This window comes from Musca domestica, unplaced genomic scaffold, assembly GCF_030504385.1.
Source record: "Musca domestica strain aabys unplaced genomic scaffold, Musca_domestica.polishedcontigs.V.1.1 21, whole genome shotgun sequence".
Classification (NCBI taxonomy): Eukaryota; Metazoa; Arthropoda; class Insecta; order Diptera; family Muscidae; genus Musca; species Musca domestica.
This window is the reverse complement of record NW_026712258.1, coordinates 9,250,928-9,395,106: the sequence shown is the minus strand read 5'-3', so window position 1 is coordinate 9,395,106 and position 144,179 is coordinate 9,250,928. Positions and strand designations below refer to the sequence as shown.

At 35.0% G+C, this 144,179-nt stretch overlaps 14 protein-coding genes and 2 long non-coding RNA genes across 19 annotated transcripts; 9 read left to right on the top strand and 7 right to left on the bottom strand.

The window, feature by feature from the left end:
• The first annotated feature begins 13,380 nt into the window (after positions 1-13,380).
• Positions 13,381-23,808, top strand: LOC101894008 (uncharacterized). The gene is made up of 4 exons (XM_011297602.3): positions 13,381-14,470; positions 18,076-19,302; positions 22,360-22,495; positions 23,439-23,808. The coding sequence occupies exons 1-4, from the start codon at positions 13,970-13,972 to the stop codon at positions 23,573-23,575; spliced, it is 2,001 nt and encodes a 666-aa protein (XP_011295904.1). The 5' UTR covers positions 13,381-13,969; the 3' UTR covers positions 23,576-23,808.
• Positions 23,809-29,741: 5,933 nt separating this feature from the next.
• Positions 29,742-32,118, bottom strand: LOC105262469 (uncharacterized). The gene has a single exon (XM_011297603.3). It carries the CDS (start codon positions 31,894-31,896, stop codon positions 30,904-30,906), a length of 993 nt encoding a protein of 330 aa, XP_011295905.1. The 5' UTR covers positions 31,897-32,118; the 3' UTR covers positions 29,742-30,903.
• Positions 32,119-33,270: 1,152 nt separating this feature from the next.
• On the bottom strand, positions 33,271-34,104 carry LOC131802451 (uncharacterized). Its single transcript, XR_009342196.1, has 2 exons — positions 33,779-34,104; positions 33,271-33,650 (listed from the first exon to the last, which is right to left on the bottom strand). It is a non-coding gene; the product is annotated as an uncharacterized LOC131802451 (long non-coding RNA).
• Positions 34,105-35,323: 1,219 nt separating this feature from the next.
• Positions 35,324-45,129, top strand: LOC101894184 (uncharacterized). The gene is made up of 4 exons (XM_059122666.1): positions 35,324-36,542; positions 37,908-42,103; positions 44,566-44,727; positions 44,781-45,129. Exons 1-4 carry the CDS (start codon positions 35,481-35,483, stop codon positions 44,992-44,994), a joined length of 5,634 nt encoding a protein of 1,877 aa, XP_058978649.1. The 5' UTR covers positions 35,324-35,480; the 3' UTR covers positions 44,995-45,129.
• A 4,083-nt stretch (positions 45,130-49,212) lies between these two features.
• Positions 49,213-55,266, bottom strand: LOC101898035 (uncharacterized). The gene is made up of 3 exons (XM_011296193.3): positions 55,047-55,266; positions 54,627-54,947; positions 49,213-51,429 (listed from the first exon to the last, which is right to left on the bottom strand). The coding sequence occupies exons 2-3, from the start codon at positions 54,940-54,942 to the stop codon at positions 49,358-49,360; spliced, it is 2,388 nt and encodes a 795-aa protein (XP_011294495.2). The 5' UTR covers positions 54,943-54,947; positions 55,047-55,266; the 3' UTR covers positions 49,213-49,357.
• On the top strand, positions 54,885-72,550 carry LOC101899077 (sialic acid synthase). 4 transcript variants are annotated; one of them, XM_020038485.2, is made up of 3 exons: positions 54,885-54,982; positions 71,356-71,571; positions 71,636-72,550. In XM_020038485.2, the coding sequence occupies exons 1-3, from the start codon at positions 54,908-54,910 to the stop codon at positions 72,434-72,436; spliced, it is 1,092 nt and encodes a 363-aa protein (XP_019894044.2). In that variant the 5' UTR covers positions 54,885-54,907; the 3' UTR covers positions 72,437-72,550. The 4 variants fall into 4 exon arrangements, with proteins under 4 accessions (XP_019894044.2, XP_005188374.3, XP_058978648.1 ...); XM_005188317.4 differs by lacking the exon at positions 54,885-54,982 and adding an exon at positions 68,582-68,829; XM_059122665.1 differs by lacking the exon at positions 54,885-54,982 and adding an exon at positions 70,716-70,742.
• LOC101897870 (interleukin enhancer-binding factor 2 homolog) lies at positions 61,277-64,203 on the bottom strand. The gene is made up of 3 exons (XM_005188310.4): positions 63,937-64,203; positions 63,748-63,876; positions 61,277-62,246 (listed from the first exon to the last, which is right to left on the bottom strand). The coding sequence occupies exons 1-3, from the start codon at positions 64,093-64,095 to the stop codon at positions 61,353-61,355; spliced, it is 1,182 nt and encodes a 393-aa protein (XP_005188367.1). The 5' UTR covers positions 64,096-64,203; the 3' UTR covers positions 61,277-61,352.
• A 6,697-nt stretch (positions 72,551-79,247) lies between the features above and the next one.
• LOC131802468 (uncharacterized) lies at positions 79,248-80,811 on the top strand. The gene has a single exon (XM_059122815.1). The coding sequence runs from the start codon at positions 79,414-79,416 to the stop codon at positions 80,446-80,448; it is 1,035 nt and encodes a 344-aa protein (XP_058978798.1). The 5' UTR covers positions 79,248-79,413; the 3' UTR covers positions 80,449-80,811.
• Positions 80,812-82,900: 2,089 nt separating this feature from the next.
• LOC101897701 (uncharacterized) lies at positions 82,901-84,465 on the top strand. Its single transcript, XM_005188309.4, has one exon. The coding sequence runs from the start codon at positions 83,067-83,069 to the stop codon at positions 84,099-84,101; it is 1,035 nt and encodes a 344-aa protein (XP_005188366.2). The 5' UTR covers positions 82,901-83,066; the 3' UTR covers positions 84,102-84,465.
• An 18,381-nt stretch (positions 84,466-102,846) lies between these two features.
• LOC101897527 (serine/threonine-protein phosphatase alpha-1 isoform) lies at positions 102,847-104,722 on the bottom strand. The gene has a single exon (XM_005188308.4). It carries the CDS (start codon positions 104,444-104,446, stop codon positions 103,538-103,540), a length of 909 nt encoding a protein of 302 aa, XP_005188365.1. The 5' UTR covers positions 104,447-104,722; the 3' UTR covers positions 102,847-103,537.
• A 14,116-nt stretch (positions 104,723-118,838) lies between these two features.
• On the top strand, positions 118,839-123,844 carry LOC101897007 (acid phosphatase type 7). The gene is made up of 5 exons (XM_005188305.4): positions 118,839-119,065; positions 121,460-121,620; positions 122,167-122,510; positions 122,575-123,133; positions 123,195-123,844. Exons 1-5 carry the CDS (start codon positions 118,939-118,941, stop codon positions 123,330-123,332), a joined length of 1,329 nt encoding a protein of 442 aa, XP_005188362.1. The 5' UTR covers positions 118,839-118,938; the 3' UTR covers positions 123,333-123,844.
• Positions 123,845-128,356: 4,512 nt separating this feature from the next.
• Positions 128,357-129,162, top strand: LOC101896836 (c-Myc-binding protein homolog). The gene is made up of 2 exons (XM_005188304.4): positions 128,357-128,516; positions 128,573-129,162. The coding sequence occupies exons 1-2, from the start codon at positions 128,505-128,507 to the stop codon at positions 129,005-129,007; spliced, it is 447 nt and encodes a 148-aa protein (XP_005188361.1). The 5' UTR covers positions 128,357-128,504; the 3' UTR covers positions 129,008-129,162.
• On the bottom strand, positions 128,940-130,356 carry LOC131802463 (uncharacterized). The gene is made up of 2 exons (XR_009342211.1): positions 129,934-130,356; positions 128,940-129,877 (listed from the first exon to the last, which is right to left on the bottom strand). It is a non-coding gene; the product is annotated as an uncharacterized LOC131802463 (long non-coding RNA).
• A 4,735-nt stretch (positions 130,357-135,091) lies between these two features.
• Positions 135,092-136,448, top strand: LOC101896475 (proteasome subunit alpha type-2). The gene is made up of 5 exons (XM_005188302.4): positions 135,092-135,252; positions 135,356-135,432; positions 135,495-135,750; positions 135,961-136,116; positions 136,175-136,448. The coding sequence occupies exons 1-5, from the start codon at positions 135,212-135,214 to the stop codon at positions 136,347-136,349; spliced, it is 705 nt and encodes a 234-aa protein (XP_005188359.1). The 5' UTR covers positions 135,092-135,211; the 3' UTR covers positions 136,350-136,448.
• On the bottom strand, positions 136,434-137,682 carry LOC101896656 (SUMO-activating enzyme subunit 1). The gene is made up of 2 exons (XM_011296192.3): positions 137,020-137,682; positions 136,434-136,963 (listed from the first exon to the last, which is right to left on the bottom strand). Exons 1-2 carry the CDS (start codon positions 137,571-137,573, stop codon positions 136,486-136,488), a joined length of 1,032 nt encoding a protein of 343 aa, XP_011294494.1. The 5' UTR covers positions 137,574-137,682; the 3' UTR covers positions 136,434-136,485.
• Positions 137,683-140,134: 2,452 nt separating this feature from the next.
• Positions 140,135-140,751, top strand: LOC105262126 (dynein light chain Tctex-type protein 2B). The gene is made up of 2 exons (XM_011296191.3): positions 140,135-140,387; positions 140,446-140,751. The coding sequence occupies exons 1-2, from the start codon at positions 140,243-140,245 to the stop codon at positions 140,703-140,705; spliced, it is 405 nt and encodes a 134-aa protein (XP_011294493.2). The 5' UTR covers positions 140,135-140,242; the 3' UTR covers positions 140,706-140,751.
• Positions 140,752-144,179: the final 3,428 nt, after the last annotated feature.

Genomic DNA, 144,179 nt, shown 5'->3' with positions numbered 1-144,179 from the left:
TTTATAAAAATAAAAAAACAAAAATGGTATTGTACCGAAATCAATAGAAGCAAAATGTCCCTATGAAAGAAAGCTGAGATACATTCATAACTAAAGTCTACTGTAAATTCCTAAACAAAATGAGAAAAAAAAAGAGCAGAACGGAACAGAAAATGATTTATTTTTAACAATAATGAAAATGAAAAGAAATATTTTTCTAAAATGGCTTATACATTAAATAAAATTATTAACTCACAGTACATGCATACGTACACAAACAAAAAAAATATATAAATGGAACTTGTTTTCAAACCAATAGTAAATGGAGGAAAATAGTTACCGAAAATCTGTATATAAATACATACAAACATTTATATACAACTTATCTACATTTTAGGTGTGATAATCTGGACAAACTGACGGAGCCATTCACATACATAAATTGGAAGTTGAAATTAAAGCACAAATTGTACAAATCAATCATAGGATAACTCAATAATGATGATAATGTTACGAAATTGAAAAAGAATATTAAAACATATGTACGTACGTCGTATTACATATTGAAATACAAAAATAAAATACAAAATAAAGAAAAAATTAATTATAGGTTCTAATTTAAAGCTGAGTTTCTCTCGCACGTGAAAACGTGACGAAATAACTCAATTTCATAAAAGCGCGGTACATTAACTACACTAACAAAAATATACACTGAGAAAAAAAAAACAAGCAAACATGCAATATACATATATTTTAGGAACGATCAATATTATATGATGTCTATTCTCTCTGTCTTTCTACAAAGCCCCTTCCTCCCCTTCCCATAGCTGTAACTAACTAACTCACTACCTATCTCCTTTGAATCGAAGCCAATTGCAAGTGTACTTTAATGGTAAGAAATTATTTTTAGATGGTGTAGTAATGGTACTCTAATAAATGTTATTGATTCATGCAAGTGTTTGCCATTTAAATTGACAAAATAATAAAAATATATATTTAAGAAACTAAGTACATATACCGTGTATATAAGGAAATTGCATACCATTTAAAATTGGCTTGTTCTTCTCACCCAAAAAAAAAATCCAAAAATTAAACACGAAATATTGTAACGAAATAACAACATTACTTTCAGATCAAATTGAAATTACCAAAAAATAAAAAAATGAGAAGAAAACGAAAACATTCCCACAAAATAAGGCTGATTTAGTTCATTGTTTACTAAATTCCAAATTTATTTTCTAAGTATAAATATGTATTATTATCAAATAAATTCGTATTATTCATTTATCATATCAAAATAAGATTATGACAAAATCTAATATTAAATCTTATAATTATTATTACAATATTTACAAAAACTGATGCAACAACAATTAGGTTTGTAAGATTGAAATTAAACATACATACAACATATGATTGATTATAAAAAACAACTCATTTACCAACGATTTGTAATGGATAGTTCTGACATTGTTTGATGTGTCTTGATTTTAATGTCGTGCAATTTTTTGGAGGGAATCACCTGAAAACGTCCGTCGCAATTTATTGAAAAACATATATGTTTTTTAAATATTCTTTATTTACTTCGCTTTATTTGATATTCAGTGGAAATTAGACCTGAAATGGCACGTTTAGACAAGACTTTTTTAAGCGTTTTTACAAACGTTTGCGATAGTAATGCGCATAAATTGCGCAATTTTAATAAATTTCTTCTCAGCAAGTAGGGCTAACCCATTAGGTCCATTAAACCTTATGGGTTAATCTTTAATAAGGTAAACACGTTGATATCTTACGTCTTAAGGACAATGCTAAAAGGAGAGATACACGATATTTTATGATCAGAGGCACCGCTCGTCTGATTGTTTCGAACCAAAGGCACATTTTTCATGTTTGGAATATATCTCCAAAGTTTTCAATTCGTTATGGAATATCTGAATGGTTTTGAATAGAATTATAATGCAATGCACTTCTTATGTGAATCAAACTTACATAGAGTTGATGCTGTGGTACCTTTTCCGAATGGCGTGAGTATGGTCATCTCAAGTTGTTTTTCAAAGTCTAAAATGTTTCCCAGTCAACATTCAAATAAAAATATCAATTAAGTTATGTATTCAAAATACATATATATCCACCTGGAATTTTTAACTTGTCATAAAAATATTCCTTAAAGGCTGATGAAAAGATATTATGTATTCTGGACATAGCTCCACTGTCCACTTTCTTTTCAATTATTTTAACAATTTTCGCTTTGTCTGAATCCTAAAATGAAATCATTCCCAACATTTTGTTAGAAACCGCCGTTTGCAAACTAGGTTCAAAATGCAGTACTGGCTATACTAATATGTCGCGAAAAATCCGATCGGAGAAGCACCTCTGTCGGAATCTGTAAAGAAATATTTACATGGTAGAAGTATGCAGGTAGACGAATCGGCGCTTGGGAACATAGATATGTCAAAAATTTCAAATGTCTTTTTAAATATAAGTAGACTTTTATATGTTTTCTTATACGACGTCACTTGGAGATTACTATAATACCCGTTTTTCAACAATTTTTACAAATTTAAATAATTTTTCATTCAACATTTTCAATTCCAAAATTGGTTTGACAGTTCATTGTCTCAGCAGCTGTGTCGATGCGTCTACCTATATTCTTCTACTATGAATATTTACATACATTATGCTAAGTTCACATGGCACTTCAAATCACTCTCAGAACTACGATGAAATGAGTACCATCCCTAATAAATGAGAGCATTTGTCGAAAAAATAAATTATGACATTTCAAATGACATGACATTTCATTATGAATGAAATATATGATGTTTAATGGCGTATGTGCATTCAAAGGAAAGTAAATTTTGTTTTATCTCTTCTCCGAGGTACGCTTTTTGTTCGCGAGTTAGAATTTCAACAGAAAACTGGAAACAAAACGTTGCTGTGAAAAAGATCTGCCAATAGAACTTGAGTCGAACCTGGAGAGTTTCTAGTGTATAATTCGCATATGCTAATTTGCAATAAGTTCGAAATATATACTACTTTCCAGAGAACGGCCCTTGTAAGCCATCATCCACATCAAATATGCCTGATGAGCCGCTTAACCAACGGCGAAACGCGTCGCATAGTGGTGAGTGTGTGATAGTGTCTATCTGGCTTTCCTTTTCACTGCAAATTTCAGATCATTAAGCTCGTCTCGAAAGAGAAAACAAACACTTAAATCATAAAAACATATGATCTTCGCCTTAATAAGGCAAAACTCAAAAGAGACAATATTTTCAAAATTTTTCCATCGACGAAAAATGTTTTGACTAGTGATTCTAATCGAATTTAAAAATATATGTAAAATGTCAACTTTTATATAAAAAGTGGATTTTGATATGTTTTCTTATACGACGTAAATCGAAGGTTTTTACGATATGCATTTTTCAACAATTGTTACAAATTTCAATAATTTTTCACTCAACATTTTCAATTCCAAAATCGGTTTGACAGTTCATTGTTCCAGCAACTGTATTATTCTACCAGGCTTGTTACTGGAAAAGATTATCGGTACATCTATTCAGATAAAACACGTCATTTAGACTGTCAGTTTCTTTAATCATATGTTCAACAATCCGAGAGAGCTATATTTTACTCTTGGTACGATTAGGAAGGCAAAGTCATGCAAAAATATGCAAAGACCTAAAATGGTAAAGACTAGACAAAATGCATTTTGAGCAAATGGCTTGTGTCTACAATACAAAGAGTAACAGCTCATGGCAGAGACATGTTAATATAAAAACCACAATTACAGAAAGGAATAACAAATAAAAATTTGAAAAATCCAAAATTTTGGTTTCAAAATTGTATTCCATAAACTTTTCCAGTTAATTGCATATTGCCTTAGCGGTTTAAATCACTTAACATTGGTAACTATGTTGTTACGATATCATGACAACAGAGTTATTTTCAAAGGGTTGCCATATTTTACTCTGTCTTGTCCTATCTTTATACTTCTATGTCTTTGAAATATGTTTACAATTTTTTTTCAGCTCAGCTGATGTTCGTTCATATATGAAGAGCGGTGTCTCTCTTATTTCAAATAAGCATCTCTGAATTTTCTTTGTCAAATGTTACTGCACAGAAAACAGGTTCTTATACCTGATTTGTGTAAATACAATGGATTTATAAATATAAATGATGACAATGAGATGTTGTTAAATTAAAAAAAAAATGAAAACATATGATTGAATGAGCGTCAAACCAATTTTGAAAATTTTTTGAAATTTGTAAAGATTGTTGAAAAATGCATATCTTAACATCCCCCGATTTCTGCTGTATAAGATAACATATAAAAATCTCCTTATTTTTGTCAAAACATTTTTGACATATCAATGTTCTCAAGCGTTAATGCACCTACCCTTATTCTTTTACCATGGGTATTTTTAAAATGTAATCAGTTCAGGAGAACCTATTCATTAATGGTAAATCATGGGCTCGATTTCCGTTCTATGAAAAATGAAAACTTTGATAAATTCTGTATTTTTTATTTCAAATATTCAAAGAACAAGCATATAAATCCGGATAAAAGACCTAATCTATGTCTTATTTGGCCTATGGTATAAAAGCTGATTTTACAACATTTTAAGGGTTCTCTCTAGCGAGTTTAAGTGATCTCAATGAACTGTCCAAGTTCGAATTATTTAAATAATATCGCAAATATAAATAATTTTTTAAGTTGCATATTCCTATAAGCGAAACTTTGACACCGCACGTTGAATGGAGAAAGGAACAAACAAAAATTAGTTCTTTTTCACGAATTGTTTTCAAAGCAATAACTTCAACATTTACAATCAATTCATTAGATATGTATGTATTTATAACAATATTATGAAATATTATTTATTTTTAAATATGGAATTTCATAAAATAGGAATACACTATAATATGAAAACATGATTTTTGTTTTCATACGAATGAAAAAAAGATTCAAAATTAAAACGACTGACTTTTTAAACATTTTGCGTAAATATAAGATCCTAAATTTAAGTTTTGTCTAAACTTAGTAAAAAAAAGTTTTATTTAAGACTTTAATATTAATAATTATAATAGTTATTAAAATCAAAAACAAAAAATGTTTATATCTAAGCCATTTAAATACACTTGTATAAAAACTACATATTTAAAAGCTTGGAGGACACGTACTTAATCCATACATATGCATTCAAACGATATTGTTAATTAGAAATCTTCCTTGCCATTTTTATAATTGTTACTGGATTTATGCATTAGAAAGCCACAATATGTCTTCAATCCAATGTTATATTTTGTTGATTAAAAAAGAAAAGAACATTGTTAATTGTTTTTATGGTTAATGGTATGCAAAACAAACCCAGTTGTTTACTCATGATAATTATTGCCATGACTGTCAAAAAATCAACTTTAAAATACCAACAGATAGAATTCAATTCTTTAAATGCTTGATTTTCTAAAAGTACGTTTATATATAAGAAAAATTCTGTCCGGATTATCGCTTAAAAGTTACCAATCACAATACATTTATTGTGATTAGTCAATCACCGGAGCAGACTTTGTGTGTAAACGTACTTTATATTTACTCAAATTTTCCAATTATTTTGGCATCAAAAGAGCATCAAAAGAGCACCAAAAGAGCTCTATTTTGTGTAAACACAGGGTTAGTATGTGGTGGCAACATTTACGACACTTATGTTTACATTGTCGTTATTGAGACATTTAATAACGATTATAAAACTCATGGCGACATGGTACTTCAAATGTTTGCCCACACATAAACATACCACATAAAAACAAATTTTTATTTTTGTTTTATGCTAAATATATTTTTTCCCCTAACCTTAAGCGTAATATCTGAGCCATCCGAAATTTAAAATGTAATTAATTAAAAGTGTCTTCTAACTTAACATACAACTAACTAATCCCAAAATATTTTACAAATTCGGTTACATTATGTTCTCATTGTTATGTTTTAAAAAATGAAAATTTGTTACTTGGTTTGTTTTCCACTGATTTTATCCGTTTTAACTAGTAAAACTGGTTGTAATTGACTTTTTATTATACAAATATAAGTGTGTGTCTATATTATATTAATAACTTATATTAAGAACAATAATACGAATAATAATCTTTTTTCAATAGAATAGGAACAAAAAGATCATATTTTCAATTAACAATAAGTTGGTGTTTTATTAATAACAAAACAAAAATTCATTATTAAAACATTGCCAAGAAAAAGGCAAAATGTCCATCTGGGTAATGGACAACATAGTAACATATTCAATTCTCCAATGCTAAGAAAACAAAAATAAATTAAAAAAGAATAAAAATTAAAATCCTGCTTAATAATGACAAAGAATATGTTTACAGACATCACAAAAAATATAAAAGATGTGTTTGGAAAATGTTTGATTTACTAGCAATTTAAAGTCATTGCATTTGCCGGTGAGGTCTTTTTTATATTTGCGCACTTGATTGATGTAAGCTTCTTAGGCATGACTATTTTGAAGATAAATGTTCGGATACTCCAATGTGTAATCATAGCCTTATAAACACGAATATGTCAACTTTTCAGATACGGGTGATATAGACCGGTTATTACATCTTTCCGATAGATGAAAAAATTATGTTGTCGGACACATAAATCGTTTTTCATTATTAAAAAAAAAAAAGACTGGCTTAAGTCATCGGCTGGTTTCGTCGAAAAAGAACAAAGGAGCGAAAGGCCAAAAACGAACTAGGTCAACCTTAAACTCCTTTGTTCCTCTACGAAGAAGCCAGCCGATGACTTAAGCCAGCCAGAAAAGCTGTTTATGTACTCTTACCATGAGGGAAGAACGGGCAATAGATAGATACATACGAAGGTCTACATTTGCAATTAGCAATTTTTTCGATAAGTTATCGACGAAAATTTAACGTTTACACACAAAATCTCTATCCGGATTAACACTGATGACCTATCAATCACAATCATATATAAAAAAACATACATTACATTTATTGTGATTGGCCAATTATCAAGATTAATACAAATTGAAATTTTTTATGTAAACCTGCTTTAAGATCTTCCTGTGGTTAGCATACAAAATTTTTGCCTGGTTTTATCCTAATCATGCGGTATAACCGATGACAAGATAAAAAGGTGCATTCTGCTTTTTACTTTAGCCTATATTATATACCTATTTTTTTTACTTTTGTGGAAACATGTGGAAAAGAACTGATTTGCTTTTGAGTGAATAAAAGAATTATCCCCATGGTATAATTATTACAGGTAGCAGTAAACCCCAGCTTTTTTGACTCTATATTAATACTCGATATGACGTTTTGTGATTTAATTCGATTTCTTGATATACAAAATGTATACACCTTTTTTTTGAACATATTTTTGCCTAATAATAGAAAGATTCTCCGTTATACTTAACAAAAACGCCAACGGCGATTGTGCGGATATTTGGGCATATAATACAATTTATAATAATAATATAATTTGTATGCGGTTGATGTTACGTTTGCTGTACCTGTATTATTCTACCATGAATAATCCCATTTTGTCTCATCCACTACTTTAAAACACTACTTTTTTGTCGAGAAATCATGATGGAAGAAATAATCTGATGTCTGCTAAAATATCGTATTGTATATGTATGATATATGGTTATGTTATTGCCTGATACGATTTTAAAATATCATTATACAAAACACTCATCTAATCCGTTTTTCTATTATCATCAACAAGCGTGACTTATTTTTGTGACGTTCCAACAGCATTTTAACTTAAATGTATTTTACACCAATTTTTTGCTTTCAGCAGTCGCTTTTTTCACTATATGACGGTTACATGTTTTCCCATGAAAAATACTCATGTCACAAGCATAAAGGTCTCTCCCAATTACATTTATTTCTAATTATATGTAATAAAAAATAGTATAAACTTTTCAAATCCATTCAAAATAAACATTCTAACCTACAAAGAATGTGGGGGATGATTAGAGATTTTTTAGAGAAAAAAAAAAGCGTGTGTATTTTTAATATTAACTTTTTTCAAAAAATAGGGAGATTAAAAACGTCAGTCCTCTCGTGTTTGTTTACGAAAATATACCTTTTAAATCGACATTAATATAAGCCATGTTTACATTAGCGTTTCTTATTACGATAAAAAGTGAGTTATTTTATAATTCATTTTATAGGTGGAGGTTAATTTAACATTTGATTACGATTTATGTTAAATCGTTGTTTTTTTAAAGTTAGTTTTTATAAACTGAGTTTTTTTTTTATGATCCTAAATATACATATTATGACTTACAAAATTTGAAGTATTGAATACATTTTCCAAACAAAAACGACAACTCAAAACCAACAACTGTAAATCGTATGAAAAACCCCAACAATTTTGAAAAAATAAATAAAAAATACAAACACATGCGTTTGTATGTACATCAAACGTTTATACAACAACAAAATAAGTATATAACAAAAATATCCAAATACCGTTTTTTAATCATAAAATATGAACATAGAAACAAATAATATATACATAATAATATATCTACTGTACATGCAAGCCTACCCTACAAAAAAAAATATGAACATACATACATAACAAACTACAATACATAATACAAAAAAAAAATATATATATATGAAAAAAAATAAAACAAAATACAAATCCCCATATACATACATACGAACATAGTACCACTTTAAGCTACCAGACAAAATTTTAATATAGATGTTAAATTCAAAGATATGGAACAAAGTTGAAAATATTTAAAAGAAAAGAGAAAAGCAAATCTATCTACATAATCTACAGAACAGATGTGTAAATGAAGTATATGTATTCATTGAAATGACGAGAAAAAAGTATATATTACAGTATCTACACACATACATAAATAAAAAGAATTGCAGATTGAAGCAACAAATTAAAAAGAAATATACATTTAATTTTATTTTATATGAGAATCAAATAAGAAAGTAAGTATACATATCAGAGAAATCAGAGAAATAAAATCTTTGATTTTTGAACCAATTATTGAAAACAACTCTGTGTGGCCTATAACTGGATTATAAATAAATACAACAAACAATTACCCCTTCCAAGCCAGCGGAATATCTAATTTTATGTCAAAATACATTATTGTGATTGAAATCATAGTGAAAGCACAACGAAAAACTACCATCGTGATTAAATAACCGTCATGCTGTCAAATTTTTTTGCATGTATGTTCACATAGTAGAACTACGAAGGTAAAGTCATGCAATCATATGTTTACATTTTTTTAATTATATCTTTGACAACATCTCCTTGTCCAAATGTTTATTCATAAATCTCTTGTATATACACAAATCAGAGATGGGAGCCTGTTTTCTATGCAGTTAAAATTGACAAAGCAAATTATAGATAGTGCAGAGCTGAGAATACTTATCTTAAATTAATTTACCTTCTTGATTCTATTATGGATTTTGACAATACGGTGTAAATCAGCTGATTTTATCTGGCTGATCTTGCTAGTTCGGTTCGAAAGTCGGCAAAAGAAACACATCAACTAGTCCATATAACATTCGGTCAGAGGTTGGACCGAACACGCATCCGAAATCGGAAATTTCATTCGCCTTTAGACCGAATTCAGACAATTTTTTTCGCTGGGCAATAGCAGAATATAATAAAACTAACTTTAGTTGATACCTATCATGGTAGAAGAATATAGGTAGACGCATCGACGCAGCTGCTGGGACAATGAACTGTCAAACCAATTTTGGAATTGAAAATGTTGAATGAAAAGTTATTTAGATTTGTAAAAATCGTTGAAAAACACGCATTATAATAACCTCCAAACGACGTTGTATTAGAAAACATATAAAAATCTACTTACATTTGAAAAGAAAGTAAAATAATTTTGACATATCAATGCTCCCAAGCGTTGATGCATCTACCTGTATTTTTCTACCATGATACCTATGTAATTGTCAAATAGTTATTTCTTGTATAATGTATTTCTTGAAATAAACAAAATATCGCATCGAAGTCGTAAAATCCAAAATGCATTACCAACGACTTAGTATATTTAAAAATTTTAAAAGTTATTTATTTGAAAAAATTTCAAAACGTATATTTATAAATTAGTTCTATATAGTGAAACTTGATGAGGTAAACTACAAAAAGTGAAAATTTTAAATGACTTTACCTTCTTAATTGTACCATGGCCTTAGTTAAGAACATGGTAGAGGAATGACGGTAGATGCATCAACGCTTGGGAACATTTTTTTAATGTTTCTTCAAAACAAATTTTACTAATTTCAATATTTTTTCATTAAAAAATTTCAATTTCAAAATTGTTTCATTGTCCCAGCGGCTCTCTCAATTCGACTACCTGTATTCTTCTAACATGATTAAGAAGCTATGTCAAAGGGCGGCTGTAAATGCGAATTACACCATTCTATGGAAGGTATACAAGCTTTGTCATTCCATTTGTAACTCCTCGAAATATTCATAATAGACCCCACAAACTATATATATTCTGGATCAGCGTAGAAATCTAAGAAGATCTAAAGATGTCCGTCTGTCTGTCTGTCCGTCTCTCTGTTGTAATAACTTTATCTTTCGAACGATTTGAAGGTTAAAAATTTGCATACATGCATAGTTTACCAATAGGCAGGTTAAGTTCGTAAATGGGCCATGGGCCAACGTTTTCGTATAGCCCCCATATAACGGTACCTACCGATATTCAATATTTTCATGACTTTAGCGACATTATTTACCAGAATTATTTTCAAATTTAAAGTTTATAATGGGTACTACAACCTATGACAAACATTTTTGTATAGCCCCCATATAACGGTACCTCCCGATATTCGGTATTTTGATGATTTCAGCAACATTATTCACCGGAATCGTTTCAAATTTCGTATTGGAAGATCTTAATGGGTACTACAACCTATGGCAAAGAATTTGTAAGCAGGCCCTCGTCTTCGTATAGCCCCCATATAACGATACTTCCTGATATTCGGTATTTTCATGATTTTAACGACATTGTTTACCGGAATCATTTAAAATTTCGTTTCATTTTAAATTTCGTATCTTGTGCTTCGTGCCCAGTCTGTGGGAAGAAGTGACGGTGGCCTATATTCCAAATGCCCGAAAACAAAGACACACATTACACAAAGACAACAGACCGATTAGCTCTTCCTTTGTAATGAAAATTTCAGAAAGGTTACTGGTCCTGGAAATTCGCTCAAATTTAATGGGGATAAAACCTGCAATTTTTTCTTCTCCTTTTCGCTTCTACAGGTGGTGCAAAAGAAATCCTCCTATCAAAAAATGCAATACATTTTATTGTTGGCCCCTAATGTCTTAATTACAGCCAAAAGAACATCAGAAGTTTACTTTTGCGCAACCTTTTACATGCATATGTACTTGACAGACATTCCAATGTTTTTGGCTGTAACCCAGACATTAGGGGGCCAATCGTTAAATTTATAGCATTTCCTGATAGGAGGTGGTGCTTCTGCGCCACCTTTCCATTTTAAAATATTCCTCTCACAATGACAAATATGTTGTAATGTCTATATTTATACCCTCCACCATGAGATGGAGGACATTTTATCTTTGTAATTCCATTTGAAACACATCAATATATACGTCGGACAAATTATTCATTGCAACTCCTCGAAATAAGCACAGATTACGATTCGATTTAGCACTGTCCGTCTGCAAAATCAGAGTAGAATTTTCCAGGTTTTAGAATGGAGCACAATTTTACCTACTTTTTTCTTATTCCATGAAACTCTTTTAATATTGTTTTTTATTGTAAATCTTGGCAAAGCCCAACGACTTCATTTCGCTAACATTTTAAAAGCAAACGAATAAAAACATATTTTCCACAGACCTATGGCACATTTTTTGAAGTAAAAACTGATCTTACTTACTCAATAGTTAACCTAGCCATCTGCATGTACTTTTTTTTTGGTTTGATTGAAGCGAGTAATTGCCTTTGAAGCGAGTAATAGATCCCAACGATTGTAGACAAAAACGTTAGTGTATTAGGGTGTACGGTATGTGAAAGTTTTTTTTTATTAAAGATTATCAATAAAATTGTTAAGAAAAAACAGAGAATGATTTGATACAAATTTTATTCTGAAATAAAAAAATATATATGTGCAAAATACCTTTATTAACGTTTTTTATGTTCTTTACCAGATTTGTTACGTTTACTTTCACCAATATTTAATTTATTGTTCCCTTTCGAACTTGCCTCTTGCATTTGTAAAAGGCAATATGTTTTCAGGAATTTTCATTTTTATACCCTCCACCATAATATATACCCTCTATATTAGCTTTGCCTTTCCGTTTGGAACTCCTTGAAATACTCATGTTACACTCAACAAAGTATACATATTCTTGATCGGCGTAAAGTTCTAAGTAGATTTAGCGATGTTCGCCTGTCTGTCTATTTTTCGAAAGAATTGAAATAGAAGATTAAAATTTTGCACACGTGTGTATCTTGTTAGTAGGTAGGTTAAGTTCGTAAATAGACTATGTCTTTCCACGATTTCGCATAGTCCCATACAACAGTACCTTCCAATATTCAGTATTTTGATGATTTAAATCAAATTTTCTGACAGAATTTTTTAAAATTCTACACTTAAAGTTTATAACGGATTCTAGTGGATTCAGAAATGTGTATATATAGGTCCACGTTTTATTATAGACCCCCATAATGGAATGGTTATGTCTAAGAAGAAATCACTCATAATCCCCAGAAATTTGTGGAAAAATCGTAATAATAATGGGTATGTCCAAAACGATTGCGGATATAAACAGGTGTGCGAAATAATTGATATTTTCTCCTCTGGGTATGTCCGACACCGGCTAACACAAGCCAAAGTTCTCTAAATTTTAAACTTTCTGTATGTAACCGACCTTCGGCCGGGTCTTGAGATTTTCTCCTCTTGGTGTGCCCCGTACCGGATAATGCAAACCAATGTTTTTTTTTTTTTTTAATTTGATACATTTTATAAGAAGACGACCTTCGGCCGGGGCTTGAAATTTTCTCCTCTGGTTATGTCCCGCACCGGCTTACGCGAACCCAAATTTACTACATTTAATAATCCGTTGTGGAAGCGGACATAATCCTCACTTTATTATGGAAGTTATGACCGAAAAAAAAACCGGTCATAATCCCTATAATTGCAATGGGCATTACGTCCGGCCGCCGTATAAAGCAACTAAGCATTTTATAGATGATGAAGGTAAACCCTAATGTATGGACTCTATGTTAAGTTGCAAAAACGCTTTTCTATGTATCTATGTATGTATGCGGATGAGTGTTAGGCCCTTGCCACATTCCATTGACCAATTTCATACAAGTACTCCCGACACAGCATTCAATGTTTCAGTCCACATGAAACAATCACTGACAACGGTTCTCGGCTAACTTATTAGCGCCAATTTAGCCAACACCAATTGGCAAAAAGCTCAGCCCTAAATTGAGCGGAAACAGAAAATTCAAATTTTGTTCGTGATCGATTATAAAAATTATTAAAAAAAATTGAGCCTTGGTTGGAGTGTAAACTGAATGTTATGAAGTAATCATCACAACTTAATTAATAGAACATTTGTTGTTATATAATTTTTTTTTGTCAACAAAAATGCAGTTTCATTTTTAAATGTTAATTAATTATGCGATCGTCATTGAAAACGGTTCTATTAATAGAAAACACTGCGACTCGAGGTCATAAAAAAGAAATTTCAATAATTGCGGTCTAATTAAAAGTTGGTGCCAGGCAAACGGCTGAAAACATGGAATGACATTTTATTTGGGGCAACAAATATTGTTGGCTTTTTTAATAAAACAAAAATCAAAACAAAAAAATCATCTCTCTTTTACCTGTGTGCGTGTGTCGGTTTGTGGTTATTTTATGTTTCAGCTATTAACGGAAGCGCACAGGTAAAATAATTGTTAAACAATTACAATCCATTATGGCCAATCATCAGCAGCGACAAAGCGACAACAACAAAGGCAATTGCGTGCGTTTAATACTCTACTTGGTGGCATTTCTACTATTTCCATTGCCAATGAATTTTCCGATTCCGTGCAGGGCACATCTGATACATATTGACGGCAATGGTCATCATGAGTTCCATTCAAGTGGACTGCCAAGAACTCATTTGCCGCCACCATTGCCACTGCCGCCGCAACCACCACCTCCGCCTCCGGTCCATGTGCCGGCTAGAGAATTAACACCAGCCGAGTGTATGGTGGACCTGACAAACGATTTGGCCTATCGAATCCTGCACTACCATTCAATTTTGAATCGAAATAATTTTGCATTTTCACCGACTGCGCTGATGAGTGTCCTGGTGGCGCTGTACGAAGGTTCAGCGGGAAAAAGTTCCACTGAACTGAAAAATGTGTTGCAGCTTCCCAGTAACCGCGATATTATCCGTGTAGGCTATCGGGATATACATCGTAGATTGAGGGTGAGTGTTAAAAATTAATTAAATACCCTAAAATGTATAATAGTCGAATTTTAGGTATTTTATGGTGTAAATAACAAACGATCTCATTGGTTTATAGATTTCACAATTAGTTCTCTTGATCGAATATTTTTAAAGATCATTACAACAAACTCATGAAAATGATTAGATATTCAGATATTTGTTTTTGTAAAAATAAAGTAACATTCACGTGAATCTCAAAAGCTTTGATAGGCCAGTGTTTCCATAATTAATAATTTAATACTTTTTATACCCTCCACCATAGTATGGAGGGTATATGAGGTTTGTCATTCCGTTTGTAACACCTCGAAATATACATTTTAGACCAAAGTATATATTTCTTGATCAGCATAAAATTCTATGTCGATTCAGCTATGTCCGAACGAAATGAAGTAGATTGATAAAATTTTACTCTAAAGTATATTATGTCTGTAAGACTTTTGGTATTGAAAATGGCCTATGTAGGTCCACGTTTTGGTATAGCCCACATATAACGGTACCTCCCGATATTCCGTATTTTTATGATTTTAGCGACATTATTTACCGGAACTTTTTAAATTCGGCATTTGAAGTTCGAAAAGGGTACTACAGCCTAAGACAGAAAATTGTCTGTGCAGGCCCACGTCTTCGTATAGCCTCCATACAACCGTACCTCCCGATATTCGTACTTTGTTGATTTTAGCGACATTATTCATCGGAATTGTTTCAAATTTGGTATTTGAAGTTCCTAAGGGATACTACAGCATATGGCAGGAGATTGTCTGTGCAGGTCTTCGTATAGCCCCCCAGCACGGTACCTCCCTATATTCGGTATTTTGATAATTTTAGCGACACCTTCACCGGAATTGTTTCAAATATGGTATTTAAAGATCGTAATGGATACTACAGCCAATGACAGAAAAGTGTCTGTACAGGTACACATTTTGGTATAGCACCCATATAATAGTACCTCCCTATTTTAATGATTTCCGCTACATTATTCACAGACTGTTTTTCAAGTTTCGCAGGTCCATGTCATCGTTTAGACCCTAATATAAGTTCAAAGATCGGCCCGGCTGAACTTACAGCTTTTTTACTTGTTTTTATTTAATTACATCATCGGTTTTAAAAATAGTGGTATAAAACATGGTTCTCACGCAACACATTGGCCAGTAATGTCATAAAGTGTCTGAAAAGTTGTATGGTATTCGTTGCATAATCGTAATTCTGGGGGAATAAATATATAGGAGAGAAATGAACGGAGTGTGCGGATAGTCTTTCTCCGTGTGACACAGTGGTATAAAATCTTCACCCACTCGCTATTGTAAAAAATTTACACGTTTTGGGCAGGGAGCAGATCACAGTTTGGCAAACACTAGTTGTAATAAACCCAAGATTACCAGTAAGAAGAAGGGAGACGACAATATCCATCTACGAACAAAATTAAAATAAGTTTAATATAAATATTACAATGTAATAGATTTGCACATTATCGTCTACTTCCTGCACTTCCTGCACTTTATGTGAGAAATGTGATAATTTTTTAAAAATGTTGAAATGTGCGTAAGTTATCAAATATATGGGACCGAATTATTTCATTTCCAAACTTTATCTAATATTGATAAAAAAATATTGGGATAAGAAAATGAGAATTGATTCCTCAATTTCTCTGAGAACATATTTGTTGAAAGGACCAACACCTGTTTTTGCATTTTTATACCCTCCATCTTGGCAAAGAGGGTATATTAACTTTGTCATTCCGTTTGCAACATTGAAAGCACGATACAGCCCACATTATTTGGCGTAGACCGAAATTTGGCAAAACAATTTGTATTGTGTTTAAAAAATGAGATACGTCGGTCCACGTTTTGGTATAGCCCCCTGATTTTCGGCATTTTGATGATTTTTGACACATTTTGTCGCGGATTTGCCTAAAAATTGGTCTTTGTTGGTCATGGTGGGTTCTTGCTCCGGTGGCGAAACATTGTATGTATATGTCCACGTTTTGGTATAGATCCCATATAACGGTACCTCCCGATATTCGGTATTTTAATGATTTTTTCCATATTTTTTCGCGGATTTGTCAAAAAATTGGTATTTGTGAGTCATAATGGGTTGTAGCTCCGGTAGCGAAACATTGTATGTATCAGCGTTGTTGTATAGCACCATATAACGGTACCTCACGATATTTTTGCCACATTTTCAAACGAATTTGTCTAAAACTTGGTATTTGTTGGTCAAAATGGGTTCTAGGCGAAACATTGTATGTCCACGTTTTGGTATAGCCCCCATATAACGGTACCTCCCGATATTCAATATTTTGATAAAAATTGGTATTTGCAGTTCATAATGGGTTCTAGCCCGGTGGCAAAACATTGAATATTTAGTTCCACGTTTTCTAAAGCTCACATATAACTATACCCACCGATATTCGGTGTTTTGAAAATCCTAGTCACATTTACCTACATACATAATTGTTTAAAATTTGGTATTTTAGAAGATTTGATATATGACAATCCTTGTAGTATAAAATTGCCTATAGAGGTTCCCGTTTTGGTATGGCCCCAATAACGGCCTCACTTTATGTATTTTTTTTTTTTTTTTTTTTTTTTTTTTGACAAATTTAACTTTTTTTAACTGCATTATGTAAACGGTCTTATTGGTATATGAAGTTTAAAGTGAAACACGCTTGAATTCTGATACTTTTATATAAAAATGTTTCCATTTCCCTAAGGTGGAGGGTATTGAAAGTTCGGCCCGGCCGAACTTAATGTTTTTGACTTGTTTCTTATTGTTCCGATGCAAAATATAAAGAACACCTTTGCAGAAGCATTTTCGAATTTGGAATGTACCGCAATATTAATGCTGTGTAAGTGCCGTACCCAGTCATGGTAGAAGAATACAGGTAGATGCATCAATGCTTGGGGACAATGTTAGACAAAAATTTGTAAATGTTTCTTCAAAAAAAAAGCAGATTTGTATATGCTTTCCTATACGACATCAATCGGAGGTTGTTATGATATGCATTTTTAAGGAGGTTTACAAATTTGATAGTTTTTCATTCAAAAATGTTAATTCCAAAAATGGTTTGACAGTTCATTGTCCCAGCAGCTGTGTCGATGCAACTACCTGTATTATTCTACCATGTATCCAGTAATGTTTTATTATATAGATTTTGAAACGGATTTATAATAAATCCGGTCGTGAGAAACCCTATTTTTGTATGGTAGATCTGGTTGAGTCAATCGGGATTAAGCAACAAATCCTAAAAAAATATGTTTTATCATATGGACCAGGGGTTTTCGGTTGTCGTTTGAATCGCATTATTTAACATTGGTGTAAAAAAATCGATTCATTTGAATCGAATTTCAACCTATTTCGGTTCTATTATAAATATAGCAGATCGCCACTATACTTAAAACCAAGATATTGGTTAATATACAGGCTGGAAAACTACTTTATATTCGATGCAATCCATTAATTAATTTCACAACTTAATTTGAGCCACTCTTTAGTTCTTGTCCTTGAAATTATTATAAATTTTTTCCATTTTGTAATTATAAGTTTTATCAATGACATTGTTTCTTTTCCTCTTTCCCATCGAACAGACATATTTCTTCGGGTCGGATAATCCATTGAAAGGACTAAGCCTAAATAAGGAGAATGTCACCATTACCAGAGATTTCGAAGCGATTCTGACATTTTATGGCTACGATTTGGGAATGGACATGGTGTCATCTACGCCAGTGCCCACAACAACAGTAACAACAACATCAGTTGGCACAACAGTGGCCACAACAACAATGCAAGTTCCAATTACAACAACGGTGGCACCCAATACTCCAACCACTACTGCAGAAATTAAGGATACAACAACAATGGAAACAACCACAACAGCTCCAACAACTACATTGCTTTCTACAACAACTACGCCACTCCCGGAGACAACAACTACAACAGAGGTAGTCACCACAACACAGATAAGTACCAGCGACACAACAGAAACCACAAACGAAACTGTTCCGACAGAAACAGAAACAACGACAGCAGCAGCCACCACAAATCCCGACGAAACAACTACAGCAACATCTGCAGCTGGAAATACTAATGAAGCAGCCGAGTTAATCTCATCATTTGTTGCTGAAGCTAATGCAGAGCCTCTGTCACGAATTATTCAACAAGCCAGGGTCACACGCTTACCCAGTGCGAAACTTCAGGCACCTCGTTTAATGAGAGCACCTCAAATAAACTACTTGCCGTCTCAAAGAAAATCAAAACGCCTTTCGACGACGAATCGGAAGAAACGACACTTGTTTGGTTTGAAAGACCTAGACTCGCATCTCTTTGTGAATTTATTAAGTAGCGATGCATTTCTGCACTCTTTAACCCCCATAGCCGCTCTGAATCCTTCGCCGCACACCTCTTACATTCCAGTAAACAATGAGTTTGAAGTCGATACCGATCCTAACCTTATTGGATCGGCGCCAGCGGCACTCAAACAAAATTACAACGCTGACGTTATAACGCATGTCTTCTATCTCAGCAGCCAGCAAATTATCTACACCACTTTCAAGGTTTACAACGCCGTTCTCTACTATAAGTATTTCGAACATTTGCAAATGAGTGTATTAGAATTGGAACTGGATACGCCGGAATACAATTTGATCATATTATTGCCCGACTACAATAGTGATTTGGTTGCAGCTGCCGCCTCTCTTCGATCGGGCCCAAAGCTACGTCTGCTGAGGAAACAGCTGAAACCGAAATGGGTTCAAGCGATAATACCTGATTTTAAATTGCACGGCACGATATTCCTAACGAATGATTTACAAAATGTGAGTTGTTACCATTCATCAGACATTTACATACATCTCCCTTATGTAATTCGATTTCGCATTTAAATCTGTCCAATATCAGAGATGGGCCATTTGACAGATTTTTTAGGTTCAGACCACAAGTTGTAAACGTTATATATCTGTTTAAAACCTAAAAAAGTACAAAAAAAAACAAAAAACGTTATAAACTTCTAAAATGTTGTATTATCCCAATTTTAGGTTGTATTACTGAAAGCTGGCTAATCATAATGATGGTAGTTCACTTGTGTAAATCTTTCAAATTTGGCCAAGTTTAATCACAGAGTTTAACACCTGATGCTGAATTATTGTTCTATGAAAATGTGAAATGAAAACTACAAAGACCTAAAATGGTAAAGACCAAAGACCTAAAATGGTAAAGACCAAAGACATAGAAGTATAAAGATGGGACAAGGCAGATTCAAAATATTGTCACCAGGTGTAAATAGCTCTGTTGTTACGATATCGTAACAACATAGTTACCAATGTTAAGTTGTTTTAACAGCAAATGCAATTTTCAATTAATTGAAATCGTCAAAGGAATGCAATTTTGAGAACAATTTTTTGGTTTACAGGAAATGTTATTCGTAAAATTGCTCTGTAAATATGATTTTTATGCTAACATCTCACTGTTGTGAGGAGCGCCCCTATATATTTTTCACATCAACTACAAAGACATAGAAGTGTAAAGATGGGACAAGACAGAGTCAAGATATGGCAACCCTGTGAAAATACCTCTGTTGTTATGATATCGTAACAACATATGGTGTGTCTGGTTACTTTTCCAGCAGGAATTGTCCAGCAACTTCTTTCTGAGAGAGTAAGGTAGTTTTATTCTCTTTTGCAAGGAAAATGCGAAAAGTAAACAGACGCTATTCCTGCAGAAGCTTGCAACTAATCAGCTGATTTGTCAAAACAAAACAATTTGTCCCCCATAAGGAGAATTAAAACAAAGGAACCAATAGGTGTGTCTGGTTACCCTAAAGTTTGTAACAATTGTTACAAATTGTTACTGGAAGTCGTCTGTTAACCCAAAAGTTCTGCAAAAGAGAGCGGTTGGAGAGAGAAATTTTGACAGTTCTTTCAGTGAGAGTTTGCAAATTCTTGCTGGAAAAATTTCTTCTTGCAATCTCTTGCAACTCTTCTTCTTCTCATTCATCGACATTCAATCAGATGTTTTCTATTGTTTATTTATTTCTTTTTGTGATTTTAATTTGAAAATATTGTTTTGGAATTAGCAAGACTAATTGTTTTTGGAGAACAACTTTACAAAATGTGAAAAACGTAAATGTTAATATGTAATAAGAAAATAAAAGACTATTTCCAACATTTTTATTTAAAAAACTTGTAAAATTAGTATTAGGTGTGTCTGGTTACTTTTCCTGCAGAAATTTGTCCAGCAAGAATTTGCAAACTCTCACTGAAAGAACTGTCAAAATTTCTCTCTCCAACCGCTCTCTTTTGCAGAACTTTCGGGTTAACAGACGACTTCCAGTAACAATTTGTAACAATTGTTACAAATTTTAGGGTAACCAGACACACCTATAGTTAGCAATGTTAGGCGATTTAAACCGCTTAGGCAATAATTAACTGGGAAAGTCTATGGAATAGAGTTTTGAAATCCTATTTTTGGATTTTTCAAACTTTTATTTGTCCTTTTTTTCTATAAATGTATATATATATATATATATATATATATATATATAAATTCGTCTTGCTCATACTTTGGTGGAAAATATCGACAAAAGTTTCATATACATTACTAGAGGTTTCTATAAAATTGGTACAAATATATATTAATGTTACACGTTGAAAAATAGTACAAATTAGGTTCTGAAACATACAAGGAAATAGGCAGTATTGGCTTCAATTGTGTTATCAGGATTTTTCTCTGCTTGGTTCATTTGAACTCCTAAATATTTTGCGATATTGGCTATATTCGTCAACGAAATATTTCGGTACCGCCTGTAAGTAATGTTATTATTTTTTCGCAAAAGAGTAGCGGTCGATTCTACCCGCTGTCCTAAACTCTAACTTCATGCGAGATTTCGTGTCCTTTTTTATTTGTTACCTTTATAACGGCTGCAAAATCAGGAACATTTTTAGTTGTTGGTCCATTCCAACATCTTATATATTTCGGACATCTTAGAAAACAATAGGCCTGAGGATCGGACGATAATTGCAATCTGTATATAATAATCCCACCCTGTGTTGTAAGGTGAAAAAATATTACAAAATATACACTTCAATATTATAAGTCAAATTGAAAAAATCGCATGCGATAAAAAATATGAAATAATAAAAAAATGTCACAAAATACTACAAAATCTATGTTAACATCATCATTTTTTTAAATTTTATACTTTTATGCCAAGAGGCATTCTGAATTGATAAAATTTGTTAAAATCGGTCCAGCTATTCTTAGGAGAAAGACATTTTAGCTAACATCCCCTTCCTTTGTTTATATACATTGTATATATTTCGCTATATATATCCGATATATTTACTATCGTCTGATTGTAATTTCGCCGGGATTAAAAATATTCGCGGTTTAATGAAAATTTTGACTTTTATTTAACAAATGTTATGGTCTATTTCACCCACTAAATATTACCCGATGACCATCAAAATTGGAAGGCTTCTGCCCAGCCCTTAGCTCTAGCCCCATGCTAACTTTAATTTCGATTGGTCTATAATTGCGACCTGTAGAACAACTGCAAAATTATGAATTTTTTTGGTCCATTTCGACCCGAAAATATTATGCCATCATCTCCAAAAGAAATAGGCTTCTATTCTGGCTCTAGCCCCATCTTCATTCTAAATTTCTTATGTGTGGAAACCAATATTTCGAGGTGTTATATAATTTTGGCCCAATCAAACTTATAATACGCCCAACACATAGTGTTGTAGGTTATAATAACAACAATAATGAAATTAAGACTGACTATTTTGCACCAACAAACAACTATTTATCCTTAAACAATTCTTGCGGCATTTATCATTAAACTTGAATTTTAATTAAATGATATTCATTTCCAGATGGGCATTTACGATATTTTCGAACCAAACAGGGCCGATTTTCGACCTATGACAGATGAAACTGGGACTTATGTGAAACATATTGAACAAACCATCAATGTACATATCCGTACACATCCAATTAACCAGCTAAGACGTAAGTAATAAATAAAAACATGTATATACATTTATCAGCAAAAATTAAAGGAAATGATTTAACGTGATGTAATGATTTCACTGGTTCATTTTAATGAGTTCAAAGGCAATTGCATAATATGGGGGGAGAGAGTTATATCACAATGTGGACCTATTTTAACTGTTTTTGCATGGTGTTAGCAACCCGTAACAACAAAAATCAAATTCCAGAAAATTCCGTTAAAATTTTTCCGAAAATCGTTGACCGATGTAGTCTTGACCTACGATCAGACTCAAAACACATGTGTACCAAATTTCAATTCCTCTCAATGCCTTCGGAAGATAGCGTGATTAAAACAGACGGACATGGCTAAATCGGCTTGGAATTATACGCTGATCAGGAATGTGTACACTTTGTTGGGTCTAAAATGATTATTTTGATAAGTTACAAACCAATTGACAAACTTAGGCTATACCTAGTATGTATGTGGCGGTTATAACAATTAAAAATTGTCTCACAGAAATGCAAGAGGCAAGATTAAAAAACAACGATATAAATTGCAACAAGTAAACTTGCCTATTCTAAATCAAGACTCAAGACAAAACTGCCCTCTTTAACTTGCCCTCACAAGATGCGTCAAACAGATGTCTTTGTATCTGCATATATACTTAATATATATCAAAATGCATAGAGTAAAATGTAGCTTGTCTCTTTTTCAAGACTTCTATTGCCACGGTACTATGAGAAAGCAAAAACTCTTAATAGACTTCTTAAGACACGCCATCTGGAGTATCAATTGAGCACACCATTCAAAAGTTGGTTAAATTACTCCACTGAACACCTTTAAGGCATCCTCAATTACACCATTCGTTGTAAATTGTTAACATGCCTTAACTTATATGTACAACAGTATTTCTTGCATTTCTGTTGATCTGTTGCGCTGTTTTTGTCTTTTTCTTTTCAGGCAATGCCGGAGCTCAAGCACAGCCGACACACATATCTGTAAATCATCCGTTTATGTTTTTTGTAATCGATCGAGATTTGGATGTTGCTGTAATGTCTGGCCGTATTTTGAATCCATTGAATGTTCGAATCCAATAAGGGAAGTAATTAAATGGAGAAGTGCCAGCCATGAAGGTGGTGCAACCTTATTGCTAATGTTTTTCTGTCTTCTGTACACATGAATGCATGCATGCGTTGTATGATGTAAATAGATGTACATAGTTTGTATGTGCAGATGTAGTGACATACAATATGTGTTTTGTAAACTATAAATTTGTTTTGAGATTACGCCACGTTAAAGAATTACAAAATATAAGCGGTTATGAAGTGTTCTTCCTAGTTTTTTTTTTTATTTTCATTGTTTGTTTTACTATTAGATTTGCATGTGAACGTCGATTATTGCAAAGTGATTTGTTGAAATCGTGGTACATTTGTTTGAAGATTTATTTATTTATTTCGCCACAAATGGTGTAAATTTTGTAAATATTGGTTATTGCTGAATTCGAAAATATTCTCTAAACAATTTTTATATAATCTTGAATAATACACACATATTCGACTTATTTTAATTTTAAAACAAGTAAAAAAGCAATAAGTTCGGCCGGGCCGAACTTTGAATACTCTTCACTATTTGGAACGAATTAGAAAATTTCCAAAATAAAATCCATTAAAATTCTGTTAAAATGTTTAATATATCTAACATCGGAAGGTGCCGATATAAGGGGGGATATACCATATTGTGGACCTATATAGACAATTACTTTTCAGGGGTTAAAATGTTCACAAAGAACTCCTTGTGTGGATTTTCAGACAATACCATAGGAAAATATGGCTAAAATAATCAAAATACGGAATATCGAGGGGTACCGTTATATGGGGCTATACGATTTCGTGGACCTATATAGATAATTCTCTTCCGAGGTATAAAGTACCCATAAGGTACTCCTTGTGTGGATTTTCAGACAATTCCGTTTAAAAATGTGGGTAAAATCCTCAAAATACCGAATATCGGGGGGTACCGTTATATGGGGGCTATACGATATCGTGGACCGATATAGCCCATCTTCGAACTTGACCTGCCTGCAGACAAAAGAGGGATCTGTGCAAAAGTTTAGCTTCCTATCTTAATTCCTTTAGACTGTAGCGTGATTACAACAGACGGACAGACGGACGGACAGGGCTAAATCTAAAAAAGTCTTAAAATTTTACGCTGATCAAGAATATATATACATTGTTGGGTCTAAAATGATTATTTCGATGAGTTACAAACGGAATGACGAACTTAATATACCCTCCATACTATGTATGGTGGAGGGTATAAAAATGTTAATTTTTGGAATTTGGATTATTAAATTTAAAATACAGAAGAATAATTCTTAAAATATTTAATTTTAATGCTTCTATATCATCCCCTGAATGTACAGTTGTTAACTCTAGGTGCAAATCTCCCAAAACTTCAAGCAATCGCTAGAAAATCGTTGAAAAATCAAAATCCTTTTCAAATTGAAACCAAACAGCACATATACATAAAGTATTCTACATTGTCCTGCAGTAAAATTTTATATCGAAAAAGTTCATACCTGCAAGAATATACCGGTTTTACAATTTTTATATCCTCCACCATAATATGGAGGGTATATTAACTTTGTCATTCCTTTTATAACTACTCAAAATACTCATGTAAGACCCAACAAAGTACATATATTCTTGATCAGCGCAAAATTCTATGTCGATTCAGCGATGTCCGTCTGTCTGTCCGTTTGTCTGTTGTAGAAGGCTAAAATTTTGCAAACATATATAGTTTGCCAGTAGGCAGGTTAAGTTCGTAAATGGGCCATGTAGGACCACGTTTTCATATAGCCCCCACATATCGGGAGGTATATTCGGGGTATTTGCATGTCCAGGTCTTCGTATAGGCCCCATATATCAATACCTCCCTATATACGGTATATTGACGATTTTATGTACAATGCTCACCGAAATTGTTTTAGATGTCCTATTTGAAGTTCATAATGGATGCTATAGGCTGTGACAGAAAATTGTCTATGCAAGTCCAGGCCTTCGTATAGCTCTGATGTAACGGTACCTCTCTATGTACGGTATTTTGATCATTTTAGCTACATTATTCACCGTTTATTTCAAGATTCGAATTTGAATATGGTAATGGTTTATGACAAACAAAGCCTATGCAGATTCACGTCGTAGAGACGCTAATACATCGGCTATATTTGCTATTTTTACGATTTTTAACAGAATTTTTAACGGATTTTATTTTTTGAAAATTTCCAAATTTGTACCATGTAAATTTAGCTTTTTCCATTTTTTTTAATTTACTGATTTACTGATATTTTTATTTTTTACTTATTTACTCTATTTTTTAGTTTATTATAAAACTTAACTAACACATTTTTATCAATTTGTATACGCTTTCTAATAAATCCGCAACTTTTATAAATTAACAAAAAGTCAACCAGAAACGCAAAAAAACGCAACAAAACAAGCTGTATTTACCCACCTATCTGTTCAAAATAGGATTAAAAAATACATTCGGCCCTATTACGGTTATCGTCGGCGTCGCAAAATGAAGTCGACTCCAATGGCTGGCAAAAAATATGTAAAAATTATTTTTGTATGTTTTTATTAGTTGGTTTTCTAAAATTCATCTATGTTTGTTGGCTGCCTTAACACTCGCCGCTGCACTACTAATACATTCTTCTCTTCATCATCACCTGAACTTAAGATATGTAACGCATTTATAATCTTCATTTTTCACAATATTTTTTATTTTTCCGAAAGAGTCGAAATTATAATTCAAAATACAAAAAAAATATATATCTTTTTTGTCAATAACAAGGGAGTGTTGCCAACGTTTTTTTTTAATTGTTGCCAACTTTTATTTTAAACTAGAAGCCCACTTATGAAAGTTTTTGAAAATATCTCATAGAGCACTGCCCAAAGTTAAATAGCTTATTGACCAGGGACATTTGCGCAATATTTACTCACTCCGTTGTGCTGTTAGTTTTTGGGGCCCCTTTTCCAGCTAAATATAATCCAATGGTCATCCAAAATGCTAGAATTCTTCCCTGTCCTTAACTCTCTCCTCATACAAAAATTCGTGTCGATTGGTTTCAATGTGTGATCATTTTTAGTTCATTTAAACCCTTAAATATTTTGCTATCATGCATCTTTAAATTTAGACTCATCTATATGATTTGCTTGTCTACGGTATTTGACTATATTCGTCAACGAAATCAGCATAAAAAAGCCATAAGTTCGCCTTTTGTGTATTTTGGATTTCGCGTAACTCATTTTCATCGTTTCGGCAGAATGAAATGTTGGTATTTTTTCACACAAAAGTAGTGGTCCATTCTACTCGCTGTACTAAACTCTAGCTTCATACGAGATCTCGTGTCCTTTGGTTTCTATTTGTTACCTTTATAACGTCTGCAAAATCAGGAAAATTTTTAGTTGTTCAACCATTTCAACCCTTAAATATATTCCGGACATCTTTTTTTTTTTCAAAATGGTCAGGCCTTATCCCTTTATTGTTTGTTTATTAGGGGAGAACGATGATAATACCTAGGACATATTTAACCAGTAAAGAAAGTCTTAAAGTCGGGTGGGGCTGCGCATAACAATTAAAAGTTTTTATGGGAGAATTCAATCATACACGCTATGATTATAATTATAATAAAAAGTTGAAAGGACTAAATATGCCGAAGCATTTGTATCTTCTAAATTCGGACTTGTATTGCCCATTTGATGCACAATTAATTTGAAATCGGATAAAAATACATATGGGAGCTATATCCAAATCGGAACCGATCTCGATAAAATTTGGCAAAGATATTTCTGAGCTGTATTTGATATATTTCTGAGCTGTATTTGATATATTGATATATTTACGGAGTGCATATTACGGCTGTGGGTAACAAATATGACAAATCGGATGAACAGTATATATGGGAGCTATAGCTATATCTGAAGCGATCTTCACCAAATTTTACATACTAGCGTCTAGACTCAATTCGGTCGTAAGTGCCAAATTTCATTAAATTTGGGCAAATATTAGACGTTTGGTGCACAATCAAAGGTAAATCGGACGAAGTTATATATGGAAGCTATATCCAAATCTGAATCGATCTCGATAAAATTTGGCAAAGATATTTCTGAGATGTATTTGATATATTTCCCCGAATATCGTTGTTACGGAGTGCATATTACGGCTGTGGGTAACAAATATGACAAATCGGATGAAGAAGATATATGGGAGCTATAGCTATATCTGAACCGATCAAATTTGGCATACTTATTTTCAGGTCCAATCTGATCGTACGTGCAAAATTCCATACTATTCGGACTTATATTACACGTTTGGTGCACAATATTAGGAAAATCGGACGAAGATATATATGGCAGCTATATCTACATTTTGACCGATTATCTCCAATTTCAATAGGGTTTGTCCTTGGGCCAAACAAATGATTTGTGCAAAATTTCATCTGGATAGGGCAATAAATGCGAACTGTACTTTGTTTACAAAAATACATGGACGGACGGACGGACGGACGGACATGCATAAATCGACTCAGAATGTGATTCTATGCAGAACATCAAAAGGAACTATGGGTCTATCTCGTTTCCTTTTGCCTGTTACAAACAAATGCACAAAGACATAATACCCTGACCACCTTGTGGTGTAGGGTATAAAAACATCAATAAACAATAAAAACAATAGCCCTTCTGACCCTAACCCTACTCTTATGAAAATTGGATCGGACGATAATTGAAATCTGTATATAAAAACCCCAACCTGTGTTGTAAGGTGAAAAAAATATTACAAAATATACACTTCAATATTATAAGTCAAATTGAAAAAAAACGCATGCGATAAAAAAATTTGAAAAAATAAAAAATGTCACAAAATACTACAAAATCTATATTAGCATCATTATTGAAATCTTCTTATGCGATTTTTTTAGATTTTATTCTTTTTTTGAGAAGAGAGCATACTGATTTGACAAAATTTGTCAAAATCGGTCCAGTCATTCTTGAGATATAAACATTCTAGATAACATCCCCTTCCTTTGTATATACACATTGTATATATTTCGCTATATATATCCGATATATTTGCTATCGGAATCTACGTAACGGTCAGAATTAACCTGTTCGTCTATTTGTGATTTCGCCGGGATTAAAAATATTCGCGGCTAAAAATTATCCGTTGACCATCAAAATTGGAAGGCTTTTGCTCAGCTCTAAGCTTTGGCCATGCTAACTTCCGCGTCGATTGGTCTATAATTGCGACCTGTAGAGCAACTGCAAAATCAGGAAATTTTTCAATTTTTGGTCCATTTCAACCCCTAAATATTATGCGATAATCTCCAAAAGCAATAGGTTTCTATATTGACCATAACCACACCTCCATTTTTAATTCGTGAAGGTCGGGTCATAATTGCGACCTGTAGAGTGATTACAAATTAACATGGACAGACGGACTGACATATATAGCTAGATCGACTCAGCTCGGCGAGATAGGAAGATCCATATATACTTTCCTATGTGGGAAACCAATATTTCGAGGTGTTACATAATTTTTGGCCCAGTCAAACTTATAATACCTCCAACACATAGTGTTGTAGGGTATAAAAATAGTGACGTTTTACAGGGCTCAATGAAATTATTATATTTGTGATTCCAATACATTTTGTAATTGTAAATTGAATTATTGGATTTTATTCATTAGGAGGAGTTATTTGCGGTTTCTTTGTTTGTTTTTGATTTGTTTTGTTTTTGATTGTCGGTAAGCAACTTACATTTCGGTGATTAACGAAAAATATAATCCACAGGATATAAAATACTAATATACAAATAAAAATAATAAGTCCTTACATCCTGTTCTACAATGTCAAAAGAAAATCAAACTGAAAGAATAAAACCCATTCCATATATACTTTTCAATTTTGTCTTAATCAAAAAAAACGTTCGGAATTGGGAATCAATTCGATCGGAAGATAATGTGAGTATAACAAAAAGACGGACATCACTCAAACGATTTGCGCTGATGAAGAAATATATATATATATATATATATATATAATGAATCTTATCATTAATATGAAACGAATTTTTAATTTGAATCCTACGCTAGGTCATCTAATAAACTTCAACTGAGAATAAACTTTGGGAATGAAATTATCATAATTTTAGATCTCACGACATTTTGCAATATGCATTAATTGTTAATATGGTGCGATATTCTAATTTTATTTATTAATCCATTTGTCTATCTTTCAACTATGTTATTTATTTAAAAGACAAAATGATATATATCAGCCCATAGTCTTTAAAACGATGTAAGTTTTGCTTCATTTAACCTCTGCACATTAAAAGTAAAAAAACAATTATGGGAAATGTGTTGTGCAGGATCTTTGCCTTTGTTACCAAATAAATTGACTGTTTCTTTAATTTTGTAAAAATCGATCAAAATTGCGATGTGTAGCACAGCCCGACGGATCTATTAATTTGCCTAATTAATTTTTGCCTATGTCAAATTATAATAAATGCTCACCTTACATACAACCAACAAAAATCTCCCGGTTTTGCAATTTTCGTCGATATCATAAAGGGAAATTCGGTTATCGCAGTAATAACTTTTACATTCTTGCAGTTCTTGAACAGACCAATTCTTGTGGAAGCATATTGTGGGGCGGCGCTACACCAACAAGTGGTCGTTTGAGAGGATTATTTCGCTTTTATAGAATTAAAGCAAGACAATGCCTGTTGTTTTATGAATCTCTATTTATATGAAGTAAAAAGTAGTTATGTTCAGCCGGTCCAAACTTTGCACAATTGGAAAGCAACACTCCTGCCCAAAATTTCAAAAATTTTCATTTAAAAATCAAATAAAATTTTAAAATACCAAATATTGGAAGGTACGGACCCGTATAAATTCCTCAGTATAGATAAATTCCAGTTATAGAAGATGGTACAGATTTCGACCAACATATACCAATTTAAAAACAATTCCGTTGTACAATGTGGTTGAAGTCATCAATATTCACTATATCGTTATCCACTGATGCACCAAAATCTGGACAAACTATGTGAACTGTCCTTTACAAAGATTTTTCCTGTCTACTGTTAGTACAACTGTCGATTTATCCCTATATAATCATTCCCCCTTATAGTCTATAATTATATACCAAACATGAAGCCCTATTTTCAACAACAAATTCGACGAACCTAAAAAACATTTGAGTACAATTTTATCTACATAATTACAACAGATGAACAACCGAATGACGAGCACGTCTAAATTGTTACATTATTTTATGCTGATCAAGAAAATATAATTATATTTATTTCATGCATATGACGGTGAAATGTGCTACACTGACGTAAAATAAACATGTGGATAATAACTACAAGATTTGATTTTCTTTGTTTTGATTACATAGGTTTCGAAGAATGTTCAGTTTCAGGTTTTGAATTTGAACATCTTTGCGATGTATTATGCGGTCACGCCTTTGTTGTTCTTTTAAGCTGCGTATACGTTCTCGTTCCACTGCAATCCGATACATATGCACTTGGCGAAGTCGTCCCTCTCGAGTGGATGGAACACGAATACCCGACAATCTGATTGGAGAAATGTTGCTAACTCTTCTTCCTCTGATTTCAAAGGAATTTTCATTTTTTACTGGGCGTCTTATGTGTTCGAAATCTGATTTTTCCATTGAAGAAATGCTTTTTGTACGCTTGATGTGCTCAACTGAATAATTTCCAGCCGAAGAAGGTGTCGCACTTATATCATGTTCACGGCGTTTGTCTTGGCCCCAATGTTGAACATTTTCCAATTCAGGACCATAAGTATTACACATCTCTTCTAGTTGATTTAGATCTTGCTCTTCGCATGTATCATCCGTTGAACAGTATATTTCATTTTTAATGTTAAGCTCCTCTTGAAGTATATTCATTTTTATTTCATTATATTCTTGGTTACTCTGGGCCAACTTGAGGCAACCATTTGCTGACATATTCAAATTGGTGTTTACAACTAGTGGTTTTGCTTTTGACATAGCTTCTTTTGCTCTATTTGCACTCCGTATGCGTCCGAATTGTTGCTTCAATCTCTCTTTCGACCGGTTATAGCCGGCTTCTTTCATATGTAAGGCTATTTCGTCCCTGGCTTGTGATTTACGTTTGATAGTCATAGTATCGCTTCCTTTGTTCTCCAGTGTTGATCTATGCAATTCGGTCAGTGAAAGAAGCAATTGTTTTTCTGTCTCCGTCCAGTTTGGTTGTCGTTCTCGTTTTTCTTTTGCTATCTTAGATTTTTCCAAAAAGCAAATCTTGGCATTGAGCATTCCTTTAGCAGGCGAGTTCTCGTCACATGTGTTTGTGGCCATTGTATCCATAGCTTACTGCTTACTTTATTAAACTATTAAACTTTAATTGGTTGCAAATGTCTCACTAGTTTCAAACGAATTGGAGAGATTTTAATAACGCTCATGTCAATGTTACCACATCTATTAAATGTTAATAATCACCAACGTGAGTTCAAGGAGAATATGATTTCACTATGAGGTTTACACAAGACCACGGCAAAATGATCAAGGTAATCGTATTGTCAAATTGATAATGCCACTCTTTTCCATCTATCTATCTATCTATCTATCTATCTTTTTCATAACAATTTCCCATGGAGAACTAAGAAAGTAAAGCCATGAAAACATATGTTTTTTTTTTTTATTTTAGGAAATTATTCATTTAACATCTGTTCTGTTCCAGATCTTCAAGAATGTTAAAATGTTATTAAATTTCTATAATTTTTTTTTTAATAATAATAAATATAAAAAGAACTATAATCTAAGACAAGTTAGAATAACAAAAGCAAATGACACAACAAATTCAATATTAGAGTGAGTATATACAATATATTTTCTTTATAGTCGGGTTTTGTTATCCCTTACTTTAGAAAAAGTAAAGTATAAAGTTTACATTATCGGGGTTTCACTATTACATCTTTCTTTTAAAATAAATGCATTTTGCAGAGATATGGCAGGCTTTTTGTAAATCATGGTAAAATTAAGAAGGTAAAGTCATGCAATCATATCTTTAGAATTTTTTCAACATTTTTCAAAATGTATATTTATAAATCCATTTTATATTCATAAATCAGAGATGGCATGCTGTTTTCTATTCAAAGTAGGGCTATGATACCATATGATTTTAATTGTTTTATTTTCTTGGCTTAATAGGTCATCTTTATTTGTATTTGTATGTGATTTCTTTTCAATAACAAAAAAAATTGTTCAGAAAATATTTAAATTCGGGTTGTTTATTTCAACGTATGCATCGACAAAATCTAGAGTTTTTGAAGCGAAATAATCCTTTAGAGATATATAGTACATGATTTTGAAAAGAAGTGTTGACCTTTCATTCAAAATATTCCAATTATTTATTCAAAATAAATGCAACAAGTTGTTTGATTTTTATTGTTTTGATACTAATTCTGACATTACAAGCCAAACAGGTAGACCTCCATACTTCCAATTTTTTTAAAGTTGGCCTACCTTCTCTTCATTGTACCATGATATAGAGCATGATTTATAAAATATCGTACACTTTTATTCAGTTTTTGCGTTTTTGTTAATTTAATTTGATGACTTGTTGCATTTGTTGATAGAAATTCTCGTGGTACAATGATATCAAGGTAGGGCTATGATACAATATGATTTCAATTTTTTTTATTTTCTTGGCTTAATATGTCATCTTTATTTGTTTATGTATGTGTTTTCTTTTTTTTTTTTTTTTTTTTTTGGACTGTCAAGCGAACTCTCCTATGTTGAAGAGAGCGTTGGCGATCCTCAGGATACAAAAAGCCAGGTTGTACTCCAAATTAAGGTAAATTTGTAGAAAGTCACCTCAAGTCCAATAAGTTTATTTTTCAAAATGATTTGCCAAATTACTCCACTCCAAAGAATTTATTTTCCAAACTGGTTGGTCACTAGTGAAATCGATTACAATCCAATCAGCGTTTATCCCAACATGGATTGCAAAGTCCAGTCCAATGCTTTTATTTTCCAAAATGGTTGGCCACTCTTGAAAACGATTACAAACCAATGAGCGTTTGTTACAAAATGGATTGCCAATATAAATTTTCCGATTACTGCAAATACAGTATAAAAATGGTGTAAAAAGAAAACGATAGTACATAAGTACAAATGTCGAATTGTAGTTCAATTTTGTTTGCTTATTTGATATTGTAATATTTATATGAAAAGGTTTTTAACTCACGACACCTGGTTGAGAGGTAGTTTTACTTGCGTGACAGATGCAGGACACCACAGACGTAAAAAGACAAAATGTGCCCATTCAGCAGCTATGAAGTCCAAGCGATCAGGAATATCCCAATTGTGAGTCCAGTTGTGTTCCAAAGGTTAGAATACCTGTCTGCAAATTGCATAAGGAAAATAAAGGGCTCTTCACAGCTCTGTTCCTTTTGTTCTGCACGCTTCGAACTCTCAACCAGGAATGTGTTTTCTTTTCAATAACAAAAAAACTGTTCAGAAAACATTCAAATTCGGATGTTTTCAAAATGTTTATTTCATCGTATGCATCGACAAAATGTTGAGTTTTTGTAGCGAAATAATTCTTTAGAGATATATAGAACCTGGTTTTGAAAAGAAGTGTTAACCTTTCATTTAGTTTTCGCGGTTTTCAATTTTTTATTCAAAATAAATGCAAAAAGTTGTTTGATTTTGTTATTGTTTTGATACTATTTCTGACATTACAAGCCAAACAGGTAGACCTCTATACTTGCAATTTTTTCAAAGTTGACCTACCTTCTCTTCATTGTACCATGGAAATTCTGACATTACAATCCATACAGGCAGGTCTCTTTACTTGCAACTTTTTCCAACTTAGCCTACCTTGTCTTCACTGTACCATGGATTAAATCAAGGTGATCTTAGAATCTATCAACCGTTGTAAAGATTGATACTTCCTAAATTCATCCAATTGCAATATTTTCCAATTACAAACGTTGAAACGTTTATCAACCATTCCTATCTTCAAGAGTAACAGAAATTGTACGGACCGGGCCACCCTTGGTGGAAATACATAAAGCGCACATTTGGCTGGCTTAAGTCATAGGCTGGCTTCTTCGTAGATGAACAAAGAAGTTATAGTTTAACTTAGTTCGATTTTGGCCCTTGGCTCCTTTGTTCATTTTCGAAGAAGCCAGCCGATGACTTAAGCCAGCCAGATAAGCACTTTATTTATTCTAGCTTAACTTCCACAATCGCAGGCAAAAATACCGCAACATTTTGAAATTGTAATGAATTTTAAATTTGTCATAATTGGCACCCAAATTCATGGTACAACAATTCATGGCAAATCTGATTAATATTATAAATGCGCGACCCGCAATTAAGTTTCTTCCAATCATTGGTTTCGAAAATATTTTGTTTTTATTTTTCAAAACAACAAATATATACACAAAATTGGCAGAAGTCGGACACACTTAGAAAAAAATTGTAATCAGCTGGGAGCTTTACCTTACCTTTTTATTGTACCATGCCCAAATTCATGGTACAATAAAACCAAGGGAAGGGCAGAGTCATGGTACAATAAAAAGGATTTTAGTTTTTCGCGCCGTTTAACTTATTTTAAAAATGAGGAAAAATACTGAATAACTGAAAACAACTTGTTGCATGCAAATTTCACAGGAAGCGGGCATAGTCTCAGGGCTGTATTTCTGTAGTCTTACGAAGCTACTCTACCTCCTTATTGTACCATGGTTCTATGTATATAAAATATAATGCGTTATCAATTCGCTGTGAATCAATGAAAAGAAGAAGACTCATAAAAAAACAAACAAAAAACATTTTTTATCTGTTGCTTTCAAGTTCCACTGCACTTCGTTGCATGAATGGAATGTTGGAACGTTATCTGGTAGTCAATTATCATCGAACTCTACACAAAAACGGAATTGAATATGGCTAGCAACTACGAACGAGAAAAAATTTTCAAGTCTTGGTCTGGGATTAGTGAGCTGGCTCTCATCAAGGAGGTGGCCACCAAAGGTGAACACGTCGACTTGTGTATTTCGTATTGGGCTAAAAAAAGGAAAATGCCTGTTAATGATTACGAGCTGTTTTTCCACGATATCGTCCAGACGTATGTGGCACGACTTTTAAATGAACGATTAGTGTGCAAAGCTGAAATAGTCCTTCGTAATGTCCATCGGGATGTAAAGTGTTTCTACTATCAGTTTGCGTGTGAATGCAATGACCCAGAATTAAGCGAATTACTAATAGATCATTTGCGAAAAATTGAACTACAAAACTTTGAGGGCGAAATGCAAAATTTGCAACTTCATTGGAACCTTTTGGAAAAGCTAAAGAAATCCGATGCAATAATGATGGATGTAAAGAAACATATGAGGCGAGTAAATTTGGAATCGCTGATGGCGTTAGATACTGCAACAAAACAACACATAATGATATCGTTGTATTTTGAGAGTCGCAATGAAAGCTTGTTGCAGTACATCAACAAATTTGTTATGTGGAATTTTCTAATAGAAACAAAACAAATTGATGAGATAATTTCTTGGTGTAATTTACAGCAATCGAACTATAGCGCATTTCCGTTCACCACAAGTCTTTCTGCCTTGGAACATAAGTATACAGAGTGGTCCATTGAAGCGGAAATGTACGAATATGCTATTCGTTCCCTTAGCAGCCAAAACGATGAAGTACTACGTAATTTATTTGCATCAGCTGGATATTTTTTCGCTGACGAAAGAAATCAAGTAGAAACGATATTGCAAAGAATCTGCGTTAGCAATAGCATAACTAAAAATCGGGAGTACATCAGGTCATTAAAAATGGGTCGTTTTATTTATGAACGAGGATTATATCACCTGCTTTTGAATGACTTTGTTACTGCTCGGCAATTGGAAGAAATGCTTGAAAGTGTCGACGAAAATGGGACCCTCCTTAATCTTATAATTACTCTCAAATCAAATGAACTAGAAGATTTGGAAGGTTTTAAAAAGGTAAGAAGCCACATAAAATTAATGGTATGCAAACTACATCGTACAACTTATAAAACATTTGTATTAAAGCAAATTTAAAAAGTACCAGTCGGTTTTGCCCTCAGCCAATGTCCATTTATTTAAATTTATTTTGATTTACATTATGATTAATCAAACTGTTGGGGTTCCAAAGAAGTGGGCCAAATTGCCCATTCTATATCTGACCTAAATCTGATATAAACATTACAAGTGCCAGATTCCAGATTGCCACTATATATCGACTACTTCCTTCACTTTATATGAGGTATGTTGAAATGTGCGTGAGGTACTAGGTATAATGAACCAAAGTTTTTTACTTTAATAATGATATAAGTAATGTCCGTCAAGATAAATTTAGATTTAATTAGCAAAGATACAAACTAATGTGATTTTTTCTCCGGTTCAGAAAGGGTTAATAAAGAGAGAGAGAGAGGGGTAGTAAACCAGAGAAAAATTAAAGGTAATTTAAGTTATATTAGTGGCACGTGTAATTTATAGTTTTACTATTTTTAACACTTTTATAATCCTACCCTTCGCAAATGCTACTGCAGAAGGAATATTTAACTTATGACTTTTGGGAAAGACAGGAAGTGAGTATGATTCTCATTTCCTGTATAATATCATATCAAAAGCTAAGTGATCATTCTCTTCGCCGGAATGAATTCATCATATTGGTAGCGATCAGCAAATATTGCTCTCTGTAATAAAGAGTAATATGAAAATAATAATTCAATAGGGGAATACTCCAGACTTAGGTAATCGAATATTTAGCACTTTTAAATAACGTAAATCAAATTTCAGAAACACGCACAAATACATGTTTTAGTTATAAATTATTACATACATTTGATATAAAATGAGTTTACATTTGTTTTTGGGATACATAGTATTTCTTGTTAAAAAATTACTTCTATTAAAAAAAAGTTGATACATGTGTAATTTTTCCCCAAATGTGTTATATTATCACCCTCCGTTTGTAATATTGATTTTCCTTGGTGGCACACTGGTCTACAGAACAGAAACTAAAAATGATTTCTCACTCTTTTTTAACCCTTTCTGAACCGGAGAAAAAATCAACTTGGTTTGTATCTTTGCTAATTAAATTTATCTTGACGGACATGATATAAGTATTGGAAAGAAAATCGAACACTTATTTCCAGAAGGACTGGGCCGTTAAATTCTATATTCACACCAGATATATAATATATGTTTATTACTTTTCGTATCTTATAAGTACAAATTTCCATAATCATTTGCTGTTCACACACCCATTACACTAACAGGCATCCTCATGCACTAATTCGTAACAAGCAATTATTAATAATATTTAATTTTGTTTACTTTCAGATTGTCCATCACACCTCGAAGTATATGGAAGATATTAGTTCAAATGATTGTGATAAATGGACATTGGCTACACTTTTTGAGTTTCTCACGAACCAACCAACTTTGGCTAACCTACACTGCTCCATAGCATCGGGCATTTTGAAATCATTGACATATCTCAAAGTTGTATTGTATCACGAAAATAATAACGCTGCTGTCAATCCACAGAGTATCCCTACAATTTATGATCTAATAAAAACATTCAAAGGAATCGATGTAAATCGCTTGTGCCGGGACGCAAATACCTTCAGCAAAGTACCGATTGCTGAGGGGGAGATGAATAAAAACAATCATCGCTTAAACTTCGTACATTATATAAAACAATCGAGAAGTGCCTATGCAATTTATCTGATGTTAATTGAACAGTTACAAAACTATGCCCAAATTACAAAAACTCATTTGCTTACGACTTGTGAAAGTGTTTACGAGTTGGCATTACAGACACCCATCGCCGATTCGGATGTTATTAGTCATTGTATTGCGTTTTGTGAAATGCTTGGTTTCGATACTCAGCAACTGAGATGTATTCTGAGACTGCGCCAGTGCTTACAGCATGCACACTATCCGAACGTGTGCCCTGACAAGAAAGATCTAAAATCGGTCATAAACGAAGCTGAACGTTTACTGTTGGATAAATTGGCAAACGGCGATGACACACAAATATTCCCTCTCATTGAGTACAGTACAATCATGGCATGTAAAGCTATTGTCCCACACAACAGTGCCATTTTTGAAGACAATGGATCCCTGATAATGCAACGTTATGCTAGTAAAAGTGACTATTGGCACTTGTTAGTGTTATTGCACTATTTTGAAATACCATTGGAACAGATCAAATTGTTGGGGAAATATTTCAAAAATTCTCCAATGGGGGATCATTTGTTGAGGGCATTATCCTCATTCTCGAGCAGCAATTTGGAGGGGAATTCAATGAAGCGACGTTCCAGCCTTACAAAACGTCAATTACAAACAAACAGACAAAAGAAGACAGCGGGAGATAGACGAGCCATAAACACTTCAGTGGAAACATTAACATCCTCCATGGCGTCTGGAAATGAACTTCCAGGCGCTCCGAGTTCTTCGATGACCCAAAGCGCACATATATTTGCAGATTGTACCAATGGTAGTCCCGATATTTTCGCCTTGATCCTTATGAATATGAGTTCTTCCGATCCACGTATTGAACCTGATTTGGATGTGACTTCGTTTTTGCAACAACTACAAAATAAAAACGATGAGCCCATCTCAGCTATTGTCAAGTTTCTAAGAACCTCAATAGCGCAACAGTTGCCCATAATGGCTGTGATGGCTGCTTCGATAGCTTCCGCTGATTTCAATTCAACTCATGTAGAATGGTGTTGGTTGGTGTGGTTGGGAGTCACAACAGATCAATGGAACAATCTTGTACGATTCTCCCATAACGTACAGGAATTTCCCTGGAATCTAATAGACCATTTAATTTCACAAAATCATATTACCGCCCTTGTCCGGAGCTTTGAAATTTTCTTTCCAGATAACGGGCTTATTCATCTCTTCCGTTTCCTACAATTGTCAACCCAAAATGAATTTGGTGACGCAAATGTCCATGAACTGCGTCTTTATTGTTTAGCATGGAGTAATGAAGAAATTCGCTTGCCCTTGAACTTTCGACCTCAACGTGAGAAACTGATGAAGCGCACCATACGTCTCTTGTTGTTGCACACGCAGAGCAACTTTGAATCTGCCGTGGATCAACTTAAATTTTTAAATTGTGTTTGCAAATCGGGTTTAAGCGACATTACGGGACAGCTGGACTTCTGCCTTTTAAAACAATTCTGTGATATTCTAATGTCGTTCAATGGGTCAATGGCTCAACGTTTCCCCTTGAACTTCATCCAACTTTTGACTGGCGAACATAGTGATGTTAAGGAATATGAGCGGATTCTCAACTGCGTTTTGGCCGCCAGGGAATATGATACCGCAGTACGCTTAGCGTCTCTACTACACAAGCCCATAAGTGATATAATCTATAGCAAATGGGTTACTTCCTTGGAATGTCAATTGGAAGTGCCTTCGCCAGATAACTTTGATAATTATGTGTTTCCATTTAACCAATATGAAAGCGAAGTAGCTGCTCATTCTTTACCGCCCGAAACATTGGTCAACTTCTTGCTTTATGCATCAGTTCATTTGCCGGTGCACGCTTACAAATCACGTTATACGGTTTTGCAAAAAGCTTTAAATGTTATCAAACATCATCGCCTGTTTCCTAATGAATCTTTCGACCGCGACCAAATCGAATACGACATGATTGTTAATTATCTATTGTTGGACGAAGGTGGTACCGTCGATCTGACGTTATATCATTCCGAATATTATGAAGAAATCATGTTGTCCGAAAGAAGGGTGCTGTACAAAACATTTTTGGAGCTCAAAGAATTAGCAGGAATTGAAGATTTGAATATAAGCAATAAAATTGAATTGAACGAAGTGCAGGTCAGACGCTTAGAAGACTTGTTGCATCGATTACTCGATGAGGGAGATGTTGTTGAGGCCTTGCGACTTCAGGAGTTGTTCGATATACGGCCTTTGGATTTACGTTTCATAGTCTTTTGTATGGCATTGGCAGAGTCCATGTCGACGGTGTATTGTATGTCCGCAGATGAACGTCAATTGTTGAGTGAAATTGAGCGTTCTTCTTTCTCCAAGTTTACCAAAAGAACGCTTTGCTCGACGCCAGGCGCTGCTGGCGGTGCAGGTGCTGGTGCCTATTTATCTGATAGTTGTTCTACTCTAGAATTCGAAGAGATTCCTTCAAAGGAAAAACAAGAAACATTAACAATATTGCAGGGTATTGCATCGAAACTCAAATATGGGGTGAATATAGCAAGACGCATCATCAGCTGTTACAGGGCCGCCATGTATCTGGACAAGGAATATATTGACGTTTTGCGCACCAAAGATGTTCATATATTGCTGCAAAGTATAGCCGAAGAGGGTTGTCTGCATCGTCTACTAGTGGTCAGCGATATCTTAACATCAACGCATATGGAACCGAAAGAAATAGCTGAACTATTGGCATTTGAAATTACTACCGCTATTGTGAGGCCGCGATTTTATATATTTAGTCCTGATCAACAGGCAAAGACATCGTTTCGTAATGCCGACTTATGGGGATATAATATTGATCGTGATCTACATTTGTTTTTGGAATTGACTCCGGATCGTACGCAGCTCGGTGCATGTCTATTGGAGTATTGTGATGCTCTCAAGGCCTACCGTAAATATCAGGACAATAAACCATACAATTCCAATATCTATTTTGATCGTCTGGCGGAAATAATTGCCCGCTATGGACTGCCAAACAACAGTGGTAACGTCAATAGCATAAATGCCTCAGAAATAACATCCAGTGCGTTGAATCAAACACATCCACCTCAAGTCCTTTCCCATAAAAAGCAGAACATTATTTATGTGGAACTACTAATTAAAGCTCACCAAGCCTTTGTGCACGAATGTTCAATGGAAGGAATCGCAAATGTCCTAAATCGTGCCAAAGCCTTAAATAATATTCTTGCTCAGGCTAAATCTTGGTCATTGATAGTACGTATGTTGACCGGAATTGGGCGCTATCGGGAGATGTATTTTTGTTTTGATACATTAATTGAAAACGAACAGTTCGAATCTCTACTTGGGCAGTTCGACGAAGAAAAGACAATTACTTTGCGACAAGCGATTTTGGCATATCTACGGGAATATTGTGCACCACAACAGGGAAAGGAACTATTCAAATTAGCCGCCTTACACTTCTTGATGTATAAGGATCTTGCCGAATTGTGGAATCAAGATGCTGAAGAAATTCAAGTAAATGTCTACAATACGTCAAGTCTATCCGACGAGTGCGATAACGTGAAACTAATCTGTAGTTCTGATGTAACTATTCAACTGAATAAATCACTCGAATATTTTGTGCATGCCGCAGAAAATTACCTGCAGGATACCAAATTGTTACTGGCACAAAAAAGTGCTGCCAAGGCTGAATTGACAGCAATGCAAATTGACTTGGTCACCAAGGGACTTGAAAAACCGTCATCTCCTTCGGGTAATCATCTGTGCCCATGTGTAATACAATTAAAATCTCGCCAACAATTTAAAAATTTAGTCAACGACGAGTTAAGGTAATTATAAATGAAACATTGTTAAATAAGTTCGACTTTACACCTCGTTTACCTTGGACGAAACTGTATTTTCTTGTCATAAATGTCTCTTCGTGAAATTAGGTTTTGATAAAATTAGAAGTGAAAATATTTTTGTTAAATGTGGATGTAAAAGAAAATAACATTTCCGCGTTTTTAAAGTTACGCTGTCCATATTTAGGGTGTTGGCAAACAATTCTGAATAAGAGTTAAATAAATTCTTGCCCTTTAGGTCCTTATCTAAAATCCATCTTCTAGCACTTGCTAGAATCAAACAGTTTTGATATTTTTACCAGTTTTTTCTTTCAAAATAATGGAATCATGGTACAATTATTACAGGTAGCAGCAAACCCCAGGTGATTTGACTTATTGTAATACTAGTGACAAATTCTATATAACATTTAGTGATTAATCCCATTTCTTGATATACACATATACTTTTTTGATATAAAAATCAAAGACATAGAAGTATAAAGATTGGACAAGTCAGAGTCAAAATATTGTCACCAGTGGTATTTGCCTCTGTTGTTACGATATCATAACAACATAATCACCACTGTTAAGTAATTTTAACAGAAAATACAATTTTCAATTAATTGAAAACGTCATTGGAATACAAATTTGTGCCCAGAATCAAAGACTTAAAATGGTAAAGACTAGACAAAATGCATTCTGAGAAAATAGTTAATGTGAAAAATATGTAGAGGCGCTGCTGAAAACAGAGATATGTTAGCATAAAAAACTAAATTACAGAGGAGTTTTACTAAAAATATTTTCTGCAAACCAAAATTCTGGGCACAAAATTGTATTCCAATGACGTTTTCAATTAATTGAAAATTGCATTTTCTGTTAAAATAACTTAACATTGGTGATTATGTTGTTATGATATCGTCACAACAGAGGCAAATACCACTGGTGACAATATTTTGACTCTGACTTGTCCAATCTTTATACTTCTATGTCTTTGCCAGAATTTTGGTTTACAGAAAATATTTTTAGTAAAACTCCTCTGTAATTTAGTTTTTTATGCTAACATATCTCTGTTTTCAGCAGCGCCTCTACATATTTTTCACATTAACTATTTTCTCAGAATGCATTTTGTCTAGTCTTTACCATTTTAAGTCTTTGTAAAAATTCACTAAAGGGCAATGTTTTTGCCTAATAATAGATCGATGTTATACTTAACAACACGCCTACGGCAGGTACGCCACATTAGGCAATAAAATCGTATATTTCACGTTTCCTATAATTGAAAACTGTAGAATAATTTATGTCTATATGCAGTTTGGTTTCAATTTGAAAGGGATGTTGAAAACTATTCTTCTGCATTTTAAATTTAAAAATCCAAATTCCAAAAATGAAATTTTTTGCGATTAAAATCATTTTTGAAAATTAATTGTTATGTTTACATTTTTCGACGTAAAACTCTGATACTTGTATCTCGTCAGTCTGTCAATGTATTTTTGTAAACAATGTACAGGTCGCATTTATTTTCCGATCGATCGGACGAACCATATTGAAATTGAAGATAATCGGTCAACTTTTAAATATAGCTCCTTCGTCCTTTGATTTTTATAGTGCGCCAAACGTGTAATATTAGGCCAAATTGATTGCAATTTGACACATATAACCAAATGGAGCTTGGAAAAATGTTTGGTGGAAATCGGTTCAAATGGTTAATATTAACCCGAATTGAATGGAGCCTAGAAGAAAGTGTATGAAATTTGGTGAAAATCGGTTTATATATACACATAGGTCCCATATATATGTTTCATCCGATTTTGTAAAACACTCTCCACAACAACGACATTTGGACCAATTATCAGATGCAGCATTGAAATACCTCTGCTAAATTTTACAGAGATCGGTTCGGATTTGGATATAGCTACCATATATATCTTCACCCGATTTCACATTTATTATGCCTAAAAAGTGTAATATCAGCTCAAATTGGATGGATTTTGATGAATAATATGCATTCAAAAACGATCATATTTGGTATGTTTTAATTCTCATAAATTCCCATAAAAGCGTTTATTCGTTATATGTAGCTCTACTATACACGCTAAGTGGTGCAGGGTATCATAAAGTCGGCCCCGCCCGACTTTTCCTTTCTTCACTGTTTACATGGAAAGCAATATGTAGATGCGCTGCCTTTTCTTAAATCTATAAGGTCCAATCTTTATATTTCTGTGTCTTTGGTCGACATCTGATATTTCTCGCAATAATAATTAAGTCAGTTATTGAAAATATTGAACAGAGGGCGTTTCGTCATTTTGTATTTATGTAATATATATATATATATATATATATATATATATATATATATATATATATATATATATATATATATATATATATATATATATATATATATATATATATATATATATAATAATTAAAGCTAACCAAAAATTAAACTATTATAATGTTCTTTTTTTCAGTGTGTCACAATCCTTGATACTTAGTCGTGCCTATGGCTACGATATCAATTGGTCAGAGGCACTTCTCTCCCAATACATAATTCTAACAAATAAATCATATTTTATTGATTTTCTCCAACAAATTGATATTACTGATGATATTATAGAAAACGTTGTCAAAGGGTGAGTTATTCGGTTTATTCCAAAATCATATCATTAATATTGCTTTGTTTTAGATTTCAAGTGTATGGAAAACAGAATCGTATAACCAAACAAATGGATGAAAATATTTCTCAACTGATTGAAATGGTTTCGTCGATTACACTCAAATATAAATTGGCATCATTACTCACCTTAAAATCAACTATATTATCCTTAATTAATAATGAGAGTATACACTATTTAAGGGACATGAAATTTGGTCGCCGAAAGGAACATCGGAATAAATGAGATCAACAATGTTTCTGTATTTTTGCCAACGATTGTAGAAGTTAATACCCACATACATATTTGTTATTTTATATTATTGTTATAAAAAAACTTTCGTAATATACATATATTAAAAAAACATTTATTTACACCAAACTTTATAATCATATTTTGTCTAACAGCGTTACATAAAATTCGACGTGACGTAAACAAATACGCCAGGTATACCAATGAAAATAAATAAAAAATTAACAAAATAATGGTTATGGAAACCCTGATATATCAAAGCATGTCCTATACAAGTTCGGCATGGAAGCAAATATATTTTGACAGAAAACTTGGTCGTCAGATGGTCTTACTGGCCGACCTTATATAGGCCATGTATCAAAGCTTTACGGATATAGACGAGAGTTTTTTTTAATTTATTGTAAAAACCCATGCTAAAATAAATTCGTTTGAATACGAACGATCCGTTAAAGTACCTTAAAAAACGAGTAAAAAAGCTGTAAGTTCGTCCGTGCCGAACTTTGAATAGCCTCCACCATTTGGAATGAATTTGGCAACTTTCAAAAAAAAAAAAATAAAAAATTCTGTTAAAATTTTAAAAATACCGAATGTAGCCCTTAATTTAGGGTCTATACGACGACGTGGACCTGCATAGGCAATTTTTACCACAAGCCATTATTTGCAAAATCATGCTAAATTTGAAACTATTCCAGTTAATATGTCGCTAAAATCATCAAAATACCTAATATCGGAAACAATTCCGGTGTATAATGTCGCCAAAATCATCGAAGTACCGAATATCGGGAGGTACCGTTATATGGGGGCTATACGAAGATTTGGACCTGCACAGACAATCCCCTGTCATAGGCTGAAGCATCCATTTCGAACATCAAATACCAAATTTGAAACAATTCCGGTGTATAATGTCTCAAAAATCAACAAAGTACCGAATATCGGGAGGTACCGTTATATGGGTGCTATACCAAAACGTGCACCTTCATGACCCATTTTCAATACCAAAAGTCCACAATATAGATTTTAGTAAAATTTTATCAATCTACTTCAATTCGTTCGGAAGCTAGAGTGATTTCCACAGACGGATGGACATCGCTAAATCGACATAGAATTTTATGCTGACCAAGAATATAAATACTTTGTGGGGTCTAAAATAAATATACATTTTGTGTTACAAACGCAATGACAAACTTAATATACCCTCCATCCTATGGTGGAGGGTATAAAACAACTGGCTGTAAGTGATAATTGGTGTAGTGTTTTTAGAGCTTGTTTGTGTTTAAACTAATATCAATTTTCAAATTGTCTACTTTTACTTTCTACTCTTTGTCCTGTTTCATTTGTTACATTAGCTAATTATAACATGTCCTCTTGTTTAGTTAGTTATCTCAGAAGGGTTGGCAAAATTTTCGTTTTTATCTCGTACTATTTTTATATAAAAATAAAAAAATAAATAAAAAAGAATTGTAAAATTGAAAATAAAAAATTATAATAAATAATAATAAACAATTAAATGTCATGCGCTTTTGAATTATTTGATATTGTTGCAGAAGATGAATTATGTGTTACCTTTTGTTTTTGTCTAAATCAATGACATGCTAATGATTAATAGGTGTGTCTGGTTACCCTAAAATTTTTAACAATTGTTACAAATTGTTACTGGAAGTCGTCTGTTAACCCGAAAGTTCTGCAAGAGAGAGCGGTTGGAGAGAGAAATTTTGAAAGTTCTTTCAGTGAGAGTTTGCAAATTCTTGCTGGACAAATTTCTTCTTGCAATCACTTGCAACTCTTCTTCTTCTCATTCATCGACATTCAATCAGATGTTTTCTATGGTTTGTTTATTTCTTTTTGTGCTTTCAATTTGAAAATATTTTTTTGGAATTAGCAAGACTAATAGTTTTTGGAGAAAAACTTTACAAAATGTGAAAAACGTAAATGTTAATATGTAATAAGAAAATAAAAGACTATTTCCAACATTTTTATTTAAAAAACTTGTAAAATTAGTATTGCTTCCTTTGTTTTAATTCTCCTGATGGGGGACAAATTGGTTTGTTTTGATTTGATCAGCTGATTAGGTGCAAGCTTCTGCAGGAATACCGTCTGTTTACTTTTCGCATTTTCCTTGCAAAAGAGAATAAAACTACCTTACTCTCTCAGAAAGAAGTTGCTGGACAATTCCTGCAGGAAAAGTAACCAGACACACCTATTGTCTGGTTACTTTCCCTGCAGAAATTGTCCAGCAACTTCTTTCTGAGAGAGTAAGGTAGTTTTATTCTCTTTTGCAAGGAAAATGCGAAAAGTAAACAGACGGTATTCCTGCAGAAGCTTGCACCTAATCAGCTGATCAAATCAAAACAAACCAATTTGTCCCCCATCAGGAGAATTAAAACAAAGGAAGCAATACTAATTTTACAAGTTTTTTAAATAAAAATGTTGGAAATAGTCTTTTATTTTCTTATTGCATATTAACATTTATGTTTTTCACATTTTGTAAAGTTGTTCTCCAAAAACTATTAGTCTTGCTAATTCCAAAAAAATATTTTCAAATTGAAAGCACAAAAAGAAATAAACAAACCATAGAAAACATCTGATTGAATGTCGATGAATGAGAAGAAGAAGAGTTGCAAGTGATTGCAAGAAGAAATTTGTCCAGCAAGAATTTGCAAACTCTCACTGAAAGAACTTTCAAAATTTCTCTCTCCAACCGCTCTCTCTTGCAGAACTTTCGGGTTAACAGACGACTTCCAGTAACAATTTGTAACAATTGTTAAAAATTTTAGGGTAACCAGACACACCTAATATCACTTTGAATTGAGAATTTCTCTACATATTGTTAGAAATGTGAAGAACTAGATGAATTTGTGTCGTCACCGTCATTTTCAGGTCAGAAATGCAAAAGGGCTTGCAAAAAGGCATCAACTAAGGGAATCCCTATTCGCAAAGCCTAGTTTCGGTTAATATCACTGATACAACTGATACCGGGTGAGAACAGTAGTACGCCAGTGTGGTTATGAGTTTTGATAGTGAGGTTCCTAAGGAAACTTCACAATTTACTCATGAAATTCAGGAATTATCATTTACCATATCTTATGATCGTCCCTACACAGTTACTGGCAAAACTCAACCTGTCAAAAGACCACTATCTATGGCTCCCCTCATGAAAATAATATTTACGACTAGATTTGCACCAGAATCCGCGGCTGATGACATAAGTTATTATATAAAATCAAAAATTGAGGTAGATTACTTTTTTTAGAAATTGTAAGCTCCTATCTGCATTTGATTAAAGTAGATCTTCTTTCATAATCGCTGTGCCTGAAAATATTATTTTACGGTTAATTTTAAAAGAATTTTTGAATGCTAGGGCAATCATTAATGAATTTCTGGAGAGATCCCATAATTTAGTTCATTTGCATCGCCAGATTTAGTGCCAAACAACTAAAAAATTCATTTTATATTTGCTATCAGAATGTAAGGGGGCTCAACACAAAATTAACCAATTTATATACTTACGGCATTTGGATTTCTTTGCCATCAAAACGAACAGTATCCAGTATACATTCGAAGTTATTAATAGTTTTTCTGATGTAAATCCTTATCAAATTAATGGAGTGAAAAATTCTCACATCAAAATTATTTGTTTGGCGTTTGCAAATGTAACACATCATTTTGAAATATTCAGAATTCCTTCGATATGTACCATCCATGACTCACAGTTATATAATTGAAGAAAGTCAGTCTGACTCATATGTCCTTAATTATTGTCCTATGTAAAAGTCATACAGATTTTATGATATTTTAAATAGATTTAAACTGAAATGTGTTCCAGCTGTTATATTATGAGCTATCAAGTTTTAAAAATTCTAGAAATAAGCCTTTTCGTAAATACAAAATATCAGGCTTAACTATGGACTATACTAATTACTCTGTTGCTAGGTCTACATATAACTTAGAGTCTCGTAGATTGTATAACCTTTACCTCGACAAGATTAAAATATTTTTAAAACCAATCCTAAATCTTTTTATTATATCGTTAAGCTATAACAAAAGGTTTCCTCAAAGCCCTCAGTATTGAAATGTAACAATGAGGAATTTGTCACAGGCACAGCCTGTTCCACTACAACCTGTCAAATAAAATATTCATATCCTTATAAGTTGTCAAAGATTGATCAAATTTGTATGCCTTTCCTACGAAGGCTATTTGCATCGTCAAACAAATTTTGAATTTAATGTGAACTTTATTTATTCCATACAATTTTTAGTGTATGTACAAATGCTGTAATATTTTACTGGATAGGTCAAAAACGTATTAATGTATGTGAGTATATGTATTAGCGGGCTTTGGTGAGGTGTTTCTGTTGCCTCAATTACTTTTCACATCACCATAAAATGCTGGTAACTCTGATTGTAGCCGCAACAAACGAACATATGTCACCAGACGCCAGTCTTGCGAACCTTCACTCGTCTGGACAAACGTTGACATGTATGATACCAGCTCTTGTGAACCATCCTGGTCCAAGTCTGCAATAAGCATTGAGTTCTCTTGATTGTTCAGATCCGGTTGACATACAACTGCCTTGCGATCGTTGCGACAGAACTGTACAATATTGCTTTGCGAAGTATTCTCGATACGAGTTTCAGTGCCAATAAAAAGTACCAGTATAACAGACTCGGTAATCAGCTGCATCTTGTAGTCATTCATAAGTAGGTTTGGGCCCGATGTTTTCTTATTCGTCGTGTTCGAGGTTGAAGTGCTGCGTTTACTACGAGGGGCAATGAAGTCAACGTCAAACGAACTACGTTTGTGAATAACATGTTCAAAAGCATCGTACTCCTCCTCGTCGTGTTTCAATTCGCGTTGATGGCCGCTATGCCTTTGGTTGTCTTCTTCGCTTTGCACGTGATTTTGCTTGTATGTCTTAGACGTGTTGTCCTTGGTTGGACTCTTCGTTGCCTTTGATTTCATTTTGGCCGTTTGAGTCTTTTGGGCCGTTTCATTGCCACGCGGATTGCTACTGCTGGCCGAAGTTTGTCCACTTGATGAAGATTCAGTTTTCCATTTCCAAAATTTCATTACAAATCCCGACATATTTGGCTTTGTGTTCTTGAAGTGCCATTGGGCCGGGACCATACCATACATTCCACTGCTGGTGAAATTTCGCACTGTATACGCCTTTCCGTTGCGGTTCTCGCTCAGTATGAACGTAACGTTACAGTCTTCGGGACATTTCCCTCGATTCTCAACAATAAGTTCGCGTCCATTCAGGGAGTAAATGTTGCGCTGAGAATCAATGTCTTTTCGTTGGCCGTAATGGCGATGTTGGGATATTTTCGAGGCAGGCACCAGTTTCTGTCCTATAAGGGATTTGTTTGTTATGAGCGAAAACAATTCTGCCAGTGTTTTAGACCGTTGAGCCTCTGTCTTGTTGTGAATGCAGTTAAACGATACTGTTTGGCCATTTTCTAGTTGCAGCTTGCGCACAATGTCACACTCAATAACCTTAAATCCTTCGCCAATCGGTTGTCCGTTGCGGCCCGAAAGAATTCTTAAGAAATTCCGTTGACTAACTTCGCTTCTATTTGTCGCATCACCTTTTCGCGCCGAATGTTTATTTGACTGGCGATCTGTCGCTGCGCTGGTTACCATTAAAATATCAAAGACACCGTCGCGGTCCAAGTCCGGCAGAATTATAGGAAAATCAAGAGCATCGACTTTTTGAGGCGAACGTTCTTTACAGCGCCAATGCCACTGCCCAGAAACAGGGTTTATGGCTCCCAATTCGCCATACTCATCTACTATTAGACAATCAGTTCGTCCATTCTTGTCCACATCCAATAACGTACAATCAATGGCCACAGGTTCGTCCTCCATCTCATCGTACCATGCTACCGCTCCAGAACTTCCAATTAACGAAATAATACCATTGCGTTTTGAATTGTCCAATCGGAATTCGGGGAAGAATGCATCACCACGATATAAAAATATTAAATTGTTCTCCCAGCTTCGTACACCAGTAACAATATTAACACCTGCCTTCAACTCAATCTTCGTATAATTATTTAGCCAGTTGTGTGTCTTAACGCGATCGATTGGTGCCGGACAGGAGCCATCTTCACTGCATGGAATCACCCACACAAAAACTATCACTGTCAACACACACAACAATAGAGATGCAATAAAACAGCAACGTCGTGCCGGTGACATTGGTTCAAGCGGTATGTCCTTCGTGCAATCGTTTCCTCCGAGAATAGCCACATTATCTGCATCCGTTTGATTTCGTTCGTCATATTCATTGCTAAAGCTGGAAAAGTTATTGCCTGAATCACAAGGACCACCGCTTTCCGAAGGCATGCCTACGTCCGACATCATAACTGATCTCAAGTAGGTGTTTTGTATACTGTTACTGTGTGTGTTGTCCATCTTATGTCCGTTTGCTGGAACAAAATAAATATATGATAAGTTTTTTTATATCGTTATTTCTAATTGTACACAAATTGCAAATAATACGGAGTTTAATCGAAAAATAACCTTGAGTGATAAGGTCCGGTCAAAATTGTCGCATCTGTTTGGTGCTGTGTAGATTACTTTTTCGAAACTGAGGATGGATCAAGAGCTAAGGTGAATGGATTGCGCTATCGAGAGGATTAATTATTTTATATGGTCGCAGTTGGATGGTAAAGGACGTTAACTTTCAACAAGATGTCGCCACGTGCCATACAAGCAGCTCTTGCTCTTGCTCTTTTACGGAAAAAGTTTTCCGACCATTTTATCTCTCGATGAGGAGATTACAATTGACCACCGATATCTTGTAATTTTGCATTATAATGGTATAAACTTCTGATTAAACAATTAAAATGTTCTTTGAATATTAAAATAATATCCTTTAAATACGACGCTCCGTACTTTCATGATTTATATCCTTCATATATATATATGTTCAGACGAAAATGCAGAAGCTAGAATCTTGACATTTTGCATGTGGGTCAAGTGGTGGGTAAGAATAACATAAGGCTGGGTTTTTGGAAATTCGGTCTAGAAGCGTATTAAAAGCACTACATTCGTAGCATTTGGTATTTTGTGAACGAAACGTAAAATTTAATTTGGTATAAAAACAACTTAAAAAGGATCAGATGTGTACCCGCAGCCAATGTTTTATTATTATTATTTTTTTTTTTTGATTACATATATATTGAATTGCGTTATGACTATTCAAATTTCCTCCTTGTATGAGAGGTACCAGTGAGTACTTACAAGTAAAAAACAACATTAAGATTGGCCGGGCCGAACTTTTAATACCCTCTACCTTAGGGTAAAGAAACTATGTTTATATAAAAGTATCTGAATTCAAGCGTGTTTTACTTTAAACTTCATATACCAGTAAGGCCGTTTTGATAATTCAGTTAAACTTATCAAAAAAAGCCATGAAGTGAACGAGGTCGTTATATGGGACCATACCAAAAAGGACATGGATAATGGACAATTTTGTACTTCAAGTATTGTCATCTATCAAATCTTCTAAAATACCAAATTTGAAACAATTATGTGGGTAAATGTGACTAGAATCATCAAAATACCGAATATCGGTTAGTATCGTTATATGTGCGCTATAGGAAAACGTGGACCTATGCATACAACGTTTCGCCTAAATCAATGTTCTCCCACCCGGCTGGGACCCATTATAAACTATAAATACCAATTTTTAGACAAATCCGTGGAAATGTGGCAAAAAATCATCAAAATATCGAATATCGGCAGATAGCGTTATATGGGGGCTACACCAAAACGTGAACCTATACATACAATGTTTCGGCACACAAACTAAACCCATTATGAACTTACAAATACCGATTTCTGGGCAAATCCGTTAAAAAATGTTGCAAAAATCATCAAAACACCGAATATCGAGAGGTACCGTTATATGGGGGCTATACCAAAACGTAGACCTATGCATACAATGTTTCGCCTAAATCGACTTAGGATTTTATGCTGATTATGAATATATATACTATGTCTAATATCGAATATTTAAGGATGTTATAAACAAAATGACAAGATGGAGGATATAAAAAGGCCTAACACAAACTGTTGAAACGAGTCTAAAATTTTAGGAAGACTTTTCGCAAACGAATTGATGTTTATTTGCTGGAATCTTTTTTGAAAATTTGAAGTGTAATGGTGAATGTACCAGAAGGAGGGATTGATATTGTACATTTGATGTTGATAGAAATATTTGAATGCGCAATGTTGGAAAAAAATCGGGTTTTCCCCCTTGTGGGGGAGGTTATAGAAAAATCGACAAAAAGAATATTTAGATATATTACGTTTGGAAAAATCTCCCTCCACCATAATATGGAGTGTATGTTAAGGATTTCTGTTTGTGACTCCTCGAAATTGCCCAACCTTGCGAACGCCTTAGCTCTACTCACATGTTTTTAGGTCCGTAAAATTTTTGATACTGTAAAAATTTGATACTGTTTCAGTGGGTAGAAAATATCCTTTGCAAGAACTGTTTATATAGACCCAATTTGTGGCACAGACGCCATATGAAGATACCGCCTGATATTCGATATTTTTAAGACGAGCTAAATTGCTAAGTTCACTGGCAGGTCCACGTTTTCGTAAAGCCTCCAAAATATGGGAGCTTACGATTTAAATCAAATTGGTTCAAATTTAATATTTTAAGTTCATAAGAGGTATCACCTTCTATGACAGAAATTTTGTTTATTCGCCAAACTCTCGTATAACATCCATATAGCGATACCAATAACAAAGTTGTTTCAAATTGGATATTTTGAGTTTATAATGGATACCACCTCCCATGACAGAAAATTGTCTATCCAGATTCAAGTTTTCGTACGGTGCCTATAAAAAAACTTCCCGATACTTATTTTGATGACTTTAGCCATATTTTTTATTGATTTTTTTCTTTTGGAATTTTGGCATTTGAAGCTCGTAACGAATATTTTAATGATTTATTGTAAGTTCCTAATAACAGGAAAAAAAAAAACTATACCGACAAATACTGGATCTCCCGTTTTTGGGGTGCCAAAACAATTTAATTACGATAGAAATATTAGGATGTGCGAAGTATGGACCAAATTAAATGCATTTCAAGGTATATAATGCGCACCATCCAGACCGACATACATTTTTTGCGTTAAAACAAGTAAGTAAGTCAGCACATGAGTTTAACAACATCCTCCATTTGGCAAATAAATCCTTTAAAAATCCTTTTTCTTATAAATGCTGATATCCAATTATATGGCCTCCATCTTATGGTAATTAAAATTATTTAATTTGAACCAGAGAAGTAGTACAAGTAGTACATTCCTTGATAGAAGAAGTAGTACATTTAATGACATAATTTTGACCGCCGCCTCAAAGTATGCAACTTAACACAAATAAATGAATGGATTAAAGAACAACAGCAAACACGTGCATATGCTCTGGCTGAACGTTTGTGGAAACTGAACTGAACCTGAATATAGCCGTTCCTTTAAATTATATTCTAAATATAAACGCTGCAACATCCCCTAATATACAAACACACATACGCATATACTTGTACATAAAGAAAACAACAAACACGCATTATACAGAACATAATATTCAAAACCATTAACATGCATACCTATGTGTTTAGAATCAATATTTCGTAGCTGAGAGTTTTGATATAAATTCCGGTCCAGCTGACGTTGTCGTTCGATTAACAATTTGCGACGGTTTTGTTGGTAGGATTTTGGTTGCAAATTTAAAGTATTCGGCGGAACTCTGCTCTTAGCATTCAAATTTAGTTGTGGCTGCTGTTGTAGAAACAATTCGTGCTGTCTATGGATTTGGCGATGTTTTGTTGAATTATGTATTTCTTCCTCAGATTCTGAGTCGGACATCGCTTGGTTCAATGGAGCATAGATGCCCTGGTGTTGCGGCGTTTCCATTGACAACATTTTAACTAAAAATAAATACGAATTGGGAAATTGCTCAACGGTATGTATGCACATTTGCTTGAATGAAAAAAATCAATAGGGTTTGTATACATTTTTCTACTTACTATGAGATTAAGAAATATGTTGCGTTGTTTCAGAATCATCCACATATTTTTTCGATTTAATTCATCAATTGTATTCAGATCGTTTTTTTTTTTTTTTTTTTTTGTATTCAGTCCTACTTCCAGAAGTAACAGTTATTTGCTATTTACTTTTACTTTTAAATATTTTTATATGGACAAGTATAAAATATGGGAGCGGAAATATATGACTGTAACTTTACACACTAGGGATTCATAAGTCGACTTTCGATTAATCGAGTTCTTGTAGAAAATCGACAAATTGTTATCAACTTGTCAATCGATTGGTGCACAGAACACATGCTATCCAACAAAATGATCATTGGAGCAAGCATGGCTCAATAAGAAAGATTGCTCAACATCAAAGAAACTAGAAAAATTCAAATCTGTGCTGGAGTCTTATAGTGTCAATTAGTATTTTAAATATACAACAGTAGGCATTGTTTATTTTTATAATGTCAAATTATTGTATTTTTTTATTCAAAACAATACACCCATATTCACAAATTGTGTATATATTATGACGGAATAAGGGCACCAAAAGAAAAAAATTGTATTTGGGGGGTAGCTTTGTTCTACCTTCTGTAATTGTGTCATGATTGCAAGTGAATTAACATGGTATCGATTTAGCATATCTCCTATTCTTTTTACAAAAGATTTTATGTATTTGAAAACATTCTATACCAATTCTTCACAAATAACTAGATAGCAACTAATAATAAAGAAAAAGTGTGTAGTAGCAGGTTTCATAATCCGCACAGCGTTCACTGTTAAATTCATTATTTAATTCACAAATTAATTTCCGACAAAGTATTGGTAGACACATTTCTATTGATGGCCTTTATTTTTTGCAAAAATCCCAGAAGAATTTGCATTATAGCTTTTTTTGATTTCCAAGGCATAACCTAGGGTATGGTCAAAAGGTCGATGCAAGTGACTGATGTAAGTCCGAACCATAGAAATAGACCAAAGTCTATGATAATAAAAACACATATGTTTGGATTTTTGTTGCATATATACCCATGGTACAATGAATTCAAGGTAGGGCAGAACTACCATATGATTTAAATTTTTTTATTTTTCTGGCTTAATATGTCAACTTCATTTGCTTATGTGTGTGTCTTTTTTCAAAAATAAAAAATTGTTCAGAAAATATTCAAATTCGGGTGTTTTCAAAATGCTTATTGCAACGAATGCATCGACAAAATCTACAGTTTTTGTCGCGAAATAAACCATAAGAGATATATAGAACATGATATTGAAAAGAAATTTTGACTATTCATTCAGTTTTCGCGGTTTTAAATTATTTATTCAAAACCAATACAACAAATTGTTTGCTTTTTTATTGTTTTGATAGTAATTCTAATTACAAGCCAAACAGGTAGATCTCTATACTTGCAATTTTTTCAAAGTTGACCTACCTTCTCTTCATTGTACCATGTATATACCTAAGGTTGTACATACTCGAAAATCAAATGTTTAATGAAATAACTTCAATTTAGTTAAAAAAAAAAAAAAAAAAACGGTGAAATCGTTGTATCTCGCAATATTGCTGGTAGACTATCACCACCAGAGGGCTGCAATGAGTATGATTGAGTAGGCTTGATCACACACAGTGGAAATACAATCAAACTCAATCAGTCGGTCAGATGCAACATGTTCATTCGAGTTACTCAAGCCAAACGAAAAACTTGTGATCAAACATGTATTGATCGAAGTTTTGTGATCGCAATCAAACAGCTCACATGAGTTATTTGTTTACGAACTTGTGTTGAATTGTTCATAACGGGTCGATCATCTATGAGGAGTCTTGTCGGTTTGATTCATCCCAGTTAAGTGAGTGATTTGATTTGATTAAAACACAAATGTTCGAAACTGAGCGAAATCATGATTGTAATTTTACAAAGGATTTCATAACTAAAAGCTGTCCCCATAAAAAATTGGTGCAAATTACATTTAATAAACAGACAATGTTTTCATTTTATTTGGGTTTTTGATATGTTAGACTTCAGTGACTTATTTGAAAAAAAAAAATTAAATTTTTTAATAAAGAAACACATCAGTGGTATTTAGAAAACTAAAAATGTTTAAATATTTTTTTTTTTATTTTACAATATTGGTCAAGATTTTTCACAAACTTCGACCTTTTCGTTTACCTACACCTGTGTAGTTTCTACTTGCAACAATTTCGGTCGCACTATCACAATATTCTTCCATTTCAAATATCAAAAAAAGTCAAAATAAACTGTCCCAACTTGATTAAATGGTTGAATAAACAATGACGCTGAGCGAACTCGATTCAAAGAAGACAATTACGGTTGTGATTGCTCATTTACATTCATGTGTTCGATCAACTCATGCTGCTGAACACATCAAACCGTCTCGAACGCTCATGTTTGATTGTGAGTGAAGTGATTCAAACTGAGCGTTCGATTCGATCAGAAACGAAAACGGTCATTTCATTCAGATCAAACTAAACGACTGCATCAACAAAAATCATGTAAGAAACCGAGTATGCTTGAATTTTTGCATACTCGTTGCAGCCCTCTGATCACCACCCTCATAATTACCGATAGTGCTATTTTTTAACTATAACTCATTCACTGAATAGGAAAAATGTTATCGAATTATACCAATATCAAAAACATTAAATACATACTAGAAATTTAAATGTTTCATGAATTTATTTCAATTTCATTAAAAAACGGTGAAATCGTTGTATCTCGTAATTTTGCTGCTAGACTATCACCACCCTCATATTTACCGATAATGCTATTTTACTATAACTCATTCACCGAATAGAAAAAAGCTTATGGCATTATACCAATTGCAAAAACATTAAATATTATTTGGTATATTCGATCGAATTTTCGTTTCCCTTCATGCACATTTACACAAAGGCAGTGACTAGTTTCTTGTCCCATATGCACCATCTGCTGATAGCTCATTCTGCACTTTTAGATTTTATTTTCCTAAGCATACTCTCATACAAAAATTAAAAGTTGTATCTTTTCCGTAAAAACTCAAAACATTGCATAAACTTTCGCAAAAAAACATTTCAATATTAACCCCACACTGTCAGTCCACTAGTATTTATGTATGTATCACCAAATATCCATTGGATCCCTTTTAGAATAACTATTCAAAAAGTGTTTGCATAATATTGTATTTGTAATAGGCAAATATAAATATTAATGATATTTATATTATTCGCTTATCATTCATAATTTCACGTAACAGCGTTACCTGAAAATCAACGTACTCAGTCCATGTTTTTTCACCACCCAAAAAGTAATGCTATCACAACAAGTGGTGCTATCCCAAAAGTGGCGATGGTGAACAGCGTTCGAAAATAAACAGTATGGTACTGTACCGTAGTGTTCTGTACCGTTCCGAGGTGGAGTGGTACACTAAAATACTGTACCATACCGGAGCACAACCCTTAAAAAATATTTTAGTGATACTGTACCGGAGCACAACAAGAATCGTACTGTACCGCAGTCGGAGCATAAAAAACGTAGTGTACCGCAGTCGGAGCACTACGAAATCGTAGTGTTCCGCAACCGGAGCACTGCAAAATCGTAGTGTACCACATGGCGGAACACTAAAAAAAAGTACCGGTAGTGTACCACATATGTTTTGTTTACAATTTGTGAGAAAAGTTAGATGTTTGATGTTTTTAATAATGCAAAAATTACTAGTATATTATGAAAATAAAAGCTGAATTTATATTATTTGTCATGTATGTTTAGATTGGTTACGAAATTGAAAATAGTAAGAAAATAGAACAGTGTGGCTTGTTTGTTCGGGATACCGTAGTATTTTGTTGTTGCAAAATGGTCTGGCTTTATCCCTTTATTGTTGTTTTTATAAAAACAACGTTTGTTTATTAGTACAAAACCAACTTACATGGTTATGCTACTTCGTTCAGGTTAAACGAAAGCATAACAAGTGGAGAAAGATGAAAATGTTTATAAGTGCGGTTGTAAGATTTAGAAGACTTTCCAAAAGAATTTTAGTTTTATATAATTCTTTGGTTCCTCTTCTATTGAGCTTACGATCTCGTCACTTGGGTAAAAAATGTTTTTTGTCATAGAAGTTATTTTTAAAATAACTTCTGGGGAGAATATCCCAGACAAAAACAAGGGAACTGATGAGGATTGGTGGCTCTTTCTGAAACCTAGGTATTCCCTGCCTTACCCCCTGGTAAACATTACCATCGTTCTCCACTAATAAACAAACGTTGTTTTTATAAAAACAACAATAAAGGGATAAAGCCAGACCATTTTGCAACAACAAGATAGTAAGAAAATATATGAGAATTGGTAGAAAGAATAAAAAAGGACCAAATCTGAAGTGATAATAATTTGTATTTAACCATTGAAAATTGAAAACTTTAATTTTCAGCGAAAACGGTATTTTAGTGGTTGCGTTGTAATGGGTTATTATGCAAATAATTTACCAATTATTATGTGGTACCGAAAAATCAATGAATGTAGGTGTAAAAAACTAAATATTTTACAAAGTATGGCTGAGTGTTTAAAATCAGTTTTATGATTTCGATTTTTTTAATGTGGTGCATGTGGTACACTACTATTTTTTTATGCTCCGATTGCGGAACACTACGTTTTTTTTAGTGCTCCGACTCCGGTACACTACGATTTTTTAGTGTTCCGACTCCGGTACACTACGATTTATTAGTGTTCCGACTGCGGTACACTACGATTTTATAGCGTTCCGACTGTGGTACACTACAATCATCGTTGTGTTCCGGAAGTATCACTAAAATATGTTTTAGTGGTAGTGTACCGGTACATTACCGCTAAATTTTTTTAGTGATACTGTACCGGTACGGTACACTATGTTTGTGTACTTTTTATTGTCGAACGCTGGTGGTGAATGAAAACAATACACGTTGGATTTATAAAATTGATTACAAGTGTTTTTATTTCCATACACCATTATGTGCATAAACAGCTCGTGTGTGTTTGGATCAAATTAAAACATCAACTGCTCATTTATGAACAGGAATTTTATAGTGTGTTTTTTTCAGAACCCTGGTGGAAACGTGAATTATTTGTCGAAATCATAAATTTCAAGAGTTGGCAAGTCGTTATCCTTCTTATTTTTTCTCCCATCATATTTATAATAGTTGAAACATATGAATTGAAGATTTCTCTCATGGTAGAAAACTTCCTGGGATTTTGAAAATAATGCTGATTACTTGGAAGAACAAACAGTCAAATTAATACTTCGAAAAACCCTTTAGCTCAAGTTATGTAAAAACTCTCCGATTTTTATGCAATTTTTCCAGAGGCAGGTAGATTCCGGAAAAGTATTTTCTTGGTGGACGGACCCGGATATTTGACCTGAAAGTCCGGATCCAAGACCCGAATCTACTCAACCGATATGGACAATATAGGTATCATATGAATGCTAAAATACCTATCCAACAAGTGGTCAAATGATGGGTTATTTAAACGGTTCCGGAGTTTCATCAAAATTATTGATTTTTTGGATCCGATTAAAAAAAATCCCCCAAATGTCGAAAATGGTTCCATTTTGGGAGTCCACAAAATGTATGCCAAATTATAGTTGACGCTATAACCTTTCCAAAATGCTAGAATACATGTTATTGTCTTTCTTGGATCCAGAGATATGGATATCTGAGCCCGGACGAGCAGATTATGTTCAGTACATTTCAGTTTTTTTTTTTTTTTTAATTGTATGCTGTTTTGGACTTCGGCAGTGGCTTGAGATTTACTCATTTGATTATGTCCAACACCGGCTAGGCGAATTGCATTTTCCTAAATTTGATACATGTTTGATACAATTTTTATATGCCCACTTGTTGGATAGGCATTTTCATTCATTAAAATGATACTTACATTGTCCATATCGATTTGGTCAAATGTCTTTAAAGGAATATAGGTAAAATACATACCTCTGGAAACAAATTCTAGATTTCCAAATACTAGATTAAAGAAAAATCTGGTACAAATGTTAATTACCGACATTTGTTCGGTATCGAATGGAATTTTTTACCAATGTTACAACTTTGTCATAGTTCTTGCAGCATTCATAAAAATGCGATTTACACAAAAATTGAAAAAATGAGACTTTTGACATTGAATGATGCCGTAATTCTTAACAATTAGTGGTTATTCTAAAAAGATTTATGTGTTTAGGAAAATTGTTAAAATTGCTCTGTTAAATTATTGGTATGACGATCAAAATCTTTATTTCTTCTATTGCCATATATATGAGATATCATTGAATTTTAAAGTCTCTTTATTGATCTGCAGAGTCTTCATCCATAACATTATCATTCTCAACTGTTTCCATATCTTCGTCGCCATCACCGTCCTTTTTGTCGGCTGGTTTTTCGTAGACACGTTCCAATGGAGACACAACTACTCCGTTCCACACAGACATTTCTTTGACAATATTCGAGTTTCCTTCAATACCCAAAATTTGTTTGTATCCACCATGGGCTAAGACACGCAATAATGTTTGCGCCGTCATGCAACAAGAATCTTGCTCTTCTAATGTCATTGCTGTATGAACTCTGTTATGTCCAGGTTCACAGGGATCAGTAATACCAGCAGAGCCGGGAAGAAATAGACCAGCTGACAAAAGTTGAAAAACCCGTCTGAACGCCAAATTAATAGGTAACGCTTGCCTAGATGGATTGTTCATGATAGTTAGATGGGCCATTAGGTCCAACATCCACGGTGATAAAGGAGAAAATGCTTCAAAGCGCTTTGTAAGATCTTTTAATATGCGAATAAGCACCTTTATTGAGGAGTGGTGAGCATTCTCCTCAAACCAGCGAGTATGTCTTATAGCTGCCAGATGGCCATGCATAACTTTAGCATCTGGAAACATGTTTGCTTCGTTTTTTCTTATGTTTGGTGGTATGGTTGTAATTAATATACGAACTTTGGCTTGCGAATTGTACACATCAAATCCGCGATCATGATGAGTGGTAACAATTTTGTCTGCCTTGGTTAATACTTCTGTTTTCATTGAATTCTTGAGGTCATTCTCAACCTTTTTAGCCAGCTCCTCGCACGCCTCTTTAGTGGGTACCGATTTCATTATCACAACTATGTCTGCAACATTGTTACCGGTCAACATTGTACCTTTTTTGAATGATCCAACTTGGCGAACTTCTTCCAGTTGCTACAAAATTAAAAAAACATGAGTTAATTGAATAAATTACTTTATTAAATGACAGGCATTACTCTTGGAAACAAATCTGGGTTAAAAAATTTGAAAAGAAACGGGCTTATTTTATGCTTGGATCGGTCCCAGATAATTCTCTTAGTTCGGATTACTCAGAAGGTAGGGTTTTTTATCCTGCTTACAACAACAGAATTTTCAGTGTTTGAATCCGTATTTCCAGGATATGGGACTCTTTTCAAGCCAATTTATGAAAAAAAAAACTTCAAAATAATAACATGGTTAGGTCTTTATATCCTGATAACATAATATTTTCTGGGAGAAACCCCTACTTTCCGAGACATAGAGTTCGAAATTCCCTAATTATTTATGTTTCGTCGTTATTTCTCTACTCTGGTCGGTGCTGGTTATGCACCGCAGGAGAAAATCTCAGTAAAACTTAAAAAGTATCAAATTAAGAACTACTTTGGTTCGCGTAGTCAGTGTTGGACATACCCAGAGGAGAAATTCTCAAGGCACCCAATTTTGGAAAATAACGCATACTGTAGCGTACCGGGATTTTATGGCTTAACTCTAGTTTAGTAAAAACTCGTCAATTTTTTCGAAAATTTTCCAGTGGTAGGTATTTTTACTCTGATCCTGGGAAATGATTTTGTTCTTAGGGGACGGACCCGGGACCCCAGAATTTTAACCCAAAAGTCCGGGTTCAAGACCCCGACTAGACCCGTATTCAATTACCCGATATAGACAATATAGGTATCATTAGAAAGCTTATGAAAATACCTATGGTGGGGTAAGTGGTCACATGATGTGGTAAGTGGTCACGGTTCGGAAGTTGTAGTTAAATTATCGATTTTTTGGTCCCGGACTTTTTAAAACACCCAGAAAGTCGAAAAAGGGCCAAATTGGTGCCAAGTTATTGCTGACACTCTTACCTTTCCAAAATCCTAAAATTTGTGCTAATAGCTTTTTCGGGTCCAGAGATATTCTCTTCTGGGTACGTTCGAACTAAAGTTATTCTAAATTTAACAGTTGTTGTAAGTAGCCGGCCCTTGGCCGGTGCTTGAGATTTTCGCCTCTGGGTATGTCCTACCGGCTAACGCGAACCAAAGTTGTCTAAATTTGACACTTTCATAAGCTATATTATATATCGGGTAAGTGGATCCGGGTCCAGCCCGGTTCTTGAACCCGGGCAGTCGGGTCACAAATCTGAGGGCCCGTGTCCTTCCCCCAAGAAAAAAATAGTTTCCCGGAATCAAGGTAAAAATACCTGACTCTGGAAAAAATTTCGAAAAAATCGAAGAGTTTTCACTAAACTAGAGTTGTTTCGATTTAATTATTAATGAAAATTAAAATATTTGCTCGGAAAAAGATTATTTTGTTATTGGGATAAAAAGAAATGCCGGTTTTAATAACTTATCAAAAATCAATTTTTCCCCAAAGTTAAAGTTTTCTAGTGATGTCTTCTGGATTTCCTTGTATGTAATACCAATATACTTACACATTTGTCAAAATCCCCCGGAGCCACTATTAAATTATCCAATACAGATTGAACTTTCGAAACCAGATTCCCTACCGAAGTTTGTTCGGCAGGTGTTGGGCTAAGATCCTGATTCCGTTTCAGCAATGCCTATAAGACAAAAAATTTGAATATATGTCGATGGTATACACATAATAAATAAATACACACTGCTGTTAAGGCCGCATCATCCACTGCCGGCGAAACTTTGGGAAACACAACTTCTGCCAATGTTAAATCAAACGGATGTCTGGGCACAAATGTTTTCTTAAATGGTGGACGTATTGGACCACGCATAGGTCGGCCGCCTCGAATGCCACCTCGCACCATTGTTTTCTTCTTTAATTTATTAATGTTTAGACTTTTAAGAAATGCAGACAGCGTCCAAGAATAACTCGCAAAAAATATTGCCTGACTAGGGATAGGTAAGTCGACTACGGTTAATCGAATAACCGACTTTGGATACTCAAAGTTCTGAGACTCGAACTCGACTATGGACTTGGGTGAAAACCGAGTACTCGACTATTCATAGTCTATTGTTCGACTTATGCTATGTTCTCATTGCAACTTCAATCACGTTGTTCGCTCTCAATTGAAATTGAAAACATTTGACTGCTCGAGGTAAACCATGTTAGAAGAATATAGGTAGACGCGTCGATACAGCTGCTGGGACAATGAACTGTCAAACCAATTTTGGAATTAAAAATGTTGAATGAAAAATTATTTAAATTTGTAAAAATTGTTGAAAAACGCGAATTATCATTGCCTCCGAATGACGTAGTATAAGAAAACATAGTGTAAGAAAAACATATATATTTGAAAAAACATTTAAATTTTTTGACATATCAATGCTCCCACGCGTTGATGCATCTACCTGTATTCTTCTGCCATGAGGTAAACTGTTTAAATCTACACTGAAATTGGAAATTCTTAAAATTTGCTCATCGGGGTTGGTGTAAATTGTGTTTTAAAATTTCCTTTAAAAACTAAAAATATATAGCATGCACAGTGGTTAAAAAAGAGTAGCTAGGCCAAGAAATTTATTATTTTTTTTAATTTTTCATACTACAAGGATCAAATAACTTTGAGTTGAGTGAGTAATGCTATGTTCCCATTGCAAATTCCGAATTAACCCGTTCATATGGCTCGATTCGTAATTTATAGTAACATAATTCCTTTTTTTCGAATTTTTTGTTTGTTGATTTTTATAGGAATTTGGTCGAAAGTACATGAAATTAGCATTAATAATATTAGAAGAATTTATTGTTTTTCCACCAAAGTTTTATTTTATCTTTCATTTAACAATTTTCATTCATGATTGATTTAAGACTTTGTCTTATTGAGCTTTTAGGTCTGTCATTTAGGCAATTCATGTTTTGAACTTTTTGTATAAATGTTGACATTTTACATATATTTTTCTGTGCTTAAATTCGGTTGGGGAATCACTTGTCAAAAAAATTTTTTTCGATACAAAAATTTTGAAAATATTTCCTCTTTTGTTTCCAGGTTTCTGTTGAAATTCCAACTCGTGGACTAAAAGGGTACCTCGAATGAGAGAAGAAACAAAATTTACTTTCGTTTCAATGTACATACGTCATTCAACATTATGACTCTAATTCATAAGTTTCAGTCTTCCTAAAAATATTATAAATAATGGTCGAACACCGAACTAGCGAATCACGTGCCATGTGAACTTAGCATTACTTCACTCACTGTTTTTTTTTTAATTCCTGTTCAACTAATGTGCAAAACAAAATCCCGGGGTACTCCGGGGAATACATAAAGCGCTTATTTGGCTGGCTTAAGTCATCGGGTGGCTTCTTCGTAGAGGCTCTCTTACTCATTTCCGAAGAAACCAGCCTGTGACTTAAGCCATCCAAATAAGCGCTTTATGTATTCCCATCTTAACTTTGCCAGATTTTGAAGACATACACAAGGAAAATAACCTCAAACGTCTATCAATTGTTATTATTTATAATTGTACAGAGTTCATTTTTATATAGGGAGGGAGGTTAAAATGCTTATTCCGGAGTTACAAGCGGTATAATGGTTGTCCGACTTTTTAAATCAATTTAGCTTCCTAAAAATAACGTTTTTATACCCTCCACCATACTATGGAGGGTATATTAACTTAGCCACATTATTCACCGAAATTGTTTAAAATTTGGTATTTGAAGTTCGTAATGGATACTAAAGCCTATGACAGAAAATTTTCTGTGCAGGTCCACGACTTCATATATAACAGTACCTCCCAATATTCGGTATTTTAACGATTTAAGGGTTACTATTTACCGGAGTAGTTTCAAATTACGTTTTTAGAGTTCGTAACGGGAACTACAGTCTGTGACAGAAAATTGTATATGCAGGTCCAGGTGTTCGTATAGGCGCCATACATCACTACCTCCCTATATTCGGTATTTTGAAGATTTTAGGTACAATACTCACCGAAATTATTTCAGATGTCGTATTTGAAGTTCGTAATGGATGCCACAGCCTGGTCCTGGTCTTCGTATCGCTCCGATATAACGGTACCTCCCTATATACGATATTTTCATGATTTTAGCCATGGTACAATAAAAAGGTAAGGTAGAGCTCCCAGCTGATTACAATTGTTTCTAAGTGTGCCCGACTTCTGCCAATTTTGTGTATGTATTTGTTGTTTTCAAATATAAAAACAAAATATTTTCAAAATCAATTATTGGAAGAAACTTAAATTGCGTGGCATGCATTAATAATATTTACCAGATTTACCATGGAATCGAAATACTGAACATTTAGGATAATATTTTTAAGAGAACATCTAGGCATTTCATTCAACTTTCGCGCTATTTGACTCATTTTAGAAATTAAAAAAATCAAATAAATGAAAAAACTTGTTGGATATAATTTTGGATAATTCTGACAAGAAGCGGGCATAGCCTCGGAGCTGTATTTCTGTAGTTTTACTAAGCTGTTCTACCTCCTTATTGTACCATGATTTTAGCTACATTATTCACCGTTTATTTCAAGTTCCGAATATGAATATGGTAATGGCTTATGACAAACAATGCCTATGTAGGTCCACGTCGTATAGACTCTAACATAACGGCTATATTCGGTATTTTTAAAATTTTAACAGAATTTTTAAGGATTTTTTTTTTGAAAATTGCCAAATTCGTTCCAAATGGTGGAGGGTATTAAAAGTTTGGCCCGAACTTACTGCTTTTTAACTTGTTGCTATTGAATATGTGGTACATACATGGCCTAATAAGGAGGTGGAACAGCTTCGTAAAAGTTCCTTACTTTTTATTGTAAACCTACACGGTACCACCCGATTCAAGCTTTTTTTTGAGACTTTAAGGTGCAAGTACATAAAAAACTTGAAGTCGTGGCTAGTCATATTAGTGTCAAATTATAATAGAAAACGACGGCAGGATTTGTAATCCTTTTATGATCCTTTTATCCTTTTATGTATCAAAATATGCTTAGCCATGACTTCAAGCTTCTTATTATGTACTTGCACCCTTAGTCTTATTTTTCATCCGAATTTGCAGTACTCTGGCAGTTATTTCCATCGGACATAAAATATCCTTGCAAAGAACTGTCAATATAGGTTGGACCGTGGTAAACAAAATGAAGACAGAGCTATGATACCATATGATTTTATTTTTTATTTTCTTGGCTTCATATATCAACTTTATTTGCTTATGTGTGTGTATTCTTTTCAATTATAAACAAATTTTTCTGAAAACATTCAAATTTGGGTGTTTTCAAAATGCATATTGCAACGTTTACATCTACGAAATCTACAGTTTTTGTAGCGAAATAAACCTTTAGAGATAAATAGAACATGATTTTGAAAAGAAATTTTGACCTTTCATTAAGTTTTCACTGTTTTCAATTATTTATTCCAAAATAAATGCAAAAGGTTGTTTGGTATTTTGATTGTTTTGAAATTAATTCTGACATTACAAGCCAAACAGGTAGACCTCTATTGTTGTAATTTTTTAAAAGTTAGCCTACCTTATATTTATTGTACAATGGGTTCAATTTGTGGTATAGACCCCCTTTAACGTTGCCTGTCTGTATTCGATATTTTGATTTTATATTTCTCAAAAGAATCAGAATAAGTATTTGAGTTTCACAATAGGTACCACTATCGTCTGGCATAAAATTGTCAATGCAGGTCAACCTTTTCGTATAGCTCCCACTTCAAAATACCAAATTTTGATATTTTAATGATTTTAGCCACATTTTCAATAGAATTGTTTTAATTTCGATCCCCCTTGTAGAAAATGATATGTTTAAATAATTGATATGTTCTAGAACATACAAGAATTCCAGATTTGTGCAGTTCTGGAACAGACCAAATGAAATGTTACTACGATGAGTGACTTTTCCTTTATGTAATGAGAATAGAGTCCAATCTCCCTCTTCAATTGTCAACTCTATTCTTTATTCGGTGATGAGAAAAGAAAACCAACCGAATGGTTTGGATGATGATTCAATTCTAGTGTTTTATTTAAAAATAAGTTCCTTAAGTTCTACTGAAACTAATCTAACTTGTCTATTCTAATATTGAATGGAGAACATTGCAGGGCTGCTTGACATTCATTGCTAGAATTTCCACAGCGCCTCAACCGCACTCAAAAGTATGTTCAAAGTATTTTGTACAAAAATTGCAGAAGTAGTAGATTCTTACAAGTTCTTGTGCCAGAGTGCCATTTTACTTTCGGATTTTTCTCGATAACTACAATGGCGCAATAACTGTGGTAACTACCGAAAAATACACTTATTATCTGCATATCGATTTTTATGTTGATTCGTCAACCAAACATCGAATTGATTTCCAATAGTTGAAGATTGCAAGACTAGCGTACATTAGCAGTGACAGCTGCCGCTAATCAGCGCAAACGGAAACCCTCATTAAAGCACGTAACAGTATAAGTGATGAAAATGGTCTTCTTACAACTCGGTCAATCTTTAATTCAGCGAGACGGTGACCGAGTTTATGTCATAGCTGAAATTGGACAAAATCATCAGGGAAGTTTAGAAGTTGCAAAACGTATGATCGTGGAAGCATGGGTAATTATCGAGACTAACTACTATTTTTGTTTTAAATTCTAACAAAGTCCCTATTGTGTCTATATTAGATAGATTTGAATAAACTGGAATATAAAATATTTAAAACTGCCACCGATCAAATTGCATTTGGTTATAGTTGTACCTCCTTTTAAACAATTTTACTTTTATATGTGATTTGTGTTTAATTCACCCAATCTTCATACATTTGTATATAAAAGAAACAATATGAACTCAATTGTGTGCCAATTAAACTGCTGATTCAAGAAACTGACTTTCAATGGAGAAAGGTTAATGAATTTGTGAAAATCATGAATTGTAGTTTTTTTTAACAAACTGATACGTTTCAAAAAATTAAAAAAAATTAAAAAAACATTAAAACTTGTTATTACTTACTTTTCGAAGTGTTTGTATTGAAGTTTGAAAACTCAAGCCTCACACATATTTTCACTCTAGCAAAATGTACCCAAAATAGTAATTTTAGATTCGCCACATTATGGAGGGTACATTACGTTTTTCATTCCGTTTGTAACAGCCCGAAATATAAATTTGAAACACCACAAATTATATACATTCTTGATCGGCATAAATTTTTATGGCGATTTAACGATATCCATTCGTCTTTGAAAATCACTCTAGCTGCTGACGGTCTATGGTCCATGTTTTAATATAATATAGTTTTAACAAAGTTTTTTTTTTTGTAAAATTTAGAGGGGTAACATTTACCACCACATTATAAAATATGTCACCTCACCAGTCATAGGTTAATTGCTTTTTTACTTATTTTGAATGAATTGATTCCAATGTTAATTTGTGTAACGTTTTACAAATCTGGGGCTCGATTCATGTTCTACGAAATTGTGAAATGGAAAAAATTTCAAATGTAAAACTTTATACAGGAATTAGTTTTCAATTCATATTTTCATAGAATATATATACAGGTGAGATAAAAAACTGAAACAAAATCAAGCGCCATAATTATTATTATTTTTTTAAATTTTATTGAATAAAAGCAAAACATGTCGGAAATAGCATCTATTGAATTCCGATTAGCCATCTAAGAAACGGTCTGTTCCAGAACTGCTAGAATGTAAAACTTTTTGCTAAGATAACAGATTTTCCCTTTATGAAATCGAAAAAAAAATGCAAAAATAGTAGACTCTTGCAGGTTTTGGGTACCGACTTACAAAAGCATTTTGAATCATGGTATAATAAAGAGTTATGGTAGGGCAGCTGATTACATTTTTTTCTAGGTGTGCCCGACTTCTGCCAATTTTGTGTATGTATTTATTGTTTTGAACTGTTTGGATCATATTTAAAAATATATATATATAAGATAAATGACAAAACTTGTTGCATATAGTTTTGAATATAGCTTGAATATATGTAAGTGTATGTATTTGTTGTTTTGAAAAATAAAAACAAAATATATTCAAAACAATTATGTGGAAGAAACTTAAATTGCGGGGCACGCATTAATGATGTTAACCAGATTTGCCATGGAATTGAAAGATTGAACATTTTTGAGAGAATATCCAGACATATCATTCATCTTTCGCACTGTTTGACTCATTTTAAAAATGAACAAAACATATCAAATAAATGAAAACAACTTGTTGACATAGCCTCAGGGCTGTATTTTTATGTAGTTCTACGAAGCTGTTCTACCTCCTTATTGTACCATGGGAAGATGGTCTGAATTTGTCCTTGTCGAACAATGAAACTTGTAATAACGAAAAACGATTTACATTTCCGACAACATCATTTTTTATCTATCGGAAAGATGTAATAACCAGGTTCAGCCAGGCTGAACTTATAATACCCTCCACCATTTTGAAGGAACTGGGAAAAATTGAAAATAAAAATCCGTAGAAAAATACCTCTCAAATGATACCCATTATAATATGGGAACAAAGGTTTTTGTCATAGGCTGTAGTACCCATTACAAACTTCAACAACGAAATTTGACACGATTCCGGTTTATTATGTCACTAAAATCATCGAAATGCCAAATATCGGGGGTATAGTTATTTGGGAGCTATACGAAGATGTGGACTTGCATATGTTATAGGTTGTAGTACCCAATGCGAACTTTAAATACAAAATTTGAAACAATTCAGGTGAATAATGACTCTAAAATCATGAAAATACCGAATATAGGGAGGTACCGTTATATGGGGGTTATATGAAAACGTGGCCCTACATGGATCATTTACGAACTTAACCTGTTTACTGGCAAAATACACGTGTGCAAAATTTTGGAATAGACAGACAGACGGACATCGCTAAATCGACTTAGAATCTTAGGCCGTAACATCCATGATTTGACCGACGACCTTGACTGCTGCTTCTGTAGTGGGAAAATTTACGGATTTAACCTTTCAACCTAAAAATTTGGAATATTGATTAAATTTACATCCTATCACAATTTTCTAATGACAAAAATTCTGTTTTTTTTGTTGTTGTCATTTTAGGTATATACCGATTTACGTAATTTAATATTTTTATTTTTTCATGTTTCTACATTAGGAAGCTGGTTGTGATTGCGTTAAATTCCAAAAATCCTGCCTGAGTGCAAAATTCACAAAATCTGCACTTCAACGTAAATATGACGGTCCTAATTCTTGGGGCAAGACCTATGGCGAGCATAAAGCTTTCTTAGAATTTTCAATGGAACAGTATAAAGATATTCAAGAGTTTTGCAAAACTCTTGGAATTGATTTTACCGCCTCAGCAATGGACGTGGTGAGTATAACAACGATCTCATTTTTAACATCGACTGAATACTTGGCTTAACATTTATGTATAGGTTTCCCTGCATCAGATGGATTCAATGAATGTGCCATTCATAAAAATTGGTTCTGGAGATGCGAACAACTTCCCACTTTTGAAACAAGCTGCCGCCCTGCAAACGCCTCTTGTCATCTCTACGGGTATGCAAACCTTTGAGACAGTTGACAGAATAGTGCAGATTATGGAGAGTGCCAACAAGAGAAATTTTGCCCTCATGCATTGTGTTTCCTCATATCCAACAGAACCCCAAAATTGTGAATTGCCTAGAATTTTGTGGTTGAAAGAGAAATATCCCAACATAGTTATTGGCTATTCAGGTCACGAAATGGGTATTGAAATATCAACAGCTGCCGTTTTGCTGGGGGCGCGAATTGTAGAAAGACATTTCACCTTAGATAGAAATCAGAAGGGTTCCGACCATAAATGTTCATTAGAGCCCTTGCAAATGAAAAATCTCGTATGTGGAATCAAAAGTTTAAAACATACATTGAATTCTTCCACATCGCTAACAATAACGGAGATAATATCCTTGCTAGATGAATCTGCGGACGTTCGAAACGCTTTAAAATGCTCTACCATCGAGAAAATTATGATGCCTTGTGAAATGAACTGTCGCGATAAACTAGGGAAAACATTGGTGGCAGCTAAAGATTTGCCTAAAGGTCACATAATCAGTCCCGCCGATTTGTGTGTTAAAGTTAGTGAACCGAATGGAATATCGGCTGAATATATAGATGATGTTGTTGGACTACAGCTGACGCAAAGTGTAAGCGTCGATGAACCATTATTTTGGGACCATATGAACAATGAAATGTAATTAAGCACCTTTTATCTGCATGCGGAATATTCAATTAGTTGGTGGTTATACTTTAAGGAACGTTTTATTGTGTATATTACTAAAATTCGATAATAAAATAATTTATATTTTTTATTCAAAATCTTTTTACAAAATATATTGCAACAAAGTTCATGTCGACAATTGTTTGTGTGACATAGGTCTGCAGGTCAATGTAAACATATTTTTTGCCTAATAATAGACAAATTCGCTGTTATACTTAACAAAACGTTGGATGGCGCGGAAACTTTTTTCGCGGTTAAGGAACAGCGACACCACATTAGGTAATATAGTTGTATATTTCATGCTCAATAAGAAAGGTTGTAAAACTTCAAAGCAACTAGAAAATAGACAATTATACATTCAACAAATCGTTTTGTTTATTTTATTTTTTTTGCATATAATTCTTGTTCTAATTCTTCACTAAACGTGAATAGAATGTTAGAATTATTCCATAAAATTTAGTGCAAAATAGAAGGACAATATTGTTTTGTCGCAACGGTTTGTACGGTTTGTTCTCCACGAATATCAAAAATATGCATTTCTGTTAATAATTTTAATTTAAAATAATTTCAAATTTTCTTTCAAAAATTTATCCAAATAGTACAATATTTCAATTTTAAAGCAAAACTAGTAAATATCTGCAATACACGCCCTGCAATGCACATTTCTTGAAATCATTGATTTTGTTTTTATTTTTCAAAACAATAAATACAGGGTGAGATGAAAAATCGCAATCAACTTCAGACTGCTGTCATTTCTAAGCCACTCGTCGGGCAGCTGTTAAAATTAAATTATTTCAGTGACAGCTCATTATATTGTTTACAAACGTACCAAAGCATTTTGGGGAGAATTTTCCAGAAAAAAAGTTATTCGTGATTCGTGGCTGGAAAACCACAAGTGGCTATCGTTAGAGCATTTCAGCATTTAAATGTGAATAAATCTTTTGGGTCTCGTACCACCGCAGAAAACAGCAACATCAGCAGAAATTGTTCGAAAAGTAAATAGCGACTTGATCGAAACCCGCATCGCAGTGGTCAAAAAATGTCTCGTGAGCTGAACGCTGAACATATCGCAGCATTCCATTCGTCAAATATTGAAATTCCAAAAAGTACAAGAAGTTACACTGCAACAGAAAGAAAATAGACTCAAAAGAGCTAAAGAGTTTCTTCGCTTGGCCGAAAGGGGTGAACTACCGAATTTGCTTTTCTCCGATGTTTGTGTGGGCCACCATAACAGCCGATGATCGCTCTCCGCTCGTTTTAATCGACCGTAGCATCAGAATAAATGCCGAATATTATCGCGAAAATATTCTCGAGGTTGTATTAAAGACTTGGGTATGCCAACATTTTGGCCGCAAACCTTGGACATTCCAACAGGACTCAGCACGCGCCAGCCAAGAATGGTTACAAAATGAGATTCCTCGCTTCCTTTCCAGCGCACAATGACCACCAAAATCTCCGGATACCAATCCGTTGGACTATTGTATCTGGAGTATTTTGGAAAGCAATGTTGGCACTAAAAAATACCAACGTTTCGATCACCTCAAGCAAGCGCTTCGCCGGGAATGAGCCAAAATACCGCAGAGGAACATTCGGCCAGCGTGCGACGGTTTCATTGGCCGTTTGAAGGCCATAATTCGTGCCAAAGGTGACTAATTCGAATAAATCTAAACATATTCTAAATTTGATTTGATGCTATTTCCGACATTTTTTGCTTTCATTTAATAAAATTTAAAAAAAAATAAAAATATGGCTTTTGACTTTGTTGCGGTTTTTTTTATCTCACCTTGTACATACACAAAATTTGCAGAAGTCGGGCACACTTAGAACAAAATTGTAATTAGCTCTACCTTACCTAAATCAAGGTAGGGCTTTAATACCATATGATTTTAATTTTTTATTTTCTTGGCTTAATATTTCAACTTTTGTTGTTTATGTGTGTGATTTTATTCAATAATAACAAATAAAAAAGCAGCAAAGTTCGGCCGGGCCGAACTTTTAATACCCTCCACCATTTCGAAGAAAATTGAAAAATTTCTAAAAAATTCCGAAAACTAACACTTAAATGAAAACCGTTATATGGGGACTATACGAAGACCTGGACCTGCATGCGAAATTTTTTGTTGTTGTTGTTGTAGCAGTTTTACACGTTCTGTTGTTTTTTCCGACTAATCTGGTTCTTCCTCAATGTCCAGGTTTAGGAATTCTGCTACCTTTATGGGCTGTAGCCATAGATCCTCTGGACGGAGTTGGGTAGGTTTGGCAGGACAATTAAACAAGTGCAGCGTGTTGTGCGGGCCTGTATCGCACGCTGGGCAGGCGTTCCGCACATCCTCATCAATTCGTGCCCAATACGAATTGAGACGGCTGCACCATCCTGAACGTAGTTGGGCCAAAACTACCCTGGTTTGCCTAGGCAGCCGACGTTCTTCAGCTGCAATGGATGGGGGGTGGACTCCGAGTATGGCATTCATACTGTAATTATTAACTACCTCAGTGACTGCATCAGTATGAATGCTATTCAGACCCGCTTGATAGGCTTCATGATCTAGAGGCTCTCTCTTATATCGCTGGACCTCTCTCTCTAGATCGTGCAGGTCCTTCCTGACACGCCTGGGTGGAGGAGTTCTATCCACCATATGGTGGTTAGGGTGACTCCCGCGATAACACCCAAGCAGGTACTGCAACGAAAGCATATGATTATGCTGACGTAAGGGAAGAACCTTCGTCTCCTCATGTAAGTGGTCCACAGGTGTCATGAGGAGGCACCCTGTTGCAGTTCTCAGGGCGGCATTCTGGCAGGTCTGAATACATTTCCACTGCGTTGCACTTGTATTCGCCGACCACACTGGAGCCGCATAGCTAACCACAGACCGACCTATCGCTTTATAAGAGGTCAACAAGGTTTCCTTATCCGCACCCCAAGTGCTGCCGGCTAGCGCCTTGAGGACCTTGTTCCTACTTTTCATTTTATCGCAAATAGCTGTGGCTTGCGCGGAAGACTTGAACATGCTATCGAATGTGACCCCAAGGATTTTGGGGTAGTTGGTGGTCGGAATTATATGCCCCTCGACCTGCACATTCAGCTGTGTTCTCATCTCCGCAGTCCATGTGGTAAATAGTGTGGCCGTCGATTTAGTGGCGGATATTTTCATATTCCTCGCGTGGAAGAAGGCGGCAAGCTCCGCGAGATAGTTATTCACCCTGACACATATGTCATCAACTACAGGACCCGACGCCATGATCGTACAATCATCCGCATAAGTTACGATCTCGATGCCGTCTGGAGGGCGCGGAATTCCGGAAAGGTAGAGGTTAAACAGTTCCGGAGATATCACCCCACCTTGGGGAACTCCCTGTTTCACTCTACGAGGCTTGGACTTCTTATTCCGGAATTCCACGTACGACTGGCGTCCACACATATAGTTGACTATCCAACGTTTCAAACTTGGCCGGAGGGTAGTGTTCTCAACGTCCTCGAACAGCGTGGCATGGTTGACCGTATCAAAGGCCTTTGATAGGTCAAGAGCCACCACTACTGTTCTGTGGCACGGCCTGTTCTGGTTGAGTCCTCGACTGATATGTGTGGATATGGCGTGCAATGCTGTTGTAGTGCTATGTAGTGGACGGAAACCGTGTTGATGGTTAGCAACTGAATAGCTTCCTCTAATACTGGGGAGGAGTAAGGCCTCGAGAGTCTTTGCTACTGGCGACAAAAGCGAAATTGGCCTGTATGATTCGCCTTTGCTGGCATCCTTGCCAGGCTTCAGTAGCGGGACCACCCTGCCCATTTTCCAGGCTTCGGGAACTATGTGGGTGGCTAACGACAAGTTAAGGACTTTGGTTAAATACTCAACTCCCGGCGTATCCAGTTGCTTCAACATTACCATTGATATTCCGTCCGGGCCCAACGCTTTAGATGACTTAGCGTTTCGGATGACATTCGCAACATCACCCATCGTAAACTGTGGAGGTACATCCTCGGCGGGAAGAGCTCTTATACGACGTAGTACTCTTCGCCTCGCCCTATCACTCTCGGGGTGCTCGACAAATTGGCGGTTAAAACAGCCAGCGCACCTCTTCGGATCAGTCACAGTTACGTCGTTAAATGTGACTGCTGTCCTATCATCCTTTTTTCCAGGGTTCGAGAGTGACTTTACCGTTACCCACAGTTTACTCAAATCGGTTCCAATGTTGCAACACTTCAGATGGTCTAGCCACTTTTTCCGCTTATGCTCCTGTACCAAACGGTTGACTTCCACTGTCAGTTCACTGACTCTGGGATCAGTAGGGTTGGTACGTCGGAGCTCATCACGCTCATTCGCTAATCCCGCTGCCTCTGCTGGGAAATTTGGTCTTACTTCGGGTATTCGACCAGCAGGTATATAGCGAGCGGCTGCAGCTTTGATGATGTCCCGGAAAATCCTTTCAGCTACCCGAACATCAGAAGGATTGGGCAGTTCTCTGAAGCGAAGGTTGGTGAACTCTCTGAACTCGGGCCAGTGGGCTTTCCCATGGTTAAGGAAAGTGCGGCGTTCAGAGGTTATGAAATCGGGCGATCTGCTGATGGAGACGATTATCGGGAGATGGTCTGAGCCAAGAGAAATGACGGGTTGCCAAGTCACGTCATTTATCAGACCGGGTGACACGATGGTTAAATCTGGCGAACTGTGACACTCTCCTCTTATTCGGGTGGGGGCATCCTCGTTTACCGTGCAAAATGTGGAGCAGTCAATCTGCTCTGCCAACGCTGATCCCCTCTGGTCATTACCTAGGACGGAATGCCACAACTCATGGTGGGCATTGAAGTCCCCTAGTACCAGGCGGTTATTGCCTTCCAAAAGTGGGCTTATATTAGGCAAGTAACGCGGTTCACAGCTATTAACCGGCGGGATATACACATTAAGCACCTCTACCTCGGCAGTACCACACTTGACTGCTACCCCCATACACTCCATGTACGGGTCACTAGAGACTAGCTCAAGCGAGATAGGTCTGTATTGAACAGAATGGTGTATCAGGAACGCTAATCCCCCACCTCCACTTCTGGTGCGATCTTTCCTCAATACGTTGTAACCATTGCAACGTTGTAAGCTACAATTTTCATTGAGCTTGGTTTCCTGCACCGCTGCGATCTTAATATTCCTCCGATTCATAAAATCTACTATCTCATCAATTTTACCTCGGAGTCCGTTGCAATTGAACTGCAAGAACGATGCATTGTCCGGAATTGGAACAGCAACATGTGGCGTTAAGTGCTGCGGTAGTGGTTGCTGTTCTGGAGACTGCGGGGGAGTTCCATACTCCGACGACGACTCGGAAGTTGACGACGAGGTCGTGGACTCACTGGGGACTGTGTTGGTGCAGCACGAAGCAACATAGTCCCTATCGCTATAGTCTCGCAACCGGGTTAAACCGGAACAATTTCTAAAATGCACCCATCCTCTGCATCCATTACATCGCACCGAGACTGATCTATGGTGGATGGTGTTTTGGCAAACCGTACAGAACCATGGTCCGGGGTTTTCCTCAAGCCCGGCACGGACCAAAAGAATCCGGAGCAAGCATTCCGGGATGTGCTGCTCCCAAAACAGAAAAATAAACAAACACGAACATGTATACACTGGGTTGGCAGCCGCTGGCCGAAACTGGAGTGTTGTTGTTTCGGGTCAATCCGGTGTCGTAGAACCCGCTGCCGTTTTTTGTCATAGGCTGCAGTGCCCATTACGAACTTCAAATACGAAATTAGTTACAATTATGGTGAATAAAGTCGCACAAATAACGAAAATACGAAGTATCGGGAGGTGCCGTCATATGGAGGCTATATGAATATGTGCACCTGCATACGAGTTTTTTTTGCCATTAGTTGTAGTACCCAATAGGTTCTTTCAATACGAAATTTGGAACGATTCCGGTGAATAATGTTGCTGAAATCGTCAAAATACCGACTATCGGGAAGTACCATTATATGGTGGCTATACGAAGACGTGGACCTGCATATAAAAATTGCCATAGGCTGTAGTACCCGATACGAACTTCAAATACGAAATTCGAAATAATTCCGGTAAATAATGTCGCTGAAATCATGAAAATACCGAATATCAGGAGGTACCGTTATATGGGGGCTATACGAAGATCTGAACCTGCATACAACAATTTTCGCCATAGGCTGTAGTACACATTGATATTTTCCAGTACGAACTTTGAAACGATGCCGGTGAATAATGTTGCTAAAATTATCAAAATACCGAATATCGGGAGTTACCGTTATATGGGGGCTATACAAAGACTTGGACCTGCGTACAAAAATGTTTGTCATAGGCTGTAGTACCCATTACGAACTTCAAATACGAAATTTTAAATTTCCGGTAAAAAATGTTGCTAAAATCGTCAAAATTCCGAATATCCGGAGTTACCGTTATATGGGGGCTATACGAAAACGTGGATTGACATGGTCCATTTACGAACTTAACCTGCCTACTGGTAAACTATGCATGAATGCAAAATTTTAATCTTCTATCTCAATTCGTTCGAAAGATAGCGTGATTCCAAATCAATGCAACAAGTTGTTTGGTCTTTTATTGTTTTGATATTAATTCTGACACTAGAAGCCAAACAGGTAGACCTCTATACTTACATTTTTTTTTTCATAGTTAGCCTACCTTCTCTTCATTGTACCATGGTGTACATCTATGTCTATGTATACATACAAGGTTTGTCAAATTATTTTGACAATTTCCACGCCGCGATACAGAGATGAATTGTTTATAACAAGACTGCGCATGACACAGACCATTTGAATATACAAAATATAATAACACCAATTGTAGGCGTATATATATCGACATATTTACAAATACGTTTTCCTTCTATTACGCTACAAACTAAAAGACAGAACAAAAAAAAAACATCGACGAAACCATTAGAGTTTCATCACGTATACAAGAGTTTCATAAAATGAAAGCTTTCGAAAATACTTTTATTCGTGGCCCATCTCCATCATATTCGGACGAAGTGAACTCGGAACATGGCACGCTGCCAGTAGCATCTTTTCCATTGGAGCCTGGACAAGATAAACGTGAAAAAGTATTTTCAACGAAAATGGAAAACTATTACGATGACAGTCGCTACAATGTGGGAGGCAAAAATAAGGCAGTGGTTCAGGGGCGTAACACATTTGCCTTTTGGACAATTGTAGTCATTTTGCTCGTCTTGACGATTGGCAATCTATTATTAACGCTCTCCATAATTGGCGTTCTTCATTTGGGAAAAGGCATATACGGCATGGAACTTATACCAGAGGAAGATGTTGTCAAGTTCTATGGCGAAACAGACTTGGATCGTGTATTCTCTAAAAATGTAGGACAATTTGAGGGATTTTTGGATGATCCCGTTACGATTGAGGGCGACAATGCTCCAGTATATGTTCGCATGCATCACCGAAACACTCACAGTTCCAATCGTTTGGCCGTCGAAAAATCTGGAGTCCAATTTAGAGGTGTCAACACGTTTGAACTGAAGGACCCCATAAATGGCGAAACTATATTCTCAACCCACCGGCCACATTACTCGATTCCGAATGGAGCTAATAATTTAATATCTAAGGTCAATAGCGCCAGTCGCATAGTCAGTCCAGTAGATAAACATTTAGTGGTATCATCTCTTGACAATCGTTTGTCCATTCGTGGCTCGGAAGGCATTCATGCCGATGCAGCTGATGTGTATGTGAAAGCTGAACAAAATATTCTGTTGAATTCAACACAGGGTGCAACATACTTAGAAGGAGGCTCTTCAGGAATATATCTCGACATGGATAAAATACCAATTGTTAATTCTGAAATGGGATTACGAGCAGGCAGTGTACAGTACAAAATCTGTGTATGCATGCCACAAGGAATTGTCTTCCGCATAGAAATACCCCAAGATCATAATGGTTCCAAAATTTCCTGTGTGCATTTTAGTTCAAAGCACGATCCCTGCAATCATAATTAGATATATATAAACACAATGATACACAAAATACTTTATGCGAACTTAAAAAAAAAATATAATAAAAAACATAAATCATAAAAATTATAATTATTAACAAGTAAAAGTAACGAATAGGTCGTGCTAGAATTAAGAACGTAAAGTCGTGCATTCATGTTTAAATTTCTATTTTGTTACATTATTAAGTTCACAACATCTCATTGTCAAAACGTATATTTACAAATCCATAGTATATGCAGAAATCAGAAATGGGAACTTGATAATGAAAATGCAGAGATGGATATGTTTATTTGAAATGACTTTGCCTTCTTCTTACCATGCAAACAGGCAAAGAAATCCTTTAAAAATAAAAGAATTGGAATTGAATATTGGGTCCACTTTCAATTTTGCCAGTGAAATCGGTTGAAAAAAGCTTAAAAATGCCATAAAGTCGATAGCACCGGTTTGCTGCTATATTATTGGAATTTCGCTATCTATACGGAATTTCAAACGCGAAGGTATAAAAATCTTTTAAAAATGTGGCTAAGTTCGCCAAAATACAAATATTTGGAGGTTCGAACCCTAAATACCGAATTTTAAACAATTCCGTTAGAAAGTGAATATTAAATCATTAGAATACGGAATATCACATGGGGCCCAATTATCGGTTGTCTAATATCAAAAATGGTATTATGGTAAGGCATCGAAACGAAATCGAAAGTTTAAAAAAGTTGGCAAAACTCCATTGTTGACAAAAAGGACCATTGCAACGTTGTAAGCTACAATTTTCATTGAGCTTGGTTTCCTGCACCGCTGCGATCTTAATATTCCTCCGATTCATAAAATCTACTATCTCATCAATTTTACCTCGGAGTCCGTTGCAATTGAACTGCAAGAACGATGCATTGTCCGGAATTGGAACAGCAACATGTGGCGTTAAGTGCTGCGGTAGTGGTTGCTGTTCTGGAGACTGCGGGGGAGTTCCATACTCCGACGACGACTCGGAAGTTGACGACGAGGTCGTGGACTCACTGGGGACTGTGTTGGTGCAGCACGAAGCAACATAGTCCCTATCGCTATAGTCTCGCAACCGGGTTAAACCGGAACAATTTCTAAAATGCACCCATCCTCTGCATCCATTACATCGCACCGAGACTGATCTATGGTGGATGGTGTTTTGGCAAACCGTACAGAACCATGGTCCGGGGTTTTCCTCAAGCCCGGCACGGACCAAAAGAATCCGGAGCAAGCATTCCGGGATGTGCTGCTCCCAAAACAGAAAAATAAACAAACACGAACATGTATACACTGGGTTGGCAGCCGCTGGCCGAAACTGGAGTGTTGTTGTTTCGGGTCAATCCGGTGTCGTAGAACCCGCTGCCGTTTTTTGTCATAGGCTGCAGTGCCCATTACGAACTTCAAATACGAAATTAGTTACAATTATGGTGAATAAAGTCGCACAAATAACGAAAATACGAAGTATCGGGAGGTGCCGTCATATGGAGGCTATATGAATATGTGCACCTGCATACGAGTTTTTTTTGCCATTAGTTGTAGTACCCAATAGGTTCTTTCAATACGAAATTTGGAACGATTCCGGTGAATAATGTTGCTGAAATCGTCAAAATACCGACTATCGGGAAGTACCATTATATGGTGGCTATACGAAGACGTGGACCTGCATATAAAAATTGCCATAGGCTGTAGTACCCGATACGAACTTCAAATACGAAATTCGAAATAATTCCGGTAAATAATGTCGCTGAAATCATGAAAATACCGAATATCAGGAGGTACCGTTATATGGGGGCTATACGAAGATCTGAACCTGCATACAACAATTTTCGCCATAGGCTGTAGTACACATTGATATTTTCCAGTACGAACTTTGAAACGATGCCGGTGAATAATGTTGCTAAAATTATCAAAATACCGAATATCGGGAGTTACCGTTATATGGGGGCTATACAAAGACTTGGACCTGCGTACAAAAATGTTTGTCATAGGCTGTAGTACCCATTACGAACTTCAAATACGAAATTTTAAATTTCCGGTAAAAAATGTTGCTAAAATCGTCAAAATTCCGAATATCCGGAGTTACCGTTATATGGGGGCTATACGAAAACGTGGATTGACATGGTCCATTTACGAACTTAACCTGCCTACTGGTAAACTATGCATGAATGCAAAATTTTAATCTTCTATCTCAATTCGTTCGAAAGATAGCGTGATTCCAAATCAATGCAACAAGTTGTTTGGTCTTTTATTGTTTTGATATTAATTCTGACACTAGAAGCCAAACAGGTAGACCTCTATACTTACATTTTTTTTTTCATAGTTAGCCTACCTTCTCTTCATTGTACCATGGTGTACATCTATGTCTATGTATACATACAAGGTTTGTCAAATTATTTTGACAATTTCCACGCCGCGATACAGAGATGAATTGTTTATAACAAGACTGCGCATGACACAGACCATTTGAATATACAAAATATAATAACACCAATTGTAGGCGTATATATATCGACATATTTACAAATACGTTTTCCTTCTATTACGCTACAAACTAAAAGACAGAACAAAAAAAAAACATCGACGAAACCATTAGAGTTTCATCACGTATACAAGAGTTTCATAAAATGAAAGCTTTCGAAAATACTTTTATTCGTGGCCCATCTCCATCATATTCGGACGAAGTGAACTCGGAACATGGCACGCTGCCAGTAGCATCTTTTCCATTGGAGCCTGGACAAGATAAACGTGAAAAAGTATTTTCAACGAAAATGGAAAACTATTACGATGACAGTCGCTACAATGTGGGAGGCAAAAATAAGGCAGTGGTTCAGGGGCGTAACACATTTGCCTTTTGGACAATTGTAGTCATTTTGCTCGTCTTGACGATTGGCAATCTATTATTAACGCTCTCCATAATTGGCGTTCTTCATTTGGGAAAAGGCATATACGGCATGGAACTTATACCAGAGGAAGATGTTGTCAAGTTCTATGGCGAAACAGACTTGGATCGTGTATTCTCTAAAAATGTAGGACAATTTGAGGGATTTTTGGATGATCCCGTTACGATTGAGGGCGACAATGCTCCAGTATATGTTCGCATGCATCACCGAAACACTCACAGTTCCAATCGTTTGGCCGTCGAAAAATCTGGAGTCCAATTTAGAGGTGTCAACACGTTTGAACTGAAGGACCCCATAAATGGCGAAACTATATTCTCAACCCACCGGCCACATTACTCGATTCCGAATGGAGCTAATAATTTAATATCTAAGGTCAATAGCGCCAGTCGCATAGTCAGTCCAGTAGATAAACATTTAGTGGTATCATCTCTTGACAATCGTTTGTCCATTCGTGGCTCGGAAGGCATTCATGCCGATGCAGCTGATGTGTATGTGAAAGCTGAACAAAATATTCTGTTGAATTCAACACAGGGTGCAACATACTTAGAAGGAGGCTCTTCAGGAATATATCTCGACATGGATAAAATACCAATTGTTAATTCTGAAATGGGATTACGAGCAGGCAGTGTACAGTACAAAATCTGTGTATGCATGCCACAAGGAATTGTCTTCCGCATAGAAATACCCCAAGATCATAATGGTTCCAAAATTTCCTGTGTGCATTTTAGTTCAAAGCACGATCCCTGCAATCATAATTAGATATATATAAACACAATGATACACAAAATACTTTATGCGAACTTAAAAAAAAAAATATAATAAAAAACATAAATCATAAAAATTATAATTATTAACAAGTAAAAGTAACGAATAGGTCGTGCTAGAATTAAGAACGTAAAGTCGTGCATTCATGTTTAAATTTCTATTTTGTTACATTATTAAGTTCACAACATCTCATTGTCAAAACGTATATTTACAAATCCATAGTATATGCAGAAATCAGAAATGGGAACTTGATAATGAAAATGCAGAGATGGATATGTTTATTTGAAATGACTTTGCCTTCTTCTTACCATGCAAACAGGCAAAGAAATCCTTTAAAAATAAAAGAATTGGAATTGAATATTGGGTCCACTTTCAATTTTGCCAGTGAAATCGGTTGAAAAAAGCTTAAAAATGCCATAAAGTCGATAGCACCGGTTTGCTGCTATATTATTGGAATTTCGCTATCTATACGGAATTTCAAACGCGAAGGTATAAAAATCTTTTAAAAATGTGGCTAAGTTCGCCAAAATACAAATATTTGGAGGTTCGAACCCTAAATACCGAATTTTAAACAATTCCGTTAGAAAGTGAATATTAAATCATTAGAATACGGAATATCACATGGGGCCCAATTATCGGTTGTCTAATATCAAAAATGGTATTATGGTAAGGCATCGAAACGAAATCGAAAGTTTAAAAAAGTTGGCAAAACTCCATTGTTGACAAAAAGGACAAAAAAATGTTTGTATTTTGAACCTAAATTTCTTCTCTTTCGGAAAAAATAAAAAGATATAGTGAAAACAAGTAAAAAACATTAAGTTCGGCAGAGCCGAACTTTAATACCCTCCACCTTAAGGTAAAGGAAACATTAGAACCCATTATGTCCCACAAATACCAATTTTAAGACATATTCATGGGAAAATGTGGCAAAAATTATCAAAATACCGAATATCGGGAGGTACCGCCATATGGGTTATACAAAAACGGGGACCTATATACACAATATTTTTAGACGAATCCGCGAAGAAGTGTGGCAAAAATCACCAAAATACCGAATATCGGGAGGTGCCGTTATATGGGGGTTATACCAAATCGTGGACCTATACATGCAAAGTTTCGCCACCGGAGCTAGAACCAATTATGAGCAACAAATGCCAATTTTAGACAAATCCCTAAAAAAATTGGCAAAAATCATCAAAATACCGAATATTGGAAGGCACCGTTATATGGGGACTATTCCAAAACGTGGACCGATACATCTAATTTTCAACACCAACTATCTTAGACACAATACAAATTGTTCTGCTAAATGTTGATGCTCTACGTAAAATAATGTGGGCTGTATCGTGATTTCAACAGACAGACGGACATCGTTAAATCCACTTAGAATTTTATGCTGATTATGAATATATACTTTATGGGGTCTAAGACGAATATTTAGGGATGTTACAAACGGAATGACAAAGTAAATATACCCTCCTTTCCATGGTGGAGGGTATAAAAATGTTGGCAACATTCCATTGTTGACGGAAAGGATACATTTTTTCCATTTTGAACCTTAATTTCTTCTCTTTCGGAAAAAATGAAAAATATAGTGAAAACGAATAAATAAATGCTTTACATATTTTAAGTTCAATTGAGGAGAGAGCTAAGACAGCAAAAAAAAAAACATATTTACATTGCCTGACTCCAAGTAAGTACATATTTTAATTAATTTAATTAAAATATGTTCTTAATGTGTTCTTTTGGATTTACAAAATTACTTCAGAATAAACAAGGACTGCTTTAGCATGTGCTAAAAGAAAATTTCGCCAAAGTTGCAAAGTGGACGCCCGTCATTGGTTCTTATGCCTGAAATAAAATTGGCCACATCATTGAAAAAGTAAAAAAGCTACAAGTTCGGCCGGGCCGAACTTTGAATATCCTCCACCATTTGGAATAAATTTGGAAATTCTCAAAAACAATTCCGATAAATAATGTCGCTAAAATCATCAAAGTACCGAATATCAGGAGGTACTGTTATATACGAAGACCCGGAACTGCACAGACAATTTGCTGTCATAGGCTGCAGTACCCACTACGAACTTCAAATACATAATTTGAAACATTTCCAGTGAATAATATCGCTTAAATCGCCAAAATACCGAATATCGGGAGGTACCACTATATGGGGGCTATACGAAGACGTGGACTTGCATGTGATTTTTTTTGTCATAGGTTGTAGTACCCATTAAGATCTACCCATACGAAATTTGAAAAGATTCCGGTGAATAAAGTTTCTGAAACAATCAAAATACCGAATATCGGGGGGTACCGTTACGAAGACGTGGACCTGCATACAACAATTTTTGTCATAGGCTATAGCACCCATTGTGAACTTCAAATACGAAATTCGCAATAATTCGGGTAATAAATGTCTAAATCATGAAAAATACCGAATATCGGGGGTATCGTTATATGGGGGCTATACGAAGACGTGGATCTGTACACAAACATTTTTGTCATAGGCTGTAGTGCCCATTACAAACTTTAAATATAAAATTTTAAATAATTCCGGTAAATAATGTCGCTAAAATTATGAAAATACCGAATATCTGGAGGTACCGTTATTGGCGGGATTTCAATATAATTTGGCAAATTCTCTTTGGTACCAAATTTCGTCTATCTATCCAAATTTCACTGGAATCGGACACACATATCGTGTTGGAGTCGGACATGCGTGTCGTGTTTAATGCATCAAGGGAGCTATCATGGCACAATTAAAGAAGGTAGAACAAAGCTACCTCCCAAATACAATTGTTTTCTTTTGGTGCCCTTATTCTGCCAAAACACATGCACAGTTTGTATATGTGTGTGTATTGTTTTGAATAAAAAATAAAATATTTTTAAATTGTTTCAAATTCAAAACCAATTGCATAGACAAATGAAAATATAGACAACGAAATGCTCTCACCGTTTATCTTCGAAAAAAATCGAATCAGCAGATGTCGTCTATATCGTTTCAGTGGTTTGAGTGGGAATGTTGAAGTCACTCAATTCTAAAACGTTAAAAATAACAAAAACTGTAGGATATTTGTCAGTTGGAAATTGTTCCATAATAAAAGAAATGTGAAAAGTACGAGATGACACAAAAAATTCCGGAATAATCAAGTAAAATTCTTGAAAAACGATAAAATGTGTTTTCCAAGTCGAGTGGGTTGAACGCGTAAATCAGCATGTTGACTATGCAAAACATGATGAGAGCCACCTGGATAAAAAGACAAAACTAACTTTTCGTTGTCTATATCTTAATTTGTCTATGGTTTCGGTCACAAACGATATAACTTAGTGTACAACTTCACTTTTCGTAGAATTTATTTGAGTTAAGATGACACCGGAAAAAATCATGCTCTATAATTGACACAATAGCATTTATTTATTATTAATTTTTGAAATTCCATTTTATAAATTGAAATTGAATTTTATATATACATTAAAATCACAAATTTGATTGGATTTCGTATTGTTTTGATGTGTGAAACAATGGTGTTGCCTCTTCAAAAATAAACACAAAATGAAATTGTATGCGACATGTCCACAAACTTTACAATGGGTTGGTACAACATGCCAAAAATCAAAAAAAAAATTGATTTTTCATACAACCGATACACAATTTTGTACAACCGCCCCAAAAAGATACAATTTTGAATACAACCTCTCCAAGTTGTACAACCAGTTGTATCGGATAGGATCCGGTACAGAGTTACAATTTTTCTAGTTTCCTGAAGTTGAGCAACCTTTCTGATTGAACCATGGGATCTATATCCAAATATGAACCGATTTCAATATAATTTGACAAATTTATTTCCTGACCAAAACCCGTCACTCATTACAAATTTTATTGGAATTGAACATACATATCGAGTTTGGTGCATCAAATAAATAAAATCGCTCGAAAATATATATGGGAGCTATATCCAAATCTTAACCTATTTCAAAATAATTTGGCAAATTTATTTTTGTTCCGAATTCCGTTACGCATTCCAAATTTGTATTGACTGTATCTGTAATCGATCAATAGATATTTGTACATAAAATCTAAATTTTTCGGAGTCACCTCCGATTCTGATGCTATATCTCCAATTCCAAGAGGAATTTCAGAAATTTATATAGCCTACATTTTCCTCTTTTATAGACATGAAGTATAAATGCCAAGAATATATATTTTTGCACCGAACACAAGTTGAGCCCCCCCCCCCAACTTGGAAAGGAGGGTATATTAACTTTGTCATTCCGTTTGTAACATCCTTAAATATTCGTCTTAGACCCCATAAAGTATATATATTCATAATCAGTATAAAATTCTAAGTCGATTTAATGATGTCCATCTATCTGTCTGTCTGTTGAAATCACTATACAGCCCACATTATTTGACGTAGAGCGCCAAAATTTAGCAGAGCTATTTGCATTGTGTCTAGGATGGTTGGTATTGAAAATGATATATACCGGTCTACGTTCTGGTATAGTCCCCATATAACGGTACCTCCCGATATTCGGTATTTTGATGATTTATGCCACATTTTTTCACAGATTTGTCTGAAAATTCGTATTTGTAGGTCATAACGGGTCCCTGAGCGTGTGGCAAAACATTGAATGTATAGGTCCACGTTGTGGTATAGCCTCCATATAAAGGTACCTCCCGATATTCGGTATTTTGATAGTTTTTGCCACATTTTTTCACTGATTTGTCTAAAAATTGTTATTTGTGGGTCATAATGGGTCCTAGTTCGTGTGGCGAAACATTGTAATTATAGATCCACGTTTTGGTGTAGCCCCCATATAACGGTACCTCCCGATATTCGGCGTTTTAATGGTTTTTGCCACATTTCTTCTAATATTTATTTTACCCTAAGGTGGAGGGTATTAAAAGTTTGGTCCGGCCGAACTTAATGTTTTTTTACTTGTTAATTTTAAAAGTTAGTTAATTAATGATATATATTGTAGTTAATGCGATGTATACCCTCAGTCTTGAGTTATGATTTTTCAAACTGTTAACCCTTTATGGGAGAAGCACCGAAGCAGTGGGCCAAAATTGACCAATTCGTATCTGAACTAAGACTGTTGTAAATATTACAAGGTGCTAGGTTTGGAGTATATCGACTACTTCCCATACTTTATATGAGATAAGTGCAATTTTTTGCAAAATGTGGATACATGTGTGAGGTAAAAAATCTAATATAGATATAAAAATATGGGTACGGCTTTCTTTGACAAACTGTTGATAGAAATATTGAATGAAATCGGATGTTAATTTCCCGTTTTATGAGCTTCAAAATTTTTACCCTTTGTGAGGGAGGTAACAGAAGGAGTGGACCGATATATCCCGTCATCATACAAGACATTGGGTTAATAAAAATATTGCGATGTGTGTAATTTGAAAGGAACCGGATATTTATTTCGGATTCTATGATTGCTTTTGTTATTCAAAACTTTGACTCTTTGAGGGGAGGTACCAGAAGGAATGGTCCAATTTTTACCATTTTTATAACAGATATTGTGTTGACGGAGGTATGTTATTGAATGCCAAGTCTGAATGGAATCGGATGTTCATTTAGTGTTTTATGAGTTTCTCCCCTTGGTGGGGAAGGTACCAGAAGGAGTGGACTGATATATTCCATATTCACACCAGACTTTGAGTTAATAAAAATATTGTGATGTATGTACTTGGAAGACAATCGGACACTTACATCACATTTTTATTGGATGGAGTTGACTGATATTGTCCATTTTCACATCAGAGCTAGCACTGATGCAAATATTAGGATTTGCAAAGTTGGAGCAAAATCAGATTGTTCATTATCTTTCAGTGCAGTAAATTATTTTCTTTGAAAATGTTGACATTTTGTGGTTGAGGTACCAGACCTGCTTGATCTAAGTTTCGAGAGTTATTGTGCGCACCAGCCAGCCAGACGGACGGACATAGCTAGATCGACTCCAAATGTCCTGAAACGGATTTGGTCCAAAGAGACCTAGGGTCTAAAACCGTCATTTCGATGAGGCATGTTTTGGCGATGTCGCTGTTCCTTAACCGCAGATAAAGTTTTCAAACTATCACCGCTGCACGTAGGGGAAAAATTGCCTCTCTAACATATGTCTCCAAACATATTTTGCATCAAACATACATATGTTTGCTACAGGTACCCATTGGGTACTACAAGTAAATATATGCTTAGATGCAAGTATACGTATATGCTTGGATGCAGGTAGTTATACTTGGATACAAGTATATATATATATGTTTGGATGTAAGCATATATAAACTTCAATACAAACACATATATGGTTGATCCAAGCATGTATTTGTTTAGATGTAAGTAAAAATATGCTTAGAAGCAAGTAAATATATGCTTCGAAAAAAGTATATATATGTTTGTATCGATGTATATATATTTAATATATATGGAACAGTGTTGGCTTGTTTGTTCGAGATACCATAATATTTTGTTGTTGCAAAATGGTCAGGCTTAATCCCTTTATTGTTGTTTTTATAAAAACAACGTTTATTTATTAGTGGAGAACGATGGTAATGTTTACCATGGGGTAAGACAGGGAATACATAGGTTTCCGAAAGAGCCACCAAACCTCATCAGTTCCCAGTTTTTTGTCTGGGATTATTATTTTAAAAATAACTTCTATGACAAAAAACTTTTTTACCCAAGTGACGAGATCGTAAGCTCATTAGAAGAGGAACCAAAGAATTAAATAAAACTAAAATTCTTTTAGAAAATCCTCTGAATCTTACAACCGCACTTATAAACATTTTCATCATTCTCCACGCAACAGCATCAACAAATAACAAAACACAAGTGTTTAGACGCGCTGCAAAAACAAAGTTTTCACCCTTGTCGTCGCTTTTGCGTCTTCTGAACTTTGTTATAAAACGTGCGAGAGCGCTATTGTATCACAAAAATTTTCTCTCACCCGTTAAAATATATGTTCTAACATAAAAAATATGTTTGAACCCAAACAACTAAAATTGAAATATGTTACAAAATGTTGCAAACACATATATACTTCGACCCAAGTCTGCAAGCAGCCCCAAATGTATACATACTTGGATCCTAACATATTTCGAACGTGAATTTTTCTGCGTGTGGCGTTTTGTTAAGTATAACAGCGAATTTCCCTATTATAAGTCAAAAAATGTGTTCGTATTGTCCTGCAGTGAATTTTTGTATCAAAAATGTATACCCATGCTAGAATCAACAGAAACATTCAATGTCAATGACCATTAATGCTTTAAAATATCATTGCCAACATCACCGTGCCGCGAAACATTTCGATGTAAAATTTTGGTAAGAAAGCGTACTGTAGGCGGAATCATGGAACATCTGCAATGAATGGGAAAAACCATGACACAATTACAGAAGGTAGAACAATGCTACCCCCTAAATACAATTTTTTTCTTCTGATGCCCTTATTCCGTCAAAACATATACCAATTTTGTGTATGTGTGTATATCGTTTTGAATAAAAAATACAAAAATTCGAAATTGTTTCAAATTCGGTTGCAAAACAAATTCATATTTTCGACGTTAATGAGCAACACATTGGACAATTTTGGGATAAAACTGCATTGTCCTGGTATTTTAGATTCAATCTTGTGAAATAATCCCAAAATTCCATTCTTGTTTCGCGGGTTTCCCAATATAAGAATTCTTATTGAACCATGGGTAAAATCTAGTTAAATGGCTCAAAACGCAAAAATAGAGTATAATTTTACCTTTCCGGAAAGAAAATAAATTTGAACAAGTTAAAAAGCAGTAAGTTCGGGCCGGCCGAACTTTGAATACCCTCCACCATTCGGAACGAATTTGAAAATGCTCAAAAAATAAAAAAAATGAAATAAACGGTGAATAATGTAGCTAAAATCATAAAAATCATCAAATAGACAATTTTCTGTCACAGGCTGTAGCATCTATTACGAACTTCATATACGACATCTCAAACAATTTCTGTGAGTATTGTACCTAAAATCGCCAAAATACCGAATATACGGAGGTACCTATATATGGGGCCTATACGAAGACCTGGACCTGCATGAACAATTTTCTGTCACAGACATTTGAAACTACTCCGGTGTATAATGACGCTAAAATCATCAAAATACCGAATATTGGGAGATACCGTTATATATGGGCTATACGAAGACGTGGACCTGCACAGACAATTTTCTGTCATAAGCTGTAGTATCCATTAAGAACTTCAAATGCCAAATTTGAAAGAATTCCGATGAATAATGTCGCTAAAATCATCGAAATACCGAAGACGTGGACCTGTACAGACAATTTTCTGTCTTAGGCTGGTACAATTTTCGGGAGGTACCGTTATATGGGGGCTATATGAAAACGTGGACCTACATGACCCATTTACGAACTTAACCTGCCTACTGACAATTCGCCCTTATCTCAATTCGCTCGAAAGATAGCGTGATTACAACAGACAGACGAACAGGCGGACATCGCTAAATCGACTTAGAATTTTACGCTGATCAAGAATATATATACTTTGTTGGGTCTGACATGAGTATTTCGAGGAGTTACAAACGGAATGACAAAGTTAATATACCCTCCATATTATAGTAGAGGGTATGCAAAGTTGAAAAACTAGAAGATTCTTGCAGTAACTGGAACATAGCATGAGTGCTGAATTCCATCTTGGGTTCACTATAAAAATGAAATTATATATGGCAGCTACATCCAAATCTAAACCGATTGTCATCAATTTAGGACTTGGGCCAAAAAATTAACGGTGCAAAATTGTATAGCAGTTGAGCTAGAAATTCAATCTGTCCTTTTTTATAAAAAAAAACTTATGGACAGACAAACAGGCTTTAGAATGAACGGATATGATCATGGGCCTATACCACAACGTGAATTATGGTTGCAATACATTAAACGCTTGTTTTGGCTGACTTAAGTCATCGGCAGACTTCTTCGGAAAAGATCAAAGACCCAAAATCGATCTAAGTTAACCTAAAACTCCTTTGTTCCTCTGCCAGCCAGCCGATGACTGAAGTCATCGAAAGAAGAGTTTTGTGTTTTCTCACCTTTAGATCACGTTTGAAGTAGAAAAAGTTTTTTTGCTAGCATAGGTCATCGGCCTGCTTCTTCGTAAAATAACATATGGCTCATTGTTTAACTTCACCTGACGACTCTATGCGAAATTATATGTTTCTATCTCATGCCAGATAGACGGACATGGCTAAATCGACTGAGGGTGAGAGTACATAGATGACTTTCGTGACTGGCTTAAGTAAAACCGTGATATCTTAATAAAGTTTCAGGATTTCTCATTTACACATTTCCAAAACCACCTCTATATCTCAATCCCAGATATCAAGACAGACCTCAATGTCAAATTTGGGGATTCCAGCTCCATCCCTTCAACCAGTACCACCAGACAAGACAACTTCCACATCTTAACCACAGGCATCAGTAGTGACATCCATATCAAATGTCAGGATTGCACTCTATTCCTTCAACCAAAACCACCGCCTTAGCTCAACAACAGATTCCAACAGAGACTTCAATATCATTTTTTTACCACTTGGTACTTGTCCAACAAATGAGGTACACTTTTCTAAAACTATAACAAGAAACCACAAGAGACCTTAATATCAAAACCACTTCCATACCTCAATCCCAGATACCAACAGAGACCATAAGATCAAATTTCATTACCACTGAGTACTTTCGAACAATTATAGTACACTTTTCCTCAACAACCTCCATATCTCAGCCACAGGCACCAAAAGTAACATCTTAATAATATGTCAGGATTTCAGCTCTATTCCTTCACCCAATATCAAATTCTGTGCACTTCGTACAATAAAAGGACATATTTCTAAAACCACCTCAATATCGCAATCCCAGACGCCAAGACAGACCTCAACATAAAATTTCCGGATTCCAGGCCTATTCCTCCACCAATAACGTAATTTAGTACCACTTGGTTGACGGGAGATGCTTGTTGTTGTTGTTGTAGCAGCAGTACATGCATGTGTTTGCGTTCTGCTAATCTGATTCCAGCTCCAGGTTTAGAAATTCGGCTACTTTAGTGGGCTGTAGCCAGAGATCTTCTGGAGTGAGTTGAGTAGGTTTGGCTGTGCAATTAAAGAGCTGTAGCGTATTGTGCGGGCCTGTATCGCACGCGGGACAGGCATCACATCTTCATCAATTCGTGCCCAATACGAATTGAGACGACTACACCATCCTGAACGTAATTGCGCCAAAACTACCCTGGTTTGTCTAGGCAGCTGACGTTCTTCAGCTGCAATGGATAGGGGGTGGACTCCGAGCACGACATTTACTTTATAACTGCTAATAGCATCCGCAACTGCATCTTGATCTAGAGGTTCTCTCTTGTAGCGCTGGACCTCCCTCTCTCTATCATGTATGTCCATCCTGACACGCCTGAGATTTATCCACCATATGATGGTTGGGACGACTCTCACGGTAACACCCAAGCAGGTACTGCAACGAAAGCATATGATTATTCTGACGTAAGGGAAGGACTTTCGCCTCCTCATGTAGATGGTCCACTGGTGTCATGAGAAGGCACCCTGTCGCAGTTCTCAGGGTAGCGTTCTGGCAGGTCTGGATATGCTTCCACTGCGTAGCATTAGTATTTGCAGACCACACTGGAGCCGCATAGCTGACCACAGACCGACCTATCGCGTTATAAGAGGTCAACAAGGTTTCTTTGTCCGCACCCCAAGAGCTGCCGGCTAGCGCCTTGAGGACCTTGTTCCTACTTTTCATCTTGTCGCAGATACCTGTGGCTTGCGCGGTCGACTTGAACATGCTGTCGAACGTGGCCCCAAGAATCTTGGGGTAGTTCGTGGTCGGTATTAGCTGTGTTCTCATCTCCGCAGACCATGTGGTAAAGAGTGTGGCCGTTGACTTCGTGGCGGATATTTTCATATTCCTCGCGTGGAAGTATGCAGCAAGTTCCGCGAGATAGGGGTTCAGCCTTTCGCATATGTAATCGACCACTGGGCCCGACGCCATCATCCGCATACGTTACGATCTCAATGCCGTCCGGAGGACGAGGAATTCCGGAAAGGTAGAGGTTAAACAGTTCCAGAGATATCACCCCACCTTGGGGAGCTCCCTGTTTCACTCTACGGGCTTTGGACATATAGTTGATTATCCGACGTTTCAAACTTGGCCGGAGGGTAGTTCTCTGCACGTCCTCAAACAGTGTGGCATGATTGACCTATCAAATGCCTTTGATACGTCAAGAGCTACCAACACTGTTCTGTCACACGGTCTGTTCTGGTTCAGTCCTCTACTAATATGTGTGGAAATGGCGTGAAATGCTGTTGTGGACGGAATCCGTGCTGGTGGTTGGCAACTGTATAGCTTCCTCTAATGCTGGGGAGGAGTAAAGCCTCAAGAGTCTTTGCTACTGGCGACAAAAGCGAAATCGGCCTGTACGATTCGCCTTTACTGGCATCCTTACCTGGCTTCAGTAGCGGCACCACCCGGCCCATTTTCCAGGTTTCGGGCACTATGTGGGTGGCTAGCGACAAATTGAGAACTTTCGTTAAGTACTCGACTCCCGGCGTATCCAGCTGTTTCAACATTACCATTGAGATTCCGTCCGGGCCCAACGCTTTGGATGACTTAGCGTTACGGATGACATTTGCAACATCACCCATCGTAAACTGTGGTGGTTTCTCCTCGGCGGGAAGAGATCTGTTACGACGTAGTACTCTTCGCTTCGCCCTTTCGCTCTCGAGGTGCTCAAAAAATTGTCGGTTAAAATACTCCGAGCACCTCTTCGGATCAGTCACCGTTATGTCGTTAAAAGTGACTGAGGTCCTATCATCCTTTTTTCCAGGGTTCGAGAGCGACTTAACCATTACCCACAGCTTACTCATAACGGTTCCAATGTTGCAGCACTTCAGATGGTCTAGCCTCGTTTGCTAATCCCGCTGCCTCTGCTTGGAAGTTTGGTCTTATTTCGGGTATTCGACCAACAGGTATATAGCGAGTGGCTGCAGCTTTGATGATGTTTCGGAAAATCCTATCTGCTACCCGAATATCAGAAGGTTTGGGCAGTTCTCTGAAGCGGCGGCTGGTGAATTCTCTGAACTCTGGCCAGTGAGCTTTCCCATGGTTAAGGAAAAATGCAGCGTTCAGAGATTATGAAATCGGGCGACCTGCTTATGAAAATGATTATCGGGAGATGGTCTGAGCCAAGAGAAATTACGGGTTGCCAAGACACGTCATTTATCAGACCGGGTGACACTATGGTTAAGTCTGGGGAACTGTGACACTCTCCTCATATTCGGGTGGGGGCATCCTCGTTAACCGTACAGAATGTGGAGCAGTCAATCTGCTCTGCCAGCGCTGATCCCCTCTGGTCTTTACCTAGACGGAATGCCACAACTCATGGTGGCATTAAAATCCCCTACTACGAGGCGGTTATTGCCTACCAACAAAGGCTAATATCAGGCAAATAACGCGGTTCACAGCTATTAATCGGTGGGATATACACATTAGGCACTTCGGCAGTTCCACACTTGACTGCTACCCCCATGCATTCCATGTATGGGTCACTAGAGACTAGCTCAAGCGAGATAGGTCTGTACTGAACAGAATGGTGTAACAGGAACGCTAATAGCCCACCTCCACTTCTGGTGCGATCCTTCCTTAGTAAGTTGTAACCATAACAACGTTGTAGGCTACAATTTTCATTCAGCTTGGTTTCCTGCACCGCTGCGATCTTAATATTCCTCCGACTCATAAATTCCACTATCTCATCTATTTTGCCTCGAAGTCCGTTGCAATTGAATTGCAAGAATGATGCACAATCCGGAGTTGGAACAGCAACATGTGGCGTTAGGTGCTGCGGTGTTGGTTGATGTTCTGATGAGAACGACGAAGAAGTGGACTCACTCACTCACGTTACTGCAGCAAGTCGCAACATAATCCCTTTCGCAGTAGTCTCGCAAACGCCTTAGTCCGGAACAGTTCTTGAAGTGCACCCATTCTCTACATCCATTACAACGCACCGAAACAGTTCTGTGGTGGATGACGTTCTGACAAACCGAGCAGAACCAAAGTCCGGGGTTTTCCTCAATCCCGGCACGGACCAATAAAATCCGGAGCAAGCATTCCGGGATATGCTGCTCCCAATGCAGAAAAATAAACAAACACAAACATGTACATACTGGGTTGGCAGCCGCTGGCCGAAACTGTGATCTTGTTGTTTCGGGTCAATCCGGTATCGTAGAACCCGCTGCCGTGGGATTGGGAGATACTTGTTGGTGTTGTTCGGTATCTAGTGATCTGGTGCTTCGGTATTCTGATGTCATTATTATGAGCGACTTCAATAATGATCTCTTCTTATTTGATTATTCGGTTAAGGTAAGGGATTCCTGCAGTAGACTTGGTGTGGCCATAAGGCACAATATGCTCCCATTTAGTGATGGGCACATCTCTACTTCACTCTTGGACTTTTTTTGCCATCAATTGCCATCAATGATGAATCTGTTGTTTTTTCCAATCAGTTTATTTGCCCTGGCATCTCGGATCCTGCATTTATTATACCCTCCACCATACTATGGAGGGTATATTAACTTTGTCATTCCGTTTGTAACTTCTCGAAATACTCATGTCAGACCCAACAAGGTATATATATTCTTGATCAGAGTAAAATTCTAAGTCGATTTAGCGATGTCCGTCTGTCTGTCTGTCTGTCTGTCCGTCTGTCTGTTGTAATCACGCTATCTTTCGAATGAATTGAGATATATGGCTAAAATTTTGCACACATGTTTATTTTTCCAGTAGGCAGGTTAAGTTCGAAAATGGGCCATGTAGGTCCACGTTTTCATATAGCTCCCATATAACGGTAACCCCCCTATATTATGTATTTTGATGATTTTAGCGACGTTATTCACCGGAATTGTTTCAAATTTGGTATTTGAAGTTCAAAATGGATACTACACCCTAAGACAGAAAATTGTCTTTGCAGGTCCACGTCTTCGTATAGCCCCAATATAACGGTACCTCCCTATATTCGGTATTTTGATGATTTTAGCGACGTTATTCACCGGAATTGTTTCAAATTTGGTATTTGAAGTTCCAAATGGATACTACACCCTAAGACTGAAAATTGTCTGTGCAGGTCCACGTCTTCGTATAGCCCCCATATAACGGCACCTCGCTATGTTCGGTATTTTGATGATTTTAGCGACATTATTAACCGGAATTGTTTAAAATTTGGTATTTGAAGTTCGTTATGGGAACTACAGTCTGTGACAGAAAATTGTCGGTGCGGGTCCAGTTTCGAATTTGAATATGGTAATGGCTTATGACAAACAATGCATATGTATGTCCACGTCGTATAGACCCCAATATAACGGCTATATTCGGTATTTTTAAAATTTTAACAGAATTTTTTAAGGATTTTATTTTTTGAAAATTTCCAAATTCGTTGCAAATTGGGGAGGGTATTAAAAGTTCGGCCCGGCCGAACTTACTGCTTTTTAACTTGTTTTTATTTCAGTTGGTGTTTCCGTGACTTGTGTGGATCAGTTTCACGAGTTTATTGATTATAAATTATTTATTATCGTCCTTTGATTTTTCTGCAATAAATTCGAATAATGTCAACGAGCAGTGGGCGTGTTTTTTTCATGTTTCAATCTGTTACTTTTTATGTTTCCGGTTAAAAGAAGGCAACTTTTCAGAAATATGGAAAATGACTGGTATTTGTCCTCAGACATCTCTTAATATGATTCAATTAGAGAAATTGCGTTTAAGCAGTATATGACTGAAGAAGTCAAGATGATTGGAGAAATGTTCGCTTTGTGTTTAGATTGAATACCCGTGTTCATATCACACCGTATGTGATTACATTCTTTGTATGTTCTTTTAGATCATATTTTGCTGCATAGCTTTTTTAAAGTTATTAAGAATCATGAAATTTATTTTTTGCTCCTCTACCAGGTGCAATCAGATGCAAATTCCCACCTCCATCACCATCTCTTGAATGACTCATTTCACGTTCGTATTACGCGTTTGTATAATGCTTTACCGATTGAAATAAAAGATTTCAGTATTACCCCAAACATTTGTTTTAAAAGACTTGTTCGTCATTTTGACTGATGAGATGTTTTTAGCTCTTGTGCCATAATCTGCATCTTCCCTTCATTTGTGTTGCACATTACCATCTAACCAAATTCGTGGATTTTTATACCCTCCACCTTGGAGAGGAGGGTATATTAACTTTGTCATTCCGTTTGTAACATTCTTAAATATTCGTCGTAGACCCCATAAAGTATATATATTCATAATCAGCATAAAATTCTAAGTCGATTGTCCGTCTGTCTGTCCGTCTGTCTGTCTGTCTGTTGAAATCACGATACAGCCCACATTATTTGACGTAGAGGGCCAAAATTTAGCAGAGCAATTTGTATTGTGTCTAGGATGGTTGGTATTGAAAATGAGATATATCGGTCCACGTTCTGGTATAGTCCCCATATAACGGTACCTCCCGATATTCTGTATTTTGATGATTTATGCCACATTTTTTCACGGATTTGTTTGAAAATTGGTATTTGTAGGTCATAACGGGTCCCTGTGCGTGTGGCAAAACATTGCATGTATAGGTCCACGTTTTGGTATAGCCCCCATATAAAGGAACCTCTCGATATTCGATATTTTGATTATTTTTGCCACATTTTTTCACGGATTTGTCTAATAATTGGTATTTGTTGGTCATAATGGGTTCCAGCTCCGGTAGCGAAACACTGCATGTATGGGTCCACATTTTGGTATAGTCCCCATATAACGGTACCTCCCAATATTCGGTATTTTGATGATTTTTGACACATTTTTTCACGAATTTCTCTACAAATTGGTAGTTGTAGATCATAATGGGTCCCAGTTCGTATGGCGAGTCATTGTAATTATAAGTCCACGTTTTGGTATAGCCCCCATATAACGGTACCTCCCTATATTCGGTATTTTGATAATTTTATTTTCGCGGATTGGTCTAAAAATTGGTATTTGTAGGTCATAATGGGTTCTAGCTCCGTTGGCGAAACATTGAATGTGTAGGTCCACGATTTGGTATAGCCCCCATATAACGATACCTCCCAATATTCGACATTTTAATTGTTGTTGTCAAATTTCTTCTAATGTTTCCTTTACCCTAAGGTAGAGGGTATTAAAAGTTTGGCCCGGCCGAACTTAATGTTTTTTTACTTGTTAAATATATTTTTAAGGTATCTTACATCCATAGTAATGGATTTTTAATAAATATTTCTTTTCTTTTTTATACCCTCCACCATACATAGTATGGAGGGTATATTAAGTTCGTCATTCCGTTTGTAACTCATCGAAATAATCATTTTAGACCCAGCAAAGTATATATATTCTTGATCAGCGTAAAATTCTAAGACGATTTAGCTAAAAAGGTAAAATTTTGCCCAGATCCTTCTTTTGTCTGCAGGCAGGTCAAGTTCGAAGTTGGGCTATATCGGCCCACGATATCGTATATCCCCCATATAACGGCACCCCCCGATATTCTGTATTTTGATGATTTTAGCCACATTTCCCAGTGGAATTATCTGAAAATCCACACAAGGAGTTCCTAGTGAGTACTTTACCCACAGACATAGATTTGTCTATATAGGTCAACAATATCGTATATCCCCCCATATATCGGCACTTTCCGATATTAGGCATTTTAAAGATTTTAACAGAATTTTCAATGGATTTAATTTTTTTGAAAATTTTCTAATTCGTTCCAAATGGTGGAGGGTATTTAAAGTTCGGCCCGGCCGAATTTACTTCTTTTTTACTTATTTTATATTAAAAAGTTTTATCTATGATCTCATTTTTCTCAAATATACTTTTTTTAATAAGGACATTTTTGAAATGTCCTTTTGTTGGAGTAGATAACTCATCATATAAGCTTATTATTTTAGCTTTATACAGAAAATTTTCTCATCATATTTTGTTTATATATTTTAATTAGTTTCTTAACTTATTTTTATGGTAGCTGAATAATTTTGTTATGCACATTGTATTCGCTTTAATTGGTCTAAAGGCTTTGTATACATGTCGTAGTACAAATAAATAAATCTATCAACTCCAGACACCAACAAAGACCTCAATATCAAATTTCCGGATTCCCGCTCAATCCCTTCATCCAATACCCAATTTAGTACAACTTAGTACTTAAATTAGTTAATTACTAATTACCAAAATTATAAGCATTTTAATTCTCATTAAGGCCATTAAAAGTTCTGTGAGTAGGCTATACCCAGAATTGTTCCATTTACACATAGGACTACTCTTGGTACAATAAGGAGGTAGAATAGCTTCGTTAATCTATAGGAATACAGCATTGAGGCTATGCCCGCTTCCTGTCAGAATTATTCAACCTTATATCCACAAAGTTGTTTTCATTTATTTGATATTTTTTGTTCATTTTTAAAATTAGTTAAATAGCGCGAAAAATGAATGAAATGCCTGGATGTTCCCTCAAAAATATGATCCTAAGTGTTCAATCTTTCAATTCCGTGGCAAACCTAGTTAATATCATTAATGTGCACCCCGCACAAACTTTTAATCAGATACATGGTAAAATTAAGATGGTAAAGTCATTTCAAATAAGCATTTGCATTGCATTTTCTGTACCTTACCGTGTCAAATTTCACTGCAGAATACAGGTTCCCATTTTTGATATGTGTTTTGCTCTGTTCCAGTACCTGCAAATGTCTACTAGTTTTGCATTTTAACGAGAGAGTCGATTATCGTAGTAAAAACTTTTGAATTCATGCAGTTCTGGAACATACCATGTGTGTACAATGGATTTATAAATATAAATTTTGACAATGACATGTAAGAATCTACTAGTTTTTTATATCATAAAAGGAAAATAATACTCTTGCAGGTTGCAATTTCATTTAATATCACAAATGGAAAATCGGTTATCGTGGTAAACACTTTTAACTTCTTGCAATCCTGGAACGGACCAATTATGTTAATTAAATATGTGGTTCGTTCCAGAACTCCAAGAATGTAAAAGTTTTTACTACGATAACCCGTTTTCCCTTTATGATATTGAAAAAAAATAAAAAAATCATAGGTTCTGGAAGAGAGCGAAAATTTATATTAATACACTGCACCTTCTTCAGATGTAATTCGAAACATATTAATTGCAATTGCTATAATTCAATATAATGTAATTGATATATTTTTTTATAACTTTTAATAATATACATATATATTTTTTAACAAAATAATATGCACGCTTTAATAATGTTTAGCCTTTAGCGTTATAAAAAAATATAAAGAGTTAAAAAATTAAAAAATACAGTACTTAGTTTCCAAAACCATTTATTGATTAATGATTATTTCTACTTTTTTCTTTCAAATAACACAACAAATATAAATCTGCAAAAGCTGTACCACCTTTTGTTCAAGAATATTAATATCGAAACAAGTCAATCAAAAAGTACATTTTAGATAATGAATTATTTTAACAAAATCGGTAGAAACAACTAAGTATCGAAAGTTAGAGTTAAACCCCAGTTGTTTCCATCAACATTTTCATTTTCATCAGTATAAATGTGCATACATTCTAAATGCGCATTTGCCCCCTGATGTTTTCAATATGACCGAGTTTGCACTACTACCGTCCACCGCCTGAGTCCAATGAATCGACACAGTGACATCTTATTTTTATTTAATTTACTTTTTATTTTATTCATAATACAAAGGATATTTCTCTTGTGATTTCATACATAGATTAATACATCGAATAATTTGTTTGGATTTCGGCTCAAAAATAAGGTATTTGCATTCTTTCTTAGTGTATACATCAAAAGATGTTATTCTGAAGACATCAAAGATGATAGAAACTGAAAGTTTCATTCAAATACCTTGAATGAGCAATCTACTATAATAATTATGGGCCATGATAAGAATAAAATAAAGCGGTTTGTTCCGGAATATAAAAATAGAAGAAAAAAACTGTTTTGAAATCATCTTCATATACATACATATCTTTTTAGAATTTGTAAGCACAACAAAATGAGGTGAAGTCCTATGCTTATTACTTTAGTTTACAATAAGTTATGGATTTTCTTTCTTTTTTGCTTGGTTCCTACCTTCTTATAATTCAATGAATACTAGAAATGAATGTCCAGAACAAAGAGCTTGCGGAGCAATATCATAATATTTAATGTTTGTCAGAATAGATTAATAAAAAAGAAAAAACAACATCATCTTAATAAATCAACGTTTTGATCGTGTCTATAGAAGTGAACATGCTCGCGAAAATAATTGAAAAAATATGTTTTATTAAATGATGCAGATATGGGGAGGAGGAAGTATTTTGATGCACTCATTTGTATCTGCGGTTAATTTACTTTTTACGTTTGTCGGCTGGCTTCAGGATCTGGAAGGAGCACATAAGAGAGTCGTCAACGGACATCATGGCGCCTGCATTATCGAATTCACCGCAGTAGTTTGGTGCTGAAAACAATGTTACCAGCTGTCGTTTGGCAAAGAACTCGTATCCATCCTCAACCACTTGATGGGCACGACAAATAAGATCGAATTCATGTTTCTGTAAGAATTTACCTACAACCTCAGCGCCAAAAGTGAAGCTGACACCGCGATCATTCTCTCCCCATCCCATAGTGTCTTTGTCGGGATCGGACCATAGCAAATCACACAGCAAACCTTGATCTGGGACGTCAGTTGGACGCATGATTCTCCGGATTTGTTCCATTGATGAGAGATCGGGACTCAAACCGCCGTGGCAACAGAATATTTTTTCGTCAACAATAGCCGCTACTGGTAAACAATTAAAGCAGTCGGTAAAGGTTTTCCACAATTTAATTGTGTATCGGCGTTTGCATTCGTCATAGAAGCCATAAATACGATTAATGCTGGCACATTCGTGATTACCACGCAATAAGAAGAAATTTTCCGAATACTTGATCTTGTATGCCAAGAGCAAACAGATCGTCTCCAATGATTGCTTTCCACGGTCGACATAATCGCCCAAAAATAAGTAATTTGATTCGGGTGGAAAACCTCCATACTCGAATAAACGCAGCAAGTCATAGTATTGACCGTGAATGTCACCGCAAATTTTCAATGGGGCCTCTAATTCTAAAAGTATTGGCTGCGACAAGAAAATCTCACGCGACTTGAGGCAAAGTCCTCGTATTTCGCTCTCCGATAACTGGACATTTTTGCCTGGTCTAGCCCCACGCACTTCCAAGAGCCGCGATATGATGCTGTCAATATTTATTATGTCAACCATATTTTTTCTTTTGTTCTCTTCGCTGCTGGTATTTTTAATTGTATTTGTATCGAGCGTTGGTCGGTCGTCGTTCGGTTGATTGGTGGGTTTGTTTTCTCAACTTGAAATTTAGTTCTTCACTTTGCGACTATATCATTCGTTTTGTAGAAAATTTGGCTAAACACTATTATATTTTGCAAAAATGTACTGTGTGAGCCTCGTTTTTATTTTTTACTGTTTTTTTGGTAGATTTTTTCAGCTACACACGAAGAAGAACGAACGAGCACACTAGGGAGAAGTAATTCGACATTCGACTAATCGATTTTTCGATTATTGAAAAAAAACACCTGAAATATCAGTTATCGATAATTAGACAAAACGCCAACTTTGGTTCTAAGTTTACATTAGGCTATAATCAAGCTATGAACCTCCTTATTATACCATGGTTCTACCCATGGTTCAACAACTTGTTGCCTATGATTTTGAATAATTCTGACATGGAGCGAGCATAGCCTCAGAGCTGTATTTCTGTATTTTTTCGAAACTGTTCTACCTCCTTATTGTACCATGAGTAGAACCATGGTACAATAAAAAGGTAAGGTAGAGATACCAGCTGATTTCTAAGTGTGCCCGACTTCGGCCAATTTTGTGTACGCAGAATATATTCAAAATTAATGATTGGAACACGTGTAAATTGCGAGACGCGTTTTAAAACTATTCGCCAGTTTTACCACGGAATTAAAAGATAGAACTGTTTTTCCAGCTGCTTAACTGATTTTAAAACTGAGGAAAAATATTGAATTAATTAAAACAATTTGTTGCATGCAAATTTGACAGGGCTATGTGCATTGGGTAGAACCATGGTAAAATGAATACAAGGTAGGCTAACTTTGAAAAATTGCAAGTATAGAGGTCTACCTGTTTGGCTTGTAACGTCAGAATTACTATCAAAACAATAAAAAAGAAAAAAACTTGTTGTATTGACTTTGAATAAATAATTTAAAACCGCGAAAACTGAATGAAAAGTCCAAATTTCTTTTCAAAATCATGTTCTAAATATCTCTTATACGTCGCAATAATAATTTTGAAAACACCCGAATTTGAATATTTTCTGAACAATTTTTTTTATTATTGAAAAGAATACACATACATAAACAAATGAAGTTGACATATTAAGCCAGAAAATAAAAATAGTTAAAATCCATGGGTAGAACAGCTTTGTAAAACTGCAGAAATACAGCCCTAAGGTTATGTCCGCTTCCTGTCAGAATATTTCAAAATTATAGCAACAAGTTGTTTTAATTAATTTGAAATTCCTGGATTTTCTTTCAGAAATATCATCCAAAATGTTCAATCTTTTGATACGCGCCGCGTCATACGTTTCTTCAAATCATTGGTTTTGAAAATATTTTGGTTTTGTTTTTCAACACAATAAATACATACACAAATGTTCTGTTCCAGTATCTGCAAGATTCTACTAGTTTTGCAATTTTCTTCGATATCATAAATGGGAAATCGGTTACCAAAGTAAAAACTTTTACATTCTTGCACTTGTTGAATGGACCAAAAATTGGCAGAAGTCTTGCACACTTAGAAGAAAAATTTAATTAGCTGTTAGCTCTACTTTATATTTTTATTGTACCATGGGTAGAACCATTTTGGAATTGAAAATGTTGAATGAAGATTTATTGCAATTTGTAAAAATTGTTGATTTGCGTCATATAAGAAAACATATAAACTCTACTTATTGTCGACAAAACATTTAAAATTTTTGAAATATCAATGTTCCCAAGCGTTGATGCATCTACCTGTATTCTTCTACCATGGTTAGATAGAAAAACATACGTAGATGCTTGGAAACATTATATCAATGGTAGAAAAATACAGGTAGATGCATCAACGCTTGGGAGCATTGATATGTCACAATTTTTAAAATTTATTTTCAAATATAAGTAGCTTTTTTATATGTTTTCTTATACGACGTCATTCGGAGGTTATTGTAAAATGCCATTTTCAACAATTTTTACAAATAAAAAATTTTTTCATTCAACATTTTCAATTCCAAAATTGGTTTGACATTTCATTGTCCCAGCAGCTGCGTCAATGCGTCTACCTATATTCTTCTAACATGATTGATATATTAAAAAAATTTAAAGTCTTTTCACATATAAGTAGATTTTTACCTGCGTTCTTCTACCATGTGTCGATGCCTCTACCCATGGTAGAAGAATACAAGTAGTCGCTTCGACACAGCTGCTGGGACAATGAACTGTCAAACCGATTTTGGAATTGAAATGTTGAATGAAAAATTATTAAAATTTGTATAAATGGTTGAGAAATGCATATTGTAACAACCTCTGATTTGCATCGTATAAGAAAATATATAAAAATGTACTTATTTTTGACAAAACAATTTTAAAATTTTGACATATTAATGTTCGCAAGCCTCTACCTATATTTTCTACCATGAACGTAATATAAACGTAATTTGGCAATTCATAAAATTAAGAGCACGTTTACATATACGTATGTCCAAGGCGCAATAACAAGGTGTTCCTGCAAAATTTTAAAAGCCATGTTAAATGTTAAATTGTGCATTCTTTCTTAGTGTATACATCAAAAGATGTTAATCTGAAGATGATAGAACTTGAAAATTTCATTCAAATACCTTGAATGAGCAATCTACTATAAAAATTATGGGCCATGATAAGAATTAAATAAAGTGGTTTGTTCCGGAATATAAAAATAGAATAAAAAAACAGTTTTGAAATTATCTTCATATACCTACATATTTCTTCTAGAATTTGTAAGCACAACAAAATGACTTTTGTTTATCTTTTTTGGTTGATTTCAATCACAATAATGCATTTTGATATTGCATTTAGTACTCAGGTGGCTTGCCAGCGGAATGAATATTTGAATAATATTCAAACCATGGTACAATGAAATTAATTTAGGGCACTGCTACCAATCGATTTTGATTTTTATATCCTTCGCCATAGAAAGGATGGCATATTAAATATGTCATTCCGTTGTAACATAACATTCGTCATAGACCCCCTAAAGTACATATATTCATAATCAGAAAAAAATTCTGAGTCGATTTAACGATTTCGGTCTGATGAACTCAAGATACAGATGAGATATATCGGTCGACATTTTGGTATAATGGAATCTCCCGATATTCGGCATTTTGATGGTTTCGCCACATATTTGAAGGGTTTGTCTAAAATTGGTATTTGTGGTTCGTAATGGGCTCTAGCTCTGGTGGCGGAACATTATATATAAGTCCACCTACAGGCTCAATATAACGGTATCTCCCGGTATTCGGTATTTTGATTTTTTTTAACCACCCACTTTGTTGTTTTTTGAAAGCTTTAACTTCTATATTCAACCCATGGTATAATTAATACAGGTAGAAACAAACCCCAACTGATTTGACTCTATAGTAATATTAGTATAATATGATTAGTTCATATATATTTCAAGTTTTATTTAGATTAATTCTTAAAGTATTTTACATTACAGAAATATGTTGTGCTTACTTAAAAGACAGGATTAAGAAGAAGGAAGTGAAATGTAATTTGACAGGTGTTCCCTTTTATGCAATGTTGCAAAATTTAGTACAAGGCTATTTTACACTATACTACAGTTCCTCCCCCATCAGGTAGTCACCATATCTCAGAGGAGCTTTCCTTTGACGTGCAGGACGACTGCGGTTTGATGTAGGCACTGTTTCTTGACTTGTTGTCGCCGTATCGCTTACTATTGCGGATGTGTCCTCTGATGGCAAACAATCAGGAACTATACTTTGGTCTGGCTCGACAGTTGTTCCTACTTGCTGACTGCTGGATTCATTTAAGGCTGGAGATGCAGATGTATCGGGTAAACGTGTGCGTAGTTGGTCTATATGTCGTGATTGTATGTTATCTCCATCTAGAATTCCATAATTTCGTGATCCGGTTGACTGAACTGTTCCTGGTAACCATTTTTCTCCAATGCCATAATTCCTATACCAAACCTTCTCACCTGTTCCAAGCTTCCTCACTGGCTTTTCTGGCGTATTTCCCTTTATTGATTTTGAACTGGCTGGATGTATGTGATCCATCAATGTTTTTATCTTTCTCCCCATTAGCATCTCGGACGGAGTAATATTGCTGCTGCTCTTTGGTGTTGTGCGAAGTCGTAAAAGTATGTTGGATAGCTCTTTATGCAAATTATTTGTCTTCACTTTCCTCAAAAAATTTTTAACGGTCTGGACAAATCTTTCCGCTTGTCCGTTCGATGAAGGGTGGTAGGGTGCTGTCCGTACATGGTAAATCCCATTTCCCTTCAAATATCCTTTAAATTCCTCCGAAATAAAATTTTTGCCATTATCTGTCACCACTGTGTCAGGTATACCATGAGTAGAAAATATCTCTCGCAAAAGTTCAATTGTTTTATTTGACGTAATAGATTTTGTCATTTTTACTTCCACCCATTTTGAGTGAGAATCCACTACAATCAAAAAGTTCGTCCCCAAAAATGGACCTGCGTAATCTAGATGTAATCTGGACCAAGGCCTCAGTGTTTCAGGCCAACTTTTCGGATCTGCAACTGGTGGGCTTCTACTTTGTTGACAACATTTTTCACATCCTTTTGCTAGTATTTCAATATCTTTATCTAATCCCGGCCACCGAAAATAGCTGCGAGCTATTGCTTTCATTGCTGTTATTCCTTGATGTATTTCATGGAGCATTGCTAATATTCTGCCTCGAAGTTTGTGTGGAATAATTACTCGACATCCCCACAATAAGCATTGACCATCTACAGAAAGTTCATTCACTCTTGCCGCAAACGGTTTTAAGTCATCTGAATCTGCCAATAATTTTTTGTACTTCCTTTGAATATGCCACATTACTTTTGACAATATTGGATCAGTCCTGGTGGCATCTGATATCTCCTTCGCTGTTACTAAAAATTGTTCCTCGCCCTCTGTACAATATAAAACGTTATAATCTGGCGGAACACTTGTATCACTCACCAGCGGCAATCTACTAAGAGCATCTGCGTTTTGATTATTCATTCCTTCTCTATACTCAATTTCGTATTTGTATGCTCCCATCATTAACGACCATCGTAATAATCTGGGCGAAATATGCTGTGGAATTGGTTTAGAAGGATTCAAGAGTCCCAGCAATGGTTTATGATCCGTATAAATCGTAAATTTCCGGCCACACAAATACTGATGAAATTTCTTTATTCCAAAAATAATAGGGAGTGCCTCTTTGTCAAGCTGCGAATAATTCTTCTCTGCTGGTTGCAGCGTTCTTGAACCAAATGCTATTGGTGCCTCTCTTCCATCTGGCATCACATGAGCGAGAACGGCCCCGACTCCATATAGCGATGCGTCTCCGGACAATATCAAAGGTAATTCTGGTGAATAGTGTACTAGTACTTGTTCAGATTTTAAAATCTCCTTTGCTCTACTGAAACTGGATCTCTGCCCCTTACCCCATCTAAACGAAACATCTTTCTTTAGCAACCTGTATAATGGTTCCAATAAATCTGCTTTGTTCTGGAAAAAACGATCATAAAAATTTAGCAATCCTAAAAACGCTTGAAGTTGTTGTTTATTGGTAGGCTCCGGTGCATCGGACACTGCTTTTATTTTCTCAAGCGTTGGCTTGACTCCGTTCTGATTTATAATAAATCCTAAAAATGTTATTTCTGGCACAGCAAATACACATTTCGTTTTCTTTAGTTTGAGGTCTGCGTTTTGTATGCGTCGCAGTGTCTCTTTCGTTCGTAACCACATTTCCTCCATCGTCGAACCTCCAATCAAAATATCGTCCAAGTAAACCACCACATCTGGAACATTACCCACAATGCTTTCCATCATTCTTTGAAATATGCTTGGAGCTGTTGAAATTCCAAAATGTAATCTGGTTACTTCAAATAATCCCTTATGAGTATTTAAAGTGAGAATCTTCGCCGATTCCTCATCTACTTTTACTTGCGTGTACGCTCTATCCAAATCTAAACTTGAAAACCACTTACAGTTGGATAATGTTGCAAAGACTTCTGTGTTTGTTGGGAGTGGATATGTTTCATTACACAAAATCTGATTGACGGTGCACTTGTAATCTCCACATATCCTAATACTGCCATCCGGTTTCACCACAGGAACGATGGGTGTTGCCCATTCGCTATACTTTATTGGTCGAATTATTTTGTCGTCCATCATTTGTTGCAAAGCCACTTCTATTTTAGGTTTTAATGCAAATGGTACTGGTCGGAATCTATAAAACCTTGGCTTACCCCCTTCCTTTAAGTGAAGTTTAACCTTCTCTCCCTTGTAGTCCCCAAGACTCTCATCAAACACACTTTCAAATTCACCAATATGCTCTGGAACATTGGAACCAATGTTATTGCAACTGCTCATAATTTGTATTCCCAAATCTTGAAACCAATTCCTTCCTATCAGTGATGGGCCATCACCTGATACCAACCCGAAGTAAGACCAAATTTCCCAGCAGAGGCAGCGGGATTAGCGAATGAGCGTGATGAGCTCCGACGTACCAACCCTACTGATCCCAGAGTCAGTGAACTGACAGTGGAAGTCAACCGGTTGGTACAGGAGCATAAGCGGAAAAAGTGGCTAGACCATCTGAAGTGTTGTAACATTGGAACCGATTTGAGTAAACTGTGGGTAACGGTAAAGTCACTCTCGAACCCTGGAAAAAAAGGTGATAGGACAGCAGTCACATTTAACGACGTAACTGTGACTGATCCGAAGAGGTGCGCTAGCTGTTTTAACCGCCAATTTGTCGAGCACCCCGAGAGTGATAGGCGAGGCGAAGAGTACTACGTCGTATAAGAGCTCTTCCCGCCGAGGATGTACCTCCACAGTTTACGATGGGTGATGTTGCGAATGTCATCCGAAACGCTAAGTCATCTAAAGCGTTGGGCCCGGACGGAATATCAATGGTAATGTTGAAGCAACTGGATACGCCGGGAGTTGAGTATTTAACCCGAAGCCTGGAAAATGGGCAGGGTGGTCCCGCTACTGAAGACTGACAAGGATGCCAGCAAAGGCGAATCATACAGGCCAATTTCGCTTTTGTCGCCAGTAGCAAAGACTCTCGATGCCTTACTCCTCCCCAGTATTAGAGGAAGCTATTCAGTTGCTAACCATCAACACGGTTTCCGTCCACTACATAGCACTACAACAGCATTGCACGCCATATCCACACATATCAGTCGAGGACTCAACCAGAACAGGCCGTGCCACAGAACAGTAGTGGTGGCTCTTGACCTATCAAAGGCCTTTGATACGGTCAACCATGCCACGCTGTTCGAGGACGTTGAGAACACTAGCCTCCGGCCAAGTTTGAAACGTTGGATAGTCAACTATATGTGTGGACGCCAGTCGTACGTGGAATTCCGGAATAAGAAGTCCAGGGAGTTCCCCAAGGTGGAGTGATATCTCCGGAACTGTTTAACCTCTACCTTTCCGGAATTCCGCGCCCTCCAGACGGCATCGAGATCGTAACTTATGCGGATGATTGTACGATCATGGCGTCGGGTCCTGTAGTTGATGACATATGTGTCAGGGTGAATAACTATCTCGCGGAGCTTGCCGCCTTCTTCCACGCGAGGAATATGAAAATATCCGCCACTAAATCGACGGCAATACTATTTACCACATGGACTGCGGAGATGAGAACACAGCTGAATGTGCAGGTCGAGGGGCATATAATTCCGACCACCAACTACCCCAAAATCCTTGGGGTCACATTCGATAGCATGTTCAAGTCTTCCGCGCAAGCCACAGCTATTTGCGATAAAATGAAAAGTAGGAACAAGGTCCTCAAGGCGCAAGCCGGCAGCACTTGGGGTGCGGATAAGGAAACCTTGTTGACCTCTTATAAGGCGATAGGTCGGTCTGTGGTTAGCTATGCGGCTCCAGTGTGGTCGGCGAATACAAGTGCAACGCAGTGGAAATGTATTCAGACCTGCCAGAATGCCGCCCTGAGAACTGCAACAGGGTGCCTCCTCATGACACCTGTGGACCACTTACATGAGGAGACGAAGGTTCTTCCCTTACGTCAGCATAATCATATGCTTTCGTTGCAGTACCTGCTTGGGTGTTATCGCGGGAGTCACCCTAACCACCATATGGCGGATAGAACTCCTCCACCCAGGCGTGTCAGGAAGGACCTGCACGATCTAGAGAGAGAGGTCCAGCGATATAAGAGAGAGCCTCTAGATCATGAAGCCTATCAAGCGGGTCTGAATAGCATTCATACTGATGCAGTCACAGAGGTAGTTAATAATTACAGTATGAATGCCATACTCGGAGTCCACCCCCCATCCATTGCAGCTGAAGAACGTCGGCTGCCTAGGCAAACCAGGGTAGTTTTGGCCCAACTACGTTCAGGATGGTGCAGCCGTCCCAATTCGTATTGGGCACGAATTGATGAGGATGTGCGGAACGCCTGCCCAGCGTGCGATACAGGCCCGCACAACACACTGCACTTGTTTAATTGTCCTGCCAAACCTACCCAACTCCGTCCAGAGGATCTATGGCTACAGCCCATAAAGGTAGCAGAATTCCTAAACCTGGACATTGAGGAAGAACCAGATTAGTCGGAAAAAACAACAGAACGTGTAAAACTGCTACAACAACAACAACCAGGAACCACAATTTACCATTAAAGTTAGCCGTGCTAACTGGAACCAACACTTTTCCAACAATTGACAGTTTCTTGTCGTTTCCCCACGTTCGCAAATCGATATCGCTCTTTTCAAATCGCATCTTCCCAAAATGTTCAACAAACCTCCTCTGGCTCATTATAGAATGACTGGCACCTGAATCAATTTCCATCTTTACAGGTCGATCGTATATGTTTATTTCTCTCACAAACGAAGATGTGCTCTGACTCGAGACCGTCAAAACATACTCTTTATTTCCCCCTTTTTGATCTGAAACTTGATTCACACTCGAACGTTGATGTTTTTGATAATGATGTGTTTTCTTCTTTTTTGTTTTGGTTATGCACGCTCTCTCTATGTGCCCCTGTTTCTTACAGAAAAAACACTGTTCGTTTTTAAAACGGCAAGTGTCAGCTGAGTGATTACCATTACATCTAAAACACTTTTTCATTTCATCTTGTTTATTCACCTTTCTGTTACCTATTCTGTTTACCACTGGTACATTGGTGGATCCCTTCAGTGTTGTTAAACTTTTTTGTGCCTCTTCATTAGCAATTGCCTCATTCTCTGCTGCCTCCAACGTTAACTTTTCGTTAGCTAGCAACCTTTTCTGTAAATTCGTGTCTCTCATTCCACAAACCAATCTGTCTCTTAGCATTTCATCTAAGTCTTTGAAATCGCAATGTTGACATAATTTACGAAGAGCCGCTAAATACTCTGGAATTGATTCTTCTTCTTGCTGGTCTCTCCGATAAAACTGAAAACGCTGAATTATTATATTTGCGTGTGGACAAAAATGTTTCCTAAGTAGAGTTATTGCTTTGTCGAAGGTAAAAGAAGCATCCGTGATGTTTTCTGGTGTCGCAACAGACTTGAGCAAAGCATATGTTTCTGTTCCGCATGATGACAAAAATATGGCCTTTTTTGCTTTATCATCGTCCAACCCATTAGCCATAAAAAAATTGCATTTGTTCCTCATATACCTGCCATCTGCCAGCAGCAACATTAAAGGAACACAAATCGCCAAATCTGGTAGCCATCCTTTTTGTTTCTGGCACATATACTCTCTCTTCTTCCGTCATTTACTTCTCGTCGCCACTTAATATGATTAGTTCATATATATTTCAAGTTTTATTTAGATTAATTCTTAAAGTATTTTACATTACAGAAATATGTTGTGCTTACTTAAAAGACAAGATTAAGAAGAAGGAAGTGAAATGTAATTTGACAGGTGTTCACTTTTATGCAATGTTGCAAAATTTAGTACAAGGCTATTTTACACTATACTACAAGTGTCAAATCCGATATGACGTTTTGTGATTTAATTCCATTTCTTGATATACAATAGGTATACCCTTTTTGATATAACATTTCACTGCAGGGCAATATGAACAAATTTTTTCATAAAATTCCAGAATATAAAATAGTTTATGTAAGTATGCAGTTTCGTTTCAATTTTAAATGGATGTTCTTTTTTTCAACTATTTCTAGCTTGAAGCGTTAAGAGATTTGGACCTACAGCTAAGAACTATACATTCAGGGGAATGGTGTGAAAGCATTAAAATTAAATATTTAAAGAACTATTCTTCTGCATTTTAAATTTAATCATCCAAATTCTAAAAATGGAAAATTTTGAAATTAAAATAATTTATTGAAAAATTAATTTTTTGTTCACATTTTTGGACATATTACACTGACACTTGTATTACGTACACAAATAAATTCGACCACATTGGTATGTGCAGTTTAAAGGATCACTCTTTTATATAAAAATCTGCTCTTTAGCTAATTGTGGAAGGTATTTAGAGTTCTGCACGGGCGAACTTAATGTCCTTTATTGGTGTTTATTTGCCTGGCTTAACATGTCAAATGTCAACAAGTTGTTATTTTTATTGAATGTAAAACAACAGCTTCTTGCATTTGTTTAAAATAATTCTGACATTACAATCAGTACAGACAGCACTCTTTACTTTTTCTAATTTACATTTACCCTTTTTGTGACCAGATGAATCTTTAGAGATTTACAGAACATCTTGAAAATTCATTCATTTTCGAAGTTTTTTCGTTTGTATATTCAAAACCAATGCAAAAAGTTATTTTGTTTTTTTATAAAAAAGACTTGTTGCATTTCTTTTGGTAGTAATTCTGACATTACAAGCCATACATATAGGCCTCTTTACTTGCAACCATAGTACAATAAGTAGTTAGAACAGTTTCGTAAAATAACAGAAATACCGCCCTGAGGCTATGACCGCTTCCTGTTAAATTTTGCACTCAACAAGTTGTTTCCATATATTCATTATTTTTCTTCATTTTTAAAATCAGTTAAAGACCTTTATTTTCTTTCAAAAATATGATCAGAACAGTTCCATCTTTGAATTCAATGGCAAAACTGGCGAATAGCTTTCATGCATCCAATTTACGCGTCTTCCAATCATTGATTTTGAAAATATTTTGTTTTTATTTTTCAAAACAATAAATAAAAAATTGTAATTAGCTGGTATTGGTATTTTTATTGTACCATGCATATAGGCATCTTTACTTGGAACTTTCTTTAACTTACACCATCAAATCAATTTTGAAATTTTCAAATTCTGTTACAATTAACATGAATTTACAACTTTGGTGGAGAATAAATGTTTGCAGTTTGGTATGGAAGAAAATCTGTCGTATTAGTATCTATTTTGCGAAAAATCCGCGACGTTAAAAACGTTTGCATCTTTAGAAATCTTTACCATCATCACCAATAATTGAACAGCAATTTGTAGCAAAATGGCTAATGGCTGTTCAATATTGTTTAACATATAAGGACGGTACAATTTTTAAGTAGCAATTGTAAATTTCCAGCCGCCCAAAGAATGTGTTATGGCAAATTAACATTGGTTGCTTGAAAGTCGTGCATGTGAATTTGCCCCATTGTTTATTATAAAATAGAGGCATATCATGGCTCAATAAGAAAGGTCGTTCAACTTCAAAAAACTGGGAAAAATACAAGTCTGAAACGTTGTGTTAATATTTCAAGTAGACTTTTAAATATGCAACAATTGGTATTGTTTATTTAATTAATATAATAATATATTATTATAATAATAATATTAATATTTGCTGTTTTCCAGAATCTGCAAAAATATACTATCTTTGCAATTTTTTTCGATATCATAAAGTGAAAATCGGTTATCGTAGGAAAAAGTTTTACATTCTAGCAATTCTGGAACAGACCAATTGTTTGTTTTATGTTCTTTCTTTCAAAATTTTATATTGGGGAAAAATTACAAAACATGAAAGAAATGTTGTGGTTATTCTACAAAATTATGTCTACAATAGAAGAACAATGCGGTTTTATCCGAAAATGTACAATTTTTTACCCATTAATTATTATAATAATAATATTAATATTTGCTGTGTTCCAGAACCTGCAAGAATATACTATCTTTGCAATTTTTTTCGATATCATAAAGTGAAAATCGGTTATCGTAGGAAAAAGTTTTTCATTCTAGCAGTTCTGGAACAGACCAATTGTTTGTTCTATATTTTTTCTTTCAAAATTGTATATTGGAGAAAAATTACAAAACATGAATAAAATGTTGGGGTTATTCCACAAAATTATGTCTACAATAGAAGAACAGTGCGGTTTTATCCGAAAATGTACAAACCCATTAACGTCGAAAGTATGCATATCTGTTGCACCTAAATTTGAAATACTTTCAATTTTTTTTTCTTTTTTAACAATATACATACATATACAAAATGGTTTATATGTATTGACGGGATATGGGCACCTAAAGAGAAAAATATTTAGGAGTAAGCTTTGTTCTACCTTCTGTCATTATGCCAAGGGGCATATCTTCTTTTTGCAATAGTTTTCTAACAAAATAGAATAATAATGACATCTATTGTAGTTTAATTAGGACATGGACAAAACAATAGTAAAAATTAAGTATTAATATACTATATGAAATTGTTTTATTTAATTATTAGGTTATTAATATTTTTCAATGGCTGTTGCTCTGTTCCAGAACGTGCAAGAACCTACTATTTTAGCAATTGTCTTCAATAGCATCAAGGAATCGGTTATCGTAGTAAAAAATTTTACATTCTTGCAGTTCTGGAATAGTCTATGTATTATAAGATGAACTGCTTGTAATTACATTTTAATTTGCCAATTTAGACTAAACTACAAAGGAAATTAAATTAATGGTGCCCTATTTCCTTATGCCAAGTTCACATGACACGTGATTCACTCTCTATTCGTTGTTCGACCATTAATTATTCAATAGCTATTTAATTCCCCACCATGGTAGAAGAATATAGGTAGACGCGTCGACGCAGCTGCTGGGTCAATGAACTGTCAAACCAATTTTGGAATTGAAAATGTTGAATGAAAAATTATTTAAATTTGTAAAAATTGTTGAAAAACGCAAATTATAATAGCCTCCGAATGACGTAGTATAAGAAAACATATAAAAATCTATTTATATTTGAAAAAACATTTAAATTTTTTTTGACATATCAATGCTCCCAAGCGTTGATGCATCTACCTGTATTCTTCTGCCATGATTCCCCACACAAAATTTGCTAAGCGAATAACGAAATACGATTAAATGTTTACCATCCCAAATTGTTGAAAGCATATATCGGAAAAATATATTATGACATTTAAAAAAGATAAATTTTATGAAATTCGACATTGACGTTAAAATAAAGTATATTTTCTTCTAAAATAAAGTTAATATCCCTGAAGATGAATGTCGATGACAATCGAAATATTGGATAAAATAAAGCGGAGAAAGGAAACAACTAACTAAATCAAGAAAAACATATTGATTTTTTTTTTAAATTTTCAAGAAGAATGAAAATCATGAATGAAAAATATAGGCCGTTCTTATGTTTTCATAGTTCAATTTTGTTATCCCTTACCATGGTAGAATTAAGAAGGTAAAGGGAGCACGTTGAGTATAGGGGCTATGCTCGGATTATTTTGAATTTTTTACCGCCGATGTGTATTCTTAACCTGATTAAGGAAAAGTAAAAAAATACCCGGTTACCCGGCTATTTGACCCGAAAGTTCGATTACAACATCCAGTCTTTATCTGGTTCTACAAAACTTATGTATAAAAAGGGTATCATGAAAGCTTATGGAATTACCTATCCAACAAGTGTCATTTGATAGGCTACGCAACCTATAGTTTTTCTAAACATTGTAGTTTTTGTAAGTAGGCTGTCTTGGGCCGGGCTTGAGATTTTCTCCTCTGCGGTATGTCAAACACCGGCTCCGTGATCCACAGTTTTTCTAAACATTATAATTTCTTCGGAACTACAAAGCTATAAATGTTGGATACATATTATGAACTACAAGAGATATCAATGCCTGTAGTATCATTTTGGAAAGGGCAGACGGTAGGCTGCAATGTAGTATGCATTTTTTAATAATGGGTTATCCAAAAAGTTAAGTACAAAAATACAAATTGTTTGTATTAACCCGGAACCCGGAAAACAAACCTATCATATGACCACTTTTTAGAAAGGCAATACCCATTTTTGTATCCGAACTTCAGGGTCGAATAAACGGCTAACTGGGTATTTCCGCATAAAAAATACTTTGCCGAATTCGCTCTAACTGACTGATTTCATTATAGCAATTTGCCGATGCGAGTTCCTAATACATCTATCTTTCTGTCCTGGGGCCGATAGTTCCTTTCAGAAAATAGGTTATTTGAACGACACACAACTTGAAAATTTTATAATCAATTGAATACTCTAATGCATCCTATAGATTCTTTTTTTTATAAATAAAAAAAATATTTTAAATATTAAAAATGTGCAAGTTAATACTGATGTTTTTTGCTGTGATTTGTCAAAAGGTAGTGTTTGCAGAGGATGTGAAAAGAAATCTCGACTCAGTGGTCTATTTTAGACCGGAGCAGATTCATTTATCATTTGGAGGTAAATAAATTAAAAAATCGTTAAATTTGTTCAATATTATATTTTTTTAACAAATTAAAAAATAAAACCTATTTTGTTGTCGTTTGGGCCGCCAATCTTAGTTAAAAAATAATAGAGACCATTCATAAAATATTAGCTGAATTGTAAGGACATGAACAAATAAAGTAATCTCTTATCGCAATTTACATTTAAAATTTGCTCTTGAACTACATTTTCATATAGCAGAAAATAATGAACTACGCATTTTACATTACTTTTTTCATAATAATGATTGATTTTTACAAAAGGGGCGTTTCATTATTTGTTTAGAAAACAAAGTATTTGAAATAATACATAGTTATATCCAGGCATATTTTACATAATATATGCCGTTTTATGTTTGGTAAACTTTAAATATTCCACGATTCAAATTATTGTCTTTATTAACTGTAATTCCCACAATTTTGAGAATTAAAAAATAAATGAAATATTTTTAGAACAATGTTGGCATGTTAGTTCGGGATACCGTAGTATTTTTTTAATGCAAAATAGTCAGGCTTGATCCCATTATTGTTGTTTTTATAAGAACAACGTTTGTTTATTAGTGGAGAAAGATGATAATGTTTAACAGGGGTAAAGCAGGGAAAGAGCCACCAATCCTCATCAGTTCCCTTTTTTTGTCAGGAATATTCTCCCCAGGAGTTATTTTAAAAATAACTCCTATAATAACTTTGCGCATTCACATGACATTTTTAAAGTAATTATATAATGCACATATATTATTTGTAACAATAATGGCAACATTACAAATATGTATTTTATTAAAATAATTTATTGTTTTTATTGATTTTTTTCCCTTCGTTGGTCCTTTTGTGCTGCATGTTGTGAATACGATGTTGACAGTGTCTGTTTCCTGAGCTCTGGAAAGTTGCTAAAATAGTGCCTATTCACGAAGGTGGGTCTGATGAGTACAGGCCCATATCAATAATGCCAATTCTTTCTAAAATGGCTGAATATGTATTGAAAGATCAAATGTTAGAATATATAAATGAGCGTTCACTATTGCACCCGAGTCAACATGGATTTAGAATAGTTAATTTTGCTAATTTTTTTTTTTTTGTTAATTTGTTCTAATGTATAATTTTAAATAAGATTTTTAAGTCATTTGTATAATTTGTAAGTCATTTATTGTAGGAGTGGTTTATTTACCGAGTGGTGCTGTTGATGTTTTTAAAATTATTCATTCAGATATTTTTGATAAGTATTCAAATATTGTTGTTATGTGCGATTTGCATTATTACATGTATGATACAATAAAATCTTTAATTTCCACTCGCTTGTAGACAGATGTGGTCTTAGTTTCATTGGTTCATAACCCATAATTAATTATTCGCTTATTAATCTCTTTACAAAGACTATTTCATTGTTAGATTTGTTTCTCACCAGTCAGTCCACGTATGTTACCTCCAAAACAAAAATTCATTGTCCATTTTTACTCTTCTAGCCACAGTCTGGTATTACTTTCTCCTAAGTTTAAATCTCAGTCAAAGATGGATTGATTTTAAAAATTACATTAAATCAATCAATGATTATTCGTCAGTAAAAATGAGTTTGGTTTTCTGTTTACCGTGTTTATCATGTTGATTTTTAGTAATTTTATTAATCTATTCCACTCTTATGTTCCAACTAAACGGGTTAGAACAAATGCAAGTAATGATTTTGAATGAAATAATGCAGGCTAGAAAAGAGAGAGATAAGTCATTTTCCGTCTTTGCTAGGAACCCATGTGATGAAAACTGGAAAGTATATAAAAGTTTAAGAAAGAAGACTGGGGCAATAGTTAGGAGGTTTTGTTTCTATTTTGGCAACAATTATTGTAGGGATGTTAATGGTTCACAAATTTGGAAATATTTGAACAATCATTTCTGGTGCGTGTCTATAGGGTATAGAGCTTTTTACCTACTTCTTTAAAAATATTTCTCTAATACTATTCCGCATTCAAGAAAAGTTTGAAATTTTTTCAAATGTGGTTTTACATATTTTAATGCTATAGAACCTTATCTTCTTTACATGTTAATACATCCATGGGGAGCCGCTTATTATTTTTATTTGTAATTATTCATAATTTTTAATATTGTCGATTAAAGATAAAGTTAATGTTTAATTGTATGTATCTCTAATGCATGTATAATTGGCTAATGCCATGTTTATGTTGGAACTTTTTTGAAAACCTACTTAAAGAGAGTTAATTTGAAGTATAAGTAATGAATATGACCATTTTAATCCTAATTTAGTGGTTTAGCCCATTTGTATGAATTATAACTAAAAAAATAATTTATAATTTAAATTCAGATATAGAATCCACCAAACATGGCTAGCATTAAAAATTCTAACTTTTGTATTTTTATTTGTTAGAAAAAACTAGCGATATTGTGGTTACCTGGTCCACGCGTAATGATACTGGAGAAAGCATTGTAGAATATGGCGAAGGAAACGAATTTAAGTATAAATCGGAAGGATCTACAAATAAATTTGTTGATGGTGGAGATAAGCATAAAATACAATATATTCACAGGGTAATTTTGAAATCACTACACAAGTTTTACATGTTCTAAATATTCTATATTTATTTATATTTTACGAAACTAGTTTTAAACAATAGGATAATACTAACAATACCCGCTAACACATGAACACAGAAAAACTGATTTTCATCTGAATAAATAATCTTGGCACGATAATGTAATATGACCTTTTTCTAATACATAAATCTTTAATTAATACTGTAATTCCTTTAAAACGAAACTTTACGAAGATTGCCAAAAAAAATTTTCAAATTTAAAAAATGTACCATTTTATGACTAACTGGAATTGTTGTTGTAACTTCTGTAATTTGAGAATCTATTTTATTTTTTACACATAATAATATATTATTAATATTTTATGTATTAACATTTTACTTATTTGCAAGCAAAATATATAGAAAATGTGTAAAATTAAATGGGGTAGGTTGTATAGATAGATGTATTTTGTCGTTGCTACACTGTAAAATTAAATATGTATCCCTACAACTATGGAATGTAATGAAACAATAAATTAAACTAACATTTCTTATATTTTAGGTAACATTAGTAAACCTGAAGCCATCAACTAAGTACATTTATCATTGCGGCAGTAGGTTAGGTTGGTCTGCAAAATTTGAGTTTCGCACAGTGCCGGAGGGCTCTGATTGGTCACCCAGTATTGCTTTATTTGGAGATATGGGGAACGAAAATGCACAGTCCTTAGCCCGTCTGCAACAAGACACGCAAAATGGTATGTATGATACCATTATTCATGTAGGTGACTTCGCATATGACATGAATACCGATAATGCTCGTGTGGGCGATGAATTTATGCGACAAGTTGAAACAATAGCGGCCTATGTTCCTTACATGGTTGTTCCAGGAAATCACGAAGAAAAATAGTATGTATCAAAAAATCAGATAACACGAAAATCTCCTCAATTGTGGTATTAATAACATTTGCAGCAATTTCTCAAACTATCGGGCAAGATTTAGTATGCCGGGAGGAACGGAAAATTTATTTTACAGTTTCAATTTGGGACCCATTCACTTTATAGGAATTTCCACGGAGATGTATTACTTTTTGAACTATGGCTTGAAAACACTTGTTTTCCAATATACATGGCTGCAAAAAGATTTGGAGGAAGCAACGAAACCGGAAAACCGAGCTATTCGTCCATGGATTATTGTATATGGTCACCGACCTATGTATTGTAGTAACGAAAATGACAATGATTGCACTCACTCACAGACACTAACGAGAGTCGGGTGGCCATTTCTGCACTTCTTTGGTTTGGAGGAGTTATTTTATAAGTTTGGCGTCGACGTTGAAGTTTGGGCCCATGAACATTCTTATGAACGTCTGTGGCCCATTTACGACTACCAAGTCCGAAATGGTTCCTATGAAGAACCATACCGCAATCCAAAAGCGCCTGTCCATCTCATTACGGGTTCTGCCGGATGTAAAGAGGGTCGAGAGCCATTTTTAAAAAATATACCAGAATGGAGTGCTTTCCATAGTCAAGTTTGTAGCAATAAAATTGTTGTTTTTATTTATATTTATATTTACCTTTTTATTGTTGTAGGATTATGGATATACACGATTAAAGGCTTACAATCAAACGCATCTTTATTTTGAACAAGTTTCGGATGACAAAAATGGAACTATAATTGATTCGTTTTGGATTATAAAGAATCGACATGGTTCATATCAGGATTTGTAAAGCAAAAGCTGAATTAACCAAAAGATTTGTAATTTTGTAATTTTTTTACGCACAGTTAGTATGTCTGAAACCATAAGTAATATTCACCGAACGAAACCAAAAATTATGTTGTAGTTATAGTATTATATCAGAGAGCTAAAAAATGGGTAACGCATAAACAGTTTGGCATATCCGCATTACTTATTAATGTCAAGTGACGCTCTGAAATTCAATTGAAATGCGTCACTTGGTATACCATGAGACAATGCAGAGCTGATTTTGTAGTGCCACCTTTAATCAGCTTGGCATTTTTGTTTATTTCATTAATTAATGCTTTAATTCTTTGATATCGATATAATTTTATTATTGTCTAACATTCCAGTATTTCGCTAAGAATAATAGCACAAGATGTGTTTTTAGATTTTACACTACTTATTAATATGTTTTCCAACTTTTTAAGCACAACTTTAAAAAAGGCAGCACTAATATGTATATATCTATTAAAATGATTTGCATCAAATAAATATTAAAACAATTTATCGTTTTTATTTGATGTAGTTATAAAAGAGCATCTGATTTCAAAATGGGATCTTATTATATAGTAGAGTGGTATGAACACCACTCTCGTGTAACTTGTCACCTTCTTCAATGCGAGGAATATAAAAATATCCGCCACTTAACAAACGGTCACTCTTTTCCACATGGACTAGGAAGATAACAACCCAGTTGACAGCAGTTTGTGGTTCGCGAACATTAGAGCAAAATTAAAATAATAATAATTCAGCTGAACCTGGCTTGGATTAGAAACGCGGATCTCGGTGTACAGCCAATTAGAAGTTGCCGTTAAGAGCCACTAACCCATAGTGGTTAGTTTGTGATAAGGTGTGTCTGGTTACCCTAAAATTTGTAACAATTGGAAGTCGTATGTTAACAAAAAAAGATCTGAAAAAAGAGAAAGATTTGATGGAAAAATTTTGAGAGTTATTTTACTGAAAGTTTGCAAATTCTTACTGAACAAATTTTTTCTTGCTTTCACTTGCAACTCTTCTTCTCCTTTCGGTGATTTATATTTCATTTCATTTATTTATTTATATGTTGAATCAAACAATACAGTATCGTCATATGCCATTAACAAACAAATCGTTAACCTCCATTTGTATCTGCAAAGTTTTCAAACATGCGGCGAAATACACCGCGGGAAAACGAGAACTGTCTTACCTCACGCCAAGGAGATGAGTGATATGGATCTCCGTTCGGACATTACTGGCCATATTTTCTTGGAGACATTACATCGCCTTCCAATCAGTCAGTTCTGTTGAATCTCCCAAGGTAGTGCTTGTGTAATACTTTGAAGAAGTGACAAAATGGTGGCTTCACTGAGCTGTCGAACTCTAAATCTCACTCCGCGTCTGGCCAATTCATCTGCTGATTCATTGCCAGATATGTTACAATGACCAGGGATCCAACAAAGTTTTACAAACGATTTAAACTTTTCCGAGCAGCCGTAGATTTGATTGCTAAGGAATTAAGACCCTTCAAGGCCGCCTGACTATCGACATTTATAGTCACCAGTCTATTCAATTCGCTGATTCTTTTTTCCAGCAGCTGCATGGCTTATAGCCTCTAGTAACCAATTTCCTGACAGAGCACTTCCCGATGCTTGAGTTGATGATTCTGCTACAGAGCATAACATCAAACCATTCAATTAGCAGTGGTGGTAAACTTAATTTTGTAAGGGAAGAATGAATTGCCTCAAGTGTGACATTGTTGAAGGCCCCTTCCATGTCGAGAAAAGGCTGCCAAAGTGAAGCATGAGTCATTCAGGTTCTTCTCCACAAAATTCTCGACGTCATGCTGTGCTGTTTCAACAGGTTTTCCTTTCATGTAGGCATGTTGAACAGTACTCACCGAAGCTCAAGATAGTAGGGAACTGATCTCAATATCTATTAATTTCTCCAGAGTTTTCAATAGAAAGGACTGTGACTCGGTTTATCCGCCTTGGGAATATAAATTACTGTAACTTCCCTCTGCAACGATGGAATGTAAGACAAACGCAGACAAGCCTTAACAAGTAAAAAAGCCGTAAGTTCGGCCGGGCCGAACTTTTAATACCCTCCACCATTTGGTACAAATGTGGCAACTTCCAAAAAAAAAAAAAAAAATAAAATAAAATCCGTTAAAATCTTAAAAATACCGAATGCCTATACGACGATGTGGACCTGTATGGGCAACTTTTGTCATAAGTTATTACAATATTTAAATGCGAAACTTGAAGAAAAATCTGTTTATAATTTAGCTAAAATCATCAAAATACCGAATATAGGGGTACCGTTATATGGGGGCTATACGAAGACGTGGACCTACATGACTCATTTTTTGACTTAGGATGTAGCATCCATTACGAACTTCAAATACCAAATTTGAAACGATTCCGGTAAATAATGTCGCTAAAATCATCAAAATACCGAATATCGGGGGGTACGGTATATGGGGACTATACGAAGACGTGGACCTACATGACTCATTTTTTGACTTAAGATGTAGTATCCATTACGAACTTCAAATACCAAATTTGAAACGATTCCGGTAAATAATGTCGCTAAAATCATCAAAATACCGAATATCGGGGGGGTACGGTATATGGGGGCTATACGAAGACGTGGACCTACATGACTCATTTTTTGACTTAGGATGTAGTATCCATTACGAACTTCAAATGCCAAATTTGAAACAATTCCGCTGAATAATATCGCCAAAATCATCAAAATACCGAATATCGGGAGGTACCGTTATTTGGGGTCTATATGTTAACTTGGATCTACATGGCCCATTTACGAACTTAACCTGCCTACTGGCAAAATATACATGTGTGCAAAATTTTAGCCTTCTATTCCATTTTGTTCGGAAGATAGCGTGATTACAACAGAGAGACAGACAGACAGACGGACACTAAATCGTCTTAGAATTTTACGCTGATCAAGAATATATATACTTTGTTGGGTCTGTGAGACAAAAATGAAGGTTCTTCCAGATTGTGTCTCCAGTCTAACCGCAGTGGCGCCTACTCCGCTGAAATTGTTAAGGAAGATTAAGTTTAAACTCTTTTTAGCGACGATACGCGTTCTAAACATTGCTCAATAAGAAAGTTTGCTCAACATCAAAGATATTAGAAAAATACAACTCTGTGCTGGAATCTTATAGAGTGAAATAAACTTATAAATATGCAATAGTTGGTTTGGTTTATTTTTCATTTTTTTAACAAAATTCTTATATTGGGGAATACCCACGCAGCTTAATGGCTTGATTCATCTTTCTAAGATGAGGGTATGAAAGTAAAGTCGAGCTGGGTCGATGCCTCCAATGATCAGTTGAAATTGGGTCAGAATTTTGTTTTGTTGTTGTTGTTTTTTGTTTGCTATTCTCCATAAAGAATTTTGGACTGTGGAGCTGACGATGTCCACCATGGCAGAGCCTCCTTATCATTGTAGGGACTTGGTAGCTAAGCCTGCTACTCGTCGAGGCGCCCAGGTATCGACGAATACAGTCGGTACCCTGACGGCACGGTTTTCGTAACACCCCAGCGTTAGGGAGTCCATAGCGGAGGACCAGTCCGTCGACTGAATATTTAGGATGCGCCAATAGCTTCGCCTCGTAGAGTCCAGGGATCACGGTCACTCGGATATTTAGCCCGAGACTCTCCCCTGGAAACCGCTGAGCTGTCCACGACTGCTTATTTAAATTTGCAGATACCCGATGTATCTATCGGGCGTTCCACCATTCAGCTCTGCTTCCACGAACGGCCGGAAACGTCCAGATAAATAAGAAGCAATTAATTTACATGAACTACTATCAAATGCATATAAAGAGAACAGTTTATTTAGCAGCCTTGAATGATCCACACAACATTATTTTGAGTAATATTCATTCAAAACATTAACATCAAAGTCAGTTGAGAGTGGATGTCCCTATCAGTGATACCACCGTCATGAAGTTGTCTCCAGACGTGAGTAACATCTAGTCCATTGAAAAGTTTTTCATAATATTTTTACGCTCTTTTCTAAGAATAGAATTAGCTTTGTCATCAAAATTTCGTATATACGGAGGTACCTTTATATCGTAGCTGTACGAAGTCCTGGACCAGCATAGACAATTTTCTGTCATAGGCTGTAGCATCCATTACGAACTTCAAATATGACATCTCAAACAATTTCGGTGGGTATTGTACCTAAACTCGTCAAAATGCCGAATATAGGGAGGTACTGATGAATGGGGCCTATACGAAGACCTAAACCTGCATAAACAATTTTCTGTCACAGACTGTAGTTCCCATTACGAACTCTAAATACGTAATTTGAAACAATTCGGGGGAATAATGACGCTAAAATCATCAAAATACCGAATATTGGGAGGTACCGTTATATGGGGGCTATACGAAGACGTGGACCTACATGACCCATTTACGAACGTAACCTGCCTACTGGAAAAATTAACACCTGTGCAAAATTTTAGCATTCTATCTCAATTCGTTCGAAAGATAGCGTGATTACAACAGACAGACGGACATCACTAAATTGACTTAGAATTTTACGCTGATCAAGAATATATATATACTTTGTTGGGTCTAACATGGGTATTTCGAGGAGTTACAAACGGAATGACAAAGTTAATATACCCTCCATAGTATGGAGGGTTGATGCATCTACCTGTATTCTTCTGCCATGGTAACATCGAATTCTAATTTAATTGATAGATCGTTTGGTAATCAGCTGGGCTGGAAGGGTGGCCTTATACTTGGATCAGGGGTAATACCGTACCCAAAGCTCGATTGTGGTGAAACCATGGTAGAAGAAGGTGTATTAACATCAAAATTGGTTTGACAGTTAACTGTCCTAGCAGCTATGTCGATACGACTACCTGTATTCTTCTACCTTGGATGAAACGTAGAGTATTTTTGTACGCAACGTAAATATTATGGTACTTGCCTCAATAAAAAAAAAACTGGTTAAAAAGACGTAAATCGACTTATTTATCCCTACACAAAACAGTTCTTTTTTAAAACAGTTAGGTTTTGATGACAAATAAAAGCGAGTTCTGGTACGGTTCTGGTATCTTAACCAAATTTCTCCGAGACTAAACAATAAGGTACTGCCGTCAGAATAACTGCAAGTCCGTTGACCAATTATAGGCGTTAATATGGCATTTAAAGTAAGTAAATATCATGGGAAATGGCGAAAAAGATAGATAATAAACTTTTGATTTAGCCCATAGATCCCAAACGAGATGAATACAGGCGCTATTTGGAGCGAGGTGGCATTATCGAGTCTTTGACCAAGGTTTTCGTACGTATTTTGAAGGAAAGACCGGAAGATCCAACCCAATACTTGTTACAGAATTTAGGAGATGCTCGACTCCAAGCCGATAACATTGCTTATTTACAAAATGAACTAGAGGATGCACGGGCAGAGATACGACGTCTAAGTGACATTATTAGAAATATTAATCCGGATTTGCTCAACGAAAGTTCTATCAAGAACACAACTTCTAATGATGTCTCTGTGGAAGAAATTGAAGTTCAGCAGGATGCAGGGCAGCATCAAATGACTGATTTTACTCCAGATCAAAGTGTGGAACATAACAGTATGTCGCCTGATACGGACATGGTGCAAAATGACAAAAATTGCACCGAAAATAGTTAGACTATTGAATTGAAGTTTAATGCTTATTGCTAGTCCTAGTTTGCTGATCCAAGTAATTTGGATTTAAATCTCAAAATATGTAGAATCTCACATACAAGTACAACAAATCTTTAAGTAAAAAATTTGTATTGTAGCATTTGAACTACATTCCAAAAGGCATAAAAGTTTTTATTGATAAATGCATATGAAATCGGGATTACGCAGCTGCCGGAAATACCAACATCGTTTTCCGATTTTAGGTCTTTTTATTCTTATTACTTTTTTTCAGGGAAAATTCATACTTCTCGTGATGTGAGGTTCTAAATTCATCGAAAATTGATATTTCCAAACCAAATGTTGAAATAAAAAGTAATCTCGGAGTTAAATATTAAATTTAGAAAAAAGGTTGGTTCGCAAAGAAGGCGGACGTACTACAAAGAAAAAATATTAGTTGTGTTCCAGAACCTGCAAATTAGTACTAATTAGCACTAATTCTGCTACAACGCGTTCCCGTACTCCAAAAACTAGCAAAACTTGCAGCACTCTCGAGAAAAAAATGGCGCTGAGTGGTGCACATTTCTGCTTGTTTTAGCTACATGAATTTGGCCGAGCAGAAATGTGCATATTGTAAATTTAACATTTAATTGGCAGGGCTAACAAGGTTGAAAAATGTATTGATACATATAAATAAAGAAAATGATCAACTTGAAAACTAACAGCCTGTTCCACGATGTCGAAAGAACACGTTCGCACAACTTTTTTTTTTTTTTTTCGAACGTTCCTGCTGCGGGCACTAGTTGAGTATATGGGGGAGAATCCTAAGTTCGCCAGAGGAGTGCCAATTTTTGGAAGCAGCAGGCAATCCCATGAAGACCACTGGAAGACACAAACCTAGAAAAAATCATTTTTTTATTATTTCAAAAATGTAAAAATACAATCATACTTACTGGTTGTTAGGTACTTCAAATAAATTCGAAGCATCTCTTAAATGCCTCCATGGCACAATTTGAACCTCCTCCTCATCATCCATAAAAAATAGGGCTACAGAAATATTCATTTTTTTTCTTTTTTAAGAACACAAATAATCTAAACACAATCACTAGAAATTTTATTTTGTTTGTTTATTTACAATTTGTTTGTTTACAACTGAACTGTCAGTTGAGACAGAGCCACTGCTGCTTTTTCGCGTTTAAATTAGACATTTGGCGCTTTTTTGCCTTATTTCGCGATTAATTTTGCCAAAAAATATTTTGCAACACTGAATCACGTAAGGCTATGCGAAAGAAAGAACGAAAGTTAGTGGAACGCATTCTTATGCGAAAGTGAGTGAATTGCCTTCGTTCGCACAAATTTTCTTTCGAGATCGTGGAACAGGCTGTAAGGCTGGAAATACATAAAGCGCATATTTGGCTGGCTTAAGTCAGTTCGATTGGCCCTAGATTCCTTTGTTCATTTTCGAAGAAGCCAGCCGATGACTTAATGCTAGGAACACAATTGGAGCGAACGACGAATTTCGCCCTACGCGGCGACAAAATGAGCCGCGAAAATTCGTCGTATGGAACACAATACCGACGAAATTATAAAACAGCTGATGAAGTTGTTTACTTTTTGCTCATTTGTTGACTACAATGAATTATACAAGAACACATAATTCTTTACGTTCTCTATTATAATTTCACTTATGTCCATCTTCTCTATTATAAATTCACTGATATCCATCTTCACTCAGGCGCAAGTACACAAATAAATAAACAAATTAATTATGTTTTTTTTTATACGAGTAACAGATAGTAGAGTGACCATAACAAATTTTAAAGTAAAAAGTAACTTTATTTACTAAAACACATAAAATTCGTACAAGTATGGCCACCTTGTACTGTTTTGTTCGCCGGTCGCCGGCGTATGAAATAGAAATAAAGCTAATTGAGTTCGCGGCGACCGACGAAATTTTCGCCGGTGCCGTGATTGTGTGCACTTCCATATACACATATGTGTTTTATTTTTGAAGACGAACATACGCCGCGAAAAAATTCGTCGTTCGCTCCAATTGTGTTCCTAGCATAAGACAGCCAGATAAGCGCTTTATGTATTTCCAGCTTAAAGGAAAAACTAATATTTGTCGTGCAAAAAACAAAAAGAGAAAATATGGAGCAACTGATGTATTCACTTTTGGATGATTCCAGCAGTGAAGAGGACTGGCTGAATGAGGAATCAGATTATTAATTATTATTATAAATTATTAATTTTAACTTATCGTCTTCGATACTCATTTTTTAAATGTTGGCGCTCTTTTCAGTAAGGTTTCACCAGTCCGATTTAGGCTGTTTACTTTTGGAATTTTGAATTTTGACATTTTATCGCATTTCTGCTAATTTTCCGTTCCCTTATTTTTTGAGCAAACCTAAATGAGAATGACATTTCGAACTGTTCTCTCTTCTGCTAGTTTTACTACTAAAAAAGTACTGGAACACAACTATTATGTCCCGGAAGAAGCCCGACTACTTAAAAAAGTATGAAAATAAAAACTTTGGTCTGTATAGCCACTTCTGGGCATATGATAACGATATGGATTCAATTAGTACTGAATGGGTAAATAAAAACTTTACATTTTCGAAGTATTGGGAAGTACGGACATGTTACAAATTCTAACCGGAATGGTTTCAATTCCGAAAATTACGCCAAAATATGATACCCTCTACATACATAGTATGGAAAGTATATTAAGTTTGTCATTTCGTTTGTAACACATCGAAATAATCGTTTTAGACCCAACAAGGTATATATATTCTTCATCAGCGTAAAACTCAAATTAGCGATGGGAAGCTAAAATGTTGCATACAGTTGTCTTTGTTTGTACCTCCCAAAATTACGTAATTTGAAGATTATAGCCACATTTTTAAAACAAAATAGTCTAAAATTTGGAATTTCGAGTTTGTATTGTGATCTACCTTATGAGGCATAATATTGTCCATATAGGTTTACATATAGCCCCCCATATAAAGGTATCTTCGGATATTCAATATGTTGACGTTTTTGTCACACTTCCCAACAGAACAGTTTAAAATTCGGTATAATAATTTGTTCTACCTTCTGTGGCAGAACATTGCATATATAGGTCCTCGTTTTCCTATAGCGCCCATATAATTGTACACTCCCATGTTCGGAATTTTGATGAATTTAGTCTGTTTCTAGCGGAATAGCTTAAAATTCGATTTTAGAGTTCATATAGGATATTCTGCTTATATTGAAAAATTTCTATTTAAGTCAAAGTTTGTCCTCTCGAGATTCGGTATTTTGATGACAAGCCATTTTTTACAGAATTGTAAAATCCTCGAATACTGGAATTTCGGCATTTACAGGCATATTTTTACATGAGTTACTTTCCAAATTGTGGAGCGTATAAAAAGTTCGGTCCGGCCTAACATAACGGCTTCTTTACTTGTTTGAGTTTCTTTGTTTTATTTTTTTTTCATTCCTTCGATTTATCATTATTTACTTTTCATAAATGTAAAATTTTTGTTTGCAGAAAAAGGGGGTTTCAGTAACATTATTAACATTTTAGGTTTGAGTGACTTCAATATTTTCACTCATACCCATGAAACCATAGACTCATGAATATATAGACAAGAAAGTTAGTTTTTCTTTTATACCTTGGTTGGTTCTCAGCACACTTGTGAATATTCAAGATGCTGATTGACGCAGTCGACTCGTTCCCGTTTTTTCTTTGCCATCACGTAATTACACTCATGATACAATGAGTAGCAAGTATAGAGGTCTACCTGTTTGGCTTGTAATGTCAGAATTAGTATCAAAACAATAAAAAATCAAACAATTTGTTGCATTTATTTTGAATAAATAATTGAAAACCGCGATAACTGAATGAAAGGTCAACACTTCTTTTCAAAATCATGTACTATATATCTCTAAAGGATTATTTCGCTACAAAAACTCTAGATTTTGTCGATACATACGTTGAAATAAACATTTTAAAAAACCCGAATTTGAATGTTTTCTGAACAATTTTTTTTTTTGTTATTGAAAAGAAAACACATACATAAACAAATAAATATGACATATTAAGCCAAGAAAATAAAAAAATTAAAATCATATGGTTTCATAGCCCTACCCATGGTACAATTATATCCAGGTAGGCCTATGATACCATATGATTTTAATTTTTTTATTTTCTTGGCTTAATATGCCATCTTTATTTGTTTATGTATGTGTTTTCTTTTCAATAACAAAAAAATTGTTCAGAAAATATTCAAATTCGGATGTTTTCAAAATGTTTATTTCAATTACAAGCCAAACAGGTAGACCTCTATACTTGCATTTTTTTCAAAGTTGACCTACCTTCTCTTCATTGTACCATGGCCCTACCTTGATATCATTGTACCATGATTACACTTATATTTCATCCTGGAATAGGTTTTAACTGCCAAATGCTATAAAAGTGTCATCAAACAGTTGGACTGTTCCAAAACTGCAAGACTGAAAAACTACCTGCAAGATTCTGGAATATACCATAAATGTGTGTAAAACAAAATGTGAATTGTTTTATTTATTTATTTATTTTTTTTTTTAATTTTATAACATCTCACTGCAAAAATGATTATTTACAAATTAAATTTTACATGGTAACAAATGAAAGTTTAAAAGTTTCGTTGATCATATTGTCAGGGAAATCGTTCATCTTTAAGATGTTTTTGATTTTTTTTAATATTATTTCCATGGTACAATGAAATAAAGGTAACCTGTAATTTAAAGTTCTCATGTGTGATTTTGTGTGTATACAATAGATTTATAAATAGATTTTAACAATGAGATGGTGTCAACGTTAGAAATTTAAAAAAAATTTAAACATATGGTTGCATGACATTACCTTCTTAGTTCTCCTATGATTATTTCAATAATATTAATAAAATAAAAAATATCTTAAAGATGAACGATTTCCCTGACAATACGATCAACGAACTTATAAGACACGTGAGATACCAAAAACTGGACAATATGGAACAAAAACCTGAGAAAATTTACAAATGCTCCACTTATATACCTGGTTTTTCAGAACGTTTTTCCTATAGCTCATGATGACAAATCCAATGTGGTATATGAAATAAAATGCAATGGTGACGGTTCCAACGTATGTAATAATGTATGTATTGGGACAACAAAAACAAAATAAAAACCTGAGATTTTCTTCTCTGGTATGACCAACACCGGCTACGTGAACCATAGGTTTTCTAAATTGGATACTACTCTTAAGTAGCCGGCCTTCGGCGGAGGCTTGAGATTTTCTCCTCTGGGTATGTCCAAGACCGGCTACGCGAATCAAAGCCTTTCTAATTTTTATGCTGTCAGAAGGTATTTTTATGCTGCTGGACAGGTATTTTCATTGTCTTTCAAATGATACCTACATTGTCCATGTCTATTTAGTAGAACAAAGTTGAGTTTAAGGGCTATGCTCGAATTGACCTGAAATTTTTACCACATATAGGTCTTTTTAACCTGATTTCGGCAAAGTACCCGCTTACTCAGTTGTTTGGCCCGAAAGTTGGGATACAACATCCGGTTCTACAAAACCGATACTACAAAATGGATAGCTTAACGAAATATCTATCCAACAAGTGAGCATGTGATGTGCTATTGGAATCGATTCCGGAGTAATGCAAGAAAAATTGTATTTTTGTACCGGAACTTTTTGAAAACCCTATAAAACGTCGAAAATTGACCCCTTATGGGATATTAAAATCTGCATACTACAAAATGGTCCCATATGCATCGATATCTCTTGTAGTTCCGAAGATATTATTTTTGCAATTCATGAAATTCAGATATTCTCCAGAAACAGTAAAAACAAAAAACTGCCGATATACAACTGAACAAAATTGTGTTTAAAGGGGTACCGTAAGCGAACATTGCAGTCAGGTCTACCCATGGCAAAAGAATCTTCTATCAGGGTAATTATTGTGCCATCATCATTGTATCACATTTCGCCGGCGTATGTATCCCAGCAGTTGCTCATAAGATATTAACATGTATATCAGCATTACGTCGCGGTTTTGATTCTGGTGCTGATTTGATTCCCAATTTCTATACGTGTGGCAACTATGTGTACAGCTTTGCTGTGTCATTTTTAGTTTATTTGGTTATTTTGCCGATTATTAGGTCTTTTTGACGTTCGAATAGTTGATAAAATACATTAACTGGCTTTTAAAAATCCAAATGGCATCTGAGCGTTACAGTTTCTCCTTAACAACATTCAGGTAATTAGCTTCTATGTTTTGTTAAAAAAATAAAGTATCCAATATCGCAAAAAAAATCCATAACCTTTGAGCGCCTAGGAATAACATTGCAAATTATTTTCAGCCCTTCGGGAAAGCTGGTGCAATTGGAATATGCTCTAGCTGCTGTGTCAGCCGGGGCTCCCTCGGTTGGAATTATGGGTAAGGATTCCTTAACAAATTCACAATGAAAGTTTTAATTTTCTATCCTTTAATTTGCACAGCATCCAATGGAGTTGTCATTGCAACTGAAAACAAACATAAATCGAGTTTGTACGAGGAACATAGCGTAAACCGGGTCGAGATGATTACTGGGCACATCGGCATGATATACTCAGGAATGGGTCCTGATTACAGACTCTTAGTGAAGCAGGCGAGAAAACTTGCTCAAAACTATTATCTTACATACAAAGAGCCCATTCCAGTAGCTCAACTGGTACAACGAGTTGCTACTTTAATGCAAGAGTATACTCAAACTGGGTATGATAGTCCCATACTAGACATAAGTAATATCATGAAATTAAATTTCGAAGCAGGTGCGGTTTGGCCTAAAAACCCAAACGAGTCACCTCCTTCAGCTAAAATGCTTAGCACGCCATCTATTTCTAAAAGCTAATAATTTCATGATAATATTCATGACTTTTTGTTGTCTCAAGTTTATCTATTTTAACAAAACGATTCCTGTTTAAGGGGTGTCCGGCCATTTGGTGTTTCACTATTAATATGCGGATGGGATTCGGATCGTCCATATTTATTCCAGTGTGACCCTTCGGGAGCTTACTTCGCTTGGAAAGCTACTGCTATGGGTAAAAATGCTGTCAATGGCAAAACATTTTTGGAAAAAAGGCAAGTTAATTATAAAAGAAGGAAGCAAGACATAATTTTCTTTTTTTATTTCTAATAGGTATAGCGAAGATCTCGAGTTAGATGATGCAGTGCATACAGCGATCTTAACTTTAAAAGAGGGATTTGAAGGAAAAATGACAGCAGATAATATTGAAGTTGGAATATGTGATCGTAACGGATTTAAACGTTTGGACCCAGCCACCGTGAAGGACTACTTGGTCAACATACCCTAAATCATAAAATACTGAAGTATTTAAGCCATGAATAATAATCTTTATAGGTGGAGTGTTTATGTGTGTTTTAAAAAAATATACATATTTTTTCTAATTTAATTCAATTTTTATTTTAATTTCCAAAAGTATATAATGACTAATTAACGCCAATTGCCTCAATGAATCCGCAACATGTCTGTGGGTCAAAAAGGAATAAATTACAGTTTGGTGCTTCCTTTTTAGTTACTGTTTTTATTATTTCTTGAGCCAATACGCCACCAACAACCGCTGCAGCTGGCGATATTTGACTAAAAGTATTTTCCAAATAATCTGTAGTCAATAAATCCGTGCTGCCAAGTATGTCTCGAATACGAAGCAATTCCTGCAGATCACTCTCCCTGGATTTGTAAGAGGGATCACGTCCAAATTCTTCACGAAATTTTTGTAAAACACGCAATAGTAAGAACGCCGGACCAGTTCGCTTCAATTTCTTTTGATATGACGGCGAATTAATATCGAAATCCACAACAGCTTGGTATGGGGCAAATTTAAGTTCCCTTTGTACAGTCGTTGTGACCAGTTCCGTTTTAACCTTTTCATTTGGTTTCGATATAACTTTATGTTTTGCGACGTCCCTATAAAAAAGACACATATATTGATGTGATTTTTAATAAGACAGTTTCTCACTTACTCTACGAAAGCATGATCATTTAAGTCGGCAAATGTGTACCCAAACATTCCCCATACGTCCCCAGCAAAGAACTTAATATCATTCCGACGACATATTTCATCAATTCGTAGAAGTTCATTGTTTGTTGCTCCTGTGATGACCACCACATCAAATCCACAAAAATAGTCCTCACTTTTTTCGGAAATCGGTTGAGTATCGGCGGATATTTCGACCATTGGGTTCAAAGCCTTCGCCCTCTCAATTGACGACTCGGCTCGATTTTTCCCCAAACTTGTACGAGGTGCTAAGAATTGAGAGCAAAAATCATCTTCCGTCACGCTATTAGCATCATTCAACTTAACAGCATGTACACCCGATAAAATAATGTTCTTAGTAACTTCCGCACCAATTCCACCCAGACCCGATATTAAGATCTTTGCGGTACGCAGACGCTTCTGCGATTCAAGGCCCCAAAGACGAATTTGCCGGTCATATAACTCATTTTCGGTCTCAGTTAGTTCTATCTCTGAACTTCCGTTTTCATTTGTATTCTCAATTTCCATTTGCTCACCCATAGTAACAATGAAATTTACCAAAAGATGTAAGAAATGTATATTTTGCCGGTAAAGGTAGAGTGGATTTGCAAATGAAGCCACAAATATATGGGCTTGCCAGACTTTTCATATTTGTTATTAATCATCGTTGTTTAGGGATAGATAAGTCGACTTTCGATTAATCGAATAGTCGACTTTGAGTACTCAAAGTTCTGAAACTCGAACTTGACTATGGACTTGTGTGAAAACCGAGTACTCGACTATTCATAGTCAATTGTTCGACTTATGCTATTCCCATTGCAATTTCAATAACGTTCTCAAATTTAGGTACACGAATTAACCCGTTCATTCGGCACGATTCGTAATTCATAGTAATTTCGTACAAATTTCTATAAAATTCAACGAACAAAAAAATTGGAAAAAGGAATTAGGTTTCCTTTTTCCAAATTTTTTGTTCGTTGAATTTCATAGAAATTTGTACGAAAGTACATGCAATTAGCATTAATAATAATAGAAGAAATTATTTTTTTTCCCCCAAAGATTTAATTTATCTTTCGTTTAACAATATGCATTCATGAATGATTTAAGACTTTGTTTTATTGGGTTTTAAGGTCTGTCATTTAGGTCATTAATGTTTTGAACTTTTTGTACAAATGTTGACATTTTACATATATCTTCAGTTCTTAAATTCGGATTGTCAAAAAAAAAAAAAATAAAGGGCAAAAACTTTTAAATTTTGAAAATATTGCCTCTTTTGTTTCCAGTTTTCTGTCGAAATTCCAACTCGTGGACAAAAAGTGTACCTCAGATGAGAGAAGAAACAAAATTTACTTTCGGTTGAATTCACATACGCCATTCAATATATCTTTCATTTATAATTTTCAGTTTTCCTGAAAAATTTTGAAATTTCATTAAATCACATTTGTTAAGCTGCCCTCAGACACACCAACAGTTGGCCCAACTTGTGACAAGTTGGAACAACTATTGGTGCGTTTGAGGGCTAGTTGTACAACTTTTTCGAAAGTTGGATGGAAATATCAAAAATTTTTTGATAATTTCGTAAGTTGGGCCAACTGTTGGTGCGTGCGAGGGCAAGTTGTACCAACTTCAGTGTTTTCTTCATTTATGTCTTGACTTTGGTGAAGCAGCACATACATAAGCTGAGCGCTGAGCGCAAGAAGAGAAACGAAAACAAAACATAATCATAAAACAAAACAAGAAAAAAAAAACAAATAAAACATCTTCTTCTTCTTCCTCTAAAATGATATCAATTCCAAATAGCGCAAGAGCATCCGAGTTAATGTTGACGCTTCAAAAATACTTTGTAAATGAAAAGTTGGTACAACAGTTGTATGAAAAGTTGGTACGTGCGAGGAGACCGACCAACTTTTTCATACAACTTAAAAGTGACAAGTTGGGCCAACTGTTGGTGTGTCTGAGGGCAGCTTTAGGGATAGCACACATTTCATCGCAGTTCTGAGAGTGATTTGAATGGAACAAATAACAAAAATCTTTGTTCTGATCTTTTGTGTGGGGAATCAAGTAGATAATTCATAATTAATGGTCGAACAACGAATAGAGAGAGAATCACGTGCCATGTGAACTTAGCATTACTTCACTCACTGTTTTTTTCAAATTCTTATCCAACTAATGTGCCCAATACCAATGTCCTTGTTAAGGTCAGATGAGTTGGTTGTTATAGTGGTTGAGTTGTGCTTCTACAGCACGCGCACTTCTGTCCTTTTGCGATGTTGTAAAACAGAGCGAAAGCGCGCGTCGGAAACAAAAATGAAAGACGTCCCCAACGAAACGAATATGAAGGCCAAAAAAGAATACTTGATAAAAAATAATATTTTTTTTAGGATTTGGCCACACTTTCTGACGTAAAAGTTAAAATTCGACGTTGAGATCGGGCTACGTTTTCCTACAGCCCCATATGGAGATAACTCCCCATATTTGGTCGATTTTAGCCACATTTTCAAATGGCGTTTTTAGAGTTCATATTCCTAATAACAGAAGAGACACATACCCATGATACTGGAATTTCGGCATTTATAGACATATTTTACATGAGTTACTTTCCAAATTGTGGACAGTATAAGACCACAGACTAATAAAAATATAGACGACAAAATGCTCTCACAGCTTTTTCTTGAAGCGGATCAGCAGGTGCCCATGTCGTTTCAGGGGTATGAGAGAAAATATTGAACTCACTCAATTCTAAAATTTTAAATATATAAACAACTGTAGGATATTTATCAGATAAGTGTAAATTATGTGATGACAACGATAAATACGGTAATAATCAAGTAAAGTTCTGAAAAAAACTATTAAATGTGTTTTCGAAGTCAAGTAGGTCGACTACGTAAATCAGCATGTTGATGTGCAAAAGCGTGCTGAGAACCACATGCATAAAAACTAAACTAAATTTCCGTTGTCTACATATATATTGATTAGTTAAACTACGTTACTATCTCAAAAAGAATTTGCTGGACAATTTCTGCAGGAAAATTAGGCAGACTCGCCTAATATTTTGTACAAAATATTCGGTTATCGTACACACCTAATATATATGTGTTAACATTTTATAGTGACTGTACCCAAAGAAGAAGTACATGGTAAACATCATCTTGCCCCAACAAAAAAAAAAATAAAAGAACGAAAAAGCTTTCTTTTAAATTCAATACAAAATGGGAACTGAGGTAAACAATGTTGCTGGGCAGAATGCGTCTGGTACCATTACTTCTTACAAGCTGAAACCTTCTCTGGGTGAAACGTTTAAAGGGGTTCTCATAAAAGAAATTATCCATGACGTGCTGTCTGAAAAGCTACAAGGTTTCCACGGTGATCGCTTAAATTTTAACAACACTAATGCCTGAAAATATATTTATAGGAAAAGCATATAATGTTGAGGAGGTGTCCCAATGGACGAAAGATATTACCGATACCATAAACACGACCATAAGAAATAAGCTCGTAATGCCTCGATACAAGTATATTGTGCAAGTGATGCTAGGACAACAACTTGGTGCTGGATGTCATTATTATGCCAAATGCTGCTGGGATGCTGAGTCGGATTCTCAAATTTCTGACGTTTTTAGCAATACAAGTCTTTTTTGTGTATGTACTGTTTTTGGCGTATATTTATATTAGCAATTAATATTTTTTTATAATAAATAATGTAGTTCTACTTGTCTAATCTACTGACTTTAACCAAGTTCCTTAGAATGATCAGCAAATGTACAGGATTTGGTGACCTCATAAAGTGTACATGATGTGACATCTGACGATCATGGTGATTTTGATATTGAAACAATTTTAACGACTTCGTTTTTTTTCTCAAAATTGGAAACTAGCAATGATAGTAGCGGTACTAAAATCATCCTTGGTACCGGGTCCAGAAGACTTTAGACCGATTGTCATATTCCCTGTGGTGTCAACTAATTATGAACACATATTGAAGAAGATTCTGTTACATACGAGTCCTTCAGTTTTCGAGGGACAGCATGCCTTTCGACACGGTCTTTACTTTTACACTTGACAGATAAAATTATTATTATAATACTTGGATATATATGTTTAAAAATGTATTCAAATTTTCTTTTTGCATGCAAAATGATAATGTCGCACATATGCAATATGTTGAGATGAGTGGAGTTAAATCTAATACTGTTTCAGTGACATCAGGAGTTTCACAATGCTTGGTTTTAGATCCATTGCTGTTTATTCTTTACCTCTCAGAGTGTATTATTCCTAGTATTTGCTCATTATTCATATTTGCTGATGATGTACTGCTGCTTTTTAATTCTGAAGCAAATATCTTGGATTATTTAAAAAGAACAATAAACTTTAAAATCAAAAATTATTATTTTTGATTCTTTTGAAAGAGATATTGTGATTTTGATAGGAGATTTTAGAATTGATATTATTGATAAGGTGTTTGGAAATGTTTGGATAATAAGTTGAACTTGGAACACCATGTTAATATTTTTAGTTTTTATGTAATTTTACGGGTTAGGATCAACCTTGCTTGAGCCCTTATGATACAATATATGTTGCATGGTAGAAGAATATAGGTAGACGCGTCGACACAGCTGCAGGGACAATGAACTGTCAAACCATTTATGGAATTGAAATTGTTGAATGAAAAATTATTTAAATTTGTAAAAATTGTTGAAAAATGCGAATTTTAATAGGTATGATATGTTGTATGAATACAGGTAGATGCATCAACGCTTGGGAGCATTGATATTTCAAAAAAATTTAAATGTTTTTTCAAATATAAGTAGATTTTTATATGTTTTCTTATACTACGTCATTCGGAGGCTACTATAATTCGTGTTTTTCAACAGTTTTTACAAATTTAAATAATTTTTCATTCAACATTTTCAATTCCAAAATTGGTTTGACAGTTCATTGTCCCAGCAGCTGTGTCGACGCGTCTACCTATATTCTTCTACCATGTGTTGTATGCATTAGAAATTATATTTGGAATATCTGAATATAATTTTCATAAATTAGAATTAATTTTGAATAACATTGTAAGATTCGTTTGTAATGATCGTATTCGGGAACATATATCTGACTTTGCTTTTAACTATTCATGTGAATTTGAATTTATGAATACATATTAGGTGTGTCTGGTTACCCTAAAATTTGTAACAATTGTTACAAATTGTTACTGGAAGCCGTCTGTTAACCCGAAAGTTCTGCAAAAGAGAGCGGTTGGAGAGAGAAATTTTGACAGTTCTTTCAGTGAGAGTTTGCAAATTCTTGCTGGACAAATTTCTTCTTGCAATCACTTGCAACTCTTCTTCTTCTCATTCATCGACATTCAATCAGATGTTTTCTACTGGTTGTTTATTTCTTTTTGTGCTTTCAATTTGAAAATATTTTTTTGGAATTAGCAAGACCAAAGGTACGGTCACACTGGGCAAATATTTGATCGAAATTTGTTTTCCCATATTTGACTGAACAAATGTGAAATTCATACAGAGTTGATTCAATGTTCACATTACAGTCAAATATTTGACAGATTTTGTTTGTTCAAGCAGTCACCAAACAGCGTCAAACAGTGCTATGGGAAAACATGTTTGACACATGTTCACATTCGTAAAATATATTTTCCCATTAAACATAAGTTTATTTGGCCGAGAGAAATAGACAGAGAGAGTGAAAGAGAGACATGAAGAAAATGTAGTTTCGGGTATAATTTATTTGGAGAAGGGAAGCAAAAGAACAGCTGTTGTGAAATAAATTACTTGCCAGAACAATTTTATTTTTTGCATTTTTTTGTTTTTGTACCATGTATTGTGAAAAAAAAACCCGAAATTCCATTCTTGTTTCGCCGATTTTTACCAATATAAGAATTTTGTTAAAAAAAAAAAATAAATAAAAAAGCAAAAATAAAAAAGCAAACTGTTGTATATTTAAAAGTCTGTTTGACACATAAAGACTCCAGCACAGACTGGTAATTTCAAGTTTCTTTGAAGATGAGTAACCTTTCTTATTAAGCCATGGTATTACCTAAATAAGCCTATCTCAAATCTTAAAATGTACCGATTTTTAGCGTTGTAAAAATTTATAATTTTTAACATTTATCCAATTATTATGTATTCCAATTACAAACATTAACATTTTTTGTTTCAATTGTCAAAGTTGAAAATGTTCAACTTCAAATTTTTGTACTCCCGACGTATTTGGGTAACCTTTATATAAATACGTGATTTACTTGTGTGGTGAAAAATGTCGACCGCGTACGTCGAATTTTATGTAAAGCTGTGTAAAAATACTAGGCAAAAAACACGTCCGAATGTAAATGTAAAGGTGACGGTACATAAGCAGCTAGGCATCATGGCTAGGCATATTAATGCCAAAGGATAAGGGGAAACGACGGCAGGATTCGAGTGCGGCTCTGGCATCCCTTTATGATATGTCATATGTGATAAATAGGCCATGCGAAGACTTCAAGCTGCTTATGTACTCACATTTTAATAAAATGCTTATTGTGCTTACCCTGCATCATGGTATAAGAATACAGATAGATAAATCAACGCTTGGGAACATTGATCCATATACCTGTAATTTTAAAAATGTCTGTTCTGGAACTGCAAGATTTTGTCTGTTTCAGAATGTAGAAGTTTTTACAATTATAATCGATTTCCTCTTTATGATATCGAAAATATTGCATAACTAGTAGATTCTTGCAAGCAACGCAATTGTAACCGTTTTTACTACGATAACCAATTTTCCCTTTATGGAATCGAAAAAAATTGCAAAAATAGAAGGTTCTGAAACAGAGCGTATATTTTCATTTATATTTCCGATATTTCGACTATCTTTGATAGTCATTATCAGGGAGTTTACTTGAAAAAAAACATTTAACGTTCGGTATTAAAAATATTAAAACAAAACGATATAACAATAACCACAATGACCTGTTTTCTTATTATCTAGTTATATCCTACAGATTCCTCAATCTCTCCTTTTAACACGAATTTTCTGACACGAACTTTTCTAATGAAATTTTTATAAATAGCTCATATTAATTGTAAAAATATTAAAATTTGGTTTTGTAACGTGGGCGACTTGATAATTTTAAAATTTTTAATGAAAATCTTAAATATT

Excerpts from the sequence above, each read along its gene's own strand:
- LOC101894008 (XM_011297602.3), top strand. The coding sequence starts at position 13,970 with ATGGCCAATCATCAGCAGCGACAAAGCGACAACAACAAAGGCAATTGC. Across the intron at positions 19,303-22,359 it reads TAACGAATGATTTACAAAAT|ATGGGCATTTACGATATTTT; the intron begins GTGAGTTGTTAC and ends ATTCATTTCCAG. Across the intron at positions 22,496-23,438 it reads TCCAATTAACCAGCTAAGAC|GCAATGCCGGAGCTCAAGCA; the intron begins GTAAGTAATAAA and ends TTTTCTTTTCAG.
- LOC105262469 (XM_011297603.3), bottom strand. The coding sequence starts at position 31,896 with ATGGATACAATGGCCACAAACACATGTGACGAGAACTCGCCTGCTAAA.
- LOC101894184 (XM_059122666.1), top strand. The coding sequence starts at position 35,481 with ATGGCTAGCAACTACGAACGAGAAAAAATTTTCAAGTCTTGGTCTGGG. Across the intron at positions 36,543-37,907 it reads ATTTGGAAGGTTTTAAAAAG|ATTGTCCATCACACCTCGAA; the intron begins GTAAGAAGCCAC and ends GTTTACTTTCAG. Across the intron at positions 42,104-44,565 it reads TTAGTCAACGACGAGTTAAG|TGTGTCACAATCCTTGATAC; the intron begins GTAATTATAAAT and ends TCTTTTTTTCAG.
- LOC101898035 (XM_011296193.3), bottom strand. The coding sequence starts at position 54,942 with ATGTTGTCAATGGAAACGCCGCAACACCAGGGCATCTATGCTCCATTG. Across the intron at positions 51,430-54,626 it reads TATTGATTCTAAACACATAG|CAAACGGACATAAGATGGAC; the intron begins GTATGCATGTTA and ends ATTTTGTTCCAG.
- LOC101897870 (XM_005188310.4), bottom strand. The coding sequence starts at position 64,095 with ATGGTGCGAGGTGGCATTCGAGGCGGCCGACCTATGCGTGGTCCAATA. Across the intron at positions 63,877-63,936 it reads ATGATGCGGCCTTAACAGCA|GCATTGCTGAAACGGAATCA; the intron begins GTGTGTATTTAT and ends TTTGTCTTATAG. Across the intron at positions 62,247-63,747 it reads CGGGGGATTTTGACAAATGT|CAACTGGAAGAAGTTCGCCA; the intron begins GTAAGTATATTG and ends TTAATTTTGTAG.
- LOC101899077 (XM_005188317.4), top strand. The coding sequence starts at position 68,695 with ATGAAAATGGTCTTCTTACAACTCGGTCAATCTTTAATTCAGCGAGAC. Across the intron at positions 68,830-71,355 it reads GTATGATCGTGGAAGCATGG|GAAGCTGGTTGTGATTGCGT; the intron begins GTAATTATCGAG and ends TTTCTACATTAG. Across the intron at positions 71,572-71,635 it reads CCGCCTCAGCAATGGACGTG|GTTTCCCTGCATCAGATGGA; the intron begins GTGAGTATAACA and ends ATTTATGTATAG.
- LOC131802468 (XM_059122815.1), top strand. The coding sequence starts at position 79,414 with ATGAAAGCTTTCGAAAATACTTTTATTCGTGGCCCATCTCCATCATAT.
- LOC101897701 (XM_005188309.4), top strand. The coding sequence starts at position 83,067 with ATGAAAGCTTTCGAAAATACTTTTATTCGTGGCCCATCTCCATCATAT.
- LOC101897527 (XM_005188308.4), bottom strand. The coding sequence starts at position 104,446 with ATGGTTGACATAATAAATATTGACAGCATCATATCGCGGCTCTTGGAA.
- LOC101897007 (XM_005188305.4), top strand. The coding sequence starts at position 118,939 with ATGTGCAAGTTAATACTGATGTTTTTTGCTGTGATTTGTCAAAAGGTA. Across the intron at positions 119,066-121,459 it reads GATTCATTTATCATTTGGAG|AAAAAACTAGCGATATTGTG; the intron begins GTAAATAAATTA and ends TTTATTTGTTAG. Across the intron at positions 123,134-123,194 it reads GGAGTGCTTTCCATAGTCAA|GATTATGGATATACACGATT; the intron begins GTTTGTAGCAAT and ends TTATTGTTGTAG.
- LOC101896475 (XM_005188302.4), top strand. The coding sequence starts at position 135,212 with ATGGCATCTGAGCGTTACAGTTTCTCCTTAACAACATTCAG. Across the intron at positions 135,253-135,355 it reads TTCTCCTTAACAACATTCAG|CCCTTCGGGAAAGCTGGTGC; the intron begins GTAATTAGCTTC and ends AATTATTTTCAG. Across the intron at positions 136,117-136,174 it reads AAAACATTTTTGGAAAAAAG|GTATAGCGAAGATCTCGAGT; the intron begins GCAAGTTAATTA and ends TATTTCTAATAG.
- LOC101896656 (XM_011296192.3), bottom strand. The coding sequence starts at position 137,573 with ATGGGTGAGCAAATGGAAATTGAGAATACAAATGAAAACGGAAGTTCA. Across the intron at positions 136,964-137,019 it reads AATGATCATGCTTTCGTAGA|GGACGTCGCAAAACATAAAG; the intron begins GTAAGTGAGAAA and ends TCTTTTTTATAG.
- LOC105262126 (XM_011296191.3), top strand. The coding sequence starts at position 140,243 with ATGGGAACTGAGGTAAACAATGTTGCTGGGCAGAATGCGTCTGGTACC. Across the intron at positions 140,388-140,445 it reads GCTGTCTGAAAAGCTACAAG|GAAAAGCATATAATGTTGAG; the intron begins GTTTCCACGGTG and ends ATATATTTATAG.